Source organism: Nicotiana sylvestris, chromosome 11, assembly GCF_000393655.2.
Source record: "Nicotiana sylvestris chromosome 11, ASM39365v2, whole genome shotgun sequence".
Lineage (NCBI taxonomy): Eukaryota > Viridiplantae > Streptophyta > Magnoliopsida > Solanales > Solanaceae > Nicotiana > Nicotiana sylvestris.
The window spans coordinates 24,497,819-24,618,785 of NC_091067.1; the positions used below are offsets into that span (position 1 = coordinate 24,497,819).

At 39.9% G+C, this 120,967-nt stretch overlaps 2 protein-coding genes across 4 annotated transcripts; one reads left to right on the top strand and one right to left on the bottom strand.

Annotated features, from left to right (window-relative positions):
* Positions 1-14,596: 14,596 nt before the first annotated feature.
* Positions 14,597-46,140, bottom strand: LOC138882126 (uncharacterized). Of its 3 annotated transcripts, XM_070162503.1 has the most exons (3): positions 45,450-46,140; positions 15,915-30,312; positions 14,597-14,972 (listed from the first exon to the last, which is right to left on the bottom strand). In XM_070162503.1, the coding sequence occupies exon 2, from the start codon at positions 24,748-24,750 to the stop codon at positions 24,010-24,012; it is 741 nt and encodes a 246-aa protein (XP_070018604.1). In that variant the 5' UTR covers positions 24,751-30,312; positions 45,450-46,140; the 3' UTR covers positions 14,597-14,972; positions 15,915-24,009. The 3 variants fall into 3 exon arrangements, 1 of the variants encoding a protein (XP_070018604.1); XR_011403618.1 differs by lacking the exon at positions 15,915-30,312; XR_011403617.1 differs by lacking the exons at positions 14,597-14,972; positions 15,915-30,312 and adding an exon at positions 44,912-45,330.
* Positions 46,141-63,779: 17,639 nt separating this feature from the next.
* LOC104236276 (equilibrative nucleotide transporter 8) lies at positions 63,780-66,079 on the top strand. The gene is made up of 2 exons (XM_009790166.2): positions 63,780-64,305; positions 65,334-66,079. Exons 1-2 carry the CDS (start codon positions 63,780-63,782, stop codon positions 66,029-66,031), a joined length of 1,224 nt encoding a protein of 407 aa, XP_009788468.2. The 3' UTR covers positions 66,032-66,079.
* Positions 66,080-120,967: the final 54,888 nt, after the last annotated feature.

Consider the following 120,967-nt stretch of genomic DNA (forward strand, 5'->3'; position numbering starts at 1 on the left):
ATGAAACGGGTACCGACCGAGTATTAGACAGGGTCGTTTGGTCCCAGGGTAATTGGGCTGGGTTATTATGTCCGAAATTGATTAGGATTTTAGGCTAGTTTTTAAATACCCGATATTTAGAAAGAAATAATTTATAAAAATATTTAATAAATAGCAAAAATATTATTTTTCACACCTCCTTTTTTACCACCCGATGGGTATATAAGGGAATTTTTCCAATTAAAGTGACATTATTCGAAATGGAATTATTTATATAATTTATTTTTTCAGAGTCGCCACTTGGGATAATTATTTTGGTGTCCCAAGTCACCGATTTATTTTAAAATCCCAAATCTAGGAATTTCGACTTTATTTTTAAAAGTCTGCGAACCAGAAATTCTAAAATGAATTCTGTTAACCCGGGAGAAGGTATTAGGTATTCCCGGGCTTCGTGGTTCTAGCACGGTCGCTTTAACTATTATCAATTGGCCTATTATCTAATTTACTATACATTTTATACATGTTGTGCATTTTTAACCTTATAACCGCTTTTAATTATTTTAAAACGAGTCTAGGGAGATTCAATTCTATTTAAAACAGGTCTTAAACCACGCTACATGAAATGCACCCGCGGTTCGCGACATGTTTTATTTAACATTGTTGAGAATTGAAATTGGGTCACATCAAATGTACACCCGAATTTTGTAATTAAAAATCACAACTACGTTACGGGAACCGTACCCGTAGCTATGATAAATTATTTAAAACGTGTCCAAAGCAACTACGAAGATTAAATTTTCAATAGCAACATTTGTGAGGGCAGTGTATGATTTAATTTATTTATGTCACACCCCAAATCTTTTATATAAGAGTTAACTCTTGACTTAATTTTAAGAGGGCCATGAGTTATGGATTTTGTTTGCGTATAGCACACCTCAATTTATTTCAAAGGGTATTATTATTCGTAGTTGTTATGATCGGGTTACATGAAATGCACCCTCTAATTTGGGAATTAAGTATCATGACTATGTCACGGGAACCGTATCCATAGCCACGATGATTTAATTGCGTGCCTAAAGCAAACTGCGGTATTGTGACTATGTTATCCTAAAACTTGAGATTTTGCATGTGAGGTTCAAATATTATGGTAACATACATGTGGGAATCAACTCGTTCTTTTAATTTAAACAAAAAAATACTATTAAGAAAAAATTGAAAGCAGTTACTTTACCGAACTCTACTGGTTTGTAAACAATCCCGGAATGCACTGCAAATATAACCTTGCAGTTAAGGTTACAACTTGGAATTCAAACTCAACTTAATTCTGTATACATTAATCCTCCTATACATTGTTTCTATATACATTAATCCTCAGTAAACAATTAAAAACATAATGGACAAAGAACATAATGAGCACCCCACCTTTTTAACTTTCATTACCACATTTTCCACCCAGCTAGGAGATTAGGGAACTAATATACAATTAATTGCATCGAATTATACATATTACAGTAATAATAATTTCAAAACTTTAGGATAGTTTTAAGCTTATAGCCCTTTAGCTTCAATAGATCACCAAACCCTTCTATTTCCTGCTTCAACCATATACTCATACTAGACACATGTATTTCAAAACCCACACAGTATATCACCATACTAAACATAGTTGACTGTGTATATGTGTATATATGCTGGATCTATCAATACCTACATACTTTTTCTTAACTGTACCATCAATATTGACAAAACACAAAACAATACAGCAAATACAATAAATTAAAAAAATAACTAGATATATAAAACAGATCTGGAAAATAAAGAGAGGGAGGAAGAAAGAATACATTTGCCAAGCAGAAAGGGCACGACTATGAAAATATATTTGCGCAAGAAATTACCATCTGCTTTTGTCGCGTACAAAGAAATTACCATCTGCTTTTGTCGCGTACAAAGAAGCAAAAACCGAAAGGAAACAACAACCCGTATTGAGGAACACAAACAACAACGACAAAATTAACGAAGCAACATCCACGGCTCCAAAACAGCTTTCATAAACCCAAAAAGAGAAGAAATCGAGCTTCATTTTTAAGAATCGAAATCAGGGAGGAAGGAGCTGAAATCTCATGTTCTTTTCTGATTTTAAAGGAAATAAATCACTCCATTTGTTTTCTATGAACAGATTGGAAAAGAAGAAGTAGAAAACCGACTTTAGAATCCTTTTTTTTTAAGTTTCGGTATTGTAGGTTTTGAACTCAATTTTGAAATGCTGAAATTCGTTTTCAGTTCCTTTTCTCTTTTATTTTTTTTTGTGTGTGAAAATTTGTGTATTTGGATGGAATTCAAGGAAGAGAATGAAGGTGGAGGAAGTTCTATTGCTGAAGATGAGAACGGAGAAGAAAGAAAAGGGGAGAAGGGTCTATATCGCTTGGTTCTCTCCCCAAATCTCATCCTCTAAGTCTAGATTTTAGGGGTTTTAATGAGAGAGGGTAGTGGGTTTGGGGCTAATGGGTTCAAGTGTGTTTGGACTGGGGTTGGATTGCGAAAAATGATATATCGATTTTATATAGTAGGGGAGCCGGGCAGGTCAATCGGGCGGGTCAGTGTGATGACCCAAAAGGTCATTACTTATTTTAAAACGAAATTTTCGTGTTCTGAGGCCTTGAAAACCTCATTTAGAATCACTTAGATTTGCGTGCGCAATTTGGGCACGTAGCCGGGAAGCTTAAATAGTATAATTTGTGAAAAATAATAAGTTTTCATTATAAAATGAGCTAATTTAATTTTGGTCAACATTTTGGGTAAGACTTGGGCGTATGCCTAGAATCGAATTCTGTGGTCCCAAGCCCAAGAAATGAATTTTTTAAGAAAATTATTTTCTGAAATTGTTTAAAGGATTTGAAAATGAATTTTTGATTAGAACATGTTGGTATCGGGCCCGTATTTTGGTTCCGGCGCCCGGTACAAGTCTTATATATGATTTAAGATATTTTTGTGCAATTTGGTGAAAAATGGATGTCATGTGATGTGATTCAGACTTAAATCGCAAAATTTATGTTTAAAGAAGTTTTGAGAAAATTTCATTGATCTCAAGACTTAATTTGATGTTCATGATGTTACTTTGATGATTTGATTACACGAGTATGTCCATATGATATTTTTTATTTAGTATGCACACTTGATTTGGAGTTCCGACGGCTCGGGTGAGTTTCGGGTAGGTTCGGGATGTTTTAGACTTAAAACCAGAAGTTGCAGGTCTCTGAACCCGCCAGTGCGATCCGAAAAAATATTTGTGCGACCGTGGAAGGGGGCTAGTGCGGTCCGCGGTCGGGTTCGTGCGGTGCGCGGTGGAGGCCTGTGCGGCCGAAATCCATTTTGTGCGGTCCGCATAGGGCACTGGACCGCAGTAGCTGAGGAAGACCTGTGCGGTCTGCACAAGGGGTCTGAGAGGGGTATAAATAGATGAGATTTTCGGTTATTTTGCATATTTCAAAAACCCCAAAAATATAAGAGGCGATTTTTCTAACAACCTTTCTTCTCCAAATCAATTGTAAGTCGTTTTTAACTAGTTTTCTTCAATCATTAACATCTTTAAATATGATTTCAACTTCAAATCAATTATTTTCATGGGGGAATTGGGTGTTTTGGGTAAAACCTAGGGTTTTCAAGAATTGGGGATTTGGACCTCGATTTGAGGTCCGATTTCAAAACAAATTACATATTTGAGCTCGTGGGGGAATGGGTAATCGGGTTTTGGTTCGAACCTCTGGTTTTGACCACGTGGGCCGGGGGGCATTTTGACTTTTTAGGTAAAACTTTGGAAAACTCATTTTCATGCATTCAAATTGATTCATCTAGCGTTTATTGATGTAATTAAGTAACTTGTAGCTAGATACGAGTGAATTGGCGGAGGAATCGAGGGGTAAAGCAATAATTGAAACTTGAGTTGTGTTCGAGGCATCTAGGTAAGTGTTTGGTCAAACCTTAGCTTGAGGGATTAGGAGTTGAGGCTTATATTCTACATGATAATTGTTGAGTATGACGTATAGGCATGGTGACGAGTATCTATACGTTGGTGTCTAGTATAACTGTGAGTCTTTAAATTTTGAAGATCTTGATTTCGTTGTATCTTTCATGCCTTGGTGATGATTTCTAATTGTTGTGGAAAGTTTGTGGAAGGAATTGTAACCTTTGAACATCGAGGAGCATTGGCTCAAGTTATATTTTGAATTGTGAAAGTATATGAGATGATTGAACCCTTTGGAGCATTGGCTCAAGTTATATTATGAATTGTGAAAGTATTTGAGATGATTGAACCCTTTAGAGCATTGACTTAAGTGGTAAAGTAAGTTATGAAATAAAAGTGAAAGAAAGAGAAAGAGTTATCAAATTGTCCCCTTGCCTGGATGTTGTTGCTTTGTTGATTATCTCCCTTGCCGGGATATTGAGATTATTGATGTTGTTCCCTTGCCGGAATTTAATTGTTTAACTATTGTTCCCTTGTCGGGATCTCTATTACTATTTTGTTTATTCCCTTGCCCCTTTGCTTGTGATTGTTGTTTGGGTGAGGAAGAGTGTTAAAGCACGAAGGGTGTTGCCGTGCATTGTTTGCTATTGTGAGGAAAGAGTGTAAAGCACGAAGGGTGATGCCATGCCGTACGATGTAACATTCCGTATCGATTTTCATTGATTATATGGTGAGGAGAGAGAGTAAAAGCACGAAGGGTGGTACCGTGCACATCTTTATTATATGATTGATTTGGTGAGGACGAAATTAAAAGCACGAAGGGTGATGCTCTGCACACTTTTATTATAAAATTGCCTTGGAGAGGACGAGAGTAAAAGCACGAAGGGTGATGCCGTGCAAATTGTTGATTTTTGATTCTTTGTTAATATTCGAGTTATGTTGTTTCTTTCCTTACTTAATGCTTTCTATTCGGGCCTGTTATCTCCCCCACAGTATGTTTCCCCCTCCCACATTGACTGGTTATTTTCTATATTTCTTTTTCCGCTGTATATATATTTGAACTGCACAAGTTTATTTGGTAGTCTGGTCCTAGCCTCGTCACTACTTCGTCGAGGGTCGGTTGTGCTGATACTACACTCTGCATTGTGTGTAGATCCAGGAGCATCTTTCGGACAGTAGTTGGAGTGCTTCCTTCAGTCCACCCGGAGACCTAAGGTAGACTGCAGGCGTCCGCAGGCCCTGGCGTCTCTCTCTATCTCTACTTCCTGTTTCATTTTCTTTTATTCAGAAACATCATACTATTATTTCTTTAGATCTTGTATGTAGAAATCTTAGATAGTCTGTGACACTGTGACACCGGGTTTTGGGTATTTGAAGTTTTAAAAGTTGTAATAGACGTAGACTTAAGATATTTAATTGTTGACTTCCGCTTAATTATTTAAAGTTCCACTGTTATCATGTTATCGCCTTGTGTTTGTTAAAATGAAGCAATATGGAAGCGTAGCAAGTAGTTAAGGTTTGGCTTGCCTAGCTCCCATTAGTAGGCACCATCACGACTCCCGAAGTTGGGTAATCCAGGTCGTGACAAGTTGGTATCAGAGCTCTAGGTTTCATGGGTCTCACAGTTCACAGACAAGCTTAGTAGAGTCTGAAGGATCGGTACGGAGACGTCTGTATTTATCCCCCAGAGGCTACAGAGTTAGGAAAAACTTCACATTTGTTCTTTCTCGTCATGCGGTTTTGTTTCTCAATGCTAATTGAACTTTTACTCTATTCTTTTGCAGATGGCGAGAACACATACTTCCTCATTCTTTGCTCAGCAGTTCGAGCCACCAGTAGTAGCTCCGACGAGGGGCAGAGGCCGAGGCCGAGGTCGGGGTAGATCTTAGCCCCGAGTAGCATCCCTAGTGACGGAGCCTCAGGTTGATTTTGATGAGGAGGTTCCGGCTCCAGCAGTTCCGGCGGGCCCAGCTCAGGTCCTAGAGGGGTTTATTGCTATCCCAGTTCTTTAGGATGCTCTGGTCTGATTAGTAGGCCTCATGGAAAGTGTCACCCGGGCAGGCTTGCTTACTGTAGCACCAGTCGTTTCTTAGGCTAGAGGAGGGGCCCAGACTCCTGCTACTCGCACTCCGGAGCAGGTAGCTCCTCATATTCAAACTCCAGCGGTTCAGCTAGTTGGAGCAGTACAACCGGGGGTGGTAACTCAGACCGGTAATGGAGCGGCTATGTCCGCCAATGCTTTATGGAGGCTGGATAGGTTCACGAAGCTCTTCACTTCTACTTTCAGTGGTGCATCTACTGAGGATCCCCAGGATTATCTAGACAGCTGCCACAAGGTTCTCAGGAACATGGGCATTGTTGAGACCAATGGGGTCGATTTTGCTACATTTTGCTTGTCTGGATCCGCCAAGACTTGGTGGAGGGATTATTGCTTAGCGAGACCAGCCGGATCGCCAGCCTTGACTTGGGAGCAGTTTACAGTGTTATTCCTGGAGAAGTTTCTCCCTGTTACTCAGAGAGAGGCCTATCAGAGGTAGTTTGAGCGCCTCCAGCAGGGTTCTATGACTGTTACCCAGTATGAGATCAGGTTGATCGACTTAGCTCGACATGCTCTCATCATACTACCCACCAAGAGAGAGAGGGTGAGGAGGTTTATTGATGGTCTTATTCAGCCGATTCGTCTTCAGATGGCTATAGAGGCTGGGAGTGAGATTACTTTTCAGGAAGCGGCCAATATGGCCCGTAGAGTTGAGATGGTTCTGTCATAGGGAGGCAGTTATGGGTCAGACAAGAGGCCCCGTCATTCAGGCTGATTCAGTGGTACCTCATCTGGAGGTCGAGTTCGTATGGTAGAGGCCATCCTCCTAGGCCCTTTCAGTCAGTGCTCCAGGTTTCTCATGGTACTTCAGGTGGTCGTGGTCCCTAGATACAGTATTACGATCAGCAGTCCTACAGTGCACCACCTGCTCCTATTAGTGCACTGCCGCTTCAGAGTTTTTAGGGTGGTCATTCAGGTTGTCAACGCCAGCAGTCTCAACAGTCGAGGGCTTGTTACACGTGTGGTGATCCGGGTATCATTGCCAGGTTTTGCCCTTGAGCGTCGAGTAGCTCTCAACATCAGGGTTCTCATGTTATAGTACAAGCACCAGGTGTTCCACAGCCCCCCCAACCAGCTAGAGGTGGGGGTAGAGGTGCTAGAGGTAGAGGTAGAGGTACTAGAGGTGGAGCTCAGGCCGCCAGAGGTGGAGGCCAGCTAGCTGCAGGCCATCCCAGAGATGTAGTTCAGGGTGGTAGGGCCCAGCCCCGATGTTACGCCCTTCCAGCCAGGCCCGAGGTTGAGGCTCCAGATGTAGTCATTACAGGTACTATTCTGGTTTGTGATAGAGATGCTTTAGTGTTATTTGATCCAGGGTATACCTACTCGTATGTGTCATCTTATTTTGCACCGTATCTGGTCATGCCTAGTAATTCATTAAGTATTCCTGTTTATGTATCTACACCGGTGGGTGATTCTATTATGATGGATAGAGTCCATCGTTCTTGTATTGTGGTGATTGGGGGTCTGAGACTCGTGTGGATTTGTTGCTTCTAGACATGGTCGATTTTGATGTTATATTGGGGATGGACTGGTTATCACCTTACCACGCTATCTTGGACTGTCATGCCAAGACGAAGACCTTAGCCTTACCGGATTTGCCCCGTTTAGAGTGGAGAGGAACTCCTGGTCACTTTACCTACAGTGTTATCTCGTATGTGAAGGCTCGACGTATGGTCGAGAAGGGGTGTTTGGCCTATTTGGCATATGTTCGTGATTCTAGTACTAAGGTCCCTTCTATTGATTCTGTGCCCGTTGTTTTAGAGTTTCCTGATGTTTTCCCTTTGGACTTGTTGGGTATGCCACCCGACAGGGATATTGACTTTTGCATTGATTTGGCTCCGGATACTCAGCCCATTTCTATCTTGCCGTATCGTATGGCCCCGCTGGAGTTGAAAGAGTTGAAGGAACAGTTGCAAGACTTGCTTGAGAAGGGTTTCATTATACCCAGTGTTTCACCTTGGGGTGCACCTGTGTTGTTTGTTAAGAAGAAGGACGAATCGATGAGAATGTGTATTGATTATTGGTAGTTGAACAAGGTTACAATCAAGAATAAGTATCCATTATCGAGGATCGATGATTTGTTTGATCAACTTCAGGGTGCCAAGGTGTTTTCAAAGATTGATTTGAGATCTGGCTACCATCAATTGAGGATTAGGGCATCCGATGTCCCTAAGACAGCTTTCCGTACTCGGTACGGGCATTATGAGTTCCTGGTCATGTCATTTGGGTCGACCAATGCCCCAGCAGCTTTTATGGATTTGATGAATCGAGTGTTCAGGCCTTATTTGGACTCGTTCGTGATAGTCTTCATTGATGATATTTTGATTTATTCCCATAGCCGGGAGGAGCACGAGCAGCATCTTAGAGTGCTTCTTCAGACCTTGAGGGATAGTCAGGTATATGCTAAGTTCTCAAAGTGTGAGTTTTGATTGAGTTCAATTGCATTTTTGAGTCATGTTGTATCAGCAGAGGGTATTCAGGTTGATCTGAAGAAGATTGAGGCAGTCAAGAACTGGCCTAGATCAACATCATCTACCGAGATTTGGAGTTTCTTGGGATTGGAAGGCTACTACCATCGGTTCGTGGAGGGGTTCTTATCTATCGCAAACCCAATGACCAGGTTGACCTAGAAGGGTGCCCAGTTCAGATGGTCAGACGAGTGTAAGGCGAGCTTTCAGAAGCTTAAGACAGCTTTGACTACGACATGGGTATTGGTTTTGCCCACAGGTTCAGGTCCTTATACAGTTTATTGTGATACATCTCGTATTGGGCTTGGTGCAGTGTTGATGCAGAATGTCAAGGTCATTGCCTATGCTTCACGGCAGTTGAAGATTCATGAGAAGAACTATCTGATTCATGACTTGGAGTTGGCAGCCATTGTTCACACATTGAAGATTTGGAGGCATTATCTGTATGGCGTGGCATGTGAGGTGTTCACGAATCACAAGAGTCTTCAGTATTTGTTCAAGCAAAAGGAGTTGAATTTTAGACAGATGAGGTGGTTGGAGTTATTGAAAGATTATGATATCACTATCTTGTATCATCCGGGAAAGGCCAATGTGGTGGCCGATGCATTGAGTAGGAAGTCAGCCAGTATGGGTAGTCTTGCTTATATTCCGATCGGTGAGAGACCGCTTGCTTTGGACGTTCAGTCTTTGGCCAATCAGTTTGTGAGGTTGGATATTTCTGAGCCTAGTTGTGTATTGGCCTGCACGGTCGCTCGTTCTTCTTTATTGGAGAGTATCCGTGATCGACCGTATGATGATCCCCATTTATGTGTCCTTAGACACGGTGCAGCGCGGAGGTTCCAAGTAGGTTACCTTAGATGATGATGGAGTTTTGAGATTGCAGGGTCGAGTTTGTGTGCCTAATATGGATTGGCTCTGAGAGTTGATTTTAGAGGAGGCCCATAGCTCCCGGTACTCTATTCATACGGGCGTCATGAAGATGTATTAGGATTTTCAGCAGCATTATTGGTAGCGGAGAATGAAGAAGGATATCATTGCATATGTAGCTCGGTGTTTGAATTGTTAGAAGGTTAAGTACGAGCATCAGAGGCCTGGTGGTTTATTTTAGAGGATTGAGCTTCCCGAGTGGAAGCGAGAGCGGTTCACTATGGATTTCGTTGTTGGACTCCCGCAGACTCGGAGGAAGTTCGATGCAGTATGGGTCATTGTTGATAGGCTGACCAAGTCAGCGCATTTTATTCCTATTGAAGTCTCTTATTCATCCGAGTGGTTAGCTGAGATCTATATCTTGGAGATTGTTCGTCTTCATGGTGTGCCTGTATCTATCATTTTGGACTAAGGTATGCATTTTACCTCACGTTTCTGGAGAGCAGTTCAGTGAGAGTTGGGCACCAAGGTTGAGTTGAGTATAACATTTCATCCTCAGACAGACGGGCAGCCCGAGTGGACTATTAAGATTTTGGAGGATATGCTCCGAGCTTGTGTCATTGACTTTGGAGGCTCGTGGGATCAGTTTTTGCCTTTAGCAGAGTTTGCCTACAACAACAGTTACCAATCTAGTATCCAGATGGCTCCTTATGAGGCTTTATATGGTAGGCGGTGTCGATCTCAGGTTGGATGGTTTGAGCTGGGAGAGGCTCGATTGTTGGGTACGAATCTAGTTTAGGAGGCTTTGGACAAGGTCAGGATTATTCAGGATAGGCTTTATACAGCTCAGTCCAGGCAAAAGAGTTATGCAGACCGCAAGGTTCGAGATGTGGCTTTTATTGTTGGAGAGCGGGTATTGCTCCGAGTATCGCCTATGAAGGGCATAATGAGATTTGGGAAGAAGGGCAAGCTTAGCCCTAGGTTCATCGGTCTGTCTGAGATTCTTGATCGAGTGGGAGAGGTGGTTTATAGACTTGCATTGCCACTGAGCTTATCAGCCGTGCATCTAGTGTTTCATATGTCCATGCTCCAAAAATATCACGGAGATCCATCCCACGTGTTAGATTTCAACACTGTCCAGTAGGACAAGGACTTGTCTTATGAGGAGGAGCCGGTAGCTATTCTAGACCGGTAGGTTCATTAGTTGAGTTCGAAGAGTTTTTCTTCTGTTCGTGTTCAGTGGAGAGGTCAGCCTTCTGAGGCATCGACCTGGGAGTCCGAGTCCGATATGCGGAGCCGTTATCCCCATCTTTTTCCCGACTTAGGTACTTCCTTCTTCTGTTCGTTCAACAACGAATGGTTGTTTTAGAGATGGAGAATGTGATGACCTTTGTCATTACTTGTTTTAAAACGAAATTTCCGTGTTCTGAGGCCTTAAAAACTTTATCTAGAATCACCTCGATTTGCGTGCGCAATTCGGGCGCATAGCTGGAAAGCTTAAATATGATAATTTGTGAAAAATGATAAGTTTTGATTATAAAATGAGCTAATTTGACTTCGGTCAAAGTTTTGGGTAAACGAACCCAGACCCGTGATTTGACGGTTCCGAAGGGTCCGTAGGAAAATATGGGACTTGGGCGTATGCTCGAAATCGCATTCCGAGGTCTCAAGCCCAAGAAATGAATTTTTAAAGAAAATTATTTTCTGAAATTGTTTAAAGGATTTGGAAATGAATTTTTGATTAGAACGTGTTGGTATCGGGCATGTATTTTGGTTTCGGCGCCCGATACAGGTCTTATATATGATTTAAGACATTTTTGTGGAATTTGGTGAAAAACGGATGTCATGTGACGTGATTCGGACTTAAATCGCAAAATTTATGTTTAAAGAAGTTTTGAGAAAATTTCACTGATCTTGAGACTTAATTTGATATTCATGATGTTATTTTGATGATTTGATTACACGAGTAGGTTCATATAATATTTTTGAGTTAGTATGCACACTCGGTTTGGAGTTTTGAGGGCTCGGGTGAGTTTCGGGTAGGTTCGGGATGTTTTAGACTTAAACCCAGAAGTTGCAGGTATCTGAACCCGCTGGTGCGGTCCGCACAAAAATGTGTGCGACCGCGGAAGAGGGATAGTGCGATCTGCGGTCGGTTTCGTGCGGTGCGCGGTGGAGGCCTGTGCGGCCGCAGTCCATTTCGTGCGGTCCGCACAGGGCACTGGACCGCAGTACCTCAGGAAGGCTTGTTCGGCCGCAGTCCATTTTGTGCGATCCACATGGGGGGTCTGAGAGGTGTATAAATAGATGAGATTTTCAGTTATTTTGCATTTTTCAAAAACCCCAAAAATATAAGAGGCGATATTTCAAACAACCTTTCTTCTCCAAATCAATTGTAAGTCATTTTAAACTAGTTTTCTTCAATCATTAACATCTTTTAACATGATTTCAACTTCAAATCAATTATTTTCATGGGATAATTGGATGTTTTGGGTAGAACCTAGGTTTTTCAAAAATTGGGGATTTGGACCTCGATTTGAGGTCCGATTTCAAAACAAATTACATATTTGAGCTCGTGGGGAATGGGTAATCGGGTTTTGGTTCGAACCTCGAGTTTTGACCACGTGGGCCCAGGAGCGATTTTGACTTTTTAGGTAAAACTTTGGAAAACTCACTTTCATGCATTCAAATTGATTCATCTAGCATTTATTGATATAATTAAGTAACTTGTGGCTAGATACGAGCAAATTGGCGGAGGAATCGAGGGGTAAAGCTATAATTGAAACTTGAGTTGTGTTTGAGGCATCGATGTAAGTGTTTGTTCTAACCTTAGCTTGAGGGATTAAGAGTTGAGTCTTATTTGCTACGTGATAATTGTTGAGTACGACGTATAGGCATGGTGACGAGTATCTATATGTTGGTGTCTAGCATGACCGTGAGTCTTTAAATTTTGAAGATCTTGATTTCGTTGTATCTTTCATGTCTTGGTGATGATTTCTAATTGTTATGGAAAGTTTGTGGAAGGAATTGTAACCTTTGCACATCGAGGAGCATTAGCTCAAGTTATATTATGAATTGTGAAAGTATATGAGATGATTCAACCCTTTGGAGCATTGGCTCAAGTTATATTATGAATTGTGAAAGTATATGAGATGATTGAACCCTTTGGAGCATTGGCTCAAGTGGTAAAGTGAGTTATGAAATAAAAATGAAAGAAAGAGAAAGAGTTATCAAATTGTCCCCTTGCCGGGATATTGTTGCTTTGTTGATTATCTCCCTTGCCGGGATGTTGAGATTATTGTGGTGTTCCCTTGTCGGGATTTAATTGTTTAATTGTTGTTCACTTGCCGGGATCTCTATTACTATTTTGTTTATTACCTTGCTCCTTTGCTTGTGATTGTTGTTTGGGTGAGGAAGAGTGTTAAAGCACGAAGGGTGATGCCATGCATTATTTGCTATTGTGAGGAAATAGTGTAAAGCATGAAGGGTGATGTCGTGCCATACGATTTACCATTCCGTACCGGTTTTCATTGATTATATGGTGAGGAAAGAGAGTAAAAGCACGAAGTGTGGTGCCGTGCACATCTTTATTATATGATTGATTTGGTGAGGACGAAAGTAAAAGCACGAAGGGTGATGTCGTGCACACTTTTATTATAAAATTGCCTTGGAGAGGACGAGAGTAAAAGAACGAAGGGTGATGCCGTGCAAATTGTTGATTTCTGCTTCTTTGTTGATATTCGAGTTATGTTGTTTCTTTCCTTTCTTGATGCTTTCTATTCGGAACTGTTATCTCCCCCACAACATGTTTCCCCCTCCCACATTGACTGGTTATTTTCTGTATTTCTTTTTCTACTGTATATACATTTGAACTGTACAAGTTTATTTGGTAGTCTGGTCCTAGCCTCGTCACTACTTTGCTGAGGTTAGGCTAGACACTTACCAGTGTCACACCTCCTTTTTTACTACACCCCGTAAAGGATATAAATATAAGGGAGTTTTTCCAATTAAAGGACAATCGAAACGGGATTTGTTTATTTAAAGATTCAGAGTCTCCACTTGGGATAATTTATGGTGTCCCAAGTCACCGGTTTGAATCCCGAATCAAGGAAAAGACTGACTTTGTACTACAGTCCGCGAACCAGAAATTCAAGTAAGGAATTATGTTAACTCGGGAGAAGGTGTTAGGCATTCCCGAGTTCCGTGATTCTAGCACGGTCTCTTTGATCATACTTGGCTTATTAAATTGTCTAATTACTCATTTTAGAACATATATGCATTTAACTCTTTTTTAAGAAATTACCTTGAAACGAGTCATGTGCACGTGTACTCATTTTGTTTGGTGCGTCAAAAATCATATCACGCGTACGTGTGCACAATTAATAATGCTTTGTTATTATTAAGAAAGTTCGGCCGAAGTTGCGCGAACACATACTCCGGTTTTGTTTTTAGAAACCGTAATCATGTCACGCAAACGTGTCCATAATTAGGATAGTATATTAAACGTACGTAAGCAAACTCCGTACGTTTGTCAATTTTTTATATCTAAATTAATACGAAGGCCATGCAATTGTCATTTTGTTCGGCAGGGCACACCTCGGTTTATTCTAATCAAAGGGTTTCCAAACTAACTGATGAGGGCCATAAGTTAGTTATGTTATTTAATATGGCTCGCCTCAATCTATTTAATGGGCTTAATTAATTAAACGCCAAATATAATTAAAGGTTTCTCTCAAACTAACTAAAAGTCTTACTAGAGAAAAGTTCAGTATTTAAGCGAATGGATTTAATCCAGCACAAACGAGCTAATAACTAAATGAGAAAGGGCTATCCAGTTTGGGCCCAATCGTGAGCCCAAATGTCGGAACTTGTAACTACCGGATGGCTTACTCAATATCGAGTCCTTTACAACGCATAGATAATGCCAGAAGTTGCAAATAAAACAACGTAAATTCAAAAGGAGCTAACGCTGGGATCAATACACATGCAAGCTGCCTTCGAAGTCACACTTTAACTCATCAATGGACAATTATCTGACATTTTAGCAATGACTGCACTTTGAAAACGATTAAAAGTCCCATTTTAATAACTAACAGTAGGAAATATTTAATTTCCAGATTTCCAAACTACGTTGAAATACAGACCTAAAAATTTTAAAAATCAAATCAATCTCGTACAAGTAGAACCTATATACAACCACACTAACAACTTGTCATTTTCCAGTAAGCTTAAAAATAAATCTTCATTAGAGAACCCTAGCAAATCTCAGCCAAAACCAAATAAGGTCCAGGGTATATAACAGACCTATATGAAATTAGCAGCTACAAACTTAAAGTCTCATTAACACGAATTCGAGCTTATTCAAGGGCTAAAGTCCATGATTTAATTGACATTACAAAGCAGACAACAAAGGGTAAATATGCTGAAGGAGAAAACAGGTTATCCTTCAAAATTTGACGATCTCCATGAAAACAATGGCGACATTTCAAAGACAAGAAGAAAAGAAAAGACTAAGGCTAATTTGAACCAGACAATTTCCCATTTCCATTTTTAGTCTCCAATTCGAGCATCAATTTACATTGGTTCCAGAGACATGTACCTGAGAAATAAGGAGAGCAAAAATGTAAAGAGTCAGTAATCAGCAGCAGCAAACCTAGTAGGACGCAATGGAACAGTAACAGTAATGGGAGAACCCAATTCCAAACCAAATAATGATATGCAGCAACCCAGAGAACAATATCAATCGAACAGTGACCCGAACTTCAAATCAAACTTCTACAAACCCAAGTTTAATCCTTTTTAACCCAAATGAGAAACTACTATTTTTAGAAATTGAAAAAAAATCAGACGAGCAATTCAGTGAAACAGTAATTATTTTTTTGTAGTTTTTCTATATTTCTGGATTTCAACCCTTAGAAATCTCTGCCTTCAAAGGAAAGAAAAGCTGCCTTTATAGGCAAGGCATTAGGGCAGCTAAAAGAGGATCATATTTGCACCTAGACCCTTTTCATATTTTCGTTTTTGCTCAAAAGCTCTTAGTTTAAAACATCAGATTTCATATAAGCTCCCACCCCACTTTCCTAGATGTTTCTGAATTCTGTTACTCAAGATTCCCTTCCCCAATTCCCTAAACTACCACTCGAACCATGATTATTTACCCTCCCAGCCTAGCAGAACCCGGGTCCAAATGACCCAAGTGAATGGGTCTGAATTAGACCCAATTCAAGTCCTTCCTAGGCTATTTATTCCTTATGAACCCAATTAATGTGAAGAAAACCCAAAAACTCACACGTTCAGATTCAGAAACTTAAATGACTCGGCACAAAATTGAGCCCAAAACAAAAATGAAAATTCAAACTATATGTACTTGAAGACAAGACCCAACTAATAATCAAACACAACTTGAATCTAACATGCAGATATAGGCAGTATAACAAAATGAGAAATTAAAATCAGAAACTAAAAGACAAAGTAGAAGAAGGTAAGAAGATAGCAAAAAAAACATAAGTTAAATAACGAAAGGTAAAGAAGAACAAAATACCTAAAAACCACTCGAACCAGTAAAGAATGGTGACGGATCTTCAAGTCTTCAAATCTCGGCTCAGTTTGAGATTAATCGTGTGTTCTTTATCAAAAACACGCGAGTAAAGTCAAAAGGGACCTAAAATCTTTAATGGAATCTTGATTCGGAAATCTTGATTCGGAAATCTTGGGATTTTAGGTTTCACTTTCTGATCTAGTATTCGAGAGGATCGGGCAATATTTGAGGGAAACTGACCCAGAATTTGGGAGGAGGGGGTCGTGGAGGTTCCAGGGTGTGATTTTGGTGGCGAACAGAGGCGGCACCGCCGGTCTAAGGTGGTGAGAGTTAGGGCGGCAGATTAGGGTTTCGGGGGTGTTTTCTGATGAGGGTGATGAACCGAAGGGAATTCTGAGGGGGGTAGGGTTATTCGGACACTTAAATACACCTGGAGCTTCAGTTCTGAGCCATTTGATCAAGTGGAGATCAACGACTCAGATTACACAATCCAAAACGGCATCGTTTTAATTTGGGGGAGGGGACGGACCGGGTATCAGGGGCGGGTCGTGGGCTGCCTGAACGGGTTTCAGGGCAAAATATTTGGGCCTATGGATTTTAAAACAAGAATGGCCCAAGCCCAGGCTTCTTATTCAATTATTTTCCTTTCTTTCAAATTAGTTTTTTTCTAATTCCTTTTAAATTGAAATTAAAATTAAACATAAACCCAAATTAATTCCTAAATAAATTATCTCATCAAATTAAATTAACTAACTCTAAATAATTATCACAACTATTTAATTCCCAAATTAAAGCAAGCGACAAAATTCAAATGCGCAAAAATAAACTATTTTTATGGTTTTCCTTTTTATAAAACAACTTAATTAATTAATTAATCCTAAAATGTCAAATTAAATCCTAAATGCAAATGTACATAATTTGTATTTTTCATTAGTTTAATAAAATAAACATGCACAGACAAATGCAAACATTTAACATAAAATGCCACAAAATTCACAAAATTGCAAATAATGAAAAGAAATTATTTTATTTTGAAATTATGGGAGTAATTCGTGTAGGGAAAAAATCACGTGCTTACAGTTGCCCCTCTTTGCCCGGAAACACGAAGAGTTTTCGTGCAAAGATAAAGTGAGAGGATACGAGCGATTTTTGTCTGTTTGAATACTCCGTGGGAAGCATTTTTTAAAGAGTTGACCGCACCCTGCTTTTGAGGTTGCCTACATATCCTTGGCTAAAAAGGAATCAGGTCAGTGTAGTTCGGGAATGTCTGGTAGCTGGGACTACTATGAAGCTGTGATTTCGCTATTGCTGCTGCTGCTGCTGTTACTGCTTACTAAACCCCCTTATGACACCATGTCAAAATAAAACAAGAAGCTAGACTAGACTACGATCTATGGATTACAAAAGTCTTATCTATATCTTCAACTTTATCTTGTAGTTCTTGTTGCCTTGTTGTCCTTTATTCTCTCGGTGGCATCCATTTGTTGCCACCTTGAATTGTAAGCTGAGATGTTTTCCCCTTCTTCAAGTGGACGCTTGACTGCTAAAGTCAAATTGTATTCTAAGATGTTTTTCCTCGCTCTCCAGGTGGATGCCTGACTGCTAAACTTGATATGTATTCCCATGCTCTCCAGGCGGGCTCCTGACTCCAAAACGTGAATATATTCCCATGCTATCCAGGCGGGCTCCTGACTTTGAAACGTGAATGTATTCTCATGTTATCCAGGCGGGCTCCTGATTTGAAACGTGAATGTATTCCCATGCTATCCAGGCGGGCTCCTGACTTCAGCAAAATAGACAAAAACAAAGAAAATTTTCTTCCCCAGTTTAGGTATGTGGGCCCATGTGTAAGTGTAAAACAAATCACATTGCCGAATATCAAAGAATTTTGAAAACCAAAACTTGAATCGTACTCCCTTGTTCTCTAGGCGGGCTCCTGACTTCAACTTAAACGTATTCCCTGCTCTCCAGGCGGGCTCCTGACTTCAACTTGAAATGTATTCCCTACTCTCCAGGCGGGCTCCTGATTGCTAAACTTGAATGTATTTCCTGCTCTCCAGGCGGGTATCCTGACTTCAATTTGAAATGTATTCCCTTCTCTCCAGGCGGGCTCTTGATTGTTAAACTTGAATTGTACTCCCTTATTTTCCAGGCGGGCTCCTGATTTCAACAAAATAGACAAAACAAAGAAAACGTTTTGCCCCAGTTTGGTAACTGGGCACATCTGTGAGTGTTAATTGAATCGTGTTACCAAATATATCTATAAATTTGAAAGCTAAATCCCATTATCCAGGAGGGTCCCGCCGAATCTTGTTGTCTAAGAAGGTATTAAAACTACATCTCATTATCCAGGAGGGTCCTGACAGCTCTTAACTAAACGACAAATTTAGATCTACGCTATATCTTTTAAAGGAATGACTTCTACTACATCTTGTTATCTAAGAAGGTCTTAAACTACTCCCCATTATCCAGGAGGGTCCGGAAAATCCAATGTCAAATTTTATCTTAAGAGTGACAGCTTTTATAGCTGGATTATACTACCCTACAGTAGGATTTACGCTAAATGTTGCTATCTAACCAAAACTTTAAAGCTAAGTCCCATTATCCAGGAGGGTCCTGAGAACTCCTAATTGAATCCTATCTCGAACATGCAAAACTTCTACGCCGACTTATATTCCTTTGGGATGCATTTATGCTAAATTATGCTATTTTTGAACATTTCAACTAGGTCCCATTTTCCAGGAGGGTCCTGAAAATAAAAAATCAAACATGTTTGGTGACTGTCTTTCTCCACGAAAGGTTTCTCTGAAACAATCGAAATTTCCTGCCCCATGTTTTAATCAAAGAAAATTTTGTCAGTTTTAAAATGTGGTGGTTAGTTGATGGCATTCTTGCTGAAGGTCTCTCCACTGCATTATCTTGTTTTGACTGGCTTCTCTGAGCTGGCCCTGAACTGCTTGACTTTCCGACTGACTTTCAAAAAAAACCCATAACTTGAATGACCCGAGTGTTCTATTCCCGAACCGTTGTTTCGCATCTCTGACCCCTTTAACTGAACCTCTGCATTTCCCATCAAATTATCTTGCCAATGGAACTCTTGCTGGTATTTTATCCCTTTTTACATCATACTATCTTTGGTATGCTCTAGCCGCACTGTGCTTTGCAATCTTGAAGCTGGTAGTGAGCTTTGAAATTCCTTCTTATTTGCTTAAACAGAACTGAAATTGGGAACATCTTAGAGAAATAAACCCAAAGAAATTAAATGCAATGACTTTCAGAGTTAAGGATAAGGAAACCCAAAACTGGAAGACTATCTGAAGAGAAAAAGAAAAGAGACTTATCTGAGTGGAACAACTGGTTCCAATGGTCATGACATGCAATTTGGATTAATCGGCCCAATATGTCCAACCAATCAACTTTCAGTTGCCATACTTTGTTGCCCCAGAATTTCCATGACCTGATTTCTTCACCTCTAATCCCGATCTTGTTCGTCATGCGGTGCCTTGAAAAGTTTTCACCAGCAGGCCTCTCTCATTCCTTCATCTGTCAACTCACTTTCGCCTTAAGGTGCCCGTGAGGGTTTTCACCAATAAAACTCTCTCATTTTGATTTCTCTCAGCTCACGTCGCCTTACGGTGCCCATGGGGGTTTTCTCCAATAAGACTCTCTCATTTTGATTTCTCTAAGATCCCGTCGCCTTACAGTGCCCGTGGGAGTTTTCACCAATAAGACTCTCTCATTTTGATTTCTCTCAGCTCCCGTCGCCTTACGGTGCCCGTGGAGGTTTTCACCAATAAGACTCTCATTTTGACTTCTTTTCCTTCTTTGGACCAGAGTGTTGCCCCTGACGTGAATCACCGCTACCTGCTTGACTTGGCATTTCCCGAAGACTGATCGGAAGGTCTTTCTTTGGACCGTAATGTGGCTTTGGATGGGTTTAGAAAGGAAGGGTATAAAAAGCTCAAAATTATTTGATTGGGTTCAAATTTACAACCTTCTGAATCAGGTTTCTGATAACAGCCACAACATCTGCCCCAGTTTCTTATTTGGGAACTTTTGGATTTTTATTTTGATGGGACCGAACTGTGAGTCTGCCTACGTATCCTTAAAAGGAATCAGGTCGAACGTAGTTCATGACATAGGAATTACTTTGTTTGTTGTGATTTTCTTCCCTTTTCTTTTTCTTCTTTTCTTCTTTTGTTCTTCTTTTATTGTTTCTTTTTTTTTTCTCTTTTTCTTTTTCTTTTCTTTTTCCTTTCTCTTTTTCTCTCCTTTCTTTACTTATCTTTACGCTTGTGTTTTCGATATTTGCTATCGATTCTGAATGAGGGGTATGAAAGAAAATAAATGAGGCTCAAAGGGGTAACGAGGGATAAAGTGTTTAGATAGCAGAACAAAATGCCTTCGTCATTTCAATATTCGAAACATGCCAAATACAAACAAGTACAATCATACATAATATCTCTTGACTATATCAGAATTGATAGCCATTTCTACACATTTTCCTTCTACATCTATCAAATACGATGCACCATTAAACAACACTCTAGTCACGACGAACGGCCCCTGCCAATTTGGGGCGAACTTTCCTTTTGCTTCAACTTGATGAGGAAGAATGCGTTTCAATACTAACTTCCCCACTTCAAACTTTCGTGGAGGCACCTTCTTGTTGTATGCTCTTGCCATTCTCTGTTGATACAACTGGCCATGACACACTATTGCCAGTCTCTTTTCATCGATCAAACTCAATTGTTCTAAGCGGGTTTGACCCACTCTTCATCATCGATCTCAGCCTCCGCGATAATTCGAAGGGATGAGATTTCCACTTCTGTGGGTATCATTGCTTTGGTTCCATACACCAACAAATAAGGAGTCGCCCCTACTGAAGTACGGATAGTAGTACGATAGCCGAGCAATGCAAATGATAATTTTTCATGCCACTACCTAGAACCTTCCACCATTTTTTGAAGTATCTTCTTTATATTCTTGTTGGCCACCTCAACTGTTTCGTTTGCCTTAGGGCGGTATGGGGTAGAATTGCTATGTGTAATCTTGAAATGCTAACATACCTCTTTCATCAGATGACTATTGAGATTAGCCCCATTGTCCGTAATGATCACCTTTGGTATCCCGAACCGACAAATGATATTTGAATGCACAAATCCACTACTTCCTTCTTGGTTACAGACTTGAATGTTTTAGCCTCTACCCACTTGGTGAAATAATCGATGGCCACTAGAATAAACATGTGCCCGTTGGACGCTGCTGGCTCGATCGGTCCAATGACATCCATTCCCCAAGCAACAAAAAGCCATTGTGCAGACATCGTATGTAATTCAGATGGTGGAGAATGAATCAAATCTTCATGCACTTGGCACTGATGACATTTACGCACGAAACTGATATAATCTCGCTCCATAGTGAGCCAATAATAACCTGCCCGAACAATCTTCTTTGCCAGCACATACCCACTCATATGCGGTCCACAGACTCCAGAATGTACTTAAGTCATGATAGCCGCGGCCTGTTCGGCATCTACACATCTTAATAACCCAAGATCTGGAGTTCTTTTGTACAAAACTCCTCCACTGAAGAAAAATCCACTTGTCAAGCGACGAATTGTTCTTTTTTGATCACCTGTGGCTTGTACCGGATATACTCCCCTTCGGATGTATTCCTTGATGTTGTGAAACCAAGGCTCCCCATCGAGCTTTTCCTCCACCATGTTACAATAAGCATGCTGATCACGGACCTGAATGTGCAATAGGTCTACATAAGCCTTATCTGGATCATGTAACATTGACGCCAGAGTAGCCAAAGCATCGGCAACCTCATTGTGGATCCTCGGAATATGCCTGAACTCTATTGATTGAAACCGTTGACAAAGATCATGCAAGCATTGCTGGTATGGTATGAGTTTTAAATCTCGTGTTTCCCATTCTCCCTGAATCTAGTGTACCAGAAGGTCCGAGTCACCTAAGACCGAGACTTCCTGGACACCCATATCCACAGTTATCCTCAAACCCAAAATGCATGCCTCGTATTCTGCCATGTTGTGAGTACAGTAGAACTGAAGCTGAGCCGTAATAGGGTAATGATGCCCTATTTCAGAAACAAGTACCACTCATATTCCAATGCCTTTCATGTTAGCAGCCCCATCAAATAAAAGTTTTCCATCTTGGCCTTTCAATCTATTCCAACTCATCAATGTACATTACCTCTCCATCAGGAAAGTAAGTCTTCAAAGGTTCGTATTCTTCATCCGCAGGATTTTCAGCCAAGTGGTCGACCAATTCTTGTGCTTTCATCGTTGTCCGAGTCACGTAGACAATGTCAAATTCTGTGAGCAAGATCTGCCACTTTGCGAGCCTACCTGTGGGCATAGGCTTCTGGAAGATATACTTCAATGGATCCAAGTGAGAGATGAGGTAAGTAGTATAAGAGGACAAATAATGTTTCAGCTTCTGGGCTACCCAAGTTAGGGCGCAACACGTCCTCTCAAGATGAGTGTACTTAACCTCGTAAGATGTGAACTTCTTGCTGAGATAATATATGGCCTGCTCCTTCCTGCCAGTGATGTCATGCTGTCCCAACACACATCCAAATGAATTGTCCAAGACTGTCAAATACAGAATCAAAGGTCTCCCTGGTTCTGGCGGGACCAACATAGGTGAGTTTGACAAGTACCCCTTTATCTTATCAAATGCTTCGTGACATTCATCTGTCCACTTGACTGCAGCATCTTTCTTTAACAATTTGAAGATAGGCTCACAAGTTGTTGTGAGCTGAGCAATAAACCGGCTGATGTAATTCAATCTTCCCAACAGACTCATCACCTCAGTCTTGTTCTTTGGAGGCGGAAATTCCTAGATGGCTTTGATTTTTGATGGGTCTAATTCAATACCTCGTCGGCTGACTATGAATCCCAACAACTTTTCCAGATGGAACACCGAACGCACATTTTGCAGGATTGAGCTTGAGATTGTACCTGCAAAGCCTTTGGAAGAACTTTCTCAGATCTCTGACATGGTCAGACTGCTTTCTAGACTTTACAATCATGTCATCCACATAAACCTCGATCTCCCTGTGTATCATGTCGTGGAATATGGTCGTCATTGCCCTCATGTAGGTTCCCCTAGCATTTTTCAAACCAAATGGCATGATCCGATAGCAGTATGTTCCTCATGGCGTGATGAATGTTGTCTTTTCCGCGTCCTCCTCATCCATTAAGATCTGGTGGTAGCCCGTATAACAATCCACAAAAGAACCAACCTCATGTTTGGCACAATTATCGATCAATATATGGATGTTTGGTAGTAGGAAATTATCCTTGGGACTCGCCTTGTTGAGGTCTCGATAATCAACACACCCTGGTCTTGCCATCCTTCTTCGGCACAAGCACTACATTGGCTAACCAAGTGGGATATCGAGTGACGCGAATGACCTTGGCCTCAAACTGTTTGGTGACCTCTTCCTTAATTTTTACACTCATATCAGTTTTAAATTTCCTCAACTTCTACTTGACAGGAGGGAATGCCGGATCAGTGAGCAATTTGTGAACCACCAAACCAATGCTTAGACCTGGCATGTCGTCATAGGACCAGCAAAAACATCTTTATACTCTAGCAGTGTTTTAATTATCTCCTCTCTGAGCTGTGGTTCAAGATGGACACTTATTTTAGTTTTCCGGACATTATCTTGGTCCCCTAAATTGATTGCTTCTGTATCACTCAGGTTAGGCTTGGGTTTTTCTTCAAAATGGCTTAATTCTTTACTAATCTCTTCAAATGCTTCATCCTCGTCAAATTCCGATTCAACATCACATTCTATTTCTTGAATTACTATTTCAGAACTAGATTGGCTTTTAAGGCTAGGCCGGAGATTTTGCATGCATGTCATATCATTGAAGATAGCATAAAAAGAACTGTACAAGGAAAAAAGGAAAACAAAAATAAAACTATCAGGAAGACAGGAAAAGAGAAATTGCATTTCATTGAAATTAAAGATAACGGGGTTTATACATCCAAACGGACGGAACATAGAATCTGAATTACAACCCTGGAATAATCCAGATAAATTGAAAGAAAATCAAAGCAAACTACCAAAACTCTCTCCTGGTGGGGAGAGGAGTAGCTTCCCAATTGTCAATCTTTGCACTGGGCCCAACAAATTGCACATTCGCCTTGCTAGAACCCTCTCCAGCTTCAAACACGTTCACATCGGCGAATATCCTCTCAAACCTTTCCATCAAATCTTCATCCATATCAACCACCAAAATGGGAACCGACATCATTGGGCGTTTTATGGTACCAGGCCTGACAAATGATCGAGAAAGACGCGGTACTGGCTTTGGAAGGGCCCATGCTCTCTGTTTCATTTTTCTAGCTCTTCTCACATCTGCGACTGTAGGCTTGAACCCCAGACCAAATGTATCCAAGTTTTTAGGAAGAGAAACCGGTTGTACGATACCTTGCAGAGATGCGCCCAAACCATTGCCTGGTACAAAACCATTTTTCAACATTTCAACGGCTACCATGACTAATGCAGCAGCTACCCTTGGAGTCGTCACGCACTTCCCTTCAGGGATTTTCTCTACCGATACCGTGTCAACAACCTGATAAACCCACAGCCCCTTGTCATCTTCAAACTCTATGAATGGAACAATGGCATCACTGGGAACACACAAATTGTCTTCGCCATGTACACCAATTTCTTGTCTATCCCATTCAAACTTAACCATTTGATACAGAGTGGATGGGACCGCTTTGGCAGCATGAATCCAGGGTCGTCCTAACAGCGGATTGTAAGAAACAGCCACATCGAGTACCTGGAATTCCATAGTAAATTCAACTGGCCCTATTGTAAGCTCGAGCACTATGTCCTCGACTGAATCTTTTCCTTCCCCGTCGAATCCCCGAACGCAGATACTATTCTTGTGAATTCTTTCATCATCCACCTTCAACTTGTTCAGAGTGGAAAGAGGACAAATATTTGCACTGGAACCATTGTCAACAAGTACCCGAGTAACCACGGAATCTTCACATTTCACCGTCAGATAGAGGGCTCTATTGTGCTCGGTACCCTCCACGGGCAACTCATCATCAGAAAAAGTGACTCTGTTTACCTCAAATATCTTGTTAGCTATCGTTTCCAAGTAGTTTACTGAGATTTTGTCAGGAACATGGGCTTCGTTCAAGATTTTCCTTAAAGCCCGACGGTGTTCGTCTAAATGGATCAATAATGACAAGAGCGAGATCTGAGCTGGTGTCTCCTTAACTGCTCCACAATGGAATAGTCTTGTACTTTCATCTTTCTCAGAAATTCTTCTGCTTCTTCCTCGGTCACCGCTTTCTTCACGAACACTTGATTATCTTTTGAGGTCTTAGCTTTTCTCAACTCTTCAGGGGCAAGGCATCTCCCCGATCGAGTCAAACCATGAGTCTCACACACTTTTTCTTTAACCTCTTTCCCCTTGTAAGTCACTGTCACTCGTTCATAATTCCATGGGACTGCCTTGCTGTTGACTATGGGTAATTGAGTTACCAGTTTGATAATGACAGGATCTGTGCAGGCGCCCTTCACAATTACCATATGCTTGTTCGTCACTCTTGGCACAACCACTTTTGCTCTTTGATGTTTTCCTACAACGTCACTTGTGGACCCCTTCTTAACCTTCACGGATGGTTCATTATTTGCCCCGTTCAACTTAATCACAGACTTCTCACTTGTTGACTTTTCAAATGGCTTGGCTTCACTAGAATGAACCATCATGACAGTTTGCGATGGCTTCTTAGGCTCCCCTCCCTTATGCACTATCTCAATCATATTAATCTCATGATGGGTCGGAAGCGGGTTCTGGTTGATGTTGGGTACCTCTGGGCTTGGACCTCAATCCGATTAGTATCAATGAGCTCTTGAATAGCTGTTTTCAACTTCCAGCATTTCTCTATGTCGTGACCCGAGGTCCCTGAACAATACTCACAACTTACCGAGTAGTCAAGATTTCTGGGAAGAGGATTTGGCAGTTTAGCCTCGATCGGATTCAACATACCCAACTGTCCCAGTCGATGGAATAGACTAGCATATGATTCTCCCAAAGAAGTGAAAGTCTTCTGCTTCTGCAACCTCTCATTCTTAAAGGCTTGATTTGGCCGAAAACCTGTTCCAGGGAGATTTCTGTAGGCTCTTGGGGGTGGATGGGAATTTTGTGGATCTAGGTATGGACTTTGTGGAGCCGGCGCACACCATTGTTCGTGAGCGGGATGTTGGGTATAGGTTTGTGCGTGATGGACGGAAAAATGGGGATTGGGCGGTGGGTAGTAGTGTTGTGGTGGACTATATGGAGTGTGGGGGTAAGTTTGAAGGTAGGGTCGAGGCGGGTTGTAGTAACGTGGAATGTTCCTGGATCCAATCTAAGCTCTCGACTCAATTGTAGCAACATCCTCTTTCTTTTTCTTCCCAAGTACACCCCCAGTACCGTTTTGAATGGCCTGGGTGGTCTCTTTGATTGCTGAATAACTCATGATCTTGTTGGACTTGAGTCCCTCCTCAACCATGCCTCCCATTTTTACAACTTCATTAAAGGACTTGCCTACTGCTGACACCAAGTGACCAAAATAAGTGGGTTCCAAAGCCTGCAAGAAATAATCAACTATCTCACTTTCTTTTATCGGAGGGTCAACCCTCGTTGTTTGCTCTCTCCAACGGAATCCATATTCCCTAAAGCTCTTACCAGGCTTCTTCTCAATCTTTGTCAATGACAGACGGTCTGGGATAATTTCGAGGTTGTACTGAAAATGGCAGGCAAAAGCTTGGGCCAAATCGTCCCATGTGTACCACCTACTATGATCTTGTCTGGTATACCATTCTAATGCCGATCCACTCAAACTTTGGCTGAAATACGCCATCAACAATTCATCTCTTCCATCTGCTCCTCTCATCTTGCTACAAAATCCTCTTAAGTGTGCTACTGGGTCACCATGCCCGTCGTACAGATCAAACTTGGGCATTTTGAACCCTGCTGGCAACTGAACATCTGGGAACAGACATAAATCTTTATAGGCCACACTTATTTGACCTCCCAACCCCTTCATATCTCTGAACGTTTGTTCTAAGCTTTTGACCTTTCTGATCATCTCTTCATGCTCGAGATTTTTTGGGTAGCTTCTCGGTCTCTGCCGGGAGATCAAGATGAGGGGTGCAAGAATATGGTTTTGGAACTTTGAAGGTAGGTTCAGGGGGATAGTACTGGTTGTCGTGATTTTGGAACAGAGGTTCACTGGAAGATCGGTGTAGTGTAGAAGGTGGAGGTGCCACAAAAACAGGCGTAATTAGTGGGGGAGGGTATGGGACTTGTTTGGGTGGTGGAGCTTGAGAAGTATGGGAAATGGCACCATAGCATTGTTGGTAGAGGGGAAAGGCTAGAGATGAGTTCACAGTAGGAGGCTCCTGAGGTTGGGCCGATGGTGGGATATAAGCAGGGTTGGCAGGATAAACCGGTGGTGGATGCCCCTTGGCCCAGGCTTGGTACATTTCAGCCATCTGCTGCTTTAACTTATACATCTCCTCCTTCATTGCATTAACATCTAGTTCTTCCACCTCTTTGACGGGTCAACAATACTTGTCTCTGGTTCTTGGTTGGCCATATTCAGCCTGTCTTTTGATCGGGTGTTGTATGAGTGACTTGTCAGAATGCCAATCAACTAACCACCTGCCTGGACTCAATACATCAAACAACAACCTTGTTAGTGATTAGGCTTTAACAGATTGGTAACCGCACATTGGGCATAAATGCACCTAAACAGTTAACCATCTCTATTATGTATTTACTCGGTTGCATACGTCATCCCGACCTTTTCTTACTTTCAATTGCAAACTTCCCCCTTTTTCTTTCTTTTCTTTTCCTTCCTGTCACTCTTGCCTCTGTTCTCTCTTTGTTTTTATTCTCTCTTGATTTCTTATTTTCTCTCTTTTCTTTCTTGTTTTTCCGTTCTTTTTCTTTTCTTTACTCTTTTATTTTTCTTCTTATTTTCTTTCTCTCGTTTTCATTTGGTTACGGTCGAATCCTATGTAGATTGTCTACGTATCATGACCCCGCATGAATCAGACCAAGCGTAGTTCTTGGAGATGAAAATAATAAAACATTTTTGGAATTTTCAAATTTTCATAATAAGACTCGGAAATAGACTTAAACAAAAACTAACCGACTCTGATGAAAGATGAAATATAGAGTCGAAAAACAAACAACCCACATACTCTAATAAAAGAAATACAGACTCCAAGACAAACTGGCAGACTTTAACGGAAAGAAAATACAGACTCAAGAAATCACGAATACATCAGTGCCTCAATTTCCCCTGGGACCCGTGGGGCATCATTCGGCCTCGCCGAGGGCCAACTTGCTAAATCCTCTTGGAGGTGGTAGAGATCTTCCATTACCTGGTGAACAAAAATCATCACAGTAGCGAAGAACATAGATTCAGTCATATCCTCGTAGCTACTGCACTTCATCGCGATGTAGTTGGCGATCCTTTTGACTCGCTCTCTTATAATGCCCTTCTCTTGCAACAAATGCCCAATCTGTTCAGTTCTGGCTTCCAAAGTTTGTTCGGCTACCTGGTTCTGCTCTTGGAGTTATTGCAAGTCACTTTCTAGCCGTGCCATTAAGGCATAACAATGTTCTCTTTCAACCTTAAAATTTTTGGCTTGTTTAGCCATTTCACCCTTGAGGTTGCCAATTGTCTTTTCCCAACCTGTGACCCCTTTTTCATATCTGTCTTTCATCTGTTGAACGAAAGTTGCACACCTTTCGGTGCTTTTAGCCAACCTTGCCTGTGCTTTTGCTAGTTCAGACTCAGCTTTCTGCAGGTCATCTTCATAGTCACGTACCTTTTGAGTAAGGTTATAAATGAGTCTTTCATCTTTCCCGCTTCGGCCTGGGTTCTCAGCTTTAATTTTCAACTGTCAAACCTGAGCTCTGAGAGCTTCATTTTCTCGCACCAATCTTCTCCTCTCACCTTCGGCCTCTTGTGCCTGTAAATCATTGTTGAAGGTGACATTTCTCAACTCTTCTCGTAAATCATGGATGGTGGCCTTATATTCCTTTTCCTTCTCCCCCAGGCTAACCTCTCCTGAATTTTATCATCAAAGGCTTGAACATGAGGCCTTTTGGTAGGCCTCTCGAGCTCTGGCTCGTTATTTACATAAGACATTTTCTCAAACCAAGCAGCATAATTTGGATCTACTTCCCCCTTGGCGATGTCTGGTACCTGGGTGCCATTTTTTTAGATACCGACAGCTATTCCAATCCCGCTAAACTACAGCCTCAAGCAATGCAGCTTCTGGATGTAACTCTATGACCTGGGTGCTTAGATCTTCATCTTCGGGCACAATCTGATACCTTCCCAATTGCCTCAAGACCCTCTACGGTGCATATGGCTGAATACTCCTTACACCCATTAACCTCAGGTAGCCTTTGATAGCAGTCATATAGATGAATTCTGTCCTCATGAGCCATCCTATAGTCTACTCGACCTGACCTGCGTTAAAAACTTTCAAGTGAGAGACCCATGCTTCAAACCCTTCTGATGCGTTATAATCTTTTACCCTCTCCTCGTAACTAGTGATGAAGTTATTCGGGCTCGAACCATAACTCATGAATTTGGGATGATGGCGAAGGTTCTCGATCAACCACATTTGCAGAAGGATGTTGCAACCTTCAAATAATTGAGCCCCTACTTTGCATAAGGTCAATGCTCGATAAATATCTGCCAGCACCAACAGGGCAAGTGTATGATCTTCCTTGGTAGTGAGTATTTGTGCAATTCTATCCATACGAATATACACCATCCCTTTCTCATTTGGAAAAACCATGATTCCCAAGAATGCCACAATAAATGCGAACCGACGATGAATTTGCCAAAGGCCCTTGTCTTGTTTGTTGCTCAGACCCTTTTCATGCATTTCAAAACCAGCAGAGTGCCCGAACCTGGAGTATAATAAATGGAAAGCACAACACCCATTGCTCACACGTTCTTTATTTGTCTGTTTACTGATATTCAGGAGGTCAAAGAACTTGTGCACCGATAGAGCCCTTGGAAATATAAGTTGTTGCTTCCTCAAATCCCGTCCGAATTCAATGTACCCGGCTATCTCCTCCAAAGTAGGGGTGATCTCAAAATCCGAGAAATGAAAGACATTGTGGACAGGATCCCAGAAAGTTACCAAAGCCTTGATCATATCTTCCCGTGGTTTGATCTCAAAAATATTTATAAGAGCACCCAATTGCTTTTTCACCCATTTCTGACCATCTTCATCTAGATCATTCCACCACATACGCAAGTGCAATTGGGCATGTTCCCTGACCACTTCTGGCGGATCCTGGATGGTATTCATTCTGTTCCTGTGGAAGGTTAAGGTTAGGGTTGACTCGAGTGGACCCTTTTGTAAACAGTTTTTTTAAGAAGAAAAGAAAAAAGATAGAGAAAAGAAAAGAAAAAAAGAAAAAAAAACAAATCAAAGGACCATGATTTCTTCCCCTATATGCCAATTTTAGCCAAGTGACTGTTTTTCCAAATGCGTCCCCTTCCCAATTTCACATGAATTTTGAGGCCGGGGGGATTATATTATGACCCTTCACAAACTTGTCCATTCTTTTACGAAAATAGCCTTTCGACAACTGAAAAATACTCTGAGGCTATCTCGGCAAGAACGGTTTGAGACATTGTCGAAGCTGGATCGACTTATTTTGATCAAGAATCCAGACTGCATTCACTCGACCACCGACTTTCTTTTCTTGTTTTTCTTTCTTTTTTTTTCAAAAATAAGGTCGAACCTTATGTAGGTTGCCTACGTATCCCACATCTGGTGAGAATCAGACATGCGTAGTTCGGTCAGTTTTGACACATTTGGAAGAACACAGCGTTTGACTCTTTTGAAATAATTTTTTTGTTGAAAAATTTTGGCAGAGCTTCGGGATGTTTTTCAAATACCGTGGTTTTCTTTAGAATCGGGTTTTATTTCCTTCCCTACATCACTCTTGGTTTTTCTTTTTGCTTTATTTTCCCTAGCCAGTCAGCATGCAAGCCCGAACAAATAAATGTACATATAGCACATAGAATGCATCAGGATGGTCTGTTGTTTCGGGCACACTTGTCCTAGACGGACCCAGCCCCTATGTTGAGTCCCCTAAGTCAAATGCACATGATGCAAACAAAACTCTCCTATTAGGGATCCGGCATGAAGCTGTGTTTTTCTAAGTTTAACTCCAGGGGTTTTGGTCTAGACTTGGATTACCCGAGCAAACAACTGGGGCCGAAGAGGGGGCGACGTAACGGGAGCACTGAAGTCTACCCGGCCTTGTCGCTTGCCCAGTATCATTCTTATTTGGTATAATTTCTACAGAAAAAAGGGGGTCACGCGAACGTGTGCACCATTTCCAGAAGACTCAAAGAGGTGGCGTAAGAAAATATTTATATACAATTCAAACAATAATAAAGCAGTAAACAAATAACATTTAGCACAAAAGATTCATAGAATACAGTAATATTAACAATAAATGAAGCCAAGTAAAAATCATTAACAAGCTCAAATTCTTGAACCCTGAACCAGAGATTTTAATTTCGCTCCCTAACAGAGTCGCCAGAGTTGTCACAACTCCTTTTTTACTACACCCTGTAAAGGGTATAAATATAAGGGAGTTTTTCCAATTAAAATACAATCGAAATGGGATTTATTTATTTAAAGATTCAGAGTCGCCACTTGGGATAATTTATGGTGTCCCAAGTCACCGGTTCGAATCCCGAATCGAGGAAAAGATTGACTCTGTACTACAGTCCGCGAACCAGAAATCCGAGTAAGGAATTCTGTAAACCTGGGAGAAGGTGTTAGGCATTCCCGAGTTCTGTGGCTCTAGCACGGTCGCTTTGATCATACTTAGCTTATTAAATTGTCTAATTGCTCGTTTTAGAACCTATGTGCATTTAACTCTTTTTTAAGAAATTACCTTGAAACGAGTCACGCGCACGTGTACTCATTTTTTTTTGGTGCGTCAAAAATCATGTCACGCGTACGTGTCCACAATTAATAACGCTTTGTTATTATTAAGAAAGTTCGGTCGAAGTTGTGTGAACGCATACTTCGATTTTGTTTTTAGAAACCGTAATCATGTCACGCGAACGTGTCCATAATTAGGATAGTATATTAAACGTACGTAAGCAAACTCCGTACGTTTGCCGATTTTTTATATCTAAATTAATACGAAGGCCATGCAATTGTCATTTTGTTTGGCAGGGCACACCTCGATTTATTCTAATCAAAGGGTTACCAAACTAACTGATGAGGGCCATAAATTAGTTATGTTATTTAATATGGCTCACCTCAATCTATTTAATGGGCTTAATTAATTAAACGCCAAATATAATTAAAGGTTTCTCTCAAACTAACTAAAAGGCTTACTAGAGAAAAGTTGAGTATTTAAGCGAATGGATTTAATCCAGCACAAACGAGCTAATAGCTAAATGAGAAAGGGGGTATCCAATTTAGGCTCAATCGTGAGCCCAAATGTCAGAACTTGTAACTACCGGATGGCTGACTCAATATCGAGTCCTTTACAACGCATAGATAATGCCAGAAGTTGCAAATAAAACAACGTAAATTCAAAAGGGGCTAACGCTGGGATCAATACACATGCAAGCTACCTTCGAAGTCACACTTTAACTCATCAATGGACAATTGTCTGGCATTTTAGCAATGACTCGACTTTGAAAACGATTAAAAGTCCCATTTTAATAACTAACAGTAGGCAAACTTTAATTTCTAGATTTCCAAACTACCTTGAAATACATACCTAAAAAATTTAAAAATCAAATCAATCTCGTACAAGTAGAACCTGTATACAACCACACTAACAACTTGTCATTTTCCAGTAAGCTTAAAAATAAATCTTCATTAGAGAACCCTAGCAAATCTCAGCCAAAACCAAATAAGGTCCAGAGTATATAACAGACCTATATGAAATTAGCAGCTGTAAAGAGGCAGTAATCAGCAGCAGCAAACCCAGTAGGAAATAATGGAACAGTAACTGTAATGGCAGACCCAATTCCAAACCAAAAAATGATATGCAGCAACCCAAAGAACAATATCAATCAAACAGTGACCCGAACTTCAAATCAAACTTCTACAAACCCAAGTTTAATCCTTTCTAACCCCAAATGAGAAACTACTATTTTTAGAAATTAAAAAAATCAGAAGAGCAATTCAGTGAAAAAGTAATTTTTTTATGTAGTTTTTCTATATTTCTGGATTTTAGCCATCAGTGCCTTCAAAGGCAAGAAAAGCTTCCTTTATAAGCAAGGCACTAGGGCAGCTAAAGGAGGATCAAATTTGCACCTAGACCCTTTTCATATTTTCGTTTTTGCTCAAAAACCCTTAGTTTAAAACATCAGATTTCATATAAGCCCCCACCCTACTTTCCTAGAAGTTTCTGAATTCTGTTACTCAATATTCCCTTCCCCAATTCCCTAGACTACCCCTCGAACCTTGATTATTTACCCTCCCAGCCTAGCAAAACCCAGGTCCAAATGACCCAAGTGAATGGGTCTGAACTAGACCCAATTCAAGTCCTTCCTGGGCTATTTAATCCTTATGAACCCAAATAATGTGAAGAAAACCCAAAAACACACACGTTCAGATTGAGAAACCTAAATGACTAGACACAAAATTAAGACCAAAACAAAAATGAAAATTCAAACTATATGTACTTGAAGACAAGACCCAACTGATAATTAAACACAACTTGAATCTCACATGCAGACATAGGCAGTATAACAAAATGAGAAATTCAAATCAGAAACTAAAAGACAGAGTAGAAGAAGGTAAGAAGATAGCAAAAAAAACATAAGTTAAATAACGAAAGGTAAAGAAGAACAAAATACCTAAAAACCACTCGAACCAGTAAAGAATGGTGACGAATCTTCAAGTCTTCAAATCTCGGCTCAGTTTGAGATTAATCGTGTGTTCTTTATCAAAAACACACGAGTAAAGTCAAAATGGACCTAAAATTTTTAATGGAATCATGATTCGGAAATCTTGGGATTTTAGGTTTCACTTTCTGATCTAATATTCGAGAGGATCGGGCAATATTCAAGGGAAACTAACCCGGGATTTGGGAGGAGGGGATCGTGGAGGTTCCAGGGTGTGATTTTGGTGGCGAACAGAGGCAGCGCCGCCGGGCTAAGGTGGTGAGAGTTAGGGCGGCGGATTAGGGTTTTGGGGGTGTTTTCTGATGAGGGTGATGAACCGAAGGGAATTCTGAGGGGGGTAGGGGTATTCGGACACTTAAATACACCTGGAGCTTCAGTTCTGATCCGTTTGATTAAGGGGAGATCAACGGCTCAGATTACACAATCCAAAACGGCGTCGTTTCAATTAGGGGGGGAGGGGTCGGGTATCAGGGGCGGGTCGTGGGTTGCCTGAACGAGTTTCATGGCAAAATATTTGGGCTTATGGATTTTTAAACAAGAATGGCCCAAGCCTAGGCTTCTTATTCAATTCTTTTCCTTTCTTTCAAATTAGTTTTTTTCTAATTCCTTTTAAATTGAAATTAAAATTAAACATAAACCTAAATTAATTCCTAAATAAATTATCTCATCAAATTAAATTAACTAACTCTAAATAATTATCACAACTATTTAATTCCCAAATTAAAGCAAGCGACTAAATTCAAATGCGCAAAAATAAACTATTTTTGTGGTTTTCCTTTTTATAAAAAAACTTAATTAATTAATTAATCATAAAATGTCAAATTAAATCCTAAATGCAAATGTACGTATTTTGTATTTTTCATTAGTTAAATAAAATAAACATGCACAGACAAATGCAAACATTTAACATAAAATGCCACAAAATTCACAAAATTGCAAATAATGAAAAGAAATTATTTTGTTTTGAAATTGTGGGAGTAATTCGTGTAGGGCAAAAATTACGTGCTCACAACTAGCACATGGGGTCGGTTGTGCTGATACTACACTCTGCACTGTGTGCAAATCTAGGAGCAGCTTTCGAACAGTAGTTTGAGTGCTTACTTCAATCCACCCAGAGACCCAAGGTAGACTGCAGGAGTCCGCAGGCCCTTGCGTCTCCCTCTATCTCTACTTCCTGTTTCATTTTCTTTTATTCAGAAACAGCGCACTGTTATTTCTTCAGACCTTGTATGTAGAAATCTTAGATAGTCTGTGATACTGTGACACCAGGTTTTGGGTATTTGAGGTTTTAAAAGTTGTAATAAATGTAGACTTAAGATATTTAATTGTTGACTTCCGCTTAATTATTTAAACTTCCGTTATTATCATGTTATCACCTTGTGTTTGTTAAAATAAAGCAATATGGAAGCGTAGCAAGTAGTTAAGGTTTGGCTTGCCTAGCTCCCATTAGTAGGTGCCATCACGACCCCCGAGGTTGGGAAATCCGGGTCGTGACAGTCATGTCCGATTTTTGGGCTGGAGCGGCGGGTATTTGGGGCTGGGTTAATTAATATTGAAGGGAAAATTATTGGGCCGAATTGGGGATATTGAAAATGGCCCAATTTCAAAAAATGAAACTCTTCTCCAATTCTTTCTTTTATTCCTAATTTTTCTTTTATTTCCCTCATTTTTTTTAAATTAAAAATCCTAATAATTAAAAATCCACTTATCTAAAAATGTGAAATTAGACTAATTAACTAATTATAAAAATTACAAACATCACTTAATTCTAAATTAAAAGAGAAATATGTGACAAAATGTAAAAATGAAATATTTTTTGTGATTTTTAAATTTTATAAAGAAAATAATTACTGATTAATTCTAAAAATATAAAAACAAATCCTACATGCAATGCATGATATTTTTGGTATTTTTTAATAATTTAAATAAAAATTAAACATGCACAGAAAATGCAAATAATTGAGAAAATTTCTAAAAATAAAAAATAAAAAATTCCTAAAATGGCAAATAATTAACAAAAAACCTATTTTCTTGAGATTTTATAGGAGTAATTCATATAGAGCAAAAAGCGCATGCTCACAGCTGCTCCTCTTTGCTCGGAGACACAAAGGGTTTTCATGCAAAGATAAAATGAGCAGTTACGAGGGATTTTTGCCCGTTTGAAACTCCATGAGAAACATCTTTTGAAAAAGTCAGACCGAACCTTGCTTCGCAGGTTGCCTACATATCCTTGGCTATAAAGGAATCAGGTCACTGTAGTTCTGGAAGTTTTGGTAGCTGGGACTACCGGAAAACTGTGATTTCATTGATGTTTCTGCTTTTTGAGCTCCTTATTACACCAAAATGGAAGATGAAAAGCTAAACTAGCTAAGCCTAATAACTACGAGTTACAAGATTCCCATTTATAACCTTCTAAAGCTTGATCTTGAGTCTTGGATAGTTCTTCCCGCAGACTCTGATCTGAATCTTAATACTCATTAGCTGCAACTGCAGGTTCACTCTTCTTCAGCTTTTCGGATCAAGGCGGGACATGCAAAACTCGTGACTTCAATCAAATTATGAGCAGTCCGCATCTTTTCTCCGCTTCTACATCTTGAGTTCAACTTCTTTTCTTATTTCTTATTTTCTTTATTTGGGTTGAGACTTCTTATTTTGGTCATCTCAAAAATTGTGCCTCACAGTAAAAACTTGTTTAGGCACCAAAGCAAATAAACGAACGAAATTGTTTATCCCAGTTTTCACTAGGAAAATTTCGTGAGTTATTGTAACAAAATCTAAACTATTTCTTTATTGAAAACAATAAAATCAAGATTGTGTATCCTTGGGAGAAAAAGATTAGGGAGTGGAACCCTATATCTATAATCAACCAGGGAGTGGAGACCCTGTGTTTGGAAAAGCGACTAGGGAGTGGAGACCCTATGTCTAAAACTCAACTAGGGAGTAGAGACCCTATGTTGGAAAGGCGACTAGGGAGTGGAGACCCTATATCTAAAATAAATTCAACTAGGGAGTGGAGACTCTATGTTAGAAAAGGCGACTAGGGAGTGGAGACCCTATATTGGAAATGTGACTAGGGAGTGGAGACCCTATGTCTAAAAATAAACTCAACTAGGGAGTGGAGACCCTATGTTGGAAAGGCGACTAAGGCGTTGAGACCCTATGTCTGAAATAAGATCAACTAGGGAGTGGAGACCCTATGTTGGAAAGACAACTAGGGAGTGAAGTCCCTATGTCCGAAATAAAATCAACTAAGGAGTGGAGACCCTATGTTGGAAAGCGACTAGGGAGTGGAGACCCTATGTCTATACTAAAATATCAACCGGGGAGTGGAGACCCTGTGTTTGGAAAAGTGACTAGGGAGTGGAGACCCTATGTTGGGAAGGCGACTAGGGAGTGGAGACCCTATATCTAAAATAAAATCAACTAGGGAGTGGAGATCCTATGTTGGAAAAGGCGACTAGGTAGTGGGGACCCTATATCTAAAATAAATTCAACTAGGGAGTGGAGATCCTATGTTGGAAAAGGCGACTAGGGAGTGAAAACCCTATGTCTAAAAATAAACTCAATTAGGGAGTGGAGACCCTATGTTGGAAAAGCGACTAGGGAGTGGAGACCCTATGTCTAAGATAAAATCAACGAGGGAGTGGAGACCCTATGTTGGAAAAAACGTAACTAGAGATTGGGGACACTAGGCTACCATGTTTTTTTTTTGAATTTTTTCTTCTTATCCATTTTTTCTCTTTTTTTTAACCATAGAATATGTAAATGCGGGAAAGAACTTTGGACCTGCTTGCGCAGTTTCTCTTTGGTTGCACCTGCTTCTTGCAAGGTTGCTTTGGATTGCACCTGTTTGATATTTTCAAATAAAGTACAATTGTTAGTTTGAAATGGTGGTTGGTTTTGTGGCCTTGAATATTTCAATCACTTGATCTCGGTCCTTTCAACTGCAACTGTTTTTTCCCTGAGGACTGATTTCATTTCAAGCCCTGGAGAACCTCTGGTTTTTCCAGACTTTGCCATGACGGTTGGTCGGTGGACCTCAACCTTTTCGACTTTATTTTTCCTTCGTAGGCCATTCCCTTTTGACTTCCTTTTTTTTCTCTCTTTTTTTTCTTCTTTTTTTTTCTTTTTTTTTCTAAAAAAAAACTTCAGAGCATTGGGGGACTTTTGGGTCCTCAAACTTTGTCGCAATGGCTAGTCGCATGGGACTTAACCTTTTCCAACTTTATTTCACCTTCGTAGGCCTTTCATTTCTGGCTTCTTTCTCCCAACTTTAATTACAGATCATTTGGGTACCTTGGCTTTTCAAACTTTTGCTGAGATGGTTGGCCATGTGGGACTCAACCTTTTCAACTTCATTTGCCTTTATAGGCACTTCAATTAGATTTTCTCTTTCCAAGAGTTTTGATTTCGAAGCATCAGCCGTCATGGCCAGTCGAGGCTGACTTATCCCCCTGACGAGGCTGGGTGCCTTTTTGCATATTAACTTGTATCAAATGAGAACCTTGTAAATCAGTCATACCATCCTTTCTTTGCTTAGTTTCGGAACAGAGTTAGATCGAAAGGGATTCAAAGAAAATAAACAATAGAATGGAGAATGAGTTTAAAACAAGAAGTGTCTCTTTCGGGGAAAGGAATGAAGGACTTATCCGGAGTACATGCAGACTTCAATGAATATGACGTGCCTTTTGAACTGGATTCCTGATCTGTGTAAACCATCTGACTCTAAGAAATTCATCACAACGTTTGCCTTAAAATCGAGAAACCTAGCCAGGACTCTGTCGATACCGATGGCTGTGAGAATCCTCTTTTCGATCAGGGGCGCCCTTTGCGGGTTTTCATGAGCTGGCCTCTCTCATTTCTCTTCTCATCATCGCCTTATAGTGCTCTTTGCGAGTTTTCACTAACAAGACTCTCTCATTTCAATTTCTCTGCTTATTGTCGTCTCACTGTGCCCGTGGAGTTTAACCAATAAGACTCTTATTTTATTTCTCTCATTTTATTGTATCAGATCCAAGTAACTCTATCCTTCCATTTTGAACCTCTTTGCCGATTGATCAGAAGGACTTGAATAGGGTTTTGGGTAAAAAGGATTTGGGATTGAGTTACAACTTTGGAACTTTTCGGGCGAAACCATCGCCGAGCCATTATTACATTTGCCCCAGTTTCACTTTTGGTGGAATTTAGATTATTTGTTTTGGTGTGACTGAACCCCAGAGAGAGGCTGCCTACGTATCCTTTCGGAATCAAGTCGAACGTAGTTCAGGAAACTTTATTTTGTTTTTTTATTTATTTTCTTCTTCTTTTTTTTTGTTTTCTCTTTCTTTTTCCTCTTTTTTTTTCATTTTCTTTGTCTTTTCTTCCTTTTTTTTATTCTTCTTTTTCTTCTCTTTTGTTTTCATTTATCATCTCAAAAATTATTTTTTTTCAATAACGCTTTAAAGTTCCAAAGAGGGAAATCAAAGAAGAGTAACTGGTTCAAAAGGGTTTGCAAAGGGTTGATAGTGTTTGGGTAGCGAGAATAAAAGCCTTCATCATCCCAACTGGAGAACATTAATACTATATGGAGGATCAAACACAGTACCTTTTGACTGCATTTGCATTGATAGCTGTTTTTGGGATATTTCCTTCGATGTGTCCCAAGTACAATGCACTCTTTTGACAGTACTCTTGTTGCAATGTATAGATCTTTCCAATCTGGAACCAATTTTCCTTCAGTTGTTCTAAATCTTTGTTTTATTTCCTTAAACGTATCCTCATTGCGATCTAATTCTTGATTCATTACTTCAAGCTCTGACAGCTTTTCAGGATCTGGGCATGAAGTCCACAAGCATGTCATGTTATTGAAATCTGCATTTAACAGAACTGAAAAGAAAAATAAGAAAAGTGACAAGACTAAGAAAAGAGATATTCCTGGACAATGAAATATTAATTTCATTTGATTCTTGATTTATGATTTTTTTATTTTTCTTTTTTCTTTTATTTTTCAATTATGAAGATAGAAGGGTTTACATCAGAAAGTAAGACAATAAGGTAAAACATCCGGATCACACCCTGAGATAATCCGGACGCAGAAAGGATAGCAAGACTGGCTATTAAGACTCTCATTTTATGGGAAACTTTCATGCTTGTCGACCATTTTTTGGCTTTTCTTCTGTCTCGACAGGCCGCAACGACCTTCAGTACCGAATCAAATTCCTCAGCTTCACAAATCATTCCAACTATTGGCCCGATGTTGTGGGCAGGCATAGATTGTTCGTCACATCAGGAGCTTCTTCATCGCGAAAAACGATTCTTTCAGCTTCAATCAAATATTCAACTGTCCTTTTGAGGGTCCAATAGTCCTCCGTATTATGTCTCACTGCTCCATAGTGGTATTCATATCTAGTATCAACTCGGTGCGATTTCGGGGCCACTGGCTGCAATAGATATAGCCTGATTAGCTTTAGTAACAAGCTTGAATATGATTCACCAATAGGAGTGAACTGATTCTTTCTAAAAGGTTCTCTTGGGCGAGGATTGTACTGGGGATCATTTTGTAGAGTATTATATGGAGCTTGGTAAGGATAGGCATTTCTGGGAGGTGGAGCTCGATTTTGTGGATAATGTTGTGGTCGCGGGTAAGGTTGCGCGTTCATCATCGCATAAGGAGGTGGTGCCATGGCATAAGCAACATCTTGAAGGGGATAATAATGTTGAGGGACCTCAGGAGGCATATATGATTAGCCGAATGACCTAGGGGCCCCCCTCGAGCTAGAAGCCATAATGGCTCCTTCTTCTCTCCCGTTTTCATTTATCAAATCCGCTGAACCATTTTGGACATCTGGTGATGTTGCTTTAAAAGCAACATGACTCAAGATTCGACCCGTTTTTAGCCCACTTTCTACCATCTCCCCAATTTTGATAGCCTCAGCAAACGACTTTCCAATAACGGACATTATGTTCTGGAAGTAGTCCGCCTCTTGGGCCTGTAGAAAGACCGTGACCATTTCAATTTCATCCATTGGAGGCTTTACCCTAGCAGTTTGTTCACGCCATTTGACAGCATATTCGCGGAAGCTTTTTGCGATTTTCTTTTTCAAATTGGACAAAGCGTTTCTGTTGGAAGCGATGTCCACATTATACTAGAATTGGCGGACAAAATCTCGGGTCATATTGTCCCACACATGCCAATGGGTAATTTCTTGATTCGTATACCACTTAGAAGCAATTCCGAAGAGGCTTCCCCCAAAATAGGCCATTAGCAGCTCCTCTTTTCCACCAACACCACTCAGCTGGTTACAGTACTGTTTCAGATGAGTGATCAGGTCTCTGTGCCTGTCGTACTTTTCAAATTTGGCGTCTTGAAGCCAGCTGGCAAGTGGACATGGGGAAACATACAGAGGTCAGAGTATGAGACACTCTTTTGGCGACTTAGACCTTGTATGTGTTTTAGGCTTTGTTCGAGGCTCTTCATCTTCCGAGGCATTTCCTCTTGCTCGGGATTTTTAACCACCTTTTCTTGCTCCACCAAGAGATCATATTGCGGAGGTTGAGTGAAAGAACACGTGGTCACATATGTTATTTCTGACTGAAGCTATGGACCCTAAAAGATGAACATTGGAGGCGGTGTCCTTGAAGCCGGTGACTGGGGGCGAACCACAGAAGGCATGCCAGGATCATTGGAGGGTTCCCGCATGGGACGAGTGGGTTGGGTACAGGCGCGTTGGTAATCGCACCTGACCTGGGATCAACTCAGGGAACCCAGGAATTGCACTTGGCGGATCCCTACCATTAGACCAGGCGTCCCACATTTCCAATATGCGAAGACACAACCTCTTATTCTCTTCAGCAGCTGTTGATTCTAGCTGCAAACTAGTCGATGTCGGGCTCTCCTTAGGACCGATGATTGGTAGATTGCTTGTGGAGGCCATCTGTGCCTTAGGATCTTGTGAAGGAGGGGAGGCTAGACTACCAACAAAATCAACCGCCAAACCCTGGCTAATTTGTACACCCAACAACCTTGTTAGTTTCGAAACATTTAATATATAGGAAATCGCACGTTGGGAAGCAATGCACCTGACAGTTAAACGCTTCTACCATATGTTTGAACGATTGCATGTTTCATCCCGACCTTAACCAAGTCTTTCAGTATGTACCTCTTTTCTTTTATTTCTGTCTCTCTTTAATCTCTCTTGATTTTCCCATTTTATTTTTGCCGCTCTCTTTTATTTTTGGCACTCTTTTTTTTTCTTTTTTTCTTTTTCACTCAATTTTTCTTTCTCTTTTTTTCAGTTTATTTTTCACTCAGTTAATTTTATGGCTATGATCGAATCTGATGAGGATTGCCTACGTATCATGGCGCCGCATGAATCAGATCATGCGTAGTACGGGAAGATCGAAAATGAAGTAAATAAACTAACTCTTTTTTTTGTTTGAATTTTTTGAAAGAAATGCGTTAAAAGAAGAAAGGAAATATTTTTTTTTGATATTTTGATTTTTGTTTTGTTTTTTGAAAGAAAGACTTCTAAAAATTCATTTGCTTTTGATTTGAACTTTGGAAATTTTAAATGTAAAAAAGAAAATATTTTTGTTTGAATTTTCATTTGTTTTCTCTTTTTCTAAAAAAGAAAAAAAATATTTTTGGATTTTGGATGTCGCCTCTTAATTTTCGAAAGATGGACTTTTAAGAAAATGTTTTGGATTACTGAGTTTTTTTTTACTTATTTACAAAAGTACTTCTAAAGAAAAGTAAAAACATTTTGGGACTTCAATTTTTTCAAAAATTTGTTTTTTGAAAGAGAGACTTTTAAACAAGGAAAAGAATTTTTTTTATTCCTTTTTTCTAATTTTGTTTTTTTGAATTTTTGAAAAATAAATATTTCAAAATAAAGGAAACTTGTATTTTGGATTTTAATTTTGATTGATTTTTCTTTTATTTCTTTTTTCCATGTAAAAGACTTCAGCATGAAGGAAACTACTTTTTTATTTAGTTTAAAAACTTCTTCTTCTTTTTAAATTTTCTAATGAAAGATTTCTAAAGAAGGAACTAAAGGAAAATATTTTTGGATTTTTTGAAAATTGGGGCCGGAACCGATAAGGTTTGCCTATGTATCTCACATCCGGTGAGAATCAGACCTGCGTAGTTCGGTCAGTTTTGACGGAACAGGGAAACATGACACTTGCATATTTTGGGTTCATGTTGAAATGACTTTTCTTTTTTTCAGAATTCCGGCAGAGTTTCAGAATTTTCTAAATACCTACCTCTCACTTTTTTTGATTTTCTTTTTTCTTTTTTGATTTTCTTTCCCTATTCTAGAAGCTGGTCAACATACAAGCCGAAACAAATAGATGCACAAGTAGCACGTAAGATGCATCAGGATGGTCTTTTTAATTTGGGTACACTTGTCATAGACGGACCCAACCCCTGTGTTGAGTCCCCAAAGTCAGATGCATGTGATGCAAACAAGTATTCCTACTAGGGATTCGGCATGATGATATGTTATTATAGGTTTAAAACTTGGGTGTATTGTTCTAGACCTGGCTTAGCCGAGCAAACAGCCCGAGTCGGGAGGGGGGGGCAGTGTACCGGAAATAAAGAAGTTTCACTAGCTTTGCAACTTGTCCGAACCTCGTTCTAAAATTGGGATATGACTCTAACAGAAAAGAAGTCACACGAAGTGCACACTTCCCAGATGATTTAGAAGACTCAGGGAGAAGAAGGGTTTCGTAACAGTTTATATGCAGTCCAAAAAATATCAAAACGGTAAAAAGCGGTACTTAGCACATTAGGCCCAAACATATAAAAATCAGATAATAAATAAAGCCAAGTATAATAGTTATCCTAAGCTCGAATTCTTGAACCCTGAACCAAAAGTTCTGGGTTCGATCATGATCCCCAGCGGAGTCGCCAGAGCTGTCACACCTCCTTTTTTACCACCCCAGGGGTATATAAGGGAGTTTTTCCAATTAAAGTTATATTATTCGAAATGAGATTATTTATTTAATTTATTTTTTCAGAGTCGTCACTTGGGATAATTATTTTGGTGTCCCAAGTTACCGGTTTATTTTAAAATCCCAAATCGAGGAATTCCAGACTTTATTTTTAAAAGTCTGCGAACTAGAAATTCTAAGTAAGGAATTCTGTTAACCCGGGAGAAGGTGTTAGGCATTCCCGGGCTTCGTGGTTCTAGCACGGTCTCTTTAACTATTATCAATTGGCCTATTAATTTACTACACATTTTAAACCTGTTGTGCATTTTTAACCTTATAACCGCGTTTAATTATTTTAAAATGCGTCTAGGAAGATTCAATGCTATTTAAAATAGGTCTTAAACCACGCTACATGAAATGCACCCGCGGTTCGCGACACGTTTTATTTAACATTGTTGAGAATTGAAATTGGGTCACATGAAATGTACACCCGAGTTTTGTAATTAAAAATCTCAACTACATTACGGGAACCATACCCGTAGCTATGATAAATTATTTAAAACGCGTCCAAAGAAACTACGAAGATTCAATTTTCAATAGCAACATTTGTGAGGGCAATAGATAATTTAATTTATTTATGGCACACCTCAAATCTTTTCTATACGAGTTAACTCTTGACTTAATTTTAAGAAGGCCATGAGTTATGGATTTTGTTTGCGTATGGCACACCTTAATTTATTTCAAAGGGTTTTATTATTCGAAGTTGTTATGATCGGGTTACATGAAATGCACCCCTGAATTTGGGAATTAGGTATTATGACTATGTCACGGGAACCGTACCCATAGTCACGATGAATTAATTATGTGCCTAAAGCAAACTACGGTATTTGTGATTCTATTATCCTAAAATTAGAGATTTTGCATGTGAGGTTCAAATATTATGGTAACATACATGTGGGAATCAACTCGTTCTTTTAATTTAAACAAAAAAAAAAGATTCTATTAAGAAAAAATTGGAAGTAGTTACTTTATCGAACTCTACTGGTTTGTAAACAATCCCGGAATGCATTGCAAATATAGCCTTGCAGTTAAGGTTACAACTTAAAATTCAAAGTCAACTCAATTTTGTATACATTAATCCTCCTTTAGATTGATTCTGTATACATTATTCCTCAGTAAACAATTAAAACCATAAAGAAGAAATAACATAATGAGCACCCCTACCATTTTAACTTTCATTACCACATTTTCCACCCAGCTAGGAGATTAGGGAACAAATATACAATTAATTGCATCTAATTATACATATTACAGTAATAATAATTTCAAAACTTTAGGACAGCTTTAAGCTTATAGCCCTTTAGCTTCAACAAATCACCAACCCTTGTATTTTCTGCTTCAACCAAATGCTCATACTACACACATGTATTTCAAAACCCACATAGCATATCACCACATTAAACATAATTGATTGTGTATATGTGCATATATGCTGGATCTATCAATACCCACCTACTTTTTCTTAACTGTACCATCAATATTGACAAAACACAAAACAAATACAACAAATATAAGAAAATAAACAAAAATAACTAGATATATAAAACAAATCTAAAAAATAAAGAGAGGGAGGAAGAAAGAATACCTTTGCCAAGCAGAAAGGGCACGACTACGAAAAAATATTTGCGCAAGAAATTACCATCAACTTTTGTCGCGTACAAAGAAGCAAAAACCGAAAGGAAACAGCAACCCGTATTAAGGAACACAAACAGCAACGGCAAAATCAGCGAAGCAACATCCACGGCTCCAAAACAGCTTTCATAAACCCAGAAAGCGAAGAAATCAAGCTTCATTTTTAAGAATCGAAATTAGGGAGGAAGGAGCTGAAATTCATGTTCTTTTCTGATTTTAAAGGAAAGAAATCACTCCATTTCTTTTCTATGAACAGATTGGAAAAGAAGAAGCAGAAAACCGACTTTAGAATTCTTTTTTTTAAGTTTCAGTATTGTAGGTTTTGGACTCGATTTTGAAATGCTGAAATTCGTTTTCAGCCCCTTCTTTTCTCTTTTCTTTTTTATTTTGTGATAATTTGTGTATTTGGATGGAATTTAAGGGAGAGAATGAATGTGGAAGAAGTTCTGTTGCTGAAGATGAGAACAGAGAAGAAAGAAAAAGGGAGCAGGGTTTTTTTTTTGCGCTGCTACTTCTATTTTTCAGAGAAGGGTCTATATCGCTTGGTTCTCTCCCCAAATCTCATCCTCTAGGTCTAGATTTTAGAGATTTTAATGAGAGAGGGTAGTGGGTTTGGGGATGATGGGTTCAAGTGTGTTTGGGCTGGGGTTGGATTGGGGAAAATGATATAACGATTTTATATAGTAGGGGAGCCGGGCGGGTCATGTCCATTTTTGGGCTGGGACGGTGGGTATTTGGGGATGGGTTAATTGATTTTGAAGGGAAAATTATTGGGCCGAATTGGGGATATTGAAAATGGCCCAATTTCAAAAAATGAAACTCTTTTCCAATTCTTTCTTTTATTCATAATTTTTCTTTTCTTTCCCTCTTTTTTTTAAATTAAAAATCCTAACTTATCTAAAAATGTGAAATTAGACTAATTAAATAATTATAAAAATTACAAACATCACTTAATTCTAAATTAAAAGAGGAAAATCAATAAACTAAAATTAAAAGATAAAATGTAAAAATGAACTATTTTTTTGTGATTTTCAAATTTTATAAAGCAAATAATTACTGATTAATTCTAAAAATGTAAAAACAAATCTTAAATGCAATGCATGACATTTTTGTTATTTTTTCATAATTTAAATAAAAATTAAACATGCACAAAAAATGCAAATAATTGAGAAAATTTCTAAAAAAAAATTCCTAAAATGGCAAATAATTAACAGAAAACTTATTTTCCTGGGATTTTATAGGAGTACTTCATATAGGGTAAAAATCACATGCTTACATTATTTGTTCACTAAAATTATTTAAAATATTAACTTAACATTATAAAAATATAAAAAAGATATTTTTTGCATGAATAATGTAACTATACATGAATATAGGCTATTATTACAAAAATGTGAAATTAGCCTAAAAATGCAAATATAATTATGAGAAATGAAATGAGTATTTAAAAATATGTATGTTGGTCTAAATAATAAGTTTGGATCATAAATATAATTTGAAGGATAATTATTGAGTATTTATACAATAAAAATGCAGAAGAAAATTATTTTAAGGCTTCTAAAAATCATGAAAAATTATGTAAAATGCTTGTATGGGTTTATAAACTAAATGAGGATGCACATATAATGTTTTGAAAGTATATATGTATGTTTTAAAAAATATGAGGGAAATATTGGGTATCAATAGCTGCCCCTCTTTACCCTAAAATGATATAAGAGTTGTCGGGTAAAGAAAATGATGACCAATTTTGGCCGAATTGAATGTAGGATGATGTGATTTAGGAAAAATGGGGGCCGAACCCTGGTTCCTGAGTTTCCTACATATCCCTAGTGTTACGGGAATCAGGCCATGTGTAGTTATGGATCCAACGGTGAACAAAACAGATGGAGTTATTATAGGAATGGTCGTATGTTTCGGAAAGGGTTCCTTTGGGTAGGACAGTATCGGATGAATTTATGCAAAGTCATTAATATGAATTTGAAACGTTATGGCTATATCAATGAGCAAATACTTGAACGGTCATAGAGTAAGAAGCAGGAATTGATGATGGTCAGTTCGCTTTGAAATAATTGTAGGATGCAAATGTTATGAATGGAAACCGGAGCGAGGATTGCTCCTATTTGAAGAATGGTTACTTCCTGGATTACATGCAAAACTTAAAATACGATGCATGCAAATATATATGGGTTATTGCAAGAATTTAAACATGATGCAAATTCCCTTTGGACCATGAAGGTTGTCTTTGGACGGTGAGGATGATGTCCTTGGACCATGATTTCCTGGGAAATGAATCGTGAGATAAGGGATTCGCATGCCATGAAATGATGTTCTCCGGCCATGAAAATGGTGCCTCTGAACTATGACGCCTTTGAATAATGATGTGCAATATTAAGAGATCCTCAGGCCATGACATGCTGCCTTCCAGCTACGAGAATGATGCCTTCGGAATATGGTGCCTTTGGATAAGATGGCAATGTTTTATCCCATGAGATGCAAAGACATGATGCTGGGTCATATGCGAAGCAAAACAAGACAGAGCTTAGTCTTACATAAGATTCGGGCAGAGCTTAACCACAGGAAAGCAAAAAATAGTGCTAGATTTCAAGTAGCATAGCATTCGGTATTATGAAAGGAAAGGTAGAGCTTAGAGTTATGTAGTTGAGGTAGCAAGACTTAGCCTCATGCAAGAAAGGGAGACAGTGCTTAGTCTCATGCAATTAGGAGACAATGTTTAGTCTCATGCAAAGAAAGGCAATGTTTAGCCTTATGAAGTTTAGGAGGCAGGGCTTAGCCTTATGCAAAATGGGAGATAATGCTTAGTCTCATGCAATTAAAGGAGACAAGTCTTAGTCTCATGCAATGAAAGGCAGTTCTTAGCCTTATGCAATTGAGGAGGCAGGGCTTAGCCTCAAGCAAAAATAGGAGACAATGCTTAGTCTCATGCAGGGAAAAGCAATGCTTAGCCTTATGCAATTGAAAAGGCAGGGCTTAGCCTCATTCAAAATGGGAGACAATGCTTAGTCTTATGCAATTAAAGGAGACAGGGCTTAGTCTCATACAATGGAAGACAGTGCTTAGCTTTATGCAATTAAGGAGGCAGGGCTTAGCCTCATGCAAAATGGGAGACAATGCTTGGTCTCATGCAATTAAAGAAGACATGGCTTAGTCTCATGCAATGGAAGACAGTGCTTAGCCTTATGCAATTGAGGAGGTAGAGCTTAGCCTCATGCAAAATGGGAGACAACGCTTAGTCTCATGCAAGAAAAGGAGACGAGGCTTAGTCTCATGCAATGGAAGACAGTGCTTAGCCTTATACAATTGAGGAGGCAGGGCTTAGCATCATGCAAAATGGGAGACAATGCTTAGTCTCATGCAAGAAAAGGAGACAAAGCTTAGTCTCATGTAAGTAAAGGTAATGCTTAGCCTTATGTAATTGAGGAGGCAGGGCTTAGCCTCATACAAAATGGGAGACAATGCTTAGTCTCATGTAACGAAAGGATAATGAGTGATAGCAGAGTATTTTCTTATCTGGAGACATGTTTACATTTGGCAGCCTTGTTGTTATGAAAATAGTGATTTTGATATGTGTATACTTGAGAATATTCATGTTATGTTCATTGTGCCTGCATTCAAAGAAAAATTATGAGTTTTGTGGGGAAAGTTGGTTCATGCCTTCACCTGCTTGCTTTGCTTTGCTCTGGAGATCCTATTTGAGTTACCGTGGGTAACATCTGGCTGCCATAGAAATACAGTTTTCGAAAAATATGTATGCATTTGATAAACATAGTTATTTAAAAACATAGTACTATACGAAATTGAGTAAACTAGACGAATCAATGACTATTACACTTTTAGAGACATTGTGACTTCCTTGCATTAGAATTTTTAGGGTCCTCCTCAAAATTCTGGCCCAGTTTTATAAGCGATTCTTCGGCCGTTCTGCATATGAAGAAATTGTTTGGACTTGCTCCGGAATTTTGAGGGTCCTCCTTAAAATTCTGCCCCAGTTTCTAACCCTGGGGAAAATGAAGATTTTATTAAGATATGACCGAACCCACAGGGCTGCCTACGTATCCCCTCTTAAATAGGAATCTGGTCAAGCGTAGTTCAGTTTGGTTTCGTTCAAATTGGACTTAGGCTTATTCTCAAAAAATTTCACCTCTCTGACAATTTCCTCAGGTATTATATCTTCTTCTTATATTTCCTCTGAATCACTATCCTTATGTTGTGTTGTCTCATTACATGTCACAGTCGTCGGTTCATCAGGATAAGTAATAATAATGTTATATAGAGAAAATGTAAAGGAAAATAATATTTGATGCGATGTCCGATCACAAATTAATGAGTTTCCTCGATGCTTACTTTGGCTACAACCAAATTAAGATGAACCCATATGAATAGGAAAAAACTTCGTTCGTAACAAGCTTTGGCACATATTGTTATAATGTAATGCCTTTCAGGCTAAAGAACACTGGAGCCACTTACCAGTGGCTTGTAAACAAAATGTTTAAGAAACAAGTAGGGAATGCTATGGAGGTTTACATAGATGATATGCTGGTTAGGTTTTTTAACGCAAGTGATCATCTTAAACACCTGCAATAAACTTTTGTCATCTTAAGGAAGCACACCACGAAGCTTAATCCCGAGAAGTGTGCATTCAGGGTCAGCTCCGGTAAGTTACTGGGATTCCTTTTGTATCAAAGTGGGAGCGAGGTTAACCCCGACAAAATTAAAGCCATCGAAAACATCCTGGACCAACTTTCAAGTGTAAAAGAGGTTCAAAGGCTGACAGGGAGACTGACCATTTCGCGATCTTCGAAAAAATGCCATCATTTCTTTGCACTCCTCAAAAAGAAGAACAACTTCAAATGAATCCCGGAATGTCAATAGGCTTTGAAGGATTTGAAAAGGTATTTGTCAAGTCCTTCATTGCTTTCAAAACTAGAGGAAGGCGAATGAGTACTAATCTACTTGGACATCTTGGAGGTAGCGATAAGTGTCATTTTAGTCTGCGAGGATGAAGGTACACAATCCACTATCTATTATGTTAGTAAAATTTTGACGGGAGCAAAATATTCTACCCACATTCCGGAAAAATTTGCTTTAACCCTTGTAATTGTCGCTAGAAAACTAAGGCTTACCAATGTCACTCAATAGCTATGGTGACCATATTTCCCCTACGGAACATTCTTCATAAACCTGAATTCTCAGGTAGATGGGGCAATCGAAATGAGTGAATTTGACAAAGAATATAAACCTAGGACTGAGATTAAGTCGAAAGCTTTGGCCGACTTTATGGTTGATTTCAGTCTAGGACTTTTACCTTTGGCTACCAAAAAAGCAGTGATGGTGTCAGAATCATCATCGGGTGTTTGGACCTTATTTACGGACAAAGCTTCCAACGTGAAGGGGTCCGAGATTGGCATAGTGCTAGCCATGCCCTCAGGAGAAACCCTAAGGCATGCCATAAAAACTGTTCCTCTAACTAACAATAAAGTAGAGTATGAAGCTTCGGTGTAAGACTCGAGCTGGCCCGTGTATTGGACTCCGAGGTCATAGAAATCAAATGCGACTCCCAATTGGTAGTAAATCCGGTCTACAGGATATTCGAAGTCAAATAGGAACACATGCAACAAATGTAGTGAAAGCAGGGGCTCTGCTCGACCGGTTCAGGGAATGGTAAGTCACACACATCCCGAGGGAAGAGAATGCGGAAGCAGATGTACTAGCCAATCTTGGATCATCCATGGAAATGAAAGGATCGGACTTCGGCACGGTCGTACAACTTATGCATTCTGTATTGAATACGGATAGCTATTACGAGGTAAACACGACCAATATGGTCTAGGACTAGAGAAATAAGTTCATTAACTATCTTGAGCACAGAAAATTTCCTGAAGATCCTAAGGCATCCTGGGTGTTGTACACTAAAGCAGCTCGGTACAGCTTTAAAGAAGGGCAATTGTATAGAAGATCTTTCCAAGGCTCATTGGTCCGATGTTAACTATGTCGTGCGAGAAGTCCATGAAGGGATCTACGAAAATCACTCAGGCGCAGATTCCTTAGTGTTAGAATTAATTAAAGTAGGATACTACTGGCCCCAAATAAAGTAAGACGTCAAGGCCTATGTTAAAAAATGCGATAAATGTCAACGTTATGCACCGTTGGTACATCAACCGGCAGAGCCACTACACTCAATCTTTTTGCCATGGCCATTCATGAAGTGGGGGATGGATATAGTCGATCTGTTACCACCAGCCCCCGGTAAGATAAATTTCTTTCTTTATTTTAACTGACTATTTTTCCAAATAGGTTGAAGCAGGTCCTTATCAGAATATCGGCGAGCGCGAAATGGTTGATTTCTTGTGGGAGAATATAATTTGCAGATTCAAAATACCAATAGAGATAACCTACGATAACGGGCCACAATTAATAGGTGAAAAGGTCACAAATTCCTTGGAAACTTGAAAATACATTGTCACCCTATCATCCGAGCACAAATGATCAAGCAGAATCAACAAACACGGTGATTATACGAAATCTCAAAAAGAGATTGGAAGCAGCTAAATGTAAATGGCCTGAAGAGCTGCCAGGAGTACTATGGACGTACCGGACAACGACCAAGTCAAGAAAGGGGGAAACTCCTTTCTCTCTTGTATATGGATCAGAAGCCTTGATCCTGGTGGAAGTAGGAGAACATACCTTGATATATTTCCGAGCGGACGAAGAAACAAACAATGAGGCAATGTTGGTCAAATTGGAACTGCTTGATTATCGCAGGGACTTGGTGTGTATATGGATGGTAGCCCAAAAGAAGAGAAAGGAAATATATTACAATCGAAGAGCCAACCTCAATTATTTTAAAGCAGGAGACTTGGTTTTAAGGAAAGTAACTCAGAACACCTGGGAGCTCAATGCAGGGAAATAGGTCCAACATAGGAAGGCCCCTACAGGGTACCAGTTATCATCGGGAAAAGGGTCATATAAATTGGAAAATCAAGACGGTAAAGTTGCTGAGCAACTGGAACGTGGCATACCTCAAAAGATACTATAGCTGATGAGCCTCGCATACACTGAAAGTATATGCTGCACTATTTTTCCCTTTGTCCAGCTATTGTTCCAATTAGGTTTTGTGGAAAGGTTTTAAACGAGGTAGAAACGGAAAGCATACTGCGAAGGAATCTTCATCAGCAGAAATAAGACTTTTAAATGACAAGGCACGCAAGTAGATAACCACTACGGAATGGTTAGATAATCTTTTGCTCGGTAGCAAAGTTCCTACCGGGAAGTAAAATTTGTTATCGAACAAAGATTACCCGACCGTTCACAAGTGCAAGCCACTAGGGGATTGTTAGATAATCTTTGTTTCGATAGCATAAATTGCTTAGGGGAAGTGAAGCATGATATTGAACTGAAGATTAACTAACCATTCATTAGTAGAATCCTCGAAAAGGTGCAAAACTTCTAGCGTTCCAATTCACATTCTTCCCATTCAAACACTGGGAGGGATGATATAAGGATACAACAAAAATGATTGCCACATCAACCAGGATACAAACCCGAAAACAAAACTGTATCATCAGGACCGGGGATTGTGCGGCCAGCCCCGTAGAAACCAGTTGTACAAGTTAGCCACAAGTGATGGCAATTTATTTTAGCACAATGAATGTTTACGTACTTTTTTGAAAATGGAAGGAATAAAGTAAAATCCTTTGGTTTTATCTTGTTTCTTGTCCTATCGATGAATTAATTTTACCGTTTGAAAGTTAAACAAGTACTTCAAATGCTAGTGCCATAATGAACATGAGACGCCTTCTTCAAGAACGCCATAAACATAAACATAAGAGGGCCCTCTCTTATGAAATCCTTAAGTTAAATGGTTGATTTCTGAAGAACATTTGCCCGGAATCCAAATACTACTGGGAAAAATACACCCGAAGCCTCACATATCTCAGTGCGGAAAACTTGCAAGAAATATTTAATAAAAAGTACGCAACAAGAAAAACTTGCATGATACTTGACCAAACATAAGCTTATATTCACAATAAACATGTCAAATAACACAAGTACAAAGATATGAAAAAGAAAGGAATGCAAAAACTTAGCTGCTGCATCTTTAAAACCTGGAGGAAGAGAAGCATCTGCACCCCCAAGAGAAGTAGTTGGATCCGCTACTGGTTTAATAGTTTGGCCTTCACCATTTTGGCCTTCAACGTCATTACCTTCCGATTCTTCTTCAATTCCTGGGAACTTGGAACCATAACCAGAAGTGTCGATAGTATCAGGACGGATCGGAAGACCCCTTTGGGCAGTTGACTTCAACTTACGGACCTTAACGATTTTAGCATCGAAGTCAATGACACCCACTTTGGCTCTTCCAAGGTTTTTTTCCTCACGTTGTACATAAAATATGTTTTTTCAACAATGAGGGAAGCTGCTCGGCGCTGAAGTTCTTCTTTAAGTTGGTCAACCTTGGCAAAAAGGTTATCCTGCGGGGATCTAGTGGCCCAGAGGCTGACAACAATGTACAAATAGTAGAGATCTATGACCCTCTAATGCCTCTCCTCTGACCGGGCATACTTCTCCTTGGCAGTAGTAACTTCTTCAGTTTTGGAGTTTAAGTCTGCCTGCAAATTATTCAATCTTTCTGCAGAAGTAGCCTCATGATTGGATGCAGCAAGAACATCATTATGGACTTTGTCATGACCCTAAAACCAACCTAGTTGCGATGGCGCCTATCATGGAACTAGGCCAACCAGAACATTCACAAATAATTCGATATTTCATTAAAAGCTAGATAATAAACTTTTTCATACTGAAATTTTCGTAAAAGAAATTAATTCAAAAACCAAAATGCAGAAATAAAAGCCCGACCTCGGGTGTCACTAATTCACGAGAAAATACTACAACTGTTCTGAAATATAACAAGACAACATAGTTTGAGAGTAGCCAAAAGTACACTAAAAGGAAGATAAAGAAGGAGAAAGAAAGGACTGCGATCGCCAGGTAGTTATCTCGCTATCTCCGGTGAAAGTCTGCGACTGGAATAGTCAACAGCCGCTACCGTGGCCTGAGATACCTGGATCATCACACAAGGTGCGGGGGGTAATGTGATTACACCAACTCAATAAGTAACAAGTCCAAACTATGGACTGATAGGTAGTGACGAACATAACCTCAACAGAAAATAGAAATAAACTATATAGAAAGAGTAGGCATGCTTTCAGTTCAGGAATACAGCTCAAGCAATAAAATAAATACAGATCTAAACAATGTGAGATATAAATCTCAGCTAACCCTATATGCCAATGCACAGAATGTATCAAATGTACCATGCTCCCAGTCTCAAGTGCTCAACCACTCGATATTGCAGATGGCTATCCGGCCCAAAGAAATCCATCCCGGAACATATACAACATTGACTGCAAGTCAACCAGTACCGAGGAACAAGGGTAATCCAACCCAGAGGAGAAATCCATCTCCAGGTGTATATATATACACGCACACTCAACCACTCGGTACCGCATATGGCCATCTGGCCAAGGGAAATCCATCCCAGAACATACTCATCGCTGACTATAAGTCACTCGGTACCAAGGTAAAGGGTAATTCAACCCTAGGGAGAAATCTATCTCCAGATATCAATACTTCGGACAAATCCATGTCCAGGGAAATCCATCCCTCAAAATATCATATGCGCTCACTAGGGGTGTGTTATAGACTCCAGAGGGGCTCCTACAGCCCAAGCGCTATCATAATCATCAACATAACCATTGCGGCATGCAGCCTGATCCCATAACTATCACTCATAATCAGGCTCTCAGTCTCACTCAGTCATCACTCTCCAATCGCATACATACGGGCTCACAATGCCATGAAAACTAGCCCGAAACAATGATATGATGTGCCAAATATTAACAACTGAGAATGAGATATGATATGATATGCATGAATAAGACTAAGTACAGAATATCACTAAATCTAATTAAATGACAGCAAGAAATGACCACTCGGTCTCAATAGTATCACCGTAAAGCCCTAACAGGATATCTAGCATGATTTACAGCACATTTACTTAATCACATGATAGAAACAAGGATATCAACAAGAAAGAGCCACTAAGCGGTGCCATGGAATGAACCAGGCCACAATTGTCACGGTGCACGCCCGCACGCCCATCACTTGGCATGTGCATCACCTCAATACAATCATATAGCATATAATTCGGGGGGTTGAACCCTCATAACCAAGTTTGGAAGCGTTAATTACCTCACACCAAGCCAAATTCTATTACTTTATGCCCTTGCCTTGGCAATCGGCCTCTAAATGTCCCGAATCTAACCAAAAGCAATACAATGCAATCAATATAGGCCAAGGAATCAATTCCACACAAAAAACTATCAATTTAGATCAAAATCCCGAAATTCACACAAATTCGGCCCTGGGGCCCATGTCCCGGGATCCAACAAAAATCACAAAACTAGAAAGTCGTTTTACTCATGAGTCAATACATACAAGATTTATCAAAATCCGACTCCATTTGACCCCTCAAATCCTCAATCAAACTCTCCAAAATCCCAAGCCCTAACCCCTCATTTTCACCCTTAAACACCATTAATTACAAGATTAAACCACGGGAAATTACCATAAACACGAGTATTAGGGTTCAAATTACTCACCTCAATGAAAACCCCATTTAATCCCTCTTCAAATTTCTACCAAAATCTCTAAATCTGGATAAAAATGGTAAAGAATGACCCAAAATTCGTGAAGTTCCCCTTTTATACATTCTGCCCAGCACTTCCGCATCTACGGTCCTCATGTCGCTTCTGCGATGCTGCACCCGCGGAAAATCCATCGCTGATTCGGTTCTCACTTAAATCTCAGGATCTACTTCTGCGGTAAAATTCCGCACCTGCGGTCTCGCAGGTGCAGTCCACTATTCGCGCCTGCGACTCCTGCCCTCCTCAGCTATGGCTGCTTCTATAGCTACTCTTCTGCTTCTGCGAACCCGCACTTATGGTCACCACTCTGCAGGTGCGGTTATGACAGTTGAGTGGAATCTTCAGCATTCCTCAAATTCCAACCTTGTTCCGTCAACTACGTGAAATCAACCCGAGGCCCTCGGGACCTCTACCAAAAATACCAACAAGTCACATATCAACATATGAACTTAATCGAACCTTCGGAACACTCAAAACAGCATCAAAACACCAAATTACCCTCAGATTCAAGCCTAAGAACTTCTAAACTTCCAAATTTCGTAAACAATGCCAAAATATACCAAACCTCATTCGAATGACATGAAATTTTGCACACATGTCACAAATGATACTTAGAACCTGCTCCAACTTCCGGAATTCCATTTCGGCCTCGATATCAAAATTTCCACTACCAATCGAATATCGCTAAATTTCCAATTTTGCCAATTCAAGCCTAATTTTACTACGGACCTCCAAATCACATTTCGGACGCGCTCCCAAGTCTAAAATTACCTAACACAGCTAATCGAACCATCAGGATTCATATCTAAGATCGTTTACATATAAGTCAACATCCAGTTGACTTTTCCAACTTAAACTTCTAACTAGGAGACTAAGTGTCTCATTCCACACCGAAACCACTCGAACCCGAATCAACCAACACGATACGATGAAATACAGCTAAAGAACACATAGAGAAGTAGAAATGGGGGAAACGGGGCTATGACTCACGAAACGACCGGCCGGGTCGTTATAGACTTCAACCCATTTGGCCCTAGCCTCTTCAAATTACACCCTTAACTAGGCGGTCTCCTGGCTAAAGTTCACTACTTCTTGCTCGCTTTACTGCAATCGAGCCTCCAACCCCATGGCCTCAGCAGCTCGTGCTTCCAATTCTGAGAGGCGAGCAACAGTCTAGTCTCGCTCAACCAAAAGTTGATCTCGCTCAGAGGTAAATTCCTCCTTTTCAAGAATCATCCTTTGAAGGCCCTTGAAAGCAAGGAAGTTGGCCTGCAAAACAAAAATGCAAACTCAAAACCTTGTCATAACAAAGATAGAAGAAACAATAGACTAAACAAAGACCATACCGCCGTTGTGTTGTGCATGAAATTGTTCAATAAACATTCTCCCAAGAGAGTTTATATTTTATTCCTATCCTTTTTTGAAGCCAAAGGCTTCAGATAATTATCAAGTTACACCGGTCGGGATAACACATGGAATTCGGTAGAAACCGATAGGATGACGCTGCTCCCCGTTTGGGGATCTTCATAGGGGGAAGCATAATTTTGCCCCAAATTCCCATGAACTGGGGATTGGGAAGATGGACATCCTCCTCTCAGGCAATTACGACTAGTGGAGATGGTATAGTAGTTGCTAGTAGCGGGGGCAGAGTTGGTGAAGAAGGAGAATGAAGCTGATGGAGTTGTAGGATGAGAAGCGGCTGCGGCATATGCAGTGCTGGTTGTTGGTTGCTCATCAACCAAAGACGGAAAGGACTTGGTACTCAGCCTCACGCTATAGGACACGACAACTGGGACTCAAAAGCAAGAGTTAGCATTTTCCCCATATCATACTCCCCCTAGAGTGCCGAGGCATCATCCTCGATTGGTGTAACTAGCTCAACAGATTGAGCTGATGAAGGTCGTTGTATTCTATATAGAGAAGCCCCTTCATCACTGGCTTCTCCATCAGTGTCGATCACCACGATGTCTATGGCCGGCTCGGGCGTGGTGCTCATTACTAAAACATCTGAAGACGTCTCAAGCGCGGCACTCTTTGCCTTTTTATTTTTTTCCCCCGAATGTGGAAGAACATCTCCTTTTTTGTTGCTTGTTCTCCAGCCAGGGACTCCAAGAAGAAGCACTTGCACCAAAAGCAGACCCGGAGACACTTGTTTGGGTAAAAGCCTCATGCAGCAACCTCACCGCGTCAGAAGGATTAGCCAAAATGTCTTCCTCGGGAACGACAACTGAGCCCTAGAGTAGACCTGAATACCACAAAAGAAAAAGGTTAATAAGTTTTCTTATACAAAAGGTAGAAACAAGATGAGTTCGACTTACCATGATTTTTGGCCTTCCACCCATATTTAAGGGTCAGTTCCTTCCATATACGGATCTCGAGTGTAGTGACATTCAAAATATTTTTGACCCACTGGTCCTAGTCTTTGACTCTCGGTGGAGTCCACCAAGTTGTTGAAACAAGTGAAAGAAAAATGGATTAGTAACAACATGGGATGATCTTTAACTAAGAAGAAAAGACAAATGATGAACTTATGAGTACGGTTCCATAATTCTGGAAAGTATGGAGTCGAGGCCAGAATGATGTCCCTAGTGGCAACTGCAAGGAACCATTCTGGCCAGTAGGTCATGGGCCATATTTACTGAAATTTATCATTCCCTCGCGAAAAATCTTGGAGGAATAAACATTCATTAGTCAAGCCAGGGTTAGATCCTCTCCTGTATACTGCCATAGATACCAAAAACAAGCAACTGTACTCCACAGAGAAGGAATTACTTGAGCCAGGCATACAATAACGGAGTCAAGCTCCCCACTCAAAGTAAATGGCCCCAAAGTGAAATGATATGTATAAAAATATGTGAAACCCTTCTTGGGTAAGGTTATCCGTTCCGCCAGGTCAGGAGCGATGATGTTTAAATCATGGCAATGGCAATCTTCCTTCACAGTAGGAGTATTGGAAGGACAGATGGAAGAAGGATACACAACAATAGCATATGTGCGAGGGTTAGTGGAAGGATATTTCTCTTCGAAGTCCTTAGTTGTGACAAGACTTCTTGGAAAAATGGTGCTCACGTAGGAGGACCAGCATCATCAGCTCTACCTTTGTTCTTTAAGGAAATAGGGTTTCTGGAAGAAGAAGCCATTGTTATTAGAAGAGAGGAAGGGGTTTTCTTTAAACAAGAAGGTTAGAGAAAGTTGAAGACAAGTATGAGTTGGGAGTTTGAGAATGTTTGATTATTATGAAATGTAAATGAAGAAGTTTGATGCGTATAAGTAAATGAATAGGCGGTTAAAATTGTGGCCATAATTATCTGGGATGACGCGTGTTCGGGGCATTAAATGCGGAGAGACATACGTTCAATCAACCGCCAAAAACTTTTTAGAGGGGGTAAGAGAATTTCTCGCCAAAATGGGTATCTCTACCAACTTTCCGGTGACACAACGTTATGCCACCGGAAAACAGGGGAACTATCTGTATAAGGTAAAATATGTTCATATTAAATGATCACATAAGAAAGCGACACGTGGAGCCAAAGACAGAAGATAACCGGGTCCGAAGGCACGATCTCATTTGTTATCGGAGAGAATGATATTCATAAAGGCGAAATAAATGTCTGTCATCCGATAGCACTTAATGGAGAATATTCTGTAGCATTAAGTATATGGTCTATTATAGAGAATATGGCATTCATTTTCTACCGTTACACATTCTTCAATGACCATCATAATTGAAAATAATTAGGGGCTTGATTGAAGGACCTTGTTCCTTAGGTGCAGCTATAAATAGTGAGTTCTACCATTATTGTAGGTGACATGAATTTTCTGACAAGTATATATTGTATTCTATCCAAAGCTCAATAACACTTTATTTTCTTGCTTATTTGTATTGCTATTACTGGCTCCGGAAGCTCTGCTCCCGGAACCAAGATATCTGTTGTTTTATCTCAATTTCAAGGTTAAGTCTTACATTTTATCTAATTTATTTATCATTTTAAGATTAAATCGATTCACTTGTCTATAAACCACATATAAATTCCACTATAGCATTTTACAGGTAAACAAAAATAAACATACTCCCTTCGTTCCAATTTATGTGAACCTGTTTGACTGGGCACGAAATTTAAGAAAAAATAAAGATTTTTGGAATTTGTGGTCTTAAACAAGTCAAAAAGAGGCACAGAGCATTTGTGTAGTTATAGAAGTTTTTCATTAAGGGTAGAATTGTAAGATTAAGCTAAATTGTTTCCAAATTTAGAAAGGGATTATTCTTTTTGAAATAGACAAAAAAAAAAAAGATTCACATAAACTTAAACGGAGAGAGTAGCAAACATATTATGATTATAATAATTGAAACAAAATAAGTGAAATGACACATTTCAACGAAGAGACAGTTATATATAAGCTCCAATGGAAGTACGTACACATGCAATGAAAGAAAGAAAGAATATTACATATTACAATCCTCGTTGAGGGGCGGAGCTATCGTTTCTCTGGTTCGGCCGAAAGTAAAACTTCCACTTGCATGATACAATCGTGGGTTGGGCAGAATTTAATAATTTGGCTTAGATCTTATATTTATGTTAAAAAATTTATTTACTATGCATAAATAATTTATCGAGAATCTAATAAGTTGTCTTTTTTATAATCTAGAACCCATAAACTCAAAATTTTGTTCTCGTCTCTACGTTCATGTATTCTCCAAATTCTAAGTCGTGTCAAAAGCAAAATGGCAGTCATTTCATTTGTGTTTTTTGGGGTTAACATCATCATAAAAGCCTAAAAAATAGGTTGATTCGAGTGATCACTCCCAACCCCTCTTCCATTTATAAAAGCAAAAAGCCCTTGTTTACGCTATTATGCTTAATGTCCTTGCAAAGAACTTGAAATATTTCACAAAATTTTCAACCATTACGATGTGGCTTCCACTTTCATGGATGATTAAATCATATTGCACTTTCGATGGTAATGAAAAAACTCAAACGACATATAGCTCTAATAATACTAGAAAAAGTTAGTCGCCTCGGAAAATATCCACTTAATCTCCTAACATGCTCACGAACCGTGAGCCGCCCAATAGTTTATAGGAAAAAGATAGGTCCGTCAAAAAAAATCAAGGTTCAACGGACTCTCTGCTCCTGATCACTAAGAAGTGTTATTGTGTCCTTGCCCCACACACTAAGTTAACTTTCTATACATAAAATGATACTACGATATACACAACTTACACTTGATCATTAGACTTTCAGAACAATTTCCAAGTCCATTCATTTTGAAAGAGAGAGTACAATGTATTTTTATCCTCCATAATGGGAAATCTCCCACTATATATTGGTCATTCTCTCTGATATGATTAGTAGCTGCAACTAACTATCCAGTTTTACTTTGCAAGAAGGACCAATGTGACATTCTTATTCTTAGATAATAGAAAAGAAAACTTAGTTTGAAAATGCCAGACAGGCATTATTAGAGTAGTCTTCATTTTGAGTTTAACTTCTATATACACTGATTAAACCTATAATTTTTTATTTTTTTACATTATCTTATGAGTAACTTGCAACAACAAATTGTCTATAGTATACCAACATTGGTAATGTCGGAGATAAGACAAATAACTTGGTATCACCCGTGAAGGGTAGTAGCAAAGGTGAGTCCAGGATTTAAACTCCATAAACTCCATGAGTTCACTTTAAGATTTTTAGAATTAAATATATTATATTTTTAAAATTATGGGTTCATATTTACTATTTATTACTCCCTCCATTTCATATTAAATGAGGTACTTTCCTTTTTAGTCTGTTCCAAAATAAATGATACATTTCTAAATTTGAAAATAATTCAATTTAAACTCTTTCATACCATTTACCCTTAATGAGAAGCTTTTATAGCTACACAAATATCATGGTCCCACAAACTTTTTACCCCTTAAGCTTTTAAGACCACAAGTTCTTAAAGTCTTCTTCTTTTTTCTTAAACTCCGTGCCGAGTCAAACTATTTCATTTAATATGAAACGGAGGGAGTATAATTTATATGAATTCTTACACATAAATTTATGTTGTGCGTCGAAAATTATAAGTTTCAATTGAACCCGTACCTATAATAATGGTACATCCATCCTTGGGCAGTAGTACTGGATGTAGCAACCAAGTAACCTGTTCAACGTAGCCCGACATTTTCGACATGTAACATAGTACTTAAAGGTTGATTCCTCTAGTTTAAATTTTGGATCAGCCTCTAACGAAAGTTAAATCCTTTATTTTTTCCATCCATAGTGAATCATTCCCGTGTGACCCGTGCAATCCAAGAATGGTAGCATGTGCAGAAGTATCCTTTTAATTTGGGAAAATGTTGTTCAAATTATAGGACCCATCCATTTTTGTCCCCACAAAGGTATAATTCTGTTACAATAAGACATCTTTCATATTCTAAAATTCAACCTTATCAGTCAAATCCATGCCAATTAAGTGGAATCTTCAACTTATAGCACAATGGTTCAGCTTGCACCCTTGTCAACTCAAAGTTGGGATCAGTACCCTATAGGCTATAAAGAAGCTAAGATTAATTCTGTGATGGTGTACTGAAGCTAAGCTGCATAACCAATGACCATTACCAAAATGGCATTTGAAATCTTGAAAACACCATTCTTTCACAGGACATAAAGGTGAAAATATATAGTTATGCTTAATTCTTCTTTTGCAAACAATACATTTGTATACTGCTCGGATTCTCAAAAAATATCATCATACTTGTATCATATATTCGTATTCTTCAAAAATATAAGTTTATTCCAAAATCGGTCAATCAAGTTCTGTACTCCTTCCGGTTCATAATAAGTGACTTTTTAGTCTCTTTACTTTGGTCCAAAATAAGTAACATTTTACTTAATCAAGAAAGAATTAACTTTATTTTTTTCAAAATTTGGCCTTATTTACATTTTCCAACGTGTCAAGTTAACAATATGGAGATTTTAATTAAAATAATTTAGTCAAAATTCCTTTTTTTCTCTAGGAGTTAGTATTTTCTTAATGGGAGTGCCAAATGCCAAAAAATAACTTATTATAGACAGGAGGGACTAGTAACTAATAAACCATGACTATTTAATGACTCAACCATGATTGATCATTCAACTTAATTCATTAAATAAAACTGAGTTAAATTATGTTAAAATTATTGCTTATTTTTCAACAAGAAATGTGGCCATATGCACATTTGAATCCTAAAATTTATGTGATGAAGAATCCATCCTCTAGATCCACACTCACAGTGGCAGAGCCACAGTCAACTAAGGGGTGTCACGTCAGAAAATTACATGGTATTGCTAGATAAAATTGTTTCTTTTTTTGTATATTTACTATAGGTTGACTTCTCTTGATTTTTCTGTGTGTTTAATTATTTATATTTTGACACCTTTAATAAAAATTCTGGCTCTGCCACTGCACACTCGTGCCAGATACCCGCACCTGTATCCGAGCAACATAGTACTTACATAGGTACTTGTCTAGCTAGTTGCCTACTTATAAAATGCTGGATCATGATCATTTTCCACAAGCTGTGGAATCAAAACATGGTGCAAAATCTCAAGGGAATGGAGAAGGGAGGATCTTTTATAAGGGATGAAAATGAGCCAAGGGACACTTACAAAATTGCATATATAATCCATTTCTTGCTTGGTGCAGGCAATTTGCTGCCTTGGAATGCCTTTATTACAGCTGTTGATTATTTTGGATATCTTTATCCAACCAAACATGTTGAAAATGTTTTCTCTGTTGCATACATGACTTCCTCTGTCTTGATTCTTGTTTTGATGTTGAGTTGGACCAAATGGAACCAAACATTGAGCCTTAGATTGAGATTGAATCTTGGGTTTTCAATGTTTGTTCTTTCTTTAATGGTAACTCCAATTATAGAGTGGACTAATTGGCACCAAAATGGTACAAATGTGGAATCAAATGCAGCCTATTTTGTAATTGTTGCATCAGTTGTTATATGTGGTTTAGCTGATGGTTTAATTGGAGGAAGCTTGGTTGGCTCTGCTGGTAAATTACCAAAACAATACATGCAAGCAATTTTTGCTGGAACTGCTTCTTCAGGTAATAAAGTCCGGTGAAATTCCTTACTAAAATGGACATATTAGCTCAAGCTTAAATCTTGAATTTGATATTTTCTTTTGGGAAAAGAGTGAAAGGGGAAACTTGGCGTAATCAGTAAAGTTGCTGCCATGTGACCAGTAGGTCACGGGGCTCGAGCCGTGAAAACAGTCTCTTGCAGAAATGCAGGGTAAGATTGCGTACAATAGACCCTTGTGGTCCCGCCCTTTCTTGGATCCCGCTCATAGCGGGAGCTTAGTGCACTAGGCTGCTCTTTTTTATTTTTTTGGAAAAAGGGTCTACTTTACGAAATATCTTGAACTTATCTTTATGTTATACTTTGAAGTCATTCATATCATTGTCACTAGCAAACCGTCTTGTATTTGCGCTTGATCCTAATAAAGCTCCAACCCGAAGTATAACAAATGGTAATTTCAAACTATAGTCAAAAGAAGCTAAAAGGGATAAAAATCAACTTTTTACCTGAAATATTTTGACATGTGAAATCCACCCATTCTATATTGAAGCCTAGAAAATATACGAGACAACTTGCCCAAATTATAGCTCAAGCTTAAAGCTTGAATTTGCCTTTTCTTCTAGGAAATGGGTCAAATTACCCTCTCTGCTTTATGAAACATCTTGGTTTTCCTCTCTATTATGCTTTGGATCCATTCATATCTTTGCCATTAGTAAATTGTCTCGCATTTGCGCTTGACCATAGGGGAGCTCCAGCCTGGAGTAAAATAGAGGTTATTTTCAACCATACTGTCATAGTCAAAATAAGATGGATAGATTTGGACCTTTTAGTATTTTGACATATGGAATCCACCCAATCCACGCTGGAGGCCCGTTATATCTAGAAATATATGAGGTAATTTGCTAGCGGCAAGGATATGAATGGGCAGAAAGTATAACGGATGGTAAAATTAAGATATTTCGTATATTGGAGGAGTATATTTTGGACCTTTTTCCTTTTCTTTTTATATCTTGATTATTTTGCTTAATCAATGTTTTTTGTCAATTTGCAACAGGTGTTTTAATTTCCATATTAAGGATTATAACCAAGGTGTCACTTCCACATACTCCACAAGGTCTCAAGACAAGTGCTCATTTGTATTTCATAACCAGCACAACAATTTTGATAGGTTGCATTATCTGCTGCAACTTGTTATATAAACTGCCAGTAATGCAGCAACATTACGCACTTGTTCAAGATAATTGCTTACCATGCTCAAGACATAAATTCCAGGATATGGCAAGAACTATAAGATGGCCAGCATTTGGTATTTTCGCGATTTATACGGTTACTTTGTCCATTTTTCCAGGGTTCTTGGCAGAAAATCTTGAATCAAAGTTGTTCAAAGATTGGTATCCCATTTTGCTGATTACAGTTTACAACGTGTCGGATTTCGCGGGGAAATCTTTCACTGCAGTATATGTTCTCAAGAGCTTTGGAAAGGCTACTTGGTTTTGTATTGCTAGGCTAATTTTCTATCCTTTGTTTACTGCTTGTCTACATGGTCCTAAATGGCTAAAAAATGAAGTACCAATTATTTTTCTAACGACGATGCTCGGTTTGACCAATGGATACTTGACAAGTGTCATCATGATTCTTGCTCCAAAGTCAGTGCCAACTTCTGAAGCAGAAATAGCTGCAATTGTTATGGCTGTTTCCTTAGGGATGGGATTAGTGTCTGGTTCTGTTCTTGGTTGGTTCTGGATTATCTGAACAAAATTGTTAGCCATTTAGGCAGGGTTTATTTGTATCAATAAGTAGAATGCATAACTTAAAATTATTTCAGAAATATTGTGTTCTGAACATTGTACTTATGCTTTAAAAAAATTGTGAAATGCATTGTGTTCATCATCCTGATTTTAACATTTGTGAAACAGAAAACCATATAAGGCTTGCGTACACACTATCCTTCCCAAACTCCACTTGCGGGATTATATTGAGTTTGTTATTGTTGTTATAAAACCGTATAAGTTCTGAATCAGACTCCTAAGAAGTTATTAATTGATGCATTTTGCATTTGAAAATCATGCTATAAATTGAGACCAACGAGAAGAATCAATATAAAAGAGCAATATTAACATCAACTCATCTAGCATAGTAGGCAGCGGTTTTAGTCTCAAAAGAGAATTACTTTCTGTTAGAGGCGGGTCAAGGATTTTTAACTTAAGGGGTCAATCTTTATATATGTTTATTTCACTGAACACCATGCTAATTTATAAATATAGGTTCAGAATGTAATTCTATTGAAATTTTACATGTATATTTAAGTTTCGTATTAGAATACTGGGTTCGATGGACTCGTAGCCTGTTAGCTACATTGTCCTCCTCTTACTGCCCATTCAAGAACCTGAAGTTGTCGGGAGCAGAGCTAATGCGAAAGTCAAGCTGCTTCTTATCTTTCTAGTTATTGCAATCCATTTCAAGTTATATAAACTGACAATGTAAATAATTTTTACACTGTAAGTGCGGTGTAATCTGACCTGTTGGAGAAGATTGTCTACCTTATTTTGGCAACTGGTAACTAATTCCATTTCTTATGGTATCCGTAGTTAATTTTTAGATGATATGATTGTATAAAAAGTTAGTGTAAATACGGTAAAGAGGATCATAACAAACTATGTTAGCAAAACATTTATAGACCATCATGTCGCACTGTGGATATAGTGTATTAGTTACGAATTTACTTTTGATACCGAACATAAATATATATCTGAAAACTACTAACTGTTAACAAACTTTCAATACTAAACCTAGGGGTGTACAAAGAAAACCGACATGCCGCACCAATCCGATAATCCGAGTCAAACCGAGAAAAAAAACCCGACTATGGTTTGGTTTGATTTGGTTTGGTGTTGGAAAAAAAATCCCGACCATAATTGGTTTGGTTTGGTTTTAACTAAAGAAAGTCAAACCGAACTAAATCAACCCGACATTACATATATAGAAATTTTAGATATATTTAATATATAAATATACTTATTGTGATGTAATTTATAAATATTTCTTAAAAATTTTCATAATTTTATCTTTTAAGGTATTATTTCAAGGTTGGACTTAGAACTTTTGAATGCTTCAATAAATTTTATAGCCATTAATATTAGTTAATTAAATAATGCTAACAAAAGTCCAAACCAAAATCAAATCAATACTAATGCTAACAAAAGACATTCAATTCAATATTACGAACGAGAATGCATTAAATATCTATTTTTTATTTTGCAACAATTTAGATAAAAATGCATAACTTATTTTTATTTTTCCTTAACGTTTAGTCATGTAATTAATACTCCCTTATTAGTCTATTTATTTTAACATGACTTAGTACTTTTAGATTATGCTTATTTTTATTATGGCTTTTTAATTAGCAATATTTATATTACATAATTTTATTGTTTTTATTGTTGAATATTTTAGGATAATGCCATGACACATCTCATATTTTGTATTATTTTCTTGGAAAATACTTTATATAGTTGTATCTTAATAGGATTAAAGAAATTTTTTGAGAAAATGTTATATGTTTTGTTCTACAAAAATTTTACCGGAAAAACCCGAAAATTCGAGAAAATTCGAGATTGAAAAACCCGAATTTTATTGGTTTGGTTTAGTCTTTAGATTTAATAACCCGACACAATTGGTTTGGTTTGGTAATTGTCAAATCCGAACCAACCCGGCCTATGTACACTCTAAACCTATAGATTTAAAGTACATTCAGTTTAGTGCTAAGAATATTAAAGTTAAACCGATCAAGTTTAAATCTTTAATCCGCGTCCGGTCATGGTTGCAATTCGTGTATCAATCTGTCATGCAAATTATTGAAACATAGGGCATCTTAATTGTGAAGCTATACACGGTTCTTTAAGAATAAAGACATACTGATAAGATCAAAGCCGAACTCTAGTTAGAAAAGAATATAATTTTGTTGAATGGCCATTGTTTCATTATCTACTCTATCTTTGGCTACCCACCTAGTGATCATTTGGATATTCGTTTCTGGTACTTACTTCTATGCCTACATTTCTATAAGATTATTAGAGCAATGACAATATTGACTCTGAGCTTCTGAAATATTAGTATCTTTACGGTACGATAACGTGCCAAAGTTAATAGGTGTGGAATAATCTTTACTGCTCTCATATCACACTAGGATTTCTTGATATTGCGTGTCTCACTTGTACGTGAGCTCAAATGTCAATTTAAGAACGGAAAGGGCTAAAAATATCTCTATCGTTTGATAAATGGTTTAATTCTATGCTCCGTCCATCTTTTGGTTCAAAAATACACTCGATGTTATTTTTAGGACTAAAATACCACCCCGCGACTAATAGAAATTCCTGTGGTCTTTTTTTTAATGTGTTGGCAACACGTAATTGGGCCATGTGGCTCCCTTGTCCATATCAAATTTAATCCGCTTCAAATTTAAACCAGCCCCAGTTTATTGGATTAACCCACTGAAGTTTTTCAACCTTAACTCTAGATCCTATCCCTTTCTCCTCCATTTCCATCAATTTTTCTATTAGAAATATAAAAAAAAATCAATGGCTGAAGTTTTTCAAGTGGAGCTCCAAATTCTTGTTCCAACCAAACTCCATATCTAGGTTCAGCAATTAATACCCAGTAACACCCAATCAATTTTGAAAACGAATTTTAGATTTGAAAGTTTTTTCAAGCAAAGCTCCAAGGGGTTCTTCAATAGTGGACTATTTTTCTCCAAATTTTTCACTCAACAAGATAATGGGTATTCACATATAGTCTCTAAATCAATAGCAAACCAGGAAAATTTCAACGAAGAGCTTTTCGAAGACCCATCTGGAGTGAAATTTTATTTTAATCTGAAAATTCATCACTTCTTGTTGGAATCGGCTAGTTAATGTACTTTGAGTCTAAATACACCTATGCAAACTGATTTGAGAATGACAACTTTGAAGAATGAGCTGTAATTCCATTAAAACTCTTTGAAACCTTGGTTCGAAATTGGGATTTTTGGATATTGTATCTTATTTTAAAGGAAAAAGGTACTAATATACCCCCTCTACTTTTGTAAATAGTACATTTTTGTCCCCCTCCCCCTCATGTTATACTATCAAGGCATTTAAAGGCCTACCATTAGAAAAGTGGGTCAAATTACCCTTATTTTTAACCCCAGTCCAATAAAGGAATTGAAACGCCACCTGGAAAGCCACGTTGGATAGTTCTTACCCAAACCCTTTTAATATAACATGTTCATCATACGCCTTCTTCTTCCCAATGCCACCGTAGGAGTAAATTCTAGGGTTCAATTGAAGAGTGAATATTTTTGCTCGTCTACTCTTGTCTCTCTTCGAATGTGAAATGTCTTAAGGAAGCTCTTCATCTTAGATTAAGTATCATTGTGGTATGATCGCCAGCCACTTAACTTCCACAACTATTTTTAATTCTGGAAGGAAGTTTTATAAATGCCCTAAGCCTAAGGTTAGTTATTTTTGTTGTAAAGTTTGCTTTTTTTCTTTTTTGGTTAGTCTAAATGTAATTTAATGTTATTGACCGGCTTATTAATGTCGGATTTTCTTGTGGGAAGATGAAGTTTTCCCAGATTCACCTATGAATGCAATTAGAGGATTGGGATCGTCAGTGGATGTTGTTAAGTTGGACATGGAGAAATCGAAGCAAGAAATAGCTGCCATGGAGGCTAAAAATCATTATCAAGTGGTTAAAGTTTCAACATTGGAAGATAAAGTATCAAATATGTGGATCGTTCTACTGATTTCATCGGCACTGTTTTTGGGGTTTATTGCTGCTTCAATGAAGAAATGAATGGCTTAAGAGATGTGTTCACTGTAATGTTAGCTCTAGTTGGGTGTTAACTTGTAGGTGTTTAATATTACGTTACATTGATGCTTTGTATTGTTAAAGTTTCCAACTAACAGTAATGTATATCCCTTATGTTTTACTGGTTGTTTAAGTATATAGCTTTGTACAATGTTAGTTGGTTGATATAGTTGTGATTTCCAAACAGAACTTGTAGAGTATAATTCAACATCATTCATGAATGGACAATGAGTTAGATAGCTAGACAATGAAATAGATAGTTGTACAGCGAACATAACTTCATTCAAACACAACATAATTCAACAACATAATAAAATACATAGCTGGACAATGAACACAACTCCATTCAAACACAACATAATGAAATACATAGCTGGACAGTGAACATAACATTCATGACACGAGTTCGCCCTCCGCAAACTGTCATGATGGCACCTAGTCTCTACGACTAGGTAAGCCTAACAATTTGCGAAAAAAGGAAACGAAAGATAAAACTAGCCAAAAACTGCGGATAAAACATAAATGAAACGTTTAAGATGTCGCTCGGCATATACAAATATAAACTCTCAAACTGAAACAACTCCCAAAACCCGGAATCTCATGAAATCACAAGTTGTTGAATAACTACAAGTGTTCTAACTCCAGAATGTCCAAGCAAAAGTAAATACAGGTGAGCTAAAGCTAGATGGAAGAATAGAGAGGGACTCCTCGGTCTGCGAATGCGGCAAATATACCTCGAAGTCTCTGAAGATCGCCTCGCCTCACTAATGGTATGACTGAGCCGAAGAACCTGGATTTGCACACGAAAAACATGTGTAGGAAAGGGCATGCGTATACCATAGTGGTACTCAGTAAGTGCCAAACCTAACTTCGGTCGAGTAGTGACGAGGAAAGTCAGGGCCCTACTGATTATAGATGAAAAAAATAAGGTAAAGTAGTATAGAATACAGCAATATAATTAAAGTGCTAATAGTCTATAACGAATAAAAACACAGAAAGAATCTAACTCAGTATACATAAATAGCAATAGGGGATCTCCCGGGATACCATCCCGTAGCCCCAAACGTAAATGTCTAGAGAATCTCCCGGAATATCGTCCCGTGGTCCAAATTATAAATGTGCAAGGGAGACTCCCAGAATACCAATCCGTAGTCCCAAAGTAAATATCTAATACGGGGAATCTACCTGGTGCTGTCCCGTAGTCCCAATCATAAATATGCAGGGGGATCTACCCGAATACCGATCCGTAGTCCCAAAGTAAACAGGTAGGGGAGTACTCGTCACCTCCTGTACACGACAGTCATATAACAAAAATACCAAATCCTAAGGGGAGTTCCTCCACACAAGGTTAGGCAAGCCACTTACCTCGAACCAGCTCAATCAACTCGAATCATGTCCTTGTCATGAGTACTTGACTCCAAATTGCCCAAATCTATTCAAATTTATTGCATAATATAAATATAACCTCAAGTAACTAATTCAACTAATTAATTCGAAGCTAACTCGCGAAATTATGAAAATTGCCCAAAACATCCCCCGGGATCATGTCTCGAAATCGAATAAAATTTGCAAAACTAGAATCCTTACACTCTCACGAGTTCACATATACCAAATACATCAAAATCGGACCACAAACCACCCCTCAAATCCCTAAATCGAAGTCTCCAATTTCAAACCCTAAACACCCAATTTTAACCCTCGTTTTCCATAAAATTCTTGTCAAATCAGTAGAATAATACCATATAAACGAGTTTTGGTTCCAAAAACTTTACCTCCTCGAAGTTCCCTTGAATTCTCTCTCAAAAACCTCCCAAAAAGCTTCAATCCCGAGTGCAAATGGCGAAAGATAGAGCTGAAATCGCGAAGGGACCTTTACATAGGTTCTGGCCCAGGGTTACTGCACCTGCGGCCTTTTCCTCGCACCAGTGGTCCTGCACCTGCGGTCCCAAGTGCACATCAGCATAAATTACTTATTGCACTAAGGCCGTACCTACGATTCACTTACCGCACCTGTGAGCTCAACCTCTCGCACTTGCAACTTTTGGTCTTCTAGCGCATGGCCGAATCTGCGGCTGCCCCATGCTTCTGCGATCATGCACCTGCGGTCCCCAATCCTAGGCTGCTCCTCGAAGCTGGAAAGCAATGAAAGAAATCCCACTCGATCCTGATATACCCATAGTGCGGAGGATACGGTAACACTCCTCCAGAAATCCCAGGGCATCATCTGATGCTAAACCGCTGAATACATGAGGCTTATACTTCTTGAACCTCTCAAGCCTCCGATGCTCATCCTCTGAAGTCGTTGCCCTATCTTCAGGCTGATCTGGGACTGCAGGCGATGTCGTTATAACCTCTAGGATTTGATCAACCTGGACCCGCTGCTCAGGAGTGCGGGCGGCGGGAGTCTGTGCTCCTCCCCTTGCTTGGGATGTGGATGCAGCAAGAGGAATCATCCCTACCTGAGCTAGAGTGGTGTACATGCTCACGAACTGTGCAAGAGTCTCCTGAAAGACTGGAATAGTAGTAGCAGTAAGCGTATCAGGTGCCTGGACTCCAGCTAGAGCTGCTAGTGGCTCCTCTATGGCAGCTTGCGCGGGTGCTCTGGCTGCACCACGGGTGCGTCCTCGGCCTCTACCCCAGTTTCAGCCTCTGACGGCTCTAGCAGGGTGTGCGGGTGCCTGGTCATCTCTGGTAGCACGTGTCCTCACCATCTGTGAGAGAATAGAAGATAGAAGTTTAGAATTGTGATACCAAAATCTCGCATGACAAGGAAATCAAATGAAGTGGAATTTTCCTAACAGTTACATAGCCTCTCGTAGATAAGTACAGACGTCTTCGTACCAATCCGCGAGACTCTAATAAACCGACTTGTGGTTCATGACCCCTATGAACCTAGAGCTCTGATACCAACTTGTCACAATCCGAGTTCGCCCTTTGTGAACTGTCGTGACGACACCTAGTCTCTACAACTAAGTAAGACTAACAATTTGCGAAAAAAGGAAACGAAAGATAAAACTTGCCAAAAACTACAGATAAAACATAAATAAAATATTTAAGATGCCGCTCGGCATATACAAATATAAACTCTCAAACTGAAACAACTCCCAAAACTCGTAATCTCATGAAATCACAAGCTGTTGAATAACTACAAGTGTTCTAACTCCAGAATATCTAAACAAAAGTAAATACAGGAGAGCTAAAGCTAGAGGGAAGAATAGAGAGGGACTCTTCGGTCTGCGGACGCGGCAGATATACCTCGAAGTCTCTGAAGATCACCTCGCCTCACTGATGGTATGGCTGAGCCGAAGAACCTGGATTTGCACACGAAAAATATGTGCAGGAAAGGGTGGGAGTACACCACAGCGGTACTTAGTAAGTGCCAAGCCTAACCTCGGTCGAGTAGTGACGAGAAAGGTCAGGGCCCTACTGATTATAGATGAAAAACAAGGTAAAGCAGTATAGAATACGATAATATAATTGTCACACCTCCTTTTTACACACCCGAGGGGGTATATAAGGGAATTTTTCCAATTAAAGTGATATTATTCGAAATGGGATTGTATTATTTAATTTTTCAGAGTCGCCACTTGGAATAGTTTATGGTGTCCTAGTCACCGGTATATTTTTTAAATCCCAAATTGAGGAAATTTTAGACTTTATTTAAAAGTCTGCGAACCAGAAATTCTAGATAAGGAATTCTGTTAACTCGGGAGAAGGTGTTAGGCATTCCCGGGTTGCGTGGTTCTAGCACGGTCGCTTAGCAATTATTTCTTGGCTTAAATTGTTTAACTACTCATTTTAGGACCTATGTGCATTTACTTTTTTACTGCTTTTAATCGCTTGATTTATTCATAATTAAAGGATTGAGTTACGCGTACGTATACTCTTTTCCTTTGACGCGTCAAAAATCATATCTCGCGAATGTGTCCCCGATTAATAACGCTTTGTTTATTTTATTAAGAAAAGTTTGGTTGAAGTTGTGCGAACGCATCCCTCGTGTTGCTTTTTTTTAGAATTAAATTTTCAATTATGTTACACGGACGTATACATAATTGCAATACTAATCTAAATTGGGCCTAAAACAAACTACGATTATTTAGGGTTATTTTAATACTAGGCTAACATTTATATGAGGGCCATCAGTTATTTAATCGAAAATGGCATACCTCAAACGACTGTAACTAAGGGGTTTGTATTTTTTAATTAAGACTAAAGATACTACTTTTGAAGTTCAAACTAAGAAGTCTTTTAACTAAAGATGGGAAGGTTGGGCTTAGAATTGCTATTAGGCAAATGTTTTGGGCTAGGATACTCAACATGAAATAAATCCATAATTACTCCAGCTTTAAAAGAAGCCGGATCTAGGCTCCAAATTTGAGCCCAGCAGAATGGTATTTCCAAGATTGAATTCAACTAGTGTTTGCCCACATTGGGCTTTAGGTGGGCCCAGTTGTGGCTATTTATTGGCTAGGCCTATCTACCTTTACATTTCTAGGCCCAAGTGTACATAATACACATTTGCAAAAATTTGTAACCCAATTCAGTTCTAATTATAAAGATCAGAATCCAGAAGTCAAAGAAAATGATTTGCAATACATAAAAAGGATATATGCTCATATTGTAATTCATAAATGGGACTTTACAATTGAACCAGCTTATTAGGCTTAAGGACTAGGCCCAATGCCCTAGGCCCAGACTTGTCACAATTGGTTTTCCTTCTCTGGACTAAGTCTGGCCTCTATTAGACTAAATAAAATGGGCCTTGAAGGTCTGGCCCATGGCCTTAACCATTATCATGCTTACGAAGATTCAATAATAAACGACTACACATTTAGATAGCAGTTGTTTAAAATTACTGAAACAAGACTTAATTTACAATACTCCAAATAAAATGAAAACTTTCCAAAATTACATCATAACCTATTAATACATGAAGTAACTATAGAAATGAAACTAATCTATTACAAGTTCTGAGCAATTAATAACCTAAAGGAAGGCCTTGCCTCTTTTGAACATAGCTTGTCCATCAAAGCTCGGTATCATCTTGTATTAGAGCAGCAGTATCCAAATGTCAACTTTTGAACCTGCTAATTTGGTCAACTAGTGACCAAATCTGCAGGTGCTAGCCCTAAATTATCTAACAGCTTTGCAGCCATTCTCATACCCAAACAACAGATATAACACACAGATTTTAGTACACTATCAGTTATCATATCTAATTTTGGGCCTTAAACACATGCTGATTTGGCCAATCAATGGCTAAATCTACAGGTTATGGCCTACTTAATTTCAAACAAGGCAAGCACTATACCAAAAGTTATTTAAAAGCAAGAAATGCATAAATAACCACTGAAAGACCTAAAGCACAAGAAAATCAGCAGAAAGTTTCAACCTATGCAAGTCCATATTTCAACATTTTTAAGAAGACTACATACTCAAACCCACACAGGTGCTTATATTAGTGTACTTATATGTGCAATCATGTCAGTTAACTCCAAAATATGCTAATCAACAAACACAAAGGAGAACATTCATTTTGCTATACATATTCTTGTAAACTTGATACTTTATAATTCATCAAATACAACAGGTACACAGGAGTTTGAATCAGTACCTTAAACAGCAAAAGAAAAGGCCAACAACTATAGGTGAAGAAACTGTTGAATGCTTTTAAAAGAAATGGAGCAGTAATAGAACAACAGCCACAACAACCAAAACCCCAGGATTTCAAACCCACAAACAGCAACTTGAAACCAGAAGTAACCAGCTAAATAACCCAAGAAACTTTCAACTTCAAAACATTTTCAACTTATAAAGAATCAGAAAAAATGAGAAGTTTTGAAGTTTTGAAGATTTCTGGAGTCTGATCTTTTTCAGGAAAAGAAAATAGAGCTTTTTGTGCAGATAATGAGGCTGAATGTGTGTAAAAATCTGAATGAAAGGACCTACCTATATATAGGCTGCCTAGGGGAGGATATATCTTGGGTATATTCCTTATCCTAAACCTCTGAAAAATAGTACCACACAACTGTCCTTCCTATCCTAATTTAGCATTTTGTAACAGCTAGGACAGCTGTACATTTCTGATTTTTTAGCCTAAGTAAAAATCTAATTTTACCCCTTAAGTTACTGCTTATTTCATCTTTATCCTAGACTTTTCAGGTTCAAATGAGTCACTAAAGTTCCTACTGATTTTCAAATCAGGACAAACAAAACAAACTTAGACAAAAATCAAAAATTCAAATCAAAATACCTAAGGGAGTCAAGTGACTACCATCTAGAACCAAAAACTAGATCAATCCATAAGAAAGAATATTCACTTGATCAAACCTAAACTAGATTTAGAATGATTAATGCCTTAAACACAAGTAGAATTACAAAGATGGGCTAAAAAGACTCTAAACAAAATTGAACCCAACATGAAACCTAATTAATTTAACTCACGAGATTCATGCATATTTTCATCAATTTACTGGACAGGAACACATAAGCACCAAACAGAAACATGGAGAAGAAGAGGAGCAATTGGGCAGTTTATACCTCTAACATTAACCCTAATTATTCTAAATCTAATGCAATCAAAAATTAAACTACAATATTCAAGGTGCTTCAATCAGTCAAGAGCAAGTAAACAAATAATCAGTGGTCAACAAAGAAAGAGAAAAAAAATCTAAAATTAAACCTAAACATGCGGCTAATAAAAACAATTAAACATGTGAAAGAAGAACAACAGATAAAACTAAACACATAGAAGAAAAGAGAGGGATTTACGTAAATTTATTTCAAAACTAGGTCAACTTGTGAATTCGTCCAAACTCCTTAAAGCATAAATGAACTTTGACTACCATTAATCGTTTGTTCTTAACAAGAAAAGTCGACTAATGGAGGTTTTAAGTCCACTTGAACAGATACAGACCAAGAAAAGGAGAAAGAAAAATTAGGGCTCTAAGTTTTTAGATTAAAAATTAAGGCAATCATGGGCTCGTTCGAAAGGGAATATGGGGATATTTAGGGAGAAGAGATGAAGGTGATTATATGGTGTAGTTTTGGGGAAATTAGGGTTTTGAACCTAAATTTCAATTCAAGATTCGAGAACCTGGGCAATGAGTCGAAGGAAAAGGGTTGGGGATTTGTAAAGAGGAGATAAATGGGAGTCTAGGATATTAATTTGGTAAAGATTGGGACAGTTAGGGTTTTTTGGCCGGATTTTCGATCTAAAATTTGAGAAAATCGGCAGGGATTCGAAGGAAAAGAGTTGGTGATATGGGTTGAGGAGGTTAAAGTGGGTTCAGGGTGTAAGTTTGGGGAGCTTTGGACCACCTGAACTGCCATGAGGCGATTTCCGGTAGGTGGTTTGCGACAGAGGTGGTGAGGGAACGAAAAGCGGCTAGGGTTTGGTTCTTGAGAGCATAGAGACGAAATGAGAGGGGGGATTTGGTGTTAAGGGGAGAGTTCGTTCAGACATATATATATTAAAGGGCTCGCTAGTTCCGGGCCGTTGGATTAATAAAATCCAACGACTATGATCAATCAAGCACAAAACGGGGTCGTTTGGGTTAAGACGGGGGTGGACCAGTTATGGTGAATTTTGGGCCTGGATCTGGGCAAGGTTTAGGAACAGATTTGGGCCAACTTTGGGTATAAAATTGACCCAATTTCAAAAACAAACCCCTTTTTTCAATTCTTTCTTTTATTTCTAATTTCTTTTCCTTTTTCTTTTAATTAAAAATCCTAAATTATCAAAAAATGTGAAATTAAACTAATTAACTAATTATAAAAATCATAAACATCACTTAATTCTAAATTAAAAGAGAAAATCAATAAATTAACAATTAAAAGACAAAATATGTAAAATGAGCTATTTTGTGATTTTTAAATTTCGACAAAACAAATAATTACTGATTAATCCTAAAAAATGTAAAAATAAAGCCTAAATGCAATACATGGTATTTTGGCATTTTTCATGATTTAAATAAAACCTAACATGCACAGAAAATGCAAACAATTAAATAAAATTCCACAAAAATTCCTAAAATGGCAAATAATTAACAGAAACCTATTTTCTTGGGATTTTATAGCAGTATTTCGTATCTGGCAAAAATCACATGCTCACAGCTGCCCCTCTTTGCTTGGAAACACGAAGGGTTCTCGGGCAAAGACAAAATAAGTAACTATAAGGGATTTTTGCCCATTTGAAACTCTAGGAGAAGCATCTTTTGAAAGATCTTAACCGAACCTTGCTTCATATGTTGCCTACATATCCTCGGCTATAATGGAATCGGGTCAGTGTAGTTCTAGAAGTTTCGGTAGCTGAGACTACCGGGAAACTGTAATTTCACTACTGTTGCTGTTGTTTCTGCTTGCGAAACTCCTTATCACACTGAAATGAAAGATGAAAAAGCTAAACTAGCTAAGCCTATCAACTATGAGTTACAAGATTCCTATCTATAAACCTTCTGAGGCTTGATCTTGAGTCTTGGATGGTTTTTCATGCAGACTCTAATCTGAATCTTGATGCTCGTTAGCTGCAACCGTTGGTTCATTCTTCTTCATCTTTTGATATCAAGGCGGGACATGCAAAGCTTATGACTTCAAACATGGCTTGGACAGTCTGCATCTTTTCTCTACTTCCATACTCAGAGTTCAAATTCTTTTCTGGTTTCTTCTTTTCTTTTATTTGGGTTGAGATTTCTTCTTTTTATCACCTCAAATCTTGTGACTCACAGTAAAAACCTATTCATGCACCAAAACAAATAAACGAACAAAATTTTTTGCCCCAGTTTTTACCAGGAAAATTTCGTGAGTGCAACAAAATCTATGTTATTCCTTTATTGAAGCAATGAAATCAGGATAGTGTATCCTTGAGAAAAAGAGACTAGGGAGTGGAGACCTATATATATAATGAAATCAACTAAGAATTGTGGCCCTAGATTGAAAAGATTGCCAGGTTATGCTGGAAAAATAGCCGGGTTATCCCGAAAAGGTGGGAAGGTCTGCGGGTTATGCCGAGAAGGTCCACGGGTTATGCTGGGGAGGTCTACGGGTTATGCCGGGAAAGTCGTCGGATTATCCCGGGAAAAAGTTCCTCGGGTTATATCGGGGAGGTCCACGAGTTATGCCGGGAAAAATTGGATTATGCCGGAAACAAGATCCTCGGGTTATGCCGGGGAGGTCCACGGGTTATACCGAAAAAGTCATCGGTTTATGCTGGAAAAAAGGTCATCGGGTTATACCCGGGAGGTTCACGGGTTAGGCCTGGAAAGTCATCGGTTTATGCCAAAAAAAAGGTCCTTGGGTTATGTCGGGGATGTCCACGGGTTATGGCGGGAAAGTTATCGGGTTATGGCGGAAAAAGGTCCTCAGGTTATGTCAGGGAGGTCCACGGGTTATGCCGGGAAAGTCATCGGGTTATGCCAGAAAAAAGGTCCTCGGGTTATGCCAGAAAAAAGGTCCTCGGGTTATGCTGGGGAGGTCCATAGATTATGTCGGGAAAGTAATCGGGTTATGTCGGACAAAATTCCTCGAGTTATGCCGGGTGGTCATTGGGTTATGTCGAGAAAGGTCATCGGGTTATGCCGAAAAAGAAAAAGGTCCTCGGGTTATGTCGGGGAGGTCCACAGGTTATGCCGGGAAAGTCATCAGGTTATGCCAAAACAAAGATCCTCGGGTTATGCCGGGGAGTTCCACGGGTTATGCTGGGAAAGTCATTGGGTTATGCCGAAAAAAGGTCCTCGGGTTATGCGAGGGAGGTCCGCGGGTTATGCCGGAAAAAAGGTCCTCGGGTTATGCCGAGAAAGTCATCGGATTATGCCGGAAAAAGGTCCTCGGGTTATGCCAAGTGGTCCACGGGTTATGTCGGGAAAGGTCATCGAGTTATGTCGTAAAGGAAAAGGTCCTCGGGTTATGCCGGGGAGGTCCACGGGTTATGCCAAAAAAGTCATCGGGTTATACTAGGAAAGAAAAAGGTCCTCGGGTTATGTCGAGAAAGGTCATTGGGTTATTCCCGAAAAGAAAAAGGTCCTCGGGTTATGTCGATGAGGTCTACGGGTTATGCCAGGAAAGTCATCGGGTTATGCCGAGAAAGAAAAAAGGTCCTCGGGTTATGTCAGGGAGGTTCACGGGTTGTACCGGGAAAGAAAAAGGTCTTTGAGTTATGGCGGGGAGGTCCACGGGTTATGCCGGGAAATTCATCGGGTTATGCCGGAAAAGAAAAAGGGCCCTCAGGTTATGCTGGGGATTAATAGAGAGTGGAACCCTATAACGGAAAAGACTACTAGGTTATGTTGGGAGTGACTAGGGAATGGGACCCTATGTTGGGAGAACGTAGATAGAGATTGGGGACTCTAGGCTACCATGATTTTTGGAATTTTCTTCTTCTTGTTTTCATTTCACTTTTAATACTTTATTCAAGAGAATGCACGAAGAGTTTGAAAGGGACTTCTCTTTTTGGGTTAACTTCTGATGCAGGACCATTCTGGTCTCTATGCGCCTTGCTTCTATTGCACCTGCTTCTTGCGAGGTTATATTAGATTGCACCTGTTTTCAAATCAAAGAACAATTTGTCAGTTTGAAACTGTGGTTGGTTTTGTGGCCTTGATTGTTTTGATCTTGGCCCAACTCTTCTGATGAAAACCTCAACTGCTTGCTGGCTTTCTGGAGATCGATCTCTCTTCTAAAACTAGGGACCTTGACTTTCCAAAGTTTCACATGACGGTTAACCCTTGGGGCTTGGTTGTTCATTTCATTTCGCCTTTATGGGCACTTGACTTTGAATTCTTTCCTTTTCATGAATTTTCGACTTTGGAGCATCGGCCATCGTGGCCAGTCGAGGCCGACTTGATGCACCTGCTAAGGCTGAGTGCCTTTTCCTAAACTTTGCTTTTGCTAAGCAGTACCCTGTAGAACCAATCTTGCCATCTTTTCTTTGTATTAGTTTTAGGGGAGGATTAAACCGAAAGGGATTCAAAGAAAAGTAAAGAAAGGACAGGAAAATGAACTTAAAAAGAAGTGTCCCTTTCGGGGGAGGAAAGAAGGACTTACTTGGAGTGCATGCAGACTTCAATAAACATGACATGCTTCTTGGACTAGAAACCCGATCTGTGCAACTATCCAACTTCTCATAAACCCATTATGAACCGTGTACTAAAACTGGGAAACCTTGTTAGGACTCTTTCAATGCCAATGGTTGTAAGGGATTCCTTCTTCTCGATAAACGGCACCCTTTTCGGGTTTTCGCCAATTGACCTCTCTCATTTCTCTTCTCACCGTTGCCTTATAGTGCTCTTTACGAGTTTTCACTAACAAGACTCTCTCATTTTTAATTTCTCTGCTTACCATCGCCTTACGGTGCCCGTGTGGGTTTTCACCAATAAGACTCTTTCATTTTAATTTCTCTCCTTTTGATTGCATCGGATCCAAGCAGCCACATTCTCCGATTCTTAAACATTCTCACCGCTTGATCAGAAGGACTTGAACAGGATTTAGGCTAAAAAGAGTTTGGATTTAATTACAACTTTGGAACCTTTCTGGCGAACCATCGCCGAACCATTATAACATCTGCCACAGTTTCACTTTTAGGGAAAATTGAATTTTTGTTTTGGTGTGACTGAACCCCAGAGAGAGACTACCTACGTATCCTTTCAGAATCAAGTCGAACGTAGTTCAGGGAAACTTTTGTTTTGATTTGATATTTTTTTTCAACAACGTTTCCAAGTTCCAAAGAGGGTAATCAAAGAAAGCTAACCGACTCAAAGGGTTAGCAAAAGGGTTGAAGTGTTTGGGGTAACGAGAATGAAAGCCTTCATCATCCCAATCGGATACTGTTGGTACTGTAGAAGGGTTAAACATAATACCTTTTGACCGCGTATGCATTTATAGCCGTTTCAGGGTCATTTCCTTCAATGTCTCTCAGGTACAACACCCCTTTTGGCAACAATTTTCTTATAATGTATGAACCCTTCCAATTTAGAGCAAACTTTCCTTTTGCTTCCTGGTGGTGAGGGAGAATATGCCTCAAAATGAGTTGCCCCACTTCAAAGTTCCTAGGACGCACTTTCTTGTTGTAGGCACGGGCCATTCTTTGTTGATACAACTGCCCGTGGTAGACCACGGCCATTCGCTTTTCATCGATCAGGGTTAACTGTTCCAGACGGGTTTTGAACCACTCGCTGTCCTCAATCTTAGCTTCAACAACGATCCGAAGAGAAGAGATTTCAACTTCTGCAGGTATCATGACTTCAGTGCCATAAACCAATAGATATGGGGTTGCTCAGACTGATGTGCGCACAGTTGTGCCATATCTGTGAGCACGTAATTGTTCCCTATATGAATTATTTCCATAGATTCAAGAAAAATAAAATTTTCCATTATTTGCTATTTCGTAGATTTTCGTAGCATTTTTTGTTATTGTTTGCATTTGTCTATGCATATTTATTTTATGTAATTCATGAAAATACAAAAATATACTGTGTTTGCATTTAGGATCTAATTTTTCATTCTTTAATTAATTAGTAATTTAGTGTTTTATAAAAATGGAAAAATCACAAAAATAACTTATTTTTGCATTTTTTATTTTTAATTTCGAACCTTGGTAGTTTTTCTTTAATTTGGTATTTAATTAGTTGTGGTAATTATTATTTAGTATTAGTTAATTTAATTTGATAGGATAATTTGATTAGGAATTAATTCAGCTTTTATTTTTTATTTTAATTTAAAAGAAATTAGAAAAAAAAATGAAAAGAAAAAGAAAAGAAGAAAGAGGATTGATAATTTGGGCTACCTCTAATTAAATTTGCACAGGCCTAAGTCGTTTTTCCCCAGTAGCCGCTTAACTCGTCCAAATTGGCCCAAACCCGCCCAATACCCGATCCGTCTCTCCATTAAATCAAAACGACACCATTTGGTTGTCCTCTGATATGGGCCGTCGAATTTGCTCTAATCTAACGGTGGGGAAGTGGGGAGGGCTTAGTATATTACTGTCCGAACCCCTACGTCCCCCCCCCTTTTCGTTCGTCTCTCTCATCTCCCATTCTCAGAGACCCATCTCCCCAAACCCTAACCCGCCGCCCCTTTTCTCCACCGCATAGAGGTGGCGGAACCACCACCAATCAGCCCCAAATTAAAACCCCATGACCCCCTCACTCTCCCCTTCCCAAATCCCCACTTCGTTCCCCTCAACTAAGGCCAGAACTTCTCGAATCTCAAAATTAGGGTTTGAGCTTTAGAAACCAAGTCGGATTTATTCATGCAAGGACTTTCCTCCAGAAATTTCTTAATGTTCAGAGGAGATTTGGTCTCAAAATGACGTTGCTCGCTTGTTCTTGGCAAAGAACAAGAAATTAACGTCATTTCAAGATGAAATCAGAAGGTCGAAGTCCCGGTTTCGAGCTCTTTGGTCGGTAAGCTCTCCTTTCCTTCTTTGTCCAGGGTTGGTGTCATTTTAATCTTTATCCCCTCTCATCTTTCCCTCTATTTTCTTTGTTTTTTTTCTTTCTTTCTCTGGTCACTTCAACTAAAGTGTGACCAAAATTTTCTGGTTAAAGACTAAGTTGTGTGATTTTACCCCTCGTTTACTTTATTTTTCCAAATCCGCTTCTTTGATTTCTGTAGTTTGTGAATCACGGCTTAATTTCTATTATTATTCTGTTAATCACCTAGTTTAATTAAACTAAGTCCAATAACTTGGTTATTTTCCTTTTATGTAGTTAGGGTAATTAGTTCATTCACGTTTGTTTCGGTCTGGGCTACATTTTAAAGAAAGGTTTTTCGAATTTCTTTCTTTTGGGAGGATTTGGTCAGTTTCTTAAGATGTCGAATTGTGGATGTTAGGTTGGGAATGGGGCTTTGAAAAATCAGAAGCCCAAGAGGGAATTCAATTTGGGTTGTAAACCTGTATCAAATCAGGCCACTGGGTCAGTCTGACCCATGAGTTGTCAGGGTAATTTTAGGGGTTGCAGGGGTCACTTTGGGAACTTTAGCTTAGGGAATCTTTGGTAACTACCTAGGGAAACTTCTAGGAAGCTGGGGGAAGGGGCTATTCTGTAATTCTGATATGTGAACTGAGGTTATTTGAGCAAAATTAAAAATTGAATAAGGGCTCCTAAGCTAAAATCAAAATCTAAAAGTTTTCATTTGTAAATCTGATTCTATAATAAGCTGCCTTAATGCCTTGCCTATAAAGGATCAGGACTTGCCATTCAAGAAAAAAAGAGAGGGGGGGGGGGCTGAAATGCTGAAATGGCTGATTACTTTAAAAGGTTCTGAAATTCTGGCATTCCCTTGTGGAAGAACTATCAAAATTCTGCTGTTTCGATTTCTGATTCCCTTTTGCTAGCTAAAATACTTAAAATTTCCCTAGCTACTCTTCTGGTTAAGAAATGGTTTGATATTTTGGTTTAAAGTTGGTGTTTGCATTTGTTATCCTTCTACTGTTCCATTGATCCTTCCTAAGCTGATTTCACTGATCTATTGGCTGAATCTGGGCTGATTTTTGCTACTGTGTGCTGCTGATCCTCCACTCCTCTTTGGTTTTTCCCTTGTTTATTACTAGGTATTTGTTTCAAACTATGGATGGAAATGAAGTTTTGTTATGGCTGCTATGCTGAAGTCGTGCAATCCAAGTTGAAGAAACTAATTGTTGCCCATTCTCTGTCACATTACCAGTTTAAAATCTATTAGATTTTGTTTTCATGTTCCTCCTAGATTCGTGTGAGTTATTTAGTTTTTGGTGTGAGCACGTTATTTTTGCCCTAAATATGATTATTCACAAAATCCCAAAACAAAATAATTTTTCTTTATTTTTTACAATTTTTGTGCATTTCGGTATCATTTTCTGATAATTGTTGCATTCTATTGGTGCATGTTAATTTTTATAAAATACAGAAATATGCATTTTTGCATTTAGGTTTTAGTTTTATGTTTTTTAGTATCAACTAAAGTTTAATTTGTTTAGAACAAAACATGAAAATCACAAAAAATAGTTCATTTTTGCATTTTAATGATTTCTATTGGGAATTCATCATGAAATAATTTTCAAACAATTTTAAGAATTAATTAGTCTTCGTTTTGAAATAACTAGGATTTCATGTTAGTTTTACATCTCCATAAAATTGGAAAAAATTATAAAAATTGTAAAAGTAAGAAAAGAAAATAAAAAGAAAATAAGAGTAGAAAATTTGGTCTTACTAGAAGACCCAAATTTGGGCCAGAATCAATCCCAATCCCAGCCCAAACCTATATCATCTTCCCCCGCCCAATCACACAGAAACCCAGCCCAAGTACCAGCAACCCGGTCCGTTCCCCCTTCTAATCGAAACGACGTCGTTTCGTGGGCTCCGAATCAGGACCGCTGGATCTCATCAATCCAACGGTCCGGAACTAATGAGGTTCCTGATTTAAAATGGTCTGAAAGCCCACTCCAGACCCTCGTCTTCCTCACCCCACCTCTCCTCTCAAACCCTAATCTGCGCCGCCCCTAAATCCCTCGCCGGCGGTGAACGCAACCTACGTCGTTCACCCCCAGATTAACACCATAGATCCCACATGAATCCCTCTTTCCACTCCCATTATTAGTTTTCCTCGAATGTTGCCGGAGCTCGTCGAATCTTAGTTTGAAGTTTTCCGGCCAAGTGGAAAGTTCATCCAAACCAGCCCAAAATCACACCACATAATCCCCGTTCTTCCCTCAACCCTAATCCGTGATTATTTTCCTTCAAATCTCTGTGAAACGGCTCGAATCTTAGATCTAAGAATTTCTGGCCAAAACCCTAAACCAAATCTTTGTGATTTCGAACCGTAGTATCCTTAACCATGTGTTCTCTTGTAAGAACACATGGTTAGGGATGTTACGCGTCAAAAATCTGAAAGGATTCAGACGTTAATGACTGGCCGGAGTTCCTCGTGCTTCTGTGAGATTTTCCTGTTTCTTTTTACTCGCATGATTGAAGTTCTAGTTACAATTTTTGTTTCATTAATTGTTCTGTTACATTTATGATTTATTTTGTGCATTAGTATAATTCTGCCAATTGCTGATTAGTTCTGAGTTGATATTTGTTTGAATGATTGTGAGTTTATGGGTTAAGAATTAGTTTAAGTTCATTTATTGTTGATCATGTTAGCGTAAGCTTAGTTTGATTTCATTTAGTTTGATTGAGTTGGTATAATTGAACAATTGGGTTTGGTCAGTTTGATTAGTTGATTTCTGAGTTCTAATTAATCAATTTCAGTTAGTTTTAGATTAACTTAGGGGATTGGTTATAGCTGTTAAGGATGAGGGTAGGTTCAGTAACTTTGAGGAGCCTTCAGGGGTAGTCTGGGTATGGAAAAGGGTAATTCTGATAGGAATAGTAATATTAAAGTATTTGGAAGGGCAGTATAGGTATTGTATGGGTAGAAGAATACCTTAGGGCCTTCTAGAATGGGATTTTAGTGCACATTTCAGCACAATAGGGGTGCTTACTTGTTTAGCAAGTCAAGAATAGAGAGACTAAACAGAAAATAGGGAAGGGACTAATTAGAAAATCAGAATCTGATCTATTCTCTTTTGGTTGCCTATAAAAGGGCATGAAATGCCTTGGGAAAGGGGGTTCTTCTTCTTCCTTCAGCTTTAAGCTCGAAAATCCCCACAAAAGGCTCTCCTCCCTGCTTTCAATTCCAGTTAATAGTTCCATTCCAGTATTCAAAAAATAAAAACATCAAAAAATGAGGAAATCAAAAACAATCTTACAGTTTCATTATTAGTTTTGGATTTCAGTTGGGTTTTGGGTTTAGCAGTATTGCAGAGGTGTTTAGGTTCAGCTGGGAGGGCTAGGAGTGCATTTGAAGTGTGTGTTGAATTGATCTGTGGAGTCTGTTGGTATTTCTTGTTTTCAAAAGCAGTTCCTGGCATGTTCTGTGGTGTATATTGTTGAGTTTGTTGCTGTTGCTGTTCAAAGTAGCTGATTCCTTTCCTTTTCTCTATTTACATTCTAATTTCCAGGTACATTTCTTTGAACTCCACTGATGTATGCTCGTTGAAGTTGAAATGAAATGTTCAAAGGGTCTATTATTCGACTGAAGGCAGTATGTGTTTTAACTGATATTCATAGTGTAGTTTCCTGTTATATAACTGACAGTTATATGTATAATTAAGATTGTTCAGTAAGGTTGATTACATGTTGAATGTTGCATAACGTTGAACTGTCGAATTGGGCATTTGAAATAGCATTGAGCATAGGCCTGGTCTAATTTGAAGATTTGTGTGAATAGTCATCAGTAGCAATCGGATCTATGTAACTGACATATGAATTCAGGAGCAAGTCTAGCAACATTCAGCCTAGTTACTAGTACTTTTGTCGTTAATCATGTTAGTGTAGTAGAATGTCTGCTTTTGATTAAAGGTTCTGAAATCGTTTGGTAGGCAAACCATAGTTGTTGTTGGGAGATTGGTATTGAAACCAGTTAAAAATCATGAAACAAAACTCATTCATAATTGGTTTAGTTCATTAAAAGCAGCAGGTCTTGATAGGTAATTGGTAGGACAAATCGGTTTAGTAATATTTGGAATTCACGGCTATCAGTTAAATGAGGGTATACATTATCGTTGTGATGACTCGTTGGTGTTATAGCAATTGTTGCAGTTGGAATCTTACTCATATTTGTTGGGCCGTTTGGACCGCATCAAAGCCATGAGGCAGGCCCAATCTTTCGTTGAATTTGGGTCTTAGTTTACTTCGGTGTAATTCAATTCTAAATTAATTAGTCTTTAGAGACACATAATAAGTAGGAAATCATAGTTACTTCGGGATTGCTACTAGCCTCGCCCAAATAAAATCACGGATGCGGGCTGTCAACAATTGGTTATTAAAATGATTAGAATTTGGGATGGCCATTTAGCAAATTTCACGGTCTTCCCCAAATAATATTACGTTAGAATCTTTAGGCGCAATTTTAATTAAAATACCTTCTTAAACTCGGGTGCGCATTGATGCGACCTAAATCCAAATCTCGACGAAGTCGAAATGTGGTGACAACCACGGGTGCATTGATTGCGACGTGGATCGAAATGCGTTTTCACGACGTTGCAATTCTTTTAAAATAAATAACAATAAAAGCGGTTTACGAATAAAAGGCACATAAGTTAGCATGTATTAAAATCAGATAAAATCAAATACAACAGTTAAGCGACCGTGCTAAAACCACGAAACCCGGAATGCCTAATACCTTCTCCCGGGTTAACAAAATTCCTTACTCGGATTTCTGGTTCACGGACTGTTAACAGAGTCATCAATTTCCTCGGTTCGGGATTCAACCGGTGACTTGGGACACCATTAATCTCTCAAGTGGCGACTCTGAATAATTAATAATTAAGTCCCGTTCTGATTGTCCTTTAAATGGAAAAACTCCTTTACGTCCTTGTAGGTGGTGAAAAAGGAGGTGTGACAGCTCTGGCGACTCTGCTGGGGATCGAACCCAGAATCTCTGGTTCAGGGTTCAGAATTCGAGCTTAGATAAATTGTTGTATCTGGTTGTATCTGATTTTCCTACATGTTTTGTGCTGAATGAGTTACATGTTATCGCTTTAATATTATCGGAACTGAATATAAACTGTGCCGACACCCCTCTCTCTTCACCTCCGGGGATGTGCTTACTGGTTGAGACTCCCTATTCTGTTAGTGTCATACCCTGAAATAAGAAAGAGGCCAGACAAGTTACGAAGACGAATGACCTTTTGGTTCTCGGTAAGTTGCCCCCTCCTCGACCCAAGTTGTCCGCTCGGGTACACAGTCTAGAACACCGACCCAGGTTTTGAACATAGAATAACATGACTGCATGCCGGATCCCTAGTAGGAACGATTATTTTCATCATGTTGCCTTTGACTTAGGCGACTCAACACAGGGGTTGGGTCCGTCTAGGACTAGCAACTTGAAATGAAAAGACCATCCTGATGCATCCTACTTGTTTTCTGCATTTATTTGCTTCAGACTTGCATGCTGACCGGCTTTTGAATATCGAAAAATTGAGAAAAGAGAAAAAGAGAGAAATAATAGTGTAAAAAAGCTAATTGCCTATTTTTAGAAAAAAACCAATGCCCAAATACTGCCGAAACTCTGCTAAAATTTTGAGAAAATGAAATTATTTTAGTTTTAAATAGTTTGTGTTACTCAAAAAGAAAAAAAAGAGTCTTTATTTTAGTTCGGAAAAAATAGATCGTTTTATTGTTTGTTAAAAATAAGAAATCGTTATTTTGTCTTGTTTTCAAAAATAGAAAAGGAAAAATAGTTGCCATGGAAAATGAAAAGAAAAGAGTCATGTTTTAAAATAGTTCGGTTAATTTGCCCGAACTACGCATGGTTTGATTCTCACGGGGCATGAGATACATAGGCAACCCTCATCGGGTCCAACCTCCCTTTTGCATAAATAACCAAAAATATTAAAATTTTAATTTTGTCATAAATAAACCAGGTGATGCCGTTTTTGTCAAAATTAGCCAAATGTTCCCAAACGGAACGCCGGAAGGCTGACCTTGCATAGATAGCCACCTTTGGTCATGTGTTTTTAACCCTCACAGCCTTAAGTTTCCGTCCTTGAGGCGTTGAAAGGCCGTGTTGCAACACTGGGTATTTTTTTTTATCTTAAAATAATAATAAAAAAAAGGAGAAGTAAGAATTTTGAATAAGTTAAGTAAAGCCGTCTTATCATAAATAGCCTTAAAAGCTTTGTTCCTAAACTGCTGAAAGGCCATGTTTGAAAGTCAAGTTCTTCGCTTGAAAATATATAGGTAATTTTGGGTCAAAAATATAGGTAGTTTTTTGAGTCGAATAAGAGTTTTCTTTTTGCTAAATGCTTTAATAAATGTGCAGGATGAGCACGATGATAAATGAGCCATTTTCAATAATTACCAAAATCCCTTTTGAGCTACAATTATGGTGGAATGATTTAGGCAAAGAAGGGCAAGACGAAGTGAAAAAATATTTGAAATATCTTTCGGATTTATTAAACATTCAGCCTCGGGGGGATATTATCAGGGCATTGGTCGCCCATTGGGATTCGGCACATAATGTATTTCATTTCTCAGACTTTGAGCTCACCCCGACATTGGAAGAAATAGCGGGGTATATTGGAAGTGGTCAAGCTCAATTGAGGTTCAAATACTTGATTGCTCCTAGGGCCATTACCATACACCGATTCTTGGATTCCTTGAAAATACCCCGAACAGTTCATCATCCAGATTTTGCAAAGGGTTTCTGCAGTTTCCGCTTCATATATGATAGGTATGGCCACGTGGGCAGGTTCAACGATCCAGATATTAAGCTATGCAGTAGAAACAGCCGACAAAAATGGGAGGAACACAGACGGGTGGCTTTTATGATAGCCTTCTTGGGCCTCGTAATATTCCCAAGGAAAGATGGTAATGTTGATTTAAAAGTAGCAGGGGTCGTCAGTACCTTGAAAACCATGGGGAAAAGCACTTTAGCACCTATGATCGTGGCTGACATCTTCCGAGCTCTCACTGCGAGCAAAGCTGGGGGCAAATTTTTTGAGGGATGTAACTTGCTGTTACAAATGTGGATGACTGAGCATTTGTGCCCTCGCTCTCAGCTATTGAGTTATGGTTCGGTTGAGAAAACTTGTATAGATGAATTTTACATAAGAATCAAAGGGGGTAGTCTACCTGAAGGAGTCACGGCCTGGGCATCATTATTTCGGAACCTCAATGCCAGCCAGATACAGTGGGTGCTTAGATGGTTGCCTGTCGAAGAAGTCATATATATGCCAGCAGCCCGCCTACATTTTTTGTTGATGGGACTCAAAAGCATCCAGCCCTTTGCACCATATCGGGTTCTGAGGCAGCTCGGAAGATATCAAGTAGAACCGAGAGATGAAGATCTGAGTACCCAAGTGGTCGAAATTAGTCCTGACGGTCGATTCCCTGAGGAAGAAGTTCGCCAAATTTGGAGTGAGTGTCAACATTTGATGGCGAACACTTGTGTGTCTGATAGGGTTAAAGGGGAAGTTGCCCCAGGGTATCATGATTGGTTCAGAGGTGACGTGGCATGTGGGAGACCGGTTAAAAGACCTCATCTCGAAGATTTCGCTAAGTCGTCCCAAGAGCAGTGGGACTGGTTAGCAAAGGAAGAAGGCTATTGAGTTGAGATCGGTAAACGGAAGCAGCAAGTTGAGAGTCTGAAATTTGAGAACAGTGTACAGGTTGCCGCGGATCAAGGGGAAAAGAATAGACTGGCTCGAGAAAATGAAGCACTTAAGGCCCAAATCCGGCAATTGAAGATAACCGTCGATAAGCAACCGAGGAGCCGATCCGATGAGCAATTTATAAAAAGATTGAAAAACGAAGTCAGGGAATGGCGGGATGAATTAGAAAAATCTGAGAATATCATGGCAGAACTTAAAGCACAGTGGGCTACAAGAACGGAGGAGCGTCGCCAATACTTGACTCAGTTGAAAAGGGACCATGAGAAAATTGTTGCCAATTTAAAGAAAAAAGTGGTTGCTCTTGAGGGTAAAGCGGTTAGGCAGGCTAGAGATTTTGAAATTGAAAGTGGACATTGTTACAACTTGTTGGCCCAAATGGAGGTAGAAGTGCAGCAGCTGCAAGACCAACACCTGCAGGACTCTCGAGCTTTAAAGACGTGCAGCGATCAGATAAGACGCTTGCTCATAGAAAAGAAGAAAACAAAAGACAGGATTAGAGCCATTGCTCATGCTATTTTCAGGAGATGCCGGGTTTGTGAAGACATGACCCATACTACTTTTGTCTCAGTAGTGATGATCTATGTGAAGCGAACCATGAATGAGTTAGAGCAGCTTGAAAGGGATTTGGATCCTAGGCCCGCGGCGAGGCCGAACGACGCCCCGCGGACACCTAAGTTTGAATCACTAGAATATGCATAGTCTGTGTCTGTAATTTTCTACAATTTTGAGTCAGTCTTTCGTATGTCTGTTATCTGTCCAGGTCAAGTATGTCTGCAGTCTTAGAGTCTGTATTTGCTTTTAAATTGCGTCTGTTAGCTTCGTTCCGAAAAATGTTGGGTTTGTAATAGTTTGTTTTAGTGATGAAAATTGAAAATTTCAAAAATTCTTACTTCCACCCTTTATTTTTGCATTTATTTTCATGAACTACGCTAGGTCTGATTCGTGCGGGGTCACGATACGTAGGCAATCCCCATAGGATTCGACCATAATCGTAAGAGAAAAAAGAAAAACCAAGGAAAGAGAGAAAGAGAGAAAAGAGCAGAAAAACAAAAGAGAAACGAGCGGGAACACAAAAGAGAAAGAAACAAAAGAAAGAGAAGAGAACAAGAGAGGGATGAGGTGATAGAAGGGTAAAAAGAAACGAGGAACGAAGTGCCGGGATGACGCATGTGATCGAGCAAATGCATAATAAGAAATGATTAATTGTATAAATGCATTCATGCCAACGTGCGATTGTTAAATCTGTTAAAACCTAATCGCTAACAAAGTGGTTGTCTAAATATCTGAGTCCAGGCAGGTGGTTAGTTGATTGGCAATTCTGGCAACTCACCCGTATAACACCCGATCGAAGGATCAAGTAAAAATGACATGGCAGGATTCGGAAATCAGCATCGTAGACCCTTCAAATGAGGTTGAGGTAATAGATGTGGGTGCTATGAAAGAAGAGATGAAGAAATTAAAAGCACAAATGGCTGAAATGCATCGGGCATGGTCTCAGGGACATCCGTCACCACTATATCCTGCTAATCCATCTTACATCCCACCCCTGGCTCAAGCTCAGGATCCTACCACTCCCCACGCATCTTCAGCCTTCCCCTATCACGCCCAGGGTTATGGTACCACTTCATACGCTCCCCCAGCTCCACCCCCTAAATAGAACCCTCCACCACCCATGGGTCCCGTCTTTGTGGCACCTCCCCCAGCCCCACTACATAGATCGTCCAGTGAGCCGCTATTCCAAGCTCACGACACCCAATATTACCCTCCCGAACCCACTTTCAAAGCACCTGAGCCATATACCTATTCTCCCCACTTTGAAATCCCTGGAGAGGTTGAGAAACCAGTTAAGAATATAGAACATGAGGAAGTGATTCGTAAAGTCAAAAGCCTGGAGCAATCCTTCAGGAACATTCATGGTTTAGGTAACCAAGTCAGCATCGCATACAAAGATTTGTGCCCTTTTCCTGATGTTCAGTTGCCTACGGGGTTTAAAATGCCGAAGTTTGACTTGTATGACGGGTACGGTAACCCAGTAGCCTATCTGCGTGGCTTTTGTAGCAAAATGAGAGGTGCTGGGGAAAAGGATGAGTTGTTGATATAGTATTTCGGTCAAAGCCTGAGCGGGTCAGCGCTAGAATGGTACACGAGACAGGACCCCGGCCGATGGTATACATGGGACGACTTGGCACAGACATTCATTGGCCATTTTCAATATAACCTTGAGATAGTCCCCGACCGTCTGTCATTGTTGAAGCTGGAAAAGAAGCCTGGAGAAAGTTTTAGAGAGTTGGTTTCCGTTGGAGTGAACAAGCAGCGAGGGTTGATCCTCCAATGAGGGAGAGTGAGATGGTAGATTACTTCTTGAAAACATTTGAGCCTACCTATTTTGGTCATCTGGTGACCTCCGTCGGAGAATCGTTTAATGAAGTGGTAAAGATGGGAGCCATGATTGAAGAAGGATTGAAATCTAACAAGATCTTGAGCTACTCGGTCTTGAAAGCAACCACCCAGGCCATCCAGAGCGGTACTTGTGGTGTGCTTGGAAAGAAGAAGAAAGAGGATGTTGCTACAGTTGAAGCTAGTGCTTGGTCCAGGCCCAATAACCCTCCACTCTATTACAACCAACCCAGACCCCACCACCCAAACTACCAATATACCCCATATGGCCCACCGCAACACTACTATCCACCACCGGAACCACACTTTTCTATCCACCACGCCCAGACCTACACTCAGCCCCCGGTACACTCGCAATGGCGTGCACTAAATCCCCAAAACACACATCCACCCCCACAAAACACCTATCCCCCTCCCAGGGCAAACAGGCCAGGAACCAACTTCAGCCCAAACCAAGCTTTTAGAAGTGAGAAGGCCCCAAACAGAAAAATATTTACTCCGCTGGGAGAATCTTACACTGCCCTCTTCCATAGATTGAAACAGTTGGGAATGTTGACCCCGATTGAATCCAAAGCACCAAACCCCCTTCCCAGAAACCTGGACCATTCTGTTAGCTGCGAGTATTGCTCAGGGATGCCGGGGCATGATACTGAAAAATGTTGGAAGTTGAAAAACGCGATACAAGAGCTCATTGATAATCGCCGTATTGAAGTACAGGCTCCAGAGGCCCCAAACATCAACCAAAATCCGTTACCAGCGCATTATGAGGCCAATATGATCGAACTGATACATAAGGGGACAGAGCCTAAAAAACCTTCGCAGGTGGTTATGGTGATTCGTTCTACGGAAGCCGAAGAAAAGACAGTGAGTGCAAGGCCAGTGGTTCAGTTAAAAGCAATAAAAGACAAGCCAGTGTTGGTAATGGGAAAGGGACCATTTGTGGCTGCGAAAAAGCCAGAGCCAGTCAAGTTAATGGTACCAGGGTCATCATCTGTACCCGTGATAGTTGTGAAAGCAGCCTACATAGAACCGGCAAACCGGTAGTCCAATTACCCATGATTGATAGCAAAGCCGTACCATGGAGATATGACAAGGTAGTGGTGACATACAAAGGAAAGGAAATTGAGGAAGAAAGTTGTGAAGCACAAGGGCTAACCCGGTCGGGACGTTGTTTCGCTCCCGAAGAGTTGAGAAAGGCTAAGAGCGCTAAAGACAATCCAGTGCCAGTCAAAAAAGTTGTGACAAAAGAAGAGGCAGAAGAGTTTCTGAAAAAGATGAAAGTACAAGATTATTCCATTGTTGAACAACTGAGAAAAACACCGGCCCAAATTTCGTTGTTGTCGTTATTGATTCACTCTGACGAGCATTGCCGAGCTTTGATGAAGATATTGAATGAGGCTCATGTGCCCGACAAAATTTCAGTGAACCATTTAGAGACAATTGCCAACAAAATATTTGAAGTAAACAGGGTAGTATTTTCTGATGATGAATTACCTGTGGAAGGCACAGAACACAACAAAGCTCTCTATTTGATGGTCAAATGTGAAGGTTCAATGGTTACTCGGGCACTGATCAATAACGGGTCGAGTGCTAATATTTGCACGTTGTCCACGTTGAAAAAGTTGAAGATCGATGAGGATAGAATCCGAAAAAATAGCATTTGTGTTCGAGGGTTCGACGGAGGGGGACCAAACACAGTAAGGGATATTGTACTCGAATTGACTATTGGCCCAGTCGAGTTCACTATGGAATTTCAAGTATTGGATGCTGCAGTATCCTACAATCTTTTGTTGGGTCGACCATGGATTCACGCGGCCAAAGCCGTGCCTTCCACGCTGCACCAAATGGTCAAATTCGAGTGGGACAGACAAGAAATTGTGTTATATGGGAAAGATCCCACTTGTGCCATGAATGATGTCATTTTGCCCTTTATAGAAACTGAAGATGATAAGGGACCATGGGTTTATCAGGTCTTCGACACGGTCCGTGTGAGTAGGGTGCCCGAGGGTAAAAGCATGCCATGTCCCAGGGTGGCAGCTGCGACCGTCATGGTAGTATCAGAAATGCTGAATAACGGGTTTGTGCCAGGTAAAGGTATGGGGGCTGAACTTCAGGGCATTATTCAACATGTGTCCTTGCCTAAAAATCTAGACACCTTCAGATTAGGCTTCAAACCAACAGCGGCAGATGTTAGAAGGGCCCGTAAATTGAAAAAGAAAGCTTGGTTTCTTCCTAAACCTATTCCACGTTTGTCCAGGTCCTTCGTCAAGCCGGGTATCAAGAAACAGTCATTGGCAAAAATGTCAGGTTCACTGATTGGGGCAGAGGGGAATTTGGATAAGGTGTTCGAGAGAGTATTTGCTGAAGTAAACATGGTTGAGACCGGGGCAGGGTCAAGCGGAGCAGATATACAGTACATCGGACCACATGCTAACATCAACAATTGGGAAGCTACTCCTCTTCCAATTCGGAGGGAGTCGTGGTAGTGGGTTTTGTTTTCCTTTTGTCACCTGGATTATTCCAGGGTTTGTAATCCAGTTGCTATGTTCCGTCCGTTTGGATGAGTTAAAACCTTGTTATCTTTACATTCAATGAAATGCAATTTCCTTTGTCCCTAATTCTCTTTCCATTTTCTTTTCTTTTCTTTTTGTACAGTTCTTTTTATGCTGATATCAATGATATGACATGCATGAGGAATCTTCGGCCCAGTTTTAAAAGCCAATCTAGCTCGGAAGTAATAATACAAGAAATCGAGTGTGATGATGGGGTGGATTGTAACAACGATGAAGCTTATGAGGAAATTAGTAAAGAATTAAGTCATTTTGAAGAAAAACCCAAACCTAACCTAAATGACACAGAAGCAGTTAATCTAGGGGACCAAGACAATGTGCGGGAAACTAAAGTAAGTGTTCATCTGGAGCCACAACTCAAGGAGGAGATAATTAAAGTATTGCATGAGTACAAAGATGTTTTTGCATGGTCATATGATGATATGCCAGGTCTAAGCACCGATTTGGTGGTTCATAAATTACCCACTGATCCGGCACTCCTCCCTGTCAAGCAGAAGTTGAGAAAGTTCAAAACGGACATAAGTGTGAAGATCAAAGAAGAGATTACCAAGCAGTTTGAGGCAAAGGTCATTCAGGTTACACGGTACCCCACTTGGTTAGCTAATGTCGTGCCTGTGCCGAAGAAAGATGGCAAGACCAGGGTATGCGTCGATTATCGAGACCTTAACAAGGCAAGTCCAAAAGATAATTTCCCACTGCCCAACATCCACATACTGATTGACAATTGTGCCAAACATGATATTGGTTCTTTTGTGGATTGTTACGCGGGTTATCATCAGATTCTAATGGACGAGGGAGATGCAGAAAAGACGTCATTCATCAAGCCGTGGGGAACATATTATTATCGGGTCATGCCGTTTGGTTTGAAAAATGCTGGGGCAACTTATATGAGGGCCATGACAACCATCTTCCATGATATGATACATAAGGAAATCGAGGTATACGTGGATGATGTGATCGTGAAGTCTAGACAGCAATCCGACCATGTCAGAGATTTGAGAAAGTTCTTTCAAAGGCTTCGCAGGTACAATCTTAAGCTCAATCCTGCAAAGTGTGCTTTCGGGGTGCCATCTGGGAAGTTGTTGGGGTTTATAGTCAGCCGGCGGGGTATTGAATTAGACCCGTCGAAGATCAAAGCTATTCAGGAATTGCCACCTCCAAGAAACAAAACCGAGGTGATGAGTTTGTTGGGAAGATTGAACTATATCAGTAGGTTCATTGCTTAGCTCACGACAACTTGTGAACCAATTTTCAAGTTGTTAAAGAAAGATGTCGCGGTCAAATGGACTGACGAATGTCAGGAGGCTTTTGATAAGATAAAGGGGTATTTGTCAAACCCACCCATGTTGGTCCCGCCAGAACCAGGGAGGCCTTTGATTCTATATCTGACAGTTGTGGACAGTTCATTCGGTTGTGTACTGGGGCAACACGATGTTACGGGCAGAAAGGAACAGGCTATCTACTATCTCAGCAAGAAGTTCACGTCTTACGAAGTTAAGTATACTTATTTGGAAAGGACATGTTGTGCCCTGACTTGGGTGGCACAGAAGTTGAAACATTATTTGTCATCTTACACTACTTATCTTATATCTCGCTTGGACCCGTCGAAGTATATTTTTCAGAAACCCATGCCCACAAGGAGGCTTGCAAAGTGGCAGATCTTGCTTACAGAGTTCGACATCATCTATGTGACACGGACTACCATGAAAGCACAGGCACTAGCCGATCATTTGGCTGAGAACCCCGTCAATGCAGATTATGAGCCTTTGAAAACCTATTTCCCTGATGAAGAGGTGATGCACATTGATGAATTGGAACAAGCTGAGAAGTCGGGATGGAAACTTTTCTTTGACGGGGCTGCAAATATGAAAGGCGTAGGAGTAGGAGCAGTACTTATTTCTGAAACAGGTCAGCATTACCCTGTTACAGCTCGACTTCGTTTCTACTGTACGAACAACATGGCAGAATATGAAGCGTGTATATTAGGATTGAGATTAGCTGTGGATATGGGTGTACGGGAAGTCTTGGTCATGGGCTACTCGGACCTACTGGTACACCAGATTCAAGGAGAATGGGAAACGCGGGATTTGAAGCTTATACCATATCGGCAGTGTCTGCATGAGCTTTGTCAGCGTTTTCAGGCCATAGAATTCAGGCACATTCCAAGGATTCATAATGAGGTTGCTGACGCTTTGGCTACTTTGGCGTCGATGTTGCATCATCTAGATAAGGCTTATGTTGATCCATTACAGATTCAGGTCCGTGATCAGCATGCTTATTGTAATGTGATAGAAGAGGAAATTGATGGAGAGCCGTGGTTCCATGATATCAAAGAGTACATTAGAGCGGGAGTATATCCAATACAGGCCACCGGTGATCAGAAAAGAACGATTCGGAGATTGGCAAGCGGGTTTTTCTTTAGTGGAGGAGTGTTGTACAAAAGAACTCCAGATCTCGGGTTGTTGAGATGTATAGATGCAAGACAGGACACAACTATCATGATTGAGGTACATTTCGGAGTTTGCGGACCGCATATGAGTGGGTACGTTCTAGCAAAAAAGATTCTCCGAGCAGGTTATTATTGGCTCACGATGGAGTGGGATTGTATCAGTTTTGTGCGTAAGTGCCATCAATGCCAAGTGCATTGAGATTTGATTCATGCTCCACCATCAGAATTACATACGATGTCCGCACCATGGCCTTTTGTTGCGTGGGGCATGGATGTTATTGGGCCAACTGATCCAGCAGCATCAAATGGGTACAGGTTTATTTTGGTAGCTATAGATTATTTTACCAAATGGGTGGAAGCTAAGACGTTCAAGTCTGTGACTAAGAAAGCTGTAGTCGACTTCGTACACTCAAATATCATCTGTCGGTTTGGGATTCCAAAGGTAATCATCACAGATAATGGGGCTAATCTTAATAGTCATTTGATGAAGGAGACATGTGAGCAGTTTAAGATTACTCATAGGCATTCTACTCCATACCGTCCCAAGGCAAATGGTGCGGTTGAAGCAGCCAATAAGAATATAAAGAAAATACTCCGGAAGATGGTTGAAGGATCTAGATAATGGCATGAGAAATTACCTTTTGCATTGTTAGGATATCGCACCACCGTTCGTACCTCGGTGGGGGAAACTCGTTATTCATTGGTATATGGCACCGAGGCAGTAATACCCGCAGAGGTGGAAATCCCGTCTTTGCGAATCGTTGTAGAGGCTGAGATCCATGATGATGAATGGGTGAAAAGCCGTCTTGAGCAGTTGAGTTTGATTGACGAGAAGAGATTGGCATCAGTGTGTCATGGCCAACTGTACCAACGAAGAATGGCAAGAGCATACAACAAGAAAGTACGTCCAAGGAAATTCGAAGTCGGACAATTAGTACTGAGGCGGATTTTGCCTCATTGGGCTGAAGCAAAAGGAAAGTTTGCCCCAAACTGGCAGGGACCATTTGTAATAACCAGAGTGTTGTCTAACGGAGCATTGTATTTGACAGATGTGGAAGGAAAATGTATAGAAATGGCCATCAATTCCGATGCGGTCAAGAGATATTATGTATGATTTTTTTATTTTCTGAATGTATTTGTTTGTATTTGGAATATCTTAAAGATTGAAATGATGAAGGCGTTTTGTCCTGCTATCCAAACACTCTTATCCTTTGTTATCCCCTTTGAACCTTACTTATTTTTCATACCCCTATTTCGGAATCAACGGCACTATCAGGGAACACAGATGCCGAACATAAAAGAAATAAGAGAAAAACAAAGGAAAAGAAAAGAAATAAAAGAAAAAGAAAAAGGAAGAAGAAGAAAGAAAGAAAAAAGAGAAAAGCAAAGGAAAAGAAAGAAGAGAAAAACAAAGGAAAAGAAAAGGAAAGAAAGAAAAACACAACAACAAAAGTTAATTATAATACAGTGAACTACGTTTGACTTGATCCCGAAAGGGTACGTAGGCAGCCTTACTCCGAGGTTCAGTCATACCAAAATAGAAATCCAAAAATCCCCAAGCAAGAAACTGGGGCAAAAGTTGTATTTTTGTGAAAATTGGATTCGGAAAGTTGTAATTTAAACCCATTCGAATTATTTTGAGCCTTTTATACCTTTCTTTCTAACCCAATCCAAAGGCCTACATTACGGTCCAAAGAAAGACCTTTTGATCAATTTCTAAGAAATGCCAGGTCGAACAGGTAGCGGTAATTCGTGTCACACCTCCTATTTGCGCGCCCGCCCCCGAAGGGTTAAATGCGCGAGGGGAGTTTTTCCAATTTAAGTGACAATATTCGAAATGGGATTATTTATTTAATTCAGAGTCGCCACTTGGGAAAGGTTTGGTTTTTGGTGTCCCAAGTCACCGGTTTATCTTGAATCCCAAATCGAGGAAATTTTCGACTTTTCCAAATGAAGTCTGCGAACCAGAAATTCTAAGTAAGGAATTCTGTTGACCCGAGGGAAGGTGTTAGGCACCCTCGAATCCCGTGGTTCTAGCACGGTCGCTTAAATTGTTATAATGGCTAAATATCTGATTTAAATACATGTTATGACTTACGTGCTTTTATTAAGTTTAAACCGCTTTTATCATTATCACTTATTTTTATAGAATTGCAACGTCGTGAAAATGCATCTCGAACCACGTCACAATCAATGCGCCCGTGATCGTCAACACATTTTGACTTCGTTGAGATTTGGATTTGGGTCACATCAATGTGCACCCGAATTTAAGAATATGATTTAATTAAGCCGCGCCTAAAGAGTCTAACGCGTTATTATTTTTTGAGAAGGCCATGAGATCCACTAAACGGCCTAGCCTGAATTCTAAATATTATGATTAGTTGTTGAGGGCCCCGCAATTTGCATTTTTTATTTAGCAAGGCTCGTCTCATTATTTTAGAAGAGGATATCCTAAAGTGACTACATTTCTATTATTTTTGTTTCCAGAAATAGACGAAAGAAAGATGTATGCTAATTGAAGTATATGCTTTGGCCTAAACCGGATTCCTATCAATTTCTAATTACTTATAAAGTGAAAAGACGTCGTACCTTACGAAAATGCTTTGGTTGAACAAAGAAATTACATGTGAGATTGATGAAATGCAATACTTAACCCGACAACATCCTTAAGTCGAATCTAAATCAAATTGCTTAAACAGGATTAACAGAGTTCTTTATTAAAAGATGTTACTGATAATGTTCAAAACTAGTCCTATAAACTGCCTAAAGAAATCGAAACTGGATGATTCAAGACTGTATTATATTTGGCTAGATTTAACAGCCATTTGCCCCTACCTATTCAAACATAACTGGAAGAAGAGTTTGAATTAACAATTCTACCAAATGATAGCACATTCCATAAATTATATGACTACATCACGTGTACTGCCAACAACCATATCGCAGTTTTAGACTAGAATATTTTCAATTAAGTACAAACTTACTAATGTGTTTTCTATTGGACTACAAATAACATAATTTATACAACTTTAACAATATTCGCAAAGCTGTAAGTAAGGCAACAGATGATTTAAAATTTTTTTAGATCTTTCAATTCATGCCTCTCATGGTTACATCAGTATGAAATGTGTACCTGGATATTGAATACGACAGAAGAAAAGGAAGAAGATAGAGAAGATCAGCAGCAGCAGGAACAAAGTAATAGTAGCAAACAAAACAACACAGCAGAACAGGCTCGAGTGCAAGAATACAACTATAGCCGATAGAAAGAGTGGCCAAATGACAGCAGCACACAGTGGGGTAGAATCAGAACTCCAGGCAGACCAAAACCAATAGTAAACCAATGAAAACACTCAACTAGTAGACTCAATTGGAACTTCAAAGAATCAGAATTGATCGAACAGATTGAACAAATGAAACCCAAACAGCAATAGGAAGAAGCAGTTTCTGATTGTTGACTGTATGCTTTCTATCTCTTAACCTCTCTCTATCTGTTCTGAAAATCCCAACCCCCAGTCCAGTCTGAGTTCCCTATGTGTGTTCCCTAATATCAGATGTATTCCTCTCCTATATCTTTCTCCTATATGCTCTGTGTGTATTAATATCTATGTATTTCAGCTCTCTCCTCTCCAATCTCTCTCCCTAAAACTGAGGGAAGTCCTCCTCTTTTATAAGCCTAAAGTCTGCCCTTTAACAGCCTGTTAGACCAAAAGAACACCCCTCCCATGTGCCATCTTCTTTTCAGTTTCCACTCAGCTATTTAAGTATTAACCCCATGACATTCCCTGGCAGGCTTAACTTTTTAGTAATGTTTATTATTTCTGAAACTTAAAGCAGAATATGGGCAGCAGGATGTAGTCTGACAGCACATGCTGTCAAACTATTTAATTCAAAAGCACTTAGGCAGGGCACAGGCTGTGCACAAAATGCACATGTTGTGCATAAGTGCACATGCCCTCCAATTTCAGAACTGTGACTAAACAGAACATCGATTTTTACATTTCTGATTCAAATTACCAATTATAAGCACTAAACTCAGTTCATAAGTGATTCAAGCCATGCTTATCAAAAGTAAATCGATTTGTTATTGTTCAGGAAGCTGAAACTAATTGACGACACAAGTCGACTCGACTATATTAGTTATAACACATACAATCGAAACCAAAATCAGACATTTAACATTATAGGACACATGATTCGAATTGTACTGACTAAGCAGAATTGTACTCGAGGAATCAGTTAATCAGTTCAAATTTGGAATTCAACTAATTGCACAACAAATACATATATATTATCAGAACAAGTAGAAGAAGAAACTCAATCAAACAACAAAGGTTCAGGCAAGGTGGACAGGACACAGTTGGTAAAATTCGAAACACCCATTTCACAACAATAATAACAGCCTTTTAAACAAACATGGACTAATAGAACAAAGAAAAGAGAACAAAACTCACCTTAAATCCCGAAAAAATCAAAACCTTAACTCGGACTCGGACAGACCTTTCTTAAGGCTGAACGGACTTTAATCGAAGTGTTTCTCAGATGAGAAACACTTCGATTAAGGTCCATTAGACCTTAATCTCTTCGGCTCGAACAAGACAACGGACCATCGACGAGGAACTTTAAAGTTCCGAAAATTAGATCCGGGATTCGTGCTTCCCTAGTCAGATTCGGACCAAACCAAGCATGGTTTGGTCACGAAGGGGGTCTGGGGAGTGTCTGGTGTGAAGCTGGGGTTAAACGGTGTAGATCGAGTTTTGACTCGAATCTTCAAATGAAGATTCGAGAAGGTGGGATGGGATTCGAGCTGAACGGTTGGTGGATCCATGTTCGGGGTGTCAAGGTGGTCCTAGGGTGTTAAGGTGAGGGTCACCGGCGTTCATGCCGCCGGGTTTCTGGTAAAGAGAGATGGGGGCGGCTAGGGTTTGAAGAGGAAGGGTTTGGTGAGGACGAAGGCTGGGGTATCGGATAGGGGGGGCAGGGTATGGTAAGGGGCTTATATATGGAATGGGTGGGTTGATCTCAGCCGTCGGATCAATCGAAATCAATGGCTTGGATCTGAAGGCTTAGGGGAAACGGTGTCGTTTCATCTAAAGGGGGTTTGGGTTGGTCCGGGTGGAAATGGGTCGGGTTCATCATGGGTTGTGAGGAGGTGATCTTGGCCGTTGATCATTCAGAGATCAACAGCTCAGATCAGACTCAACCATTACGACGTCGTTTGGACGTCCTTGGTGTCAGCTGGACTGGACTGGGTTGCACAGGGGTTTTGGGCTGAGTTTGTTTGGGCCAATTTGTTTAAAATTTGCCCAAGTCCGAAAAGATTTCTTTCTTTCTTTTTTTTTTATTATTTTATTTTCTTCTTTATTTTTTAAAAACAAAACTTAAGTAAATCAAATTAAAATTAAATAAACACTTAATACAATTGTTTGCACACACCTTAAAATATTTTAAAATAGGTAAAATCAAGCAAGAACAAAATCACGGACAAAGATGCCTATTTATGATTTTCTATTTAACAACCGGATTACGGTTCAAATTATGCATGACACATACATTTTTTTGTATTTTGTTTTAATAAAATAAAATGGGCAAAAAAAAATCATAAATAATTAACAAAGTGCCATGTAAAAATCCAAAAATTGTACAGCAGGACCAATTGTTTTTATTTTTTATTTCTTTTGGAGCGATCGTCGCGCGAAACAAAAATCACGTGCTCACAGCTGCCCCTCTTTGTTCGGAAACACGAAGTGTTTTCGTGCAAAGATAAAGTTAGCGGATATGAGCGATATTTTCTTATGGACTACTCCGTGTGAAGCATGTTTTTTTTTTGAAAGGTCTGACCGAATCTTGCTTCAAAGATTTCCTACATATCCTGGGCTGAACAGGAATCAGGTCAATGTAGTTCGAGAAGCTTTGGTAGTTGGGACTACCATGGGATTGCAATGCCCGATGTTACTATTGTTGCTGTTGTCACTGCTGTGTCACTGACCGCCTTATTACAACCAAAGGAAAATTGAAACTGAACTAAACACTTATATGCATGTCAACTGCTAGTTACAAGATTCCTATCTATGATTCTTTTGCGACCTGATCTTGGGTCTTAGCTGATTCTGCTTGTAGACTCCGATCTGAATCTTGATGCTTGCAAGTTGGAGGCGCCTATTTATTTCTGCGATACTGAATATGACGGGGTTGGTAGAACTCGGGACCTTGATCAAATCTTAGAGCGATCCGCCTTCCACTTTCTCCGGTGTCTCGGGACATCTTTTTTTTTCTTTTTCTTCTTAGATTCTGAGTTGACACTCATCTTGTGGGTCGTTTCGATCCGTGTGGCTCGAGGTTAGACCTGCGGGAAAAACAAATGAACGAAATTTTCTGCCCCAGTTTCACTAGGAAAATTTCGTGAATTATTCGCCAGGAAGTTCATAAAATTGATGAAAGAGGATATGCATGCTCAGTTCAGGGTTGGAGCCCTAATATCGACTAGCTGGGGAAAGGTTCAGTTTAGAGTTGAAACTCTAATACTGACCAACTGGGGAAAAGTTCAGTTTAGGGTTTAAAACCCTAATGCTGATTAAAGGAAAAAGTTCAGTTCAGGGTTTAAAAACCCTAATGCTGACTAAAGGAAAGAATTCAGTTTAGGGTTTAAAACCCTAATGCTGACATGCATGGAAAAAGCTCAGTTTAGGGTTTAAAACCCTAATGCTGGCTGAATGGAAAGAGTTCAGTTTAGGGTTTAAAACCCTAATGCTGATTGCATGGAAAAGCTCAGTTAGGGTTTAAAACCCTAATGCTAATTGCATGGAAAAGCTCAGTTAGGGTTTAAAACCCTAATGCTGGCTGAAAGGAAAAAATTCAGTTTAGGGTTTAAAACCCTAATGTTGACTAAAGGAAAAATTCAGTTCAGGGTTTAAAACCCTAATGCTGATTGCATGGAAAAGCTCAGTTTAGGGTTTAAAACCCTAATGCTGGCTGAATGGAAAAAAGTTCAGTTTAGGGTTTAAAACCCTAATGCTGACTAAAGGAAAAATTCAGTTCAGGGTTTAAAACCCTAATGCTGATTGCATGGAAAAGCTCAGTTTAGGGTTTAAAACCCTAATGCTGGCTGAATGGAAAAAAATTCAGTTTAGGGTTTAAAACCCTAATGCTGACTAAAGGAAAAATTCAGTTTAGGGTTTAAAACCCTAATGCTGATTGCATGGAAAAGCTCAGTTTAGGGTTTAAAACCCTAATGCTGGCTGAATGGAAAAAAATTCAGTTTAGGGTTTAAAACCCTAATGCTGACTAAAGGAAAAATTTAGTTTAGGGTTTAAAACCCTAATGCTGATTGCATGGAAAAGCTCAGTTTAGGGTTTAAAACCCTAATGCTGGCTGAATGGAAAAAACTTCAGTTTAGGGTTTAAAACCCAAATGCTGACTAAAGGAAAAATTCAGTTTAGGGTTTAAAACCCTAATGCTGATTGCATGGAAAAGCTCAGTTTAGGGTTTAAAACCCTAATGCTGGCTGAATGGAAAAAAATTCAGTTTAGGGTTTAAAACCCTAATGCTGACTAAAGGAAAAATTCAGTTTAGGGTTTAAAACCCTAATGCTGATTGCATGGAAAAGCTCAGTTTAGGGTTTAAAACCCTAATGCTGGCTGAATGGAAAAAAGTTCAGTTTAGGGTTTAAAACCCTAATGCTGACTGAATGAAAAAAAATTCAGTTTAGGGTTTAAAACCCTAATGCTGACTAAAGGAAAAAAAATTCAGTTTAGGGTTTAAAACCCTAATGCTGACTAAAGGAAAAATTCAGTTTAGGGTTTAAAACCCTAATGCTGACTGCATGGAAAGATTCAGCTTAGGGTTTAAAACCCTAATGTTGACTAGCTGGGGGCAAAATTCGAGAACAAACAACTGATCTCTTTTTTTTTTGAATTTTCTTGTTTTAGTAAAAAACAAAAGAGAGTTTCACGGAAACTTACCTTTCGAGTGAGTTCCTTATTGCCAAGATATTTCTTGTACCCATGTACCTTCTCCTTTGGGCGACACCTGCTTCTTGCACGGTTGTCTTGGATTAAACCTGTTTCAACTTTTCAGACAAAGAACATTTGTTAGTTCGGAAATGACGGTCGGTTTGGTGACCTTGATCGTTCCCGGTTGCTTTGTTACGTCTTCATTTCTGTTGCGAAGTCCCGCCATTGATTTGATTCATATGTCGAAACCCTTTAGACCACTCAAGCTTGCATTTCCAGGTTCTGTGATGATTTGCCTCGTAAGGCCCCCTTTTTTTTGTGTCCCGTTTTGCTTGGAGGTTCTCAACGGGGATTTTATTGGGGGTATTCTGTACAACAGGAAGTCCTATGGGGGAATATTTACAAAGAGTATTCTTTGTGTGGATCTTTGTACAATGGGGCATGCTGGGTAATTGTTTCGCAGTGGGCTTTCTAGGCTTGGTTGGGGTAAGGTCTTCGGGGAATTTTTACAAAGGGACTCGCTGGGGTTGTGCTGGGGAAATTCCAATGGGGATTTTTTTTTTTTTCATATTGGGGAGACTCTGTGGGAGATTGTACAAGGAGGGACTCTGTGGGGATTTGTACAGAGGGAGACTCGGTGGGGATTCGTCCGAAGGCGGACTTGCTGGGGGAGATTTCTCTCTTTCCTCTTTACTTTAAACACCATCAAACATCATGATTCATCAGGCTTGGGCAATCGTACCAACGAAATGAGGCGTTTTCCTTCATGAGACGGGATTCCGTGCAAACAAACCTGCCACCTGCCCTTTCCGGTGTATCCTGAACTTGGGGTTAAAACATAAAAGGGATTCGAAGAGAAACAAAGAAAGGAGAAAACAAATTTCAGGAAGGGAGTGTCCCTTTTGGGACGAGAAAGACTTATCTGAGGAAGATAACGCTGGCTTTAAATGACATGACATGCTCTTTGGATTGGACGCCTGACCTTCCATGAACTTGCGTTTCCCTGAACCAGAACGGATCTATGATTCCAAACCGGTGGAGCTTTGCCGAGACCTTCTTGGGGCGAAGTCATTCTTTTTCGGCCAACAGCGCCCTTTGCGGGTTTTCGCCAGCTGACCTCTCTCATTTCTCTTCCTGTCTTCGCTTGATAGCACTCTTTGCGAGTTTTTACTAAACAAGCTCTCTCATTTTGGTTTCTCTACTCCCGTCGCCTTGTGGTGCCCGAAGGTTTTCACCGACGAGACTCTCTCTTTTTTTCTTTCTCGATTCAGAGTGTGCCGGTCTTCCATTTGCGACACTTATTGGTTTCCCACTATCTTTGGTAATTGATCTGAAAGCTTGTGCTTGGTAAAGAGAGGTAGATGATACTAACTTCTAAACTGCTCGACGTGCCCCGGTTTCAATTTCAGGGTGAATGGGATTTTATTGTTGGTGTGACTGAACCTCAGGGAGAGGCTGCCTACGTATCCTTTCGGAATCAAGTCAAACGTAGTTCAGGCCTCAATCAATGTTTTTGTTTTGTTTTGTTTTTTTTTTTGTTTTTTTTTGTTTTTTTGTTTTTTTTTTGTAAGCGGCTCAAAGGTTTGTAGAGAGAATTGGACAGTGTTTGGGGAGTAGTGGGGAATAAAACCTTCATCATTTCAAATGTGTCAAGACTACTGGAGTATAATTCAGACGTAGTATCTCTTGACTGCATCCGCATTTACTGCTGTGTCGGGGTCATTTCCTTCGATATCACCTAAATACAATGCTCCTCTCGGCAATATCTTCCTTATGATGTATGGGCCTTTCCAATTTGGAGCAAACTTCCCTTTTGCTTCCTCATGATGCGGCAGAATACGCCTCAGTACCAGCTGACCTATTTCGAAATTCCTGGGTCGGACTTTTTTGTTGTAAGCACGGGCCATCCTTCATTGGTACAACTGTCCGTGACAAACCGCGGCCATTCGCTTTTCATCAATCAAAGTCAATTGCTCTAACCGAGTCTTGACCCACTCGCTGTCTTCTATTTCTGCTTTAACAATGGTTCGAAGCGAAGGAATTTCTACCTCTGCCGGTATTACAGCCTCGATCCCATAAACCAAAAGATAAGGAGTCGCTCCCACTGATGTGCGTACCATAGTGCGATACCCCAACAATGCAAATGGTAACTGTTCGTGCCACTGTCGGGAACTTTGGATCGTTTTCCTCAAAATCTTCTTGATGTTTTTGTTCGCCGCTTCCACAGCACCATTGGCTTTCGGCCGATAAGGAGTAGAATTCCTATGCGTTATCTTGAATTGCTCGCATACATCTCCCATCAAGTGACTGTTCAAGTTTGCTGCGTTATCTGTAATGATAGTCGCAGGAATACCGAAACGACAGATAAGATTTGAGTGTACAAAATCCACTACAGCTTTTTTAGTGACCGACTTGAGAGTGACAGCTTCTACCCATTTTGTGAAGTAATCGATGGCAACCAGTATAAACCTGTGTCCATTCGAAGCCTTCGGTTCGATTGGTCCAATGACGTCCATGCCCCAGGCGACAAATGGCCAAGGTGCAGACATGGGATGCAGCTCCGTGGGAGGTGCATGAATCAAATCACCGTGCACCTGACATTGATGACACTTCCGAACGAAGCTAAAGCAATCCTTTTCCATGGTCATCCAGTAATAACCTGCTCGAAGGATTTTCTTTGCTAAGACATACCCGTTCATGTGAGGTCCGCACACACCTGCGTGTACTTCGTGCATGATCTTTCTTGCCTCCTCGATATCGACACATCTTAGAAGATTGAGGTCCGGGGTCCTCTTATACAACAATTCACCGCTTAGAAAGAAACCACTTGCATGTCGCCTAATGGTCCTCTTTTGATCTCCAGTAGCGTGCTCGGGGTATTCTTGTGTCTTTAGGAACCTCTTGATGTCATGGTACCACGGCTGCGTATTTGATCCTGCCTCGATTACATTGCAGTAACCGTGTCTTTCCTTGATTTGGATTTCCAAAGGATCGACGTGGGCGTTGCCCGGGTAGGGTAGCATTGAAGCCAAAGTAGCAAGTGCATCTGCCAGTTCATTGTGACACCTCGGGATATACCTGAACTCTATTGAGGTAAAGCGCTTGCTGAGGTCCTCCACATGCTGTCGGTAAGGGATAAGTTTGACATCCCGAGTTTCCCATTCGCCTTGAGCTTGCCGGATAATCAGGTCAGAATCTCCCATAATCAGTAAGTCTTCGACATCCTGATCGATTGCCATATGCATGCCCATGATGCAGGCTTCATACTCAGCTGTATTATTTGTGCAAAAGAAACGAAGTCTAGCTGTGGCGGGATAATGCTGACCAGAAGGCGAGATCAAAATTGCCCCAATCCCTACACCCTTGGCGTTCACGGCTCCATCAAAGAACATCTTCCAAACATGAGCTTCCTCCGAGACCACTTCTACGGTGTTTACTTCTTCATCTGGAAAGTAGGTATCCAATGGCTGGTATTCCTCATCGACCGGATTTTCGGCCAAATGATCTGCTAACGCCTGGGCTTTCATTGCCGTGCGAGTGACATAGACTATGTCGAATTCCGTAAGCAAGATTTGCCATTTAGCCAGTCTCCCAGTAGGCATTGGTTTCTGAAATATATACTTCAAAGGATCCAACCTGCTTATGAGGAACGTAGTGTGGGCTTGGAGATAATGTCTCAGCTTTTGAGCAACCCATGTGAGAGCGCAGCATGTCCTTTCCAGCAGAGTGTATTTGGCCTCGTAGCCGGTGAATTTCTTGCTCAAGTAGTAGATTGCTTGCTCCTTCTTTCCGGTTACGTCGTGTTGCCCGAGGACGCAACCGAAAGAGTTCTCCAAGACTGTCAGATACAAGAAAAGTGGCCTTCCCGGTTCTGGAGGGACCAAGACCGGGGGATTCGAAAGGTATTCTTTGACTTTATCAAAGGCTTCTTGACACTCAGTTGTCCATTTAATCGCCGCATCTTTCCTTAACAGCTTGAATATGGGCTCACACGTGCTTGTCAGCTGGGCAATAAACCGACTGATGTAGTTCAACCTGCCCAACAGACTCATCACGTCTTTCTTTGTTCTCGGGGGAGGCAGATCTCTGATGGATTTTATCTTAGTTGGATCTAGCTCGATACCTCTCCTGCTTACGATGAAGCCCAAAAGTTTGCCCGACGGGACTCCGAAAGCGCATTTGGCTGGGTTCAGCTTCAAGTCATACCTCCTTAATCTCTCGAAGAATTTCCTCAAGTCTTGGATGTGATTATCCTGCGTCCTAGACTTGACTATCACGTCGTCCACGTACACCTCTATTTCCTGATGCATCATGTCATGGAAAATGGCAGTCATGGCCCTCATGTAAGTAGCCCTAGCATTCTTCAAACCAAATGGCATGACCCGGTAACAGTAGGTGCCCCAAGGCGTGGTGAAGGCAGTTTTCTCGACGTCCTTTTCATCCATCAATACCTGATGATACCCAGCGTAACAATCTACGAAAGACTGTATCTCGTGTTTGGCGCAATTATCAACAAGGATGTGGATGTTGGGCAGCGGGAAATTATCTTTAGGACTCGCTCTGTTCAGATCTCGGTAATCTACACATACCCGATTTTTCCCGTCCTTTTTTGGTACTGGAACCACATTCGCCAACCATGTTGTATATTGGACTACCCGAATCACTCCCGTTTTCAATTGTTTGGTGATCTCCTCTTTAATCTTGTCACTGACCTCAGTTTTGAACTTTCGTTGCTTTTGTTGAACTGGAGGACAATCAGGATGAATCGGCAATTTATGAACCACTAGATCAACACCTAGTCCCGGCATGTCATCATATGACCAAGCAAACACGTCTTTAAATTCAAAAAGAAGTTGAATTATCGCCTCTCGCGTTTTCTTGTCCGTGTGAATGCTTATCTTGGTCTCCCGGATTTCTTCCGGGGTTCCTAAATTTACCGGTTCAGTGTCATTCAGATTTGGCTTAGGTTTATTCTCGAAATATTCCAACTCTCGGTTTATCTCCCTAAAAGCCTCTTCCGCATCATATTCTGGTTCTGGGTTCATTAATTCGCAGTTAAATAGCTCATTGTGATCTGGGCGTGAAGTCCGCAAACATGTCATATTTAAAGCCGCATTATTATGACTGAAAAGAAAGATAAAAGGAAAAATAACAAAAATCAGAACAAAAGAAAGAATGGGAAAGCAATGATGATTTGTTTTTATTTTCTTTGGAAAGTTGGAAGACAACACTGTTTACAACTTAGGAATTCAAAACAACAATTGAAAGGAAGAAAACGTTCAAGTTATGTCCTGGAGATAACTTGTGACACAGGAAAGGTGGCAGGACAGGTCTACCCGGACTTCCGTCTAGTCGGGAATGGCGTGGCCTCCCAGTTTTGAAGTTTGGCATTCGGACCCATGTACATCATCTCAGCAATGCATGTGCCTTCACCTGGTTGAACCATGTGGACCTCGTAGAGCATCTTTCTCATCGCCCCACATATCTCCTCGATTTCCTCAGCTGTGAAAACCTCATCATCTTCTTCTTCAGCGTACCTTGGCCTGATGAAAGTTGCATATAAATCCGGCAGTGGTCGAGGTAACTTCCAACCCTCATTTTTCCTTTTCTTTGCCCACTCTTCGTCTGCTGGAGTAGGTTTGAAACCTAGTCCAAAAGGTTTCTTGGTGACTGGCAAGGTAATGGGTTCTGTTATTCCCTGAAGGGTTCGTCCAAGCCCCTTCCCTGGCCTAAATCCGTGCCGGATCATCTCTTTGGCCACCATAACCGAGGCGTTAGACAAGAAAGGCTGGGGGCAGGGTATTCCCTCTTCGTGCTGCTCTGCCAGTACAATCTCAAAAGCTTGATAGACCGTATGTTCGCTCCCTTCTCTCGGTTCCAGATATGGGGTGGATGGGTCCCGATAAATAGCATGCTCATCTTCCCCATGGACCACGATCTCTCTGTCTTCGTACTCGAACTTCACCATCTGGTGAAGAGTGGAAGGCACGGCTCCTGCCGCATGGATCCAAGGTCTGCCAAGGAGAAAATTGTAGGATGTATCCATGTCGAGCACCTGGAAGGTTACTTGAAATTCGACTGGTCCTATGACCAACAACAGGTCTATTTCTCCCATGGTATCTCTCTTGATGCCGTCGAAAGCCCTTACGCAGACATTGTTGGGTCGGATTCTTCCGGTCCCAATTTCCATTCTTTGTAGCGTGGAGAGCGGGCAAATGTCAACGCCTGAGCCCCCATCCAACATTACCCGCTTGACATAATAGTCTTCGCATTTAACTGTTAGATGCAAAGCCTTGTTGTGTGCCGCTCCTTCCGGGGGTAGATCGTTCTTGCTGAAAGAGATTTGGTTGACGGCGAAGAATCTTTCTGTCATCCGCTCTAATTGTTCTACCGAGGTTTCAACTGGCACATATGCTTCATTCAGAGTCTTCAGTAAGATCTTTTGATGCTCGGCCGACCTCATCAATAATGATAGCATGGACACTTGCTCGGGGTACTTGCGTAGTTGATCTATCACTTCGTAATCCGGCATTTTCATTTGTTGGAAGAACACTTCCGCTTCTTCAACACTTATGGGCTTCTTTGGCGGGAAGCGCCTTTGTGTGGCATTGTTCAGTTCTTGGGTGTTTGAATACCTTCCAATGAAAGTATTTTCTGGAAGTTCTCCCATGACCTCTTTACCTTTGTACATTACCAAAGTCTTTTGATAATTCTACGGCACTGTGGACGGGTTGGTCATTGGCTTTTGTGGCACGCGTCCGATAACCACTGGCTCATTCAGCCGAGGTGGTTGAATCGTCCCCCGGACCACATAGGCCCCTTTCGGTACGTACATAGGTTTTGTCTTTTTGATTGCGAAGTTCGGCGTCTTCTCAGCTCGACCTCGTGGTATGTAAAGAACTCCATCCCCTACCGGTACCACTTTCTTCTCCACCTTCTTTTCAAGTTCTTTCTTTATAGCCTTGGCCTCCTCCCCCTTTCCTGGTTTCTGGTCTGTTTCGGGCCTCTTCCCCGTGTCGACAATGGCAATTATGGCTTTCAGAGCAGGGTCGAATTCTTTGTCTTCGCAAATCATTCCGATCAGCGGCCCATTATTGTGAGCAGGCAATGGATTGTTAGTCACATTTGGGATCTCTTCGTCCCTTAGCACTATTTTCCCTTGCTCTATCAAATTCTCGACCACTCTTTTCAACGACCAGCAATCATTTGTATCATGTCCCTCGGCCCCTGAATGATAGGCGCATCTGACTCCAGCTTTGTAAGAAGGTGACGTCGGGTTTTGCCTTGTTTGAGGGATTGGTTGCAAGAAACCCAATTGGACTAGCTTAGGGAACAAAGTAGAGTATTGCTCACCGATGGGCGTGAAAGTCCGCCGTCGAGGTGGCTCCTGAGGGCGAAAGTTATTCTGCGGGGGTTGTGGGTTATAGTGGTTGCGGTAAGGAGGCTGATTTCTGGGAGGTGGAGCTGGGCCTCGGTTGGCTTGTTGTGGTGGATGGGCATAAGGTTGGGCATTCATGACCATATAAGGTTGATGAGCATATGCCAAATTGGAGTGGGGGAAATAGTGTTGTGGGGTTCTTTCCGGGAAACGGGGCCTGGGATGATGATACTCCCTTGCTTCCGAGGCTGCCATAGTTGTTTCTTCTTTCTTCTTCCCTCTGGTCATTCCTCCGGACCCGCTTTGGACGGCCTGGGAGGTTGCCCTTATGGCTGCTTGACTCAGAATCCTACCTGTTTTCAGACCATTTTCTACCATCTCTCCAATCTTGATCGCTTCCGCGAATGGCTTACCCATGGCTGACATCATGTTTTGGAAATAGTCAGATTCTTGAGCCTGGAGAAAAGTAGTGACCATTTCCACTTCATCCATGGGAGGCTTCACTCTTGACGCCTGTTCACGCCACTTAATAGCATATTCCCTGAAGCTTTCTGAAGGTTTCTTCTTCAAATTCGACAGCGAATTTCGGTCTGGCGCAATGTCGATGTTATACTGGAATTGTTTCACAAAATCTCTGGCGAGTATTTCTCGAACTTTGGGGTCTTGAAACCCGTTGGCAGGTGCACGTGAGGGAACATGCACAGGTCGGCGTAAGAGACGCTCTTCTGTCCGCTCAATCCTTGCATATTCTTCAAACTTTGTTCAAGGCTTCTCATTCTCTTGGCAATCTCATTTTGTTCTGCAATTCTGGGGTTCTGATCCTGCCCGGGTGCAAGTTCGCACTGAGGCGGTAGAGGATTGGTGCTGGTAGCGAACCTAGTTGGTTCCATTGAGAACGATGGTGCTTGGAATGTAAAAGAGGATGAGTCAAAGCTTGGCTTGTACGTGGTAGGCTGTGCCGTAATCGGGCAAGGCGATGCAGTAAAGATGTTCATGCTTGCATCAGTGGATGACATTCGGGGATGAGGCTCAGAAGGCGATCCAGCAGAGAAGGCTGAGGTGGCTGGGTACCCGAATGGGGTAGCAGGATAATTTATGGGGACATTAGAAGTCCCACTTGACCTGGAGAATAATTCAGGGAATCCGGGGACGACACTTGGCGGCTCTTTCCCATTATTCCAATCGTCCAGCATTTCCAACATGCGGAGCCGTAGGATTCTATTTTCCTCCGCAGTTGCAGATTCAGGTGTGAGGACGGCTGAGATCGAGCTTTCCTCGGAAACAGGGATTGTTTGCAATGGAATTTCTGAAGACATTTCCACACTTCCTTTTGACCTGGTGAAGTAAGTGTGAGTACTGCTTCTGGTCCTAACAACAGGTAGTTGAACACTTCTCCTTGATCTCGTGAAGTATGAGTGCGAGGCCAGACTTTCACCAAACCAGCCGTCTTTCCAAAAAACCCTGGAGGTACTCATCGACAAACGCACGGTTAATTTGCAGCAAATAACAGATAGTTAATCTCACGTTGGGCATGATTCACCTATACAGTTAAGTGGATTACTATATGTTTGCTACGAGAGCATGCGTCATTCCGGCATTTTTCCTTTTATTAGTTTTTCCCCTTCTTTTCTTTTTTTCTTTTTTTTTTTTGTTTTTCTTTTATGTTTTTTTATTTTTTATTTTGCAGTAAAAGAAATGCGACCGGATCCGATGAGGATTGCCTACGTATCACGATGCCTACGTGAATCAGATCATTACGTAGTTCGAAAAACACAAATGAGCGTAAAAGAAGCAACCTCTTTATTGTTGAAATGGTCTATTACAAACTACATTTTGCAAAAGAAAAAGCGAACTTTGAAAATAAACCTAGACTCAAAGTAGACTAAAAATCACCCCGATGGGAAAAACAAGCAGAAGATGCTAAGATACAAATTTGACCTATGAGTGCATTATGGTTTTGAAAATTGGTGTCCGCGGGGCATCGTTCGGCCTCACCGCGGTCCTAGGCGTGAGATCTCTCTCAAGTTGCTCCAGATCATGCATAGTCTGCTTGACATAACTCATCACTGCCGAGAGGACGGTAACGCTGGACATGTTCTCACATCGTAGACATCGTCTGGTGATGGCATGGGCAATGGCCTTGATCCTATCTCTTGTTTGCTTTTTCTCTACAAGTAGGCGTTTTATCTGATCGCTGCATATCTTGAAGACTTGAGCATCCTGTATATGCTGATGCTTCAGTCGCCGTACTTCCGACTTCATCTGGGCTATTGAGTCATACCAGTATCTGCTCTCAATTTGGAAATCCTTGGCCTGATTAGCTGCTTCGATCTCAAGTGTAGCCATCTCTCTCTTTATTTTAGCCACAGTCTTCTCGTGGTCGCCTTCCAATTGATTCAGGTATCGGCGATGCTCATCTGCTCTTGTATCCCACTGTGCCTTGAGCTCTGTTATGACGTTTTCAGATTTCTCCAAATCATCTTGCCATCCCCTGATTTCACTTTTAACCTTTTTATCAGCTGCTCGTCTGATCGACGCCTTGGCTGTTTATCCGCATCCACCCTTATCTGTTTGATCTAGGCTCTAAGCATTTCGTTTTCCTGAATTAACCTGTTCCGCTCTCCAAGATTGGTAGCAACTTGTATGTTGTGCTCATATTTCAAGCTTCCCACTTGTTGCTTTAACCTGCTGATTTCGGCGCAATAGCCTCTTTCCTTCGCTAACCAATCCCACTGTCTTTGCGATGATTCGGTGAAATTCCGGATGTGGGGTCTCTTAGCTTGCCTTTCATGCTCAAGTTCCCTTCTATACCATGCAAGGTAACCTGGCGCCGTCTCTCCTTTGGCTCGATCCCGCACGCAAGTATCTGATTTCAAATATTGACACTCACCTCCAGATTTGGCGAATCTTCGCTTCTGGGAATTGTCCGTTAGGACTTATCTCAATTGCTTGAGTGCTAAGATCTTCCTCATGAGGTACTGTCTGGCATCTTCCGAACTGTCTCAAAACTCGGCAGGGTGCGTAAGGTTGAATGCTCTTAAGCCCCATCAGTAAGAAATGAGTTTTAGCTGCAGACATATATAGGATCTCATCAACAGGCAACCATCCCAACGTCCATTGTATTTGGCTGGCAGTAAGAGCTTGAAAGAACGAGGTCCATGCCAGGACTCCTTTGGGCAAACTGATCTCTTTGGTTCTCGTGTAAGATTCTTCTATGCAGGTCTTTTCCGGGGAACCATGGCTCAAAATCTCGGAATGATGGCAGAGGTGCTCGGTCATCCATATCTGTAGGAGCAAGTTACAACCTTCGAAGAAATTTCCCCCAGCTTTACAAGCTGTAAGAGCTCGAAAGATGTCAGATACCACCATAGGCGCGAGAGTACTGTCACTTTGCATGAGTAAAGTGCTGACGACCCCGGATATCTTCAAATCAATGTTTCCGTCTTTCCTTGGAAATACCAGAAGGCCCAGGAACATCATCATGAACGCTACCCGTCTGTGCTTGTCCCACTTCTGACGAACTCCTTTGCTGCACAGTTTGTTGATTGGATTATTGAATCCCCCCTCATGACCGTACCTATCATATATGAAGCATGGAGTACAAAATCCGGCTGCCAGATCCGGGTTGTGGACTGTTCTAGGTATCTTCAATGAATCTAGGAACCGATGTACCGTGACGACTCTTGGGGCGACCAAGTATTTTTCCCTCAAGGGAAGTTCAGTATTCCCGATGTATCCGGCCATTTCTTCCAAAGTCGGGGTGAGTTCAAAATCAGAGAAATGGAAAACATTGTGCGCCGGGTCCCAATAGGTAACCAAAGCTCTTATGATATCTCCCCGAGGCTGGATTTCCAACAAACCCACAAGACCTTTCAGATATTTCTTAACCTCATTTTGTCCTTCAACACCTAGATCATTCCACCATAGCCGTAACTTGACAGGGATTTTGGTCATTATTGAAAAATGTTCATTTTGCATCGTGCTCATCCTGCACATTTATTAAGGTGATTTTAACAAAAATGACTGACTCAAAATATTTTACAGAGGGGACCAAGCTTTGAACACGGCCTTTAAGCACTTCGGGGACGAAGATTTTAAGGCTGTGTGGGTCTAAAAATGCTAAGCAAAACCCAAAAGTGGCTATTTATGCAAAGTCAGCCTTCCGGCGTCCCTTTCGGGAACATTCGGCTATTCATGTCAAAACAGCATCACCTGACTTATTTATGACTCTTTAAAAATTTGAAACATATTTTTTTTTTGATTTTGGCTATTTTAGCGTGGGGTTGAACTCGATGAGGGTTGCCTACGTATCTCACATCCGGTGAGAATCAAACTCGCGTAGTTCGGGCTCGTGAATAGAGTAAGCAAACTAACCCTTTTTTTGAATTTTTGAAAGAAATGCTTTAAAAGAAGAAAGAAGATTTTTTATTGTTTTGATTTTTGTTTTATTATTTTTTTTAAAGAGATACTTCTAAAAAATTATTTGCTTTTGACTTGAACTTTGGAAATTTTTTTTTCTTTATTATTTTTTAAACAAAAAGAAAATGTGTTTGGTTGATTTTTTTTTGTTTGTTTTACCTTTCTACGGAAGAAAGAATGTATATGATGTTGCCTCTTAAATTTTGAAAGAGGGACTTTTAAGAAAATGATGTGGAATTCTGAGTTTTATTTATTTACAAAAGCACTTCTAAAGAAAAATCCTAATATTTTGAAATTCAGTTTTTCAAATATTTTCTTTTTGGACATTTTACAAAAAAGAGACTAAAAAGCAAAGAGTATTTTTTTTGGATTTTTGTTGCTGCTTTTTAATTCTTATTTCATTTTTTCATATGAAAGACTTCAGAAAGAAGGAGACTATTTATTTTTTTTATTTTTTTTTATTTGAGTTTAAAGAAAACTTCTATATTATTTTTTATTTCTTTTTTTGTATTTTCTAAAGAAACATTTATAAAGAAAGAACTAAAGAAAAATATTTTTTTTTATTTTTAAAAATTGGGGCCGGAACCGATGAGGTTTGCCTACGTATCTCACATCCGGTGAGAATCAGACCCGCGTAGTTCGGTCCATCATGAATAGAGAAAATCGATTAAACCCAGAAAGCAAGAATATTTTTTATTATTATTTTCTTTCGAAAGGAGATAAAGACTAAAAAAAAAATTTTTTTTAGGAAGTATTTAGACTATTAGTGTGAATTTATAAAAGAGATACTACGAGAGAAACAACATATCTTTTGAATGATGAATTTCCAAATTTTTATTTTTTTTTTTTACTTTTAAATAAATACCCCTTTTTTTCTTAAAAAGAAAAGAAAAATTTTTATATGTTTTTTTTTTAATAAATCAAACTAAAAGACAACTTTTGGTTTTATTCTGTTTTTTTTTTAGAAAAATTCCGGCGAGGTTTCGACACTACTTGGACATTGGTTTTATTTTTCCAAAATAAGTAATTATCTCCCTACGCTGCTATTTTTCTTTTTTTTTTTAGAAACCGGTCAGCATGCGGAACCGAAGCAAATAAATGCGCAAAACAAATAGGATGCAGCAGGGTGGTCTTTTCATTTCAGGTTGCTTGTCCTAGACGGACCCAACCCCTGTGTTGAGCCCCCTAAGTCAAATGCAACATGATGCAAATAAACGTTCCTACTAGGGATCCGGCATGAAGTTTCGTTATACTAGGTTTATACCCTGGGTATTTGTTCTAGACTGTGTACCCGAGCGGACAACTCGAGTCGAGGAGGGGGCTACGTACCGGGGACCCGCGAGATCGTCCGGCTTTGTAACTTGTCCGACCTCTTTCTTATTTCAGGTATTGACACTAACAGAATAGGGAGTCTCGACCAGCGAGCTTCTCCCCGGAGGTAAGAAGAGAAAGGTTTCGGCACAGTTTATATACAGTTCAGATAATATCAAAGCGGTAAAAAATAACATTTAGCACGTTATGCAAAAACATGTAATAAAGATCAGATAATAAAGCCAAATATAACAATTATTCTAAGCTCGAATTCTTGAACCCTGAACCAGTGGTTCTGGGTTTAATCCCCAGCAGAGTCGCCAGAGCTGTCACACCTCCTTTTTGCGCGCCCGCCCCCGAAGGGTTAAATGCGCGAGTTGAGTTTTTCCAATTTAAGTGACAATATTCGAAATGGGATTATTTATTTAATTCAGAGTCGCCACTTGGGAAAGGTTTGGTTTTTGGTGTCCCAAGTCACCGGTTTATCTTGAATCCCAAATCGAGGAAATTTTCGACTTTTCCAAATGAAGTCTGCGAACCAGAAATTCTAAGTAAGGAATTCTGTTGACCCGAGGGAAGGTGTTAGGCATCCTCGAATCCCGTGGTTCTAGCACGGTCGCTTAAATTGTTATAATGGCTAAATATCTGATTTAAATACATGTTATGACTTACGTGCTTTTATTAAGTTTAAACCGCTTTTATCATTATCACTTATTTTTATAGAATTGCAACGTCGTGAAAATGCATCTCGAACCACGTCACAATCAATGCGCCCGTGATCGTCAACACATTTTGACTTCGTTGAGATTTGGATTTGGGTCACATCAATGTGCACCCGAATTTAAGAATATTATTTAATTAAGCCGCGCCTAAAGAGTCTAACACGTTATTATTTTTTGAGAAGGCCATGAGATCCACTAAACGGCCTAGCCTGAATTCTAAATATTATGATTAGTTGTTGAGGGCCCCGCAATTTGCATTTTTTATTTAGCAAGGCTCGTCTCATTATTTTAGAAGAGGATATCCTAAAGTGACTACATTTCTATTATTTTTGTTTCCAGAAATAGACGAAAGAAAGATGTATGCTAATTGAAGTATATGCTTTGGCCTAAACCGGATTCCTATCAATTTCTAATTACTTATAAAGTGAAAAGACGTCGTACCTTACGAAAATG

What these genes read in the sequence shown, in the direction of transcription:
- LOC138882126 (XM_070162503.1), bottom strand. Translation starts at nt 24,750, where the DNA reads ATGGAATTCCAGGTACTCGATGTGGCTGTTTCTTACAATCCGCTGTTA.
- LOC104236276 (XM_009790166.2), top strand. Translation starts at nt 63,780, where the DNA reads ATGGTGCAAAATCTCAAGGGAATGGAGAAGGGAGGATCTTTTATAAGG. An exon ending in TGCTGGAACTGCTTCTTCAG is followed by an intron (nt 64,306 to 65,333) that starts GTAATAAAGTCC and finishes AATTTGCAACAG; the next exon opens with GTGTTTTAATTTCCATATTA.